This window comes from Phodopus roborovskii, unplaced genomic scaffold (assembly GCF_943737965.1).
Source record: "Phodopus roborovskii unplaced genomic scaffold, PHOROB, whole genome shotgun sequence".
NCBI classification, from domain to species: domain Eukaryota; kingdom Metazoa; phylum Chordata; class Mammalia; order Rodentia; family Cricetidae; genus Phodopus; species Phodopus roborovskii.
Window position 1 is genome coordinate 13,276,246 of NW_026126459.1, and position 131,065 is coordinate 13,407,310.

The 131,065-nt window shown below is 46.8% G+C and overlaps 12 protein-coding genes across 21 annotated transcripts; 4 read left to right on the forward strand and 8 right to left on the reverse strand.

Annotated features, from left to right (window-relative positions):
• Nucleotides 1-6,926: 6,926 nt before the first annotated feature.
• Nucleotides 6,927-9,643, forward strand: Miox (myo-inositol oxygenase). The gene is made up of 10 exons (XM_051189639.1): nucleotides 6,927-6,953; nucleotides 7,364-7,444; nucleotides 7,663-7,743; nucleotides 7,882-8,044; nucleotides 8,233-8,300; nucleotides 8,413-8,522; nucleotides 8,952-9,019; nucleotides 9,116-9,165; nucleotides 9,251-9,363; nucleotides 9,459-9,643. The coding sequence occupies exons 1-10, from the start codon at nucleotides 6,939-6,941 to the stop codon at nucleotides 9,565-9,567; spliced, it is 858 nt and encodes a 285-aa protein (XP_051045596.1). The 5' UTR covers nucleotides 6,927-6,938; the 3' UTR covers nucleotides 9,568-9,643.
• Nucleotides 9,644-14,338: 4,695 nt separating this feature from the next.
• Nucleotides 14,339-18,976, reverse strand: Lmf2 (lipase maturation factor 2). Its single transcript, XM_051189640.1, has 14 exons — nucleotides 18,753-18,976; nucleotides 17,983-18,236; nucleotides 17,852-17,880; nucleotides 17,523-17,728; nucleotides 17,271-17,449; nucleotides 16,901-17,042; nucleotides 16,635-16,769; nucleotides 16,458-16,563; nucleotides 16,278-16,374; nucleotides 16,020-16,202; nucleotides 15,775-15,943; nucleotides 15,584-15,695; nucleotides 15,413-15,509; nucleotides 14,339-15,320 (listed from the first exon to the last, which is right to left on the reverse strand). The coding sequence occupies exons 1-14, from the start codon at nucleotides 18,844-18,846 to the stop codon at nucleotides 15,024-15,026; spliced, it is 2,100 nt and encodes a 699-aa protein (XP_051045597.1). The 5' UTR covers nucleotides 18,847-18,976; the 3' UTR covers nucleotides 14,339-15,023.
• A 160-nt stretch (nucleotides 18,977-19,136) lies between these two features.
• Nucleotides 19,137-34,209, forward strand: Ncaph2 (non-SMC condensin II complex subunit H2). 4 transcript variants are annotated; one of them, XM_051189643.1, is made up of 21 exons: nucleotides 19,137-19,272; nucleotides 23,290-23,391; nucleotides 24,735-24,790; nucleotides 24,910-24,994; nucleotides 25,071-25,139; nucleotides 25,228-25,307; nucleotides 25,394-25,539; nucleotides 25,878-25,961; nucleotides 26,499-26,596; nucleotides 30,817-30,888; nucleotides 31,104-31,170; nucleotides 31,300-31,407; nucleotides 31,491-31,544; nucleotides 31,703-31,773; nucleotides 31,852-31,945; nucleotides 32,030-32,101; nucleotides 32,187-32,242; nucleotides 32,322-32,423; nucleotides 32,512-32,661; nucleotides 32,729-32,896; nucleotides 33,775-34,209. In XM_051189643.1, exons 1-20 carry the CDS (start codon nucleotides 19,258-19,260, stop codon nucleotides 32,867-32,869), a joined length of 1,722 nt encoding a protein of 573 aa, XP_051045600.1. In that variant the 5' UTR covers nucleotides 19,137-19,257; the 3' UTR covers nucleotides 32,870-32,896; nucleotides 33,775-34,209. The 4 variants fall into 4 exon arrangements, with proteins under 4 accessions (XP_051045600.1, XP_051045601.1, XP_051045598.1 ...); XM_051189644.1 differs by having other exon boundaries at nucleotides 32,033-32,101; XM_051189641.1 differs by having other exon boundaries at nucleotides 19,143-19,365.
• On the reverse strand, nucleotides 32,964-33,861 carry LOC127225956 (protein SCO2 homolog, mitochondrial). The gene has a single exon (XM_051189646.1). The coding sequence runs from the start codon at nucleotides 33,859-33,861 to the stop codon at nucleotides 33,088-33,090; it is 774 nt and encodes a 257-aa protein (XP_051045603.1). The 3' UTR covers nucleotides 32,964-33,087.
• A 98-nt stretch (nucleotides 34,210-34,307) lies between the features above and the next one.
• On the reverse strand, nucleotides 34,308-37,953 carry Tymp (thymidine phosphorylase). Its single transcript, XM_051189645.1, is given in 14 exon segments — nucleotides 34,308-34,647; nucleotides 34,650-34,703; nucleotides 34,706-34,735; nucleotides 34,816-34,956; nucleotides 35,077-35,286; nucleotides 35,357-35,528; nucleotides 36,003-36,126; nucleotides 36,219-36,270; nucleotides 36,273-36,342; nucleotides 36,667-36,758; nucleotides 36,880-36,883; nucleotides 37,329-37,482; nucleotides 37,484-37,541; nucleotides 37,654-37,953. Coding segments are annotated over 14 exon segments (1,473 nt in total). The 5' UTR covers nucleotides 37,907-37,953; the 3' UTR covers nucleotides 34,308-34,588.
• Nucleotides 37,954-38,500: 547 nt separating this feature from the next.
• Nucleotides 38,501-40,767, reverse strand: Odf3b (outer dense fiber of sperm tails 3B). Its single transcript, XM_051189647.1, has 7 exons — nucleotides 40,612-40,767; nucleotides 40,101-40,242; nucleotides 39,670-39,873; nucleotides 39,351-39,455; nucleotides 39,116-39,237; nucleotides 38,775-38,915; nucleotides 38,501-38,647 (listed from the first exon to the last, which is right to left on the reverse strand). The coding sequence occupies exons 2-7, from the start codon at nucleotides 40,207-40,209 to the stop codon at nucleotides 38,564-38,566; spliced, it is 765 nt and encodes a 254-aa protein (XP_051045604.1). The 5' UTR covers nucleotides 40,210-40,242; nucleotides 40,612-40,767; the 3' UTR covers nucleotides 38,501-38,563.
• Nucleotides 40,768-43,454: 2,687 nt separating this feature from the next.
• Klhdc7b (kelch domain containing 7B) lies at nucleotides 43,455-47,255 on the forward strand. The gene has a single exon (XM_051189648.1). It carries the CDS (start codon nucleotides 43,482-43,484, stop codon nucleotides 47,253-47,255), a length of 3,774 nt encoding a protein of 1,257 aa, XP_051045605.1. The 5' UTR covers nucleotides 43,455-43,481.
• A 1,588-nt stretch (nucleotides 47,256-48,843) lies between these two features.
• On the reverse strand, nucleotides 48,844-67,227 carry Syce3 (synaptonemal complex central element protein 3). The gene is made up of 3 exons (XM_051189073.1): nucleotides 67,104-67,227; nucleotides 56,919-57,027; nucleotides 48,844-49,113 (listed from the first exon to the last, which is right to left on the reverse strand). Exons 2-3 carry the CDS (start codon nucleotides 57,025-57,027, stop codon nucleotides 48,956-48,958), a joined length of 267 nt encoding a protein of 88 aa, XP_051045030.1. The 5' UTR covers nucleotides 67,104-67,227; the 3' UTR covers nucleotides 48,844-48,955.
• Nucleotides 67,228-72,783: 5,556 nt separating this feature from the next.
• Nucleotides 72,784-81,575, reverse strand: Cpt1b (carnitine palmitoyltransferase 1B). 2 transcript variants are annotated; one of them, XM_051189649.1, is made up of 19 exons: nucleotides 81,119-81,575; nucleotides 80,514-80,673; nucleotides 80,090-80,229; nucleotides 79,629-79,806; nucleotides 79,307-79,408; nucleotides 78,991-79,128; nucleotides 78,827-78,904; nucleotides 77,864-77,971; nucleotides 77,704-77,788; nucleotides 76,975-77,170; nucleotides 76,587-76,772; nucleotides 75,978-76,083; nucleotides 75,783-75,899; nucleotides 75,281-75,445; nucleotides 75,066-75,200; nucleotides 74,820-74,972; nucleotides 74,139-74,252; nucleotides 73,467-73,559; nucleotides 72,784-73,328 (listed from the first exon to the last, which is right to left on the reverse strand). In XM_051189649.1, exons 2-19 carry the CDS (start codon nucleotides 80,652-80,654, stop codon nucleotides 73,245-73,247), a joined length of 2,319 nt encoding a protein of 772 aa, XP_051045606.1. In that variant the 5' UTR covers nucleotides 80,655-80,673; nucleotides 81,119-81,575; the 3' UTR covers nucleotides 72,784-73,244. The 2 variants fall into 2 exon arrangements, with proteins under 2 accessions (XP_051045606.1, XP_051045607.1); XM_051189650.1 differs by lacking the exon at nucleotides 81,119-81,575 and adding an exon at nucleotides 80,874-81,010.
• Nucleotides 81,576-81,672: 97 nt separating this feature from the next.
• Nucleotides 81,673-84,796, reverse strand: Chkb (choline kinase beta). Of its 5 annotated transcripts, none has more exons than XM_051189651.1 (11): nucleotides 84,428-84,796; nucleotides 84,090-84,198; nucleotides 83,765-83,878; nucleotides 83,461-83,594; nucleotides 83,169-83,264; nucleotides 82,986-83,044; nucleotides 82,822-82,903; nucleotides 82,594-82,702; nucleotides 82,361-82,464; nucleotides 82,137-82,218; nucleotides 81,673-81,969 (listed from the first exon to the last, which is right to left on the reverse strand). In XM_051189651.1, the coding sequence occupies exons 1-11, from the start codon at nucleotides 84,649-84,651 to the stop codon at nucleotides 81,895-81,897; spliced, it is 1,188 nt and encodes a 395-aa protein (XP_051045608.1). In that variant the 5' UTR covers nucleotides 84,652-84,796; the 3' UTR covers nucleotides 81,673-81,894. The 5 variants fall into 5 exon arrangements, with proteins under 5 accessions (XP_051045608.1, XP_051045611.1, XP_051045610.1 ...); XM_051189654.1 differs by having other exon boundaries at nucleotides 83,461-83,608; nucleotides 84,633-84,728; XM_051189653.1 differs by having other exon boundaries at nucleotides 83,461-83,608; nucleotides 84,428-84,576.
• Nucleotides 84,797-96,307: 11,511 nt separating this feature from the next.
• Mapk8ip2 (mitogen-activated protein kinase 8 interacting protein 2) lies at nucleotides 96,308-103,856 on the forward strand. Its single transcript, XM_051189656.1, has 12 exons — nucleotides 96,308-96,409; nucleotides 97,303-97,408; nucleotides 98,592-98,867; nucleotides 98,984-99,080; nucleotides 99,377-100,597; nucleotides 100,933-101,008; nucleotides 101,129-101,301; nucleotides 101,401-101,510; nucleotides 102,304-102,411; nucleotides 102,582-102,652; nucleotides 103,252-103,350; nucleotides 103,548-103,856. The coding sequence occupies exons 1-12, from the start codon at nucleotides 96,345-96,347 to the stop codon at nucleotides 103,618-103,620; spliced, it is 2,475 nt and encodes an 824-aa protein (XP_051045613.1). The 5' UTR covers nucleotides 96,308-96,344; the 3' UTR covers nucleotides 103,621-103,856.
• Nucleotides 103,857-113,473: 9,617 nt separating this feature from the next.
• Arsa (arylsulfatase A) lies at nucleotides 113,474-116,725 on the reverse strand. 2 transcript variants are annotated; one of them, XM_051189658.1, is made up of 8 exons: nucleotides 116,001-116,725; nucleotides 115,603-115,843; nucleotides 115,283-115,501; nucleotides 115,039-115,208; nucleotides 114,596-114,720; nucleotides 114,384-114,511; nucleotides 114,045-114,147; nucleotides 113,474-113,793 (listed from the first exon to the last, which is right to left on the reverse strand). In XM_051189658.1, exons 1-8 carry the CDS (start codon nucleotides 116,216-116,218, stop codon nucleotides 113,621-113,623), a joined length of 1,377 nt encoding a protein of 458 aa, XP_051045615.1. In that variant the 5' UTR covers nucleotides 116,219-116,725; the 3' UTR covers nucleotides 113,474-113,620. The 2 variants fall into 2 exon arrangements, with proteins under 2 accessions (XP_051045615.1, XP_051045614.1); XM_051189657.1 differs by having other exon boundaries at nucleotides 113,474-113,940; nucleotides 116,001-116,720.
• Between the last annotated feature and the right edge of the window lie 14,340 nt (nucleotides 116,726-131,065).

Genomic DNA, 131,065 nt, shown 5'->3' on the forward strand with positions numbered 1-131,065 from the left:
TCCAAGCAACCCTCACCCTCATCTGGCCAGTGTTCCCTGAGCATGTAGCACACGGACATACTGGAGACTTCAGCTTTCCCTGGGAAGAGAGAGAGGGGAAAGCATGGAAAAGGTAGTTAAGGTGAGGCATATCATAGGATGGACATGGGCACAGGATAAGGAAGACAGGACCTTGCAGGTGTCAATCAATGCAGGCAGTGATCTGCAAAGAGACAAGAATGAAAACCCAGTTCAGATTGACTTTGTCAGCCTGGATCAGACTTCAGGGAGTCTAATGCCAGGCCATTCATTGTCAGCACATTTTAAACTCAGAACAATTTGGGCAAAGGTTTCCAGGCAACAACCAGTCCAATTGCAGGTACACAATAAAGCTTACAGTGTGACTGCATAGAAGGTCTTTTACAAAGTACACGTGACCACGAGGGTGACTTTGATAGCTAAAAGGCCTAGAATCTAGTGTGGTCTCTGACCAATAGCATAGAGGTCAGCAGGATATAAAGTACATGTGACATGTCCCCTAAGGATGGGAAATGGTCTAGGGATGAAAGAATCTGGAACAGCCATCCTGGGAAGTTAGGGTGAGGTGTGTCTCCACAGATAACAAAAAGTCACCAGGCCATTAACAAAAATCCACTCTCAGCTTTCTGGATGGAACTCTGGTAACAGTTTTGTATCTCTTCCATTGAGGAGACACCCCTGCATGAGGAGCATTCCTGGTTTTCTTAGTGCTTCTCTGTGGGTACAAGGACCTTTGTGCCCCCAACATCTTCTCCCTTCTAATTTTTTTTCTTTATGAGACAGTGTTTCTCTGTGTAACAGGTCTGGCTGTCCTGGAACTCACTCTGTAGACCAGGCTGGCCTGGAACTCACAGAGATCCACCTGCCTCTGTCTACCAAGTGCTGGGATTAAAGGCATGCACTACTGCTGCCCTGGCTTTCCCCTCCCCCTTCTCTGATGAAGAAAGGAAATGAATAAAGAGCTATTTGACAAAGTTGTTTCAGATATGATACAATGGATTTCCACTGGGGTTTCCAGGGCCTATGTCATGTCTGGGGGTTGTGCTCTGTAGCTGAGTAGTTAGGGAAAGGCACCATGCAAGTCTGTAGTGTATTTTAAGTACTGATCTTTATATGTCTGACATCATCAGAATTCTCAAGACACAGACAGCCATATTTTCAGGTGTCAAGCAGATGTCCATTCACTACTAATCATGCATTAGAAATTTGAAATACTGAGTGCTGGCAGCACATGCCTTTAATCCCAGCACTCTGAAGGCAGAGGCAGGTGGATCTTTGAGTTTGAGGCCAGCCTGGTCTACAGAGCTAGCTCCAGGACAGCCAGGGCTGCACAGAGCAACCCTGTCTTGAAAAACAGAAACAAAAAAAGTTTGAAATACTGTATAACATTTGTCTCTAATAGACAGGCTCTCATGAGACATCTTTAACTTTCTTGCCAAAGTTTGATCATTAATCAGGCCAAGGGCAATAAATAAATAAATAAATAAATAATCTAATTAACAGTGGTCATTAACTTTTAAAGATTTAAACTTAAGGCTTTTAATTTAAGATTTGGAATCTTTAAAATTTAGGGCAATCTTAATTACGAGTTTAAGAAGAATATCCTACTAGATAACAGCATACTTAGAAGTACCCATGAAATAATCAGAAAACCCTGAAGAAGAAAATAACTGGGTTTTCCCATGTAAGCGTGAAATCGCCTATTTAGCAATATCAAAGACAACAGTTTCATGGAGGAAGTACTTGCTTTGGCTTTAGTTTTTACTACAGTCTGAAGACAGTATTAACAGATTTTCAGGCTGTACCAAAAATAATTTTAGGTGAAAACTCCAAAATAATCTAATTTTTATTGATTATCTTTTTTGGTTAAACTCCAAGGGGATTTAAGAAACATACAATTGCCAGGCATTGGTGGTGCACACTTTTAATTCCAGCACTCAGGAGGCAGAGGCAGGCAGATCTCTGTGAGTTCAAGGCCAGCCTGGTCTACAAGAGCTAGTTTCAGGACAGCCTCCAAAGCCACAGAGAAATCCTGTCTCAAAAAAAAAAAAAAAAAAAAAAAAAAAAAAAAAAAACCCATAAAATTATGTTTGCTTTGTTTATCTGTTTTTGCTTTATGTTTTTTGTTTTCAAGACAGGGTTTTTCTGCATGACCCCATAGATCATGGATCTAGCTCTATAGATAAGGCTGGCTTTGAACTCAGAGATCTGCCTCCCCAATGTTGGTATTAAGGGCATGTATCACCATGCCTCATCATGCCTGGCTGGCAATGCTTGCTTTTTTTTTCCATATATTATTCAGAAAAATATCCTAAAATACTTTGATTCCAAGTTATTCCTATTTTAAAGTCTATCCCAAGACTGTTTACTTTTTTAAAATTTTTTTATTATGCTGTACAGATGCATAATTTGACCCGGCAACCATCTATTAAGTATACCTGTTTTTTAAAAACAACTTGTTTATTTTTATTTTGTGTGCATTGGTGTTTTGCCTACATGTAAGTCTGTGTGTGGGCAGTGGATCCTGGAGTTGCAGGCAGTTGTGAACTGCCATATGGATGCTGGTAATTGAACCAGTGTCATATGGGAGAACAGCCAGTGCTCTTAAATCATTGAGCCATATCTCCAGCCCCAAGTATACCTTCTTTTAAACAAACTTTGTTTTTAGTTACTTGTTTTAACCTTGAAAACATATGTAGAAGGCTTGTTTTTTTTAATGAATCATATTTGCACTTAGTATGACTACAAACTTAGTTTTGCGCACATTAAAGGTTTTGATCAGCAGGGTGGTATGACACATGCCTTTCATCCCAGTATTTGGGAGGTGGAGGCAGGAGGATCTCTGAGTTCTAGGACAGCTTGGTCTACACAGTGAGTTTCAAGTCATCTAGGACTGTTACACAGAGAAAAACCAAACCTGTCTCGAAGAACCAAACAAAGTTTTTGATCATTTATAAGGTGATTAACTATTTGCATGTCTTAATTCTCTTTTGACAGTTTATAACAACTTAGTAGCTATTTTATATACATAAAATAATAAACAGAGGGCTCAAGAAGACTATGACATTTCATAGGTTGCTGTCTTTTACCAACTACAGCTGAAACTTCCTGGTTTTTCTCCTAGGCATGTTTTTCCTGTTAGTGTTTTCTAGAGAAGGAGGTGCCAGCAGTTGAGTATTATTGCTGTTTCAATAAGATTGGATTTATTGCCTGGTGGTGGTGCCAGCAGCGGTGTACACCATTAATCCCAGCACTTGGGAGGCAGAGGCAGGAGGATCTCTGTGAGTTCAGGCCAGTCTGATCTACAAAGTGAGTTTCAGGACAGCCAGGACTGTTAAACAGAGAAACCCTGTCTGGAAAAAAATTTAAAAAAGAAGAGCTCTCCCCCCCAAAAAAAAGTTGGGTTTATTTATTTTTTAAAATTTACTTATTTATTATGTATAGTGTTCTATCTGCTGTACACCTGCAGACCAGAAGAGGGCACCAGATCTCATTACAGATGTTTGGAGCCACCATTTGGTTGCTGGGAATTGAACTCAGGACCTCTGGAAAACTAGTTAATGTTCTTATCCATTGAGCCATCTCTGCAGCCCCTATTTATTCATTTACTTAAAGCAAGGATCACACTAAGCTTTTTCCCCACTTTGTCTCATTTCCATATCTATCTCTAAACCACACATGTCCTAACCATTCCAACTGTCTTTTAATTCATTCTCAAGTACCTCATTCCAAATGTTTCCTTCCACTATATCCTTTCTACAATCACAATCCTTTTGCAGTATTTTTTTCTCTCTCTCATTAGGTCCCTTTCCATTCTCAGTGCATCTCTATTCTTCATGTGCTTATTTTTACATGAGGTCAGTTAATGTTGAGCCTTAATCTTCCTTAAGGATACTCACTTTGGGTAAGGATATGAAAATTGGGGTTCCAAAGCTACCCATGACTGGAAGACTGATTCTTCCTTAGTCCATCCAATAAACTATCATTTGAATTTAAATATATAGCAGTCAGTTAAAATATGCAATGGCAGGGCTGGAGAGATGGTTCAGAGGTTAAGAGCACTGGCTGCTCTTCCAGAGGTCCTGAGTTCAATTCCCAGCAACCACATGGTGGCTCACAGCCGTCTGTAATGAGATCTGGTGTCCTCTTCTGGCCAGCAGGAATACATGCAGGCAGACTACTGTATACATAATAAATAAACAAATCTTTAAAAAGTACTCCATAGCTAAGGAACATCTAATAAAAGCTGACTGGTTATGGTGAGTATGGTGAGTTTAGATGGCTGAGCTGTAAAATTCAGAGTGAATACAATATCACGCCTGTGTGTGTGTGTGTTTGTGTATAGAGTGTGTGTAGTGTGTGGAAATTGTATATAAAACATAAGCTCCTTGTCTCTTTGAAAAGCCATCTATAATAGCATTAAAAACAATCTGTATAGGATTCTTGATGCAATTTTAGACAATAAACAGGGGGTGTTTTCTTTCTTCTTTCTTAAAGATTTATTTATTATGTATACAGTGTTCTGCATGTATGCCTGCAGGCCAGAAGAGGGCACCAGATTTCATTAAGGAGGGAGGGTTGTGAGCCACCATGTGGTTACTGGGACTTGAACACAGATCTTTTTAAAGGTCAGCCAGTACTCTTACCTCTGAGCCATCAGTCCAGCAGCTCAAACATTCTTTTCTTTTCTTTTTTTCAACACAGGGTCTCTCTGTAGCTTTGTAGCCTGTCCTGGAACACACTCTGTATCACTCTGTAGACCAGGCTCAAACTCATAGAGATCCCCTGTCTCTGCCCCTCTCCTTGAGTGCTGGGATTAAAGATGTGCACTACCACCTGGCTTAGAAAGTCTTAAAAAGGATGTACTACCACCGTTTCTTATAAAGGGAATATTTAAGATAATTATCTATAGAGCCCAAGTAATATACTAATTTGACCTGCTAAGTATTAACTGTATGAAACAAATAATTTACTGGAAAATTAATTATTATGAGCTCTTTCTCAGTACAAGATTATTTGTACGAACTACCAATTTAGCAAAATTATTTAATAAACTAATAGCTTGCTCTGTTTCAGAAGTTACATTTTTATAGAATTTAAAGGAGAGTTTCCAGATAGCAACTTAACAAGCAGAGCCAAATCCTCAGTAGTGATAAACAGATGAGAACATGCCCAATGATATAGTTCAAGATTATGGATTTTGCTCTGCCAGTTTATTCACTATGAAAATTAAGCATTCATTTAAGCATCAATTAGGCAATCAGAAGAGAACATCCTCCATATAATGAGTGACTAACACCTCTGGGAATTAAACAGTATTGTCTTAATGCTTTATACCCTAGTTGGGATTGTTTCTGAACTAGAAGTTGGGCTAGTTTTGATTTTATTTTTCTCCCATGAAGGGGTCATTGATACTGAGTTATTCTTGCTATTAGGGGGGAAACTCCATGATGGTACCTTTAATATTGAGTTATTCCTACTATGATGAAAAAACAGAAAAACAAACCAATCAATCAAACAAACAAAAATCCAACAATTCTCCTTCCTTACTAAATAATTGACAGAGACTTTATTATCACCCTTCTACTATCTCTACTTTAGTTCCTATGCACATAAAGTTGCACAGTTGTAGCTCTGAATATTTTGTTCCTTTGGATCTTAACAAATATTTTAATAACAAAACAAAGTGCTTTGTCTCGGGGTACTGAGAAGAGCCCCTATTTAGTTCTACCCTTTCACTTTAAGGTTGAGATCCCTTTTCCTGTGAGAGGACTGACTTTCCCTAACCCTCATTTTCAAATGAAAGAAAACTTTCCTCACGTCTCCCAAGGGTGGTGTTGCCTCAGGTTTTTGGTGCCAGCTGAAGGGGACCCTGTAGGTGCCAGTGCAGGCAGTGACCTGAGAATGAAAACTGGGTTTAGACTGACTTCACCAGCACATTCATTGTTCCCACATTTAAAACACAGGACAGTTGTGCGGTGGTGGCACACACCTTTAACCCAGCACTTGGGAGGCAGAGGCAGGGGTATCTCTGAGTTAAAGGCCAGCCTGGTCTACAGATTGAGTTCCAGGACAGCTGGGACTGTGGACTGTTGCTCAGAGAAACCCTATCTAGAAAAACCAAAACCAACCAACCAAACAAACAAACAAACAAAAAACTCAGAACAATTTGGGCAAAGGTTTCCAGGCAACAACCAGTCCAATTGCAGGTACACAATAAAGCTTACAGTGTGACTGCATAGAAGGTCTTTTACAAAGTACACGTGACCACGAGGGTGACTTTGATAGTAAAAGGCCTAGAATCTAGTGTGGTCTCTGACTGATAGCATAGAGGTCAGCAGGATATAAAGTACATGTGACATGTCCCCTAAGGATGGGAAATGGTTCAGGATAATTATTCTGGAATTTGGGTGAGGTCTGTCTCTGTAGCAAAAGTGGGTGAGGTGTGTCTCCACATATAACAAAAAGGTCACCAGGTTACTAACAAAATCCACTCTCAGCTTTCCGGATGGAATGTAGGTATCTGTTTTTTTTATCTCTACCATTGAGGAGACACCCCTGCAAGACCAGCATTCCTGGTTCTCTTAGTGCTTCTCTGTGAGTACAAGGACCTCTGTGCCTTCAACAAGGGGGGATCAGAGGTCTGGCTATGGGGTCTACCTGAGTGATTAGTCACTCTAGGACAGAGGAGGCAGAAGAGAAGGCAAAGGGGGCAGGGCTGGGGGGGTTCTGTTTCTGTGCTGATATATTAACTTGCCGAGGCCAGGGGGAAGGTGGATGGTCACTTATTACCAAATGTCAAGGCCAAGGAGATAGGTATTATCCGGTCAGTTACATAACCTTTAAACATTTAAAAGGCTCCTTAGCCTAGGACCTTACCTATCTGCAGGCTCTGCTTCTGATCACTGCTCCCTCTCAGGATGAAGGTGGATATGGTAAGTACCAACCCGTGCCCGTGGTCACTGCCCTCAGTGGAAGAGGTAGCAAGTACTGTTTTCTTCATCTGGTTTATACTAGCCCTGCCCCTCAAGGTCACAGAGCTAACTCCTTCCTGTTGTAGTCCAGCTGGGGTGGGGGTTAGAAGCACCCCCTGACTCCCTGTGGAGTCAGGCCTCCTCCTAAAATTACCTTCTATCTGCAAGGATATCAAGCAGATGGGGGGCTGCTGTCTCTTAATTCGTACCCTCTCACACTGGAAGCAGGCATCGGGTGACACTGGCTGGCTGGTGACGTTCTGACATGCCCACAAGATGAGGATTTTTATCTAGCCCCTTGGGATTATAATGTCTTCCCTTCTTTATGGACCCGGCTGGCAGTGAAATGGGTCAAACTCCTTTCCAACCAGGGCCCAGACCCTTCCCTGGTCTATCGACCTGATGTGGACCCAGAGCTGGCCAAAAGCAAGGACAGCTTCCGAAACTACACCGTGAGTGTACCCGTGTTTCACCCCTCTCTCTTTCTCTACCTGGTCTCTGATCCAACCCTGTGGAAAGCAGCCCTTCTTCATCCCACAGCTCTAAGGGGGATTATGGGGAAGCCCCCATTGCACTTTATACCTGTGAGGCTAGGCAGGCAGGAGGGGAGGCCAAGGCCTCCAGTGTGCTGGGCCAGTTTGGCACATATCCTGTGCTGATTGGCTTGCAGGAGGGCCCGCTGCTGGATCGAGTCTTTACCACCTACAAGCTCATGCACACACATCAGACCGTGGACTTCGTCAACAGGAAGGTAAAAGTTTCCTACTCCTAATGCAGACTCTGGGGGCGGGAACCTCCTTGGCTTGGGCCCAATGTGCCCAGGAAGTGACCTTGCTCTCTAGTCCCCTCTTGGAGAACGGTTGATTTTTCCTTTCTCCCTTCTCATTAGCATATCCAGTTTGGAGGCTTCTCATACAAGAAAATGTCAGTCATGGAGGCTGTGAACATGCTAGATGACCTGGTGGATGAATCTGACCCGGATGTAGATTTCCCCAACTCCTTTCATGCATTCCAGACAGCGGAGGGAATCCGGAAAGCCCACCCAGACAAAGGTGTGCCCTACAGCTGTGGTGGGGAAGGGAGCTATCATTGCCCTTGAAGGTGGCCTGAGAGGCCCGGTCCTTTCCCACAGGCCTCACCATGGGAGAAGCAGACTCCTGGACTCCTTGCATTCTGCTTAGAGCCTACTCTGCCTACCTTTCTTCCTGCAGCTTCTAGCTCATATGTCCCTTTTCCGCAGACTGGTTCCACCTGGTTGGATTTCTGCATGATCTGGGGAAGATCCTGGCTCTGTGGGGGGAACCTCAGGTGAGGGCCAGGTGTCGGGAGTGGGGCAGCTTCATTTAGCACTGTGCTTGGGGCACTAGGAGAGGGAGCAGACCTGTTTACCCCTCACCCAGAGCTACCTGTCCTTCCCTAGTGGGCCGTTGTTGGAGACACTTTTCCTGTGGGCTGCCGTCCCCAGGCCTCTGTAGTATTCTGTGACTCTACTTTCCAGGACAACCCTGACCTCCAGGACCCTCGATACAGGTAGTTTGAAATAGCACCTCATTTTACTGAAGAAAAGTTTTTACACTCTGATAAACCTCTCTGCTGATGCAGCAATCAAAATCAAACTGAATTAGAAAAAGCCCACATTTGATGGATACAACACTCCCAGGTGGCCTTCCAGATGTCTGTTTTGGTGGGGGGCAGTTTAAATACCCTGTGGGAGTAGTCTTGAGCATGTCTGGGAGAGGAGTCATCATTTGTAGGACTTTTTGAGATGCTTCAGGGTTTGGAGGGAGATGGGAGGGGGGGTTGGGTAGAACTTCCACTGGAACATTCCAGACTCTGAGTATATGGATGCCAGGGGCTGGGGTGAAGCTTCCACCATAACACTCTCCTCAGTACAGGGCCACAGGTGGTCTTTTCCCATTACTGCCCAGACCTTCTCATGCTCATCTATTGATCTTGCAGCACAGAATTTGGTATGTACCAGCCCTACTGTGGACTTGAGAATGTTCTTATGTCCTGGGGCCATGACGGTAAGGACTTCTAGACAGGCAAGGAGGCAGTGTGGGGATGGAGGAAAGGGCTGCCAAGCCTCTGGGCACCTGGCTGTAACACCCCCACTCCTGCAGAGTACCTCTACCAGATGATGAAGTTCAACAAGTTCTCCCTACCCGCCGAGGTAAGTTGGGGGAGAGCCTGGTTTGGTGCTTAGCCCAGTCTGGCCAGTCTGGCAGACCTGAGCATGCTGGATGTGGCATCCACAGGCCTTCTACATGATCCGATTCCACTCCTTCTATCCATGGCACACGGGTGGTGACTACTTACAGCTGTGCAGTCAACAAGACCTGGATATGCTGCCCTGGGTGCAAGAGTTCAAGTACATAGTTCCTCAAGGGGTGTGGGCAGTTATGGGGACTTGGGGTTGAAGAAGGACCTTTCATGACACCCATGGCTCCTCTCCCATGTCTGCAGCAAGTTTGACCTCTACACCAAGAGCCCTGAGCTACCAGATGTGGACAGCCTGCGACCCTACTATCAGGGGCTGATTGACAAGTACTGCCCAGGCATCCTGAGCTGGTGAATGGTTTCTAATACCCTCCCACTGTTGAAGCAGCCCACTCCACCCTTGCTCAGGGCCCCAGACACCTGTCCACAGTCCCCACAAGTGAGGTCACTTGTGCCAGGTATCAATAAAGACAGAAAATGCTTACAGAGCTGACTTATCACTGGGGCCCACGTTGTGGTAGCAGGGGAGGTCCCAGCACAGGAATACGACTACTATGAACACACTGCTTATCCTCTTGGCTCCATGATAGTCATTCAACTCACCCCCCCCCCCATTCTAGAAATAGTCACTAGTCATCTTGACTCAGCTTCCTTCAACAGAGGAGGGGGAGGGGAAATCGGGGCAGTGGTGGCCATGTCTTTAATACCAGCACGCAGGAGGCAGGGGCAGGTGGATCTCTGTGAGTTTGAGGACAGCCTGGTCTACAGAGTGAGTTCCAGGACAGTCAGAACTACTACACAGAGGGAAATAAATAACTCAGTAAAATATGGGCAAAGATAGAGCTAGAGAGATAAGATAGCTCAGTGGTTGAGAACATTTGCTCTTGCAGAGGACCAGAGTTTGTTCTAGAACCCACATGGCAGCTTGTAACCACCTGTAACTCCAGTTCTAGGGGATCTGATGCCCCCTCTGTCTTCTAGAGGCTCCTGTAGGCTTGTGGTACACATAAAACATCATTTTTAATTCTTTTCTCACTCATTATATCCTAACCACAGTGTCCCCTCCCTCCACTCCTCCCAGTCCCACCCCTCCACCTCCCTTTCCGGCAGATCCACTCCTCTTCCATTTAGAAAAGAGCAGGCCTCCCAGGGATATCAACTGAACACAGCTTAACAAGTTACAATAAGGCCAGACACAAACCCTCATCTCAAGGCTGGACAAGCCAACCCACTATGAGGAAGAGTCCTAAGAACAGGCAAAGGTCCAGAGACACTCCCACTTTTAGGAGTCCCATAAGAGACAAGGCTACACAACTGTAACGTATATGCAGAGGACCTAGGTCAGACCCATATAGGCTCCCTGGTTGTCTCTGTGAGACCCTCTGAGCCCTGCTTAGTTGATTCTGTGGGCCATGTTCTCATAGTGTCCTTGACCCCTCTGGCTCCTACAACCTTTCCTCTCTGTCTTCTGTGGGGTTCCCTGAGCTATGCCTAATGTTTGGCTGTTGGTCTCTGCATCTGCTTCTATCAGTTGCCAAGTAAAGCCTCTCTGATGACAACTGGGATAGGCACTGATCTATGAGTATAGCAGACAGGGCTTCTCTTTATAGCCCTAGCTGTGCTGGAAATCACTATGAACCAGGCTGGCCTAAAACTCAGAGATCCCACTGCCTGGTTTTCCTTTTTTTTTTTTTTTTTTTTTTTTTTTTAACAGATATTTTTTAATAGGAGTGGTGAGAGGGCTCATTTGGTAAAAGTGTTTGCCAGCAAGCCAGAAGACCTGAGTTTGATTGTTGGAACCACATGGTGGAGAACCAACTCAACAGCAGTTTCCTCTGACGTCCACATGCACCATGTGCATGTACTACATACTATACATAAATAAATGTAATAAAATTTTAAGTGTCTTTAACATACATGCACAAGCTATATAAGTATGTTCATTAACTAACACATGTGTTCAGCATACTTCAAAATATCATCTATCATAAATATATACAACCTTTGCCAATTTAAGAGACAAGAGAAGCAGAATTAATCCTAGATCTTGGGATGTAGAGGCCAGAGGATAGTGATTGATCAAGACCAATCTTAGTTACAAGGTGAATTCAAGGTCAGCCTGGGTCTGTCTCAAATTAAAAAAAAAAGAAAGAAAGACAACCAGCCTGAGGATATAGTTCAGTGGCATAGAGCTTACTGTTATGTTCCCAGTCTTGGATTTTATTCCCAGCACCAGAAAGCAAACAATCAACAGCAATATAACCCCAGAAATTTGTTATCTCAAATTTAGAAGTCCAAAAGTGAAAAATGAACATTTGGGAAGAACTGGTGGTTTTTGGTGTTTGTTCCCTCCACCCTCCCCCATTTCTCCCAGCTCTCTGGTGGCTGTGTCTTTGCACTGACTTCAGGTCTTCTGGGTGTGGACAAAGGCTAAATGCTGCTGTGACACTTTGGGATGGCATTTAGGGACTACTGGAGAAAATCCCAGATGATCTCACCTCAAAATCTGTCACTTAAATCATTGCTGCAAATTTGCTTTTTCTAAATAGCACAACTCACAAGTTATGGAGACTTCATTTGGAATTTGTAGTGCTAGAGATTGAAGGTGGGGCTTGGTGCATTCTGAGGATTCGATGTGAGGACCTTTGGGGGCTGTTTTTCACTTTACCTCAAAGACTATACTTGTGGCAATATATTATTTATAATTTATTAAAGCTCACCTGATGATTCAGAAAGCAAAGTCAGCCTCAAGCTTTAGAGATCAGGCAGGAGTAGTATACACTTTTAATTAAGAGGTAGATGGATCTGTTAGTTCAAGGCCACCATAGCCTACACAAGAGTAAAGAGTAACAGAGCTCATGCCTTTGATTCCCAACACCTGGAATCACACATCTTTAATCACAGCATTAGGGAGCTATTTAAGACAGGAGCAAGGTCTCAGAGCTGACATTCATTCTCCAACCACATTGAGAATAGGAAGACATTGAAGTCTCAGGATTCTCTAGCCACACTGAGGAGAGGCAGCAGTGTGAGGTTTGGTGGAGCCAGGATCACCTTTCACTCAGTCTTAGGTAGAGGTAAGAGGCCAGCTGCTTTGCTTTTCTGATTTTCAGATTGAACCCCAGTATCTGTCTTGGATCTTTTATGTTTCACGCTAGACTTGCATTTCTCCAAGGCCCTTTGGTTTCTCAGGTTGGAAATCATGCTTCAAATCTACATGGGGGGCTGCATGCAATGACTTAGTGTGAATAAATACAGTTGGTTTACTATCCCACTCCCACACCTCTGTCTCTACTTGCTATGAAATCCAGGCTGGTTTGAAATTTGAGATCCTTCTGCCTTGGTCCCTTGAGTTCTGTGGTGATGGGTATGAGCCACTGTATCTGACCTGATCACCTGTTTCTTCAACATCAATTCCCACTCTGGCTCTGGTCATTGAACACGGTATTGCTTTTGTTGTCCTCCTGGCTATTGCTCCCAGAACCTGTGTCTCTTGTAGACTCTTTCCTAAGTCTGTCATCCCTAAAAAGCCCCCCCCCCAAGGTGTCATGGGAGGATGGCAGAGCACCAGATTCTGTGCACTCAAGGGGAATGTCATACCTTTCTGGGGACTCAGGTTGCTCGGACTGCTGTGGTGCCTGAAGAAAGGAATGGGGGTGTGTGTCTTGGCTTTTCCTTGACTCCCTTCCAGCCTTACCACAGCCCTTGAAGTTCCTGTTGGCTGTTCTCTGCTATTCTTCTGGTCTTCCTATGCAGACTTTGGCAACAGAAAAACAGCCCCTGGTTTCTGCTTACTTCCTCTAAGAGGCTGCAAGGCCAAAGCTATTTTGATGGGATACTGAAACACCATCACAACGATGTTTTCCTTCAGTCACTCACAATGACAAAACTACCTGCATACATTGAGACAGTGACATCATCTTTGCTGGCCACGTTTTTTCATTTTCTTTTCTTTTTTCTTTTTCTTTTTTGTGAGACAGACTTTCTCTGTGTAACAGCTGGGGCTGTCCTGTTACTTTCTTTGCAGACCAAGCTGGTCCCCAACTCACAGAAATCAGCCTGGCTCTGCCTCCCAAGTGTTGGGATTAAAGGTGTTATGTCACCATGCCTAGCTGCTGGCCATGTTTTTCAGTACTGTTTTCAGAGCTGAAAAGGGGGCTAGAACGATGGTTCAGCGGTTAAGAGCACTGGCTGCTCTCTCAGAGATCCCGAGTTCAATTTCCAGCAACCACATGGTGGCTTACAACCATCTATAGTGGGATCTGATGCCCTCTTCTGTCATAAAGGCATACATGCAGATAGAGCACAGGTATACATAAAAAAAAAAAAAAAAAAAACATAGTGCATAAGAAGACCCCCCCCCCCCGCCAAAAAGAAGCAGAAGGGTGTCTAGAATTAAAAAAAGAAAGCAGAACACATTACTAGGGACTAAGAAGAGTTTTTGTTTAATGGATACAGGTTTTCTCTTGGGGTATTGTTAAAGTTCTAGAAACAATGGCAAGAGACTATAGTTATAAAATATTATGAATGTAGTTAATGCTACAAAACTTATACCTAAAAATGCTGCAGGCGCATCAATTAAGATCGAGTGGCTGCAAGCTGGGAGTGGTGGCGCACGCCTTTGATTCCAGCACTTGGGAGGCAGAGGCAGGCGGATCAACAATAGAGGTGTGGACCAACAATAGAGCTGGAATAAAGGAAGCTGTACTGCAAGATCCCAGGAAGAAGGGACTGATAGCTTGGCCCTAGAGGAATGGACTCCAGCTCTTCTTTGTCCTCTTTCCAGGACAGAGCTATGGGTGACCGCGTGCATCTTCTTTCTTCCATCCAAGGCCTGGCACCTTTGCTAACATAACTATTTAGAGGCTGGGCGGTGGTGGCACACACCTTTAATCCCAGCACTTGAGAGGCAGAGGCAGGCGGATCTCTGAGAGTTAAGAGGTCAGAGGCCAGCCTGGTTTACTATAGAGTTCCAGGAAAGGCTACACAGAGAAACCATCTCAAACCTCCCCTCAGCCCCCCAAAACCGTAATCATCTAGTAGTCTTTCTCTCTTTTATCTTTTCACACACTGCCCTTTCTGAAGACCATAAAATAAAGCAGGAGGTGAAGAGAGGGATGTGTTCTGGAAAATTCCCTGGTCCTTGGGTGGTTTTAGTTTCGTCTTCCTCCATTGGTCTCACAGCCCTCATTGTATAGGTCTGCCAGGCTGTGCCATATTGCCACATCTAGGCTTCTTGTAACCAGGCCTTTTGTTTATTTTTTGGAGAAGACTGAATGACAAGGAGGGAGCCCATTTAGCTGGGTCAGTAACCAGTCTAGTCTATGCTGACTGTCTTTAGGCCTCTCTAGAAGGAACCACCAGCAAAGGGGTATGTACAAATTGTGCCTTTATTGGTACAGTCTGAGGGGTAGGTGGGCACCATCACACGGGCCCACTTCCCTTCACTCCTAGCCACAGTAAATCCAGCTCATCCCCTCCACAGTAGGGCTGGATAGGGACTCCAGATTCAGGCCTCTAGATCCATGGGTACACTGATTACAATGTTCCAGGAAAGTCCTCAGCGAGGCCACATGCCCACTTCTGGGCTAGTTGCCAGCACAGTGGAAGGTGACTAGAGGAGGATGTGGTTGGTGCTGAGGGACTAGCAGGGCTCAAGGGAACACCAACAGTCCTCAGGAGTAGCACTCCAACCTGTATCTGCCCTGGCAGGACTGCCCAAGGCACAGTGGCTGGGCTGTGAAATGAGATGGATGGAATTCTAGGGAAAGGATTCCATCAGGACATGTGGCTGGCTGACAGCATATGAAGCTATTTTTTCTTCCGGGGGGCCCCAGAGTCACTGCTGTTGCTGTTGGGGGCAGTCTGCTCAGAGGCAGCTCTGGAATCCTTTTTGGAAGTCTGCTTACGTTTTTCCTCTCTAGGCAGTTTTGAGGACTGGAGTGGGCGGGGGGCAAGTAGGGTCTGTACAACTCTGACAGTCACCACAGCCCCCAAGAGTCCCCACAGCAGGATGGGTGGCTCCAGAGGAGTCAGCTGCATCCGCACCCAGTTCAGTGTCTGTGTGAGAGCATTGCTGGGGCTGCGGGCCCGGAGTGGACTCTTCTCCTATGGAGATAAAACCAAGAAAAGCCTAGAAGATTTACTCCTGCAACAGGCAAGCACCCTACTACCTCCCAGTCCACCTGAAGCCTTCATACCTTAAGTCCAAACTGTTGGAGCAGTGTTTCCAGCATTGGGTCTCCCAAGGATACAGAGGGGAAGAATTCCTCTACCCATTGGCGGTGCCACCATTGGCTATAACAGAACCGAACAGTCAGCATGTGGCTATAGCCCAGGCCTTGGTACACTACCCATCATCCTTGCCTTACCTGTGCTCCCCAGGCTTTGAGAACCAGTACTTATAGCGCTGGGCCCGAAGGTAGGTGGGTGGCTGCTCATGAAACGGGTACTTGGCAACATGGTTCTGGACCAGTCGGATCACTGTGGCATGGGAGGAGAGGTTAACATGGCTCTGAACTTGTCCTTCCTGTCCCAGCCCCTCTCCCACACGATCCCTCACCTGGCTCTTTGCCCTGCAGGAGACGTAGCACCAGGCTGGTGAACCAGGGGCTGTGGGTATGTGGGCCAAGGGCTGCAAACCACATCTGCCAATCGAGGCGTGGCTGGTGGGGTATCAGGAAAGAGGGTGGTTGGCTCACATTCCCAGGTTTGTACATGAATTCTATCTCCTGAAAGATGGACATATGGTTAACTGGAATGGCTAGACTTGGTCCCTTTACCCCGACATCCTTTGGGAGGGCTCACTGTCCAATGGTGTCCATCATAGCTGCCCTCCAGCACCACTTCAGGCCGCCCACCCAGACCAGTCATCCGACGGAAGAGGCCATATGAGTTGGCCAGCTGCAGATGTTCCACAGAACTGAACAGGCGATGAGCCCCAGTCCAGAGACGCCCGTGGGCCCCAGGCTCCATATAGGAGTAAGGTACCTGCAAGGAATAAGGAGGCAATAGCTCAGTGCTGCCCCATCTTCCCCCAATCCCATCCTCCACAGGAGTACCTACTAGGCTGATCAAGAACAAGGCCACCGTGGCAACACTCAGGATGGAGAGCTGGATACTGGCAAAGAACTTCCGCAGCCATCCTTGTACCTGGATCCACCTGGGGACAGTGGGCCCAAGTATCATCAGGTCAGGCCTGAGCTGAAAGTAGCCTCTTGCCCTTGTCTTCAGGTACATACATACCTCCAGAGGGCAATAAGCAACTCCCAGGCCAGGGAGGCTGCCCCCAGCCACACAGTAGGCAGAGTCACCATCTTCAGCCACTGGGAGAACTGGTGGAAGGTGAAGGCTGCCGAAGGAGGAGATTGTGATTAGGGCCTGACCCAGCCCTTTTCCTTAGACCCCCAGGTAGATACTTACTGGTTTTAGAGAGGATGATATGCTGCTGCCAGTCAACTTCCAGGCCAAAGTAGTGCACGGTGCCATAGGCCAGCAGCCCATAGACAGTCAGTTCCAGCAGTAGGGATAGCATGGTCAGCAGGGCCTTGGGCCAAGCTATGGGCGAGACAGACACAGGCTGGCTGAGGATCTGCAGCCAAGGGGCTGGGGTAGAGGTGGTACACGGGTTCTCTGGGAATACTAGGCAGTTGACATCAGCTTGGTTGTCATGACAGGACGACACTCACAGGTGGGCACCTTCTTGTGGCCTCTGAGGCCAGGCTCAGCAGATAGATGACGGTCATCCAGGAGGGAAGTGGTAAGCACCAAGGTTAGCAGGTTGAAGAAGTTGTAGTTGCCAGTAATGATAATCAGGACCTGTAATAATACCTGTGGGAAGGTCTGCAATCAGATCTATGGCACGCTGCTCTTCCTGCGCTCTGCTGACCTAAAAACTGATGTTCTCACAAAAGCTACATGTAGCCCTGATCTGAGTGCCATGTCCCTCTGCCTGCAATGCTCCCTCAATAGCACCCTCATCACCTGACCACTCCCAGGGCTGCTCTGTCCTCAACAAGACTCACTGACCATTGGTGAAGGCCACTCTCTTCTACCCACCTGAGCATAGAAGGCCGTCAATCGGAGGCGTCGAACAGGGGCAAAGAACAGAGGGGGCACTGCAATCTCGATGAGGAAGGTGGCCACCACACTAAGTTTGTGCAGCCAGACTGGCAGGTGGTGGGCAAACCAGGCAGCTGGTGTGGGCAGGCATTGTGTCTCGTAGTGGTAGGTGAGAGCTGCAGGTAATGGGTGGGGGTCAGGGTTGATTAGAGCTTCCAGGCCACCCCAGCTTCAGGCCCAGGCCCTCACCAGTGAGTCCCCACCACGCAGGGCAGCGGCTGGTCAACTTGACCACACCAGAGGCAAACATGAGTCGAAACAGCAGCCAGCGCACGAGCCAAAAAGGGAGGTTCTCATGGGGTAAGGTCCTTGCTAATCCACCCTTGTGGTTGGAAGGCGTCTTCAGTGGGGCTACTAGTATAGCTAGGAAGCCCGTCTCCAGCAGCAGGGAATCCCTATAGGGAGATGAAATATAAAGAGTTCTTCTCCATTAAGGCCGCTCCCCTCAGAAGGTCCTCCCAGGAGAGGCGAACATCCCTTGCCCAGCCTCAAGCAGCATTGGCCCAGGAGTCACTCACCACTGGAAATAAAGGAACACTTGGCCCACCTGTAGGGAGAAGAGCTGTTAGAGAGCCATTGTATGTCTGCTCCATCAGGCGAGGCAGTGGGCGGGGTAGAAAGAGGCTGAAGTTCTGAGAGTCTCACTTGCCTGACAGGCTGATAGGTAAGCAGTCCAGAGCAATAGGTAGATGAAGGGGTGTCGCAGAGAGTTCAGGAGCAGGGCACCCAGTGCTAGCATGGTGCCCAATAGGGTCAGTAGATCCAGGCCCTGGGCAGTGTCCAGCCCCAGTCTTGGTGCCTCCCATAGCAGCGTTGGCGTTTCCCACAGCTGCTGCCACCGACCCTTGCCTTGGGGACGCAGTGTTCTTCGAGCAGGAAGGATGCCTTCTGGGCCATAGAGGCCTGTGGGAGGGCATGTCAGTGTCTTCCCAGACGAAATTCAACCGAATTAAGCCCTGAAGATGCCCCCCCCCCCCCCAGCAGCTCCACGAAAGCAGAAGATACCCTTATTGTCAGGGCCTCCACATATTCCCAGCCACGGCTGCTCCCTGCACCCCGGGTAGGTAGGTCTCGCTCTACCAGATGTTCTCTCCCAGGTTAGAAATTGTTGACCCCAACCCTAGGTTCAGAAGACCTAACTCTGGGTCAGCACCTTCGGCTGGAGTCCAGGTAGAAATCTGTCTCCTACACCCTTCGGGGTTCTGCCCTAATCCCAAGTGAGAATCCGAATAGTAACGGGGAACCGACCCTTGCACATCTTTCTCCCTCCACATTCTAGTGGGCCCGCAGAACACAAACTATCGTCCCCTAGTCCCACGTAGAGGCCTGGACCTCACATCGCCTCAGAGAGCTCGTATTCAGGGTGAAAGAAGGGTTGATAGCGCGTGTGAGTGAGTGTTCCACTCTCGGTGCCCTCACCTGGGATCTGGGTGTAGAGGGACACAAAGGCAAACGTGTAGACAGCGGCCACACCCTGTAGGAAGAGCTGCTGTGGGACCCGGGAGCTCGCCATGTCCGCTACGCGGTCCGCCGAAGCAGTGCCCGCTGGTCCCCCCGAGCTCCGCCTCTGGCCCACGCCCCAGCAGGAATCCGTCGGGTTTGGTCACTGCGCTCCACCCAGTGCCAAGGAACTCACCGCTAACTGGCCCGTAAACTTAGTCTCATCCTGTCCTCCAGGCCCCGCCCCGGAGGCGTAACCACGCCTCCGGTGTAGGCCCCGCCCTGTTAGGTCCCGCTCTTTTTCCCCGTGCGCTTTTCACTTTGAAACTGGGGCCCGCGTTGCGTCATAGGTGTGCGCGCCGCGTCTGTGTACGTATTTCCTGGGCGGGAACACCAAAATGGCGCCAGAGCCAGTCGCAGGTTGAGTCTTCTGGCCCTATCCGGAGCTAGTGTGTGGTCCCGGGCCTCTAGTCCCTTTGTGGACATGGAGGATGTGGAGGTTCGCTTCGCTCACCTATTGCAGCCCATCCGGGATCTCACTAAGAACTGGGAGGTGGACGTGGCAGCACAGCTGGGCGAGTATCTGGAGGAGGTGAGGGCGGAGGGGGAATGGCAGGAGCCTGGAGACTCCAGGCGTCATTGCCACCCCCGCCTCCAGGTCTGTAGCCGTCTGGTGTTTTGTCCTCAGTTTCTCGGTTTTTTCCTCCCCCAACTTCATCCTACCTATGGAAACTTTCTTCAGTTAGATTATCTTGGAGCTGTCATTCTTAGGTCTCCACCCGTTAGCGAGCTGTGAAATCGATCTGGTTGGATGATAGCCATTTTCTTCAATAAATGTATATTTTTCTGTTTTCTTTTCGGGGTGCAGTACATTAGGAAGTATCACTTTCGTTCTCTCTCTCTCTTTTGCGGTGCTTGGGATTTAACCTAGAGCTTTGTACAAGCTTGGCAAGCGCTCTATCAGTTTTTGGCTTTTTTTTTTTTTTAATTCCTTTTTTTCTTAAGGCAGGCCTTAAACTCGGAATCTTCCTGTCTCAGTCTCTCGATTATTTGCGAATACTAATTTGCCTGAACTCTGAATTGTATTTGAGAGATCTGGATTCCCGAAGGGAAAGGGATTTATTATATTAGACCTCAAGCTCCGCCCACGCCTTTTCCGTGATGTAGCACGACGCACCCATGCCCGGGGCTCTTTTCTTGAGCCAGCTTTGTCCAGAGGGATCCGCCCCTGGTATGTAGTCCTGCCCCTAGCTGTCATCGAGCCTATCAGCATTTCATTCCTCACATTTTTAGCAGCAGTGTCTAGATCTCTTCAGGCTCTGTCTGCTCCATTTCTGATTTTCACTCCTTGGTCAACTCATTCGGATTCCACAACTGAATAGTCACAGATCTCTTTTCTTGAACATTAGTGGTCTTCATCTTACAAAATCCAAGAGATCTCGAAATGTCCTGTAATTCAGTTGGGGAGCATTTCTTGGTCTGGCAACTTCTTTTTTGAAGCAGTGCTATTAAGATTTCTATTTCACCGTCTCTTTTCGCTCTCCTAAGTGTTGAGTCTCATGGGTGGAGCCTTCTTTCCCTTAAAAATAGCATATCTTACTTTTGTGATTAAAATATGGGTTTCCACCCCATGTGGTGGGATATTGCCTCTACTTGTAAGCTGCCCCAGTGTTGCCTCCAAATCTGTTTGTTCTTATCACTCTCTTGGCATTTTCTGGGATGTTATATGAACTCTTTCATTTTATTTAAAGTGGAGCTTTTGATTTTTGGTTTGAATTCCAGTTCTCTATTTTGGTAAAGATTTTACTGTTTAACTAAAGATGGAAATTAAGAGATGTAACATGGCCTCATACCCCACACCAAGTTTACTTATGAATTCTGTTGGTTATACTGCCAGAGTATCACTTCAGTTTATCTGTCCCCCATTATGTCTGGTCTAGACCTATTATGCCCAGATAGTTAAAACCTCATCCATGTTGCTAGGTTGGATATCATCCAGTAGCTAGTGCAGTGCTTCAAAGTTTAAGAAAAGGAATGGGAGTGCAAGGAACTGGAGAGATGGTTCATCAATTAAGAGCACTGGTTGCTCTTCCAGAGGACCCAGGTTCAATTCTAAGCATCCACATGACAGATCACAACTGTCTCTAACTCCACTTCCAAAGGATTCAATGCTTCACCTGGCCTCCATTAGCACCAAACACAGGAAAACCACAAAATTATTATGATTATTTTGTTTTTGTTTTTTAGAGACAGGGTTTTCCTGTGAAGCATTGGAGCTGTCCTGGAACTTGCTCTGTAGATCAGGCTGGCCTTGACTCACAGAGACCCACCTGCCTCTGCCTCCCGAGTGCTGGGGTTAAAAGGCATGTATCACCACACCGAATGCTACCCATATAGTTTTTTAGAAAAATTAAAATAAGGGCTAGAGAGATGACTCTGGTTAAGAGTACTTGCTGCTCTTACAGAAGACCTGGGTTTGGTTCTCAGAACCCAAATGCAGCACCCAGTGCAGCTTGTAACTCTACTTTCAGGGTTCCAGGAACACTTCCTTGTTCCATGAACACCTGTAGCACATGGTACATATTTAATACAAGCAAACACACATCTTAGGAAGAAAATATAGCCAGGCCATAAGCATGGCTTAGTTCTGTACTGTTCTGTTTATGACTAAGTCTTTTATTATTGCTACTACCTATCCATTTATTTATTTGTTTGTTTATTTATTTATTTTTGAGAAGGGGTTTTTCTGTAATTCTGGCTGTCCTAGAACTCACTCTGTAGACTAGGCTGACCTGCCTCTGCACTTGGGAGGCAAATCTCTGAGTTCAAGGCTAGGCTGTTCTACAGTGCTACAGAGCAAATTTCAGGAGAACCAAAGCTACACAGAGAAACCTGTCTTAAAAAAAGTAAAACAAACCAACTCCCCTCAAAACAAAACAAAACTCAAAAAACCTGGATGGCAAAAGAGCAAACAGTAATTTATGCTTTGAGACAGAATTTCTGTTCTCTAGGGAGAAATTCTAGATACCAAGGTAGGAGCCACATTATTGGCTCTTAGGTGCCTACTTGGTCTAAGCACTGTGTCTTTGTGTTTTAAATAAAGCTTTGTAGTCTTTACAACAAAAACTGATATAGTCACTAGAGAGATTAAATGATATGCTGGAAGTCACAGCTGGTAGTACATCTATTCCTCCCACTGCCAGTATCTGTGTGTTGTCACAAGCTGGTAATAGATTGGAAAGAAAAGGTTGGTGTACTATGAAGACTTTGACTGAGGGACCTGATTTTAATTGAGGTAAAAGGAGTTGTCATGTCTGGTAAGCTAAAACACTTATGTAGAGGGGACATGATGCCTGCCTCAGTGGAAGGCACAAAAGTGCAGCTCATGGGAAGTCTAGTAGCCGGGTGAGACTGGTGAGTTAAGAGATTGCCTTGTTGAGAATTTCATGTCTTTCCCTCTGAGTGGCAGAAAGCCTGCAAAGACGATAGAGGCGAAGAGTGGGGGTCAGGAGCCCTGTTAGAGGTTACATTGGGCCAGAGCAGCAATCATTAGAGAGGAACCTCGAAGTGCTAAGGGCTGATCCTAGATTGAACTGGCAGGTGAGCAAGAGGAGAGGAGCGCAAGTCCTTCAGTTTCTGGCTATGGGTAGAGATGCTTGGAGTTCAGTGTGGACTTGCTCATTTGACTCCAGATTTATAAAAATCTGGATATTTGTCTGGGCAATGGTGGTGTACGCCTTCAGTCCCAGCACTTGGGAGGCAGAAGCAGGTGGATCTCTGAGTTTGAAACCAGCCTGGTCTACAGAGCTAGATCCAGGACAGCCAGGACACAGAGAAACCCTGTCTTGAAAACCAAAACCAAAAAAAAAAAAAAAAAAAAAAAAAAAAAAAAAAAAAAAAGAAAAAAAAATTGGATAATTGAATAAGACAGTTGGACATATGTGTTTTGGCAGCAGTAAGATACTTTGAACATTTCTGTGTGATATCTTGATTTTTTTTTTTTTTAAATTAAGATTATCAGTAGTTACCTGTAAATGAAACCTCAGAGCCTCGGGAAGAAAACTGTTGTGAGGCTAGATTTAGCAATTGTTGACATATGTGTGACTGGTCTCTTGAACAGGGATGGACAGATGCACATGGCAGGTGTTGGGGAGGGGGAGAACCAAAATACTGGTTAAAAGCCAAGGTTCACAGAGACCAATAAGGATTGGAGAGGGAGAACGACTTAAGGCCCCATTTCCTGAATTTCCCAATCAGAGGGCAGAGAGTGCTGCATTTGTCTGTCTCGTTTTCCTTCTCTCAGTGTAAAGGGTCTTACTGCTGAGTCTGGGTTGGTTTTGCCCTGGGTGGATACAGTGTGAAGTGCGAGTGGCCATGGAGGAAGTGAGCATAGACTTCTGCACTGGTACCTTACTTTCTTTGAGACTGTCTCACTTGAATCCTACCTCTATGTCCCAACTGCTGGGACCATAGCCATGCCCACCGAAGTCTAGCTTACTAATGTTCTCTCTTGCAGTTGGACCAGATCTGCATTTCTTTTGATGAAGGCAAGACCACTATGAACTTCATTGAGGCAGCACTGTTGATCCAGGGCTCAGCTTGTGTGTACAGTAAAAAGGTGGGTTCCACAGACTGCTGATTTTTGTGCTTCAGTGTAGAGCGGGTGTAACATGATTAGCTCCTTCTCGGACAGCAGCAGTGTACATCTATCTGCAGCCTGCTGTCACTGTGGGTCACACTTATGATACCTTCACTACTTTCAATGTCAAAGAAAAACTGGAGTCTATTGTTTGCTTTTTTGAGACACATCTCATGCATCCCAGGCTGATCTAGAACACTATGTCTACCCTAAGAAGATGGCCTTGAACTCTGATCCCTTTGCCTCTATCTCCTTGAGTACTAGTTGACAGGTGTCAATCACCATGTCCCAATTTTTGCAGTTCTGTGGTGGTGGGGGTGGGGGTAAAGCTAGGGTTTCATGCATGCTAGGTGAGTGCTTCACCAACTGAACTATATTCCCAATCTTCTTCTTTTTGAGGCAGGATTTTATTAGCTCAGACTGTTTTTGAGTTTGCTCTGTAGCTGAGGCTTGCCTTGAACCCCTGATACTCTTGCCTTTGCATCTCAAGTGTTTGGTAACAAGCATGTTACTGGATGAAGGTTCTATGATGACAGTTAAGGTTGTCATCATTATGATTACAGGGGAAGGGTAGTTAAGGTACCTTCTCCATTATTATATAGATTCTTAGCTGGGGTCATCCTTGTGGTCAAGACCATGATGGGGAAACCCACAGAAACAGCTGACTTGAGCAAGGGGGAGCTCACTGACTCTGGACTGACAACTGGGGAACCTGCATAAGACTGAACTAGGTCCTCTGCATGTGGGTGACAGTTGGGTGTCTTGGGCAGTTTGTGGGGCCATTAGCAGTGGAACCGGTATTTAAACCTAGTGCATGAACTGGCTTTTTGGAGCCCATTCTCTATGGAGAGATGTCTTGCTCAGCCTAGATACAGGAGGGAGGGCCTTGGTCCTGCCTCAAATGATATGACATGTGACAGACTTTGTTGATTCCCCATGGGAGGGATGGGAGAAGCAGGGGCAGGGATGGGAGGAAATTGATATGTAAAATAAGATTGTTTTAAAATTAATAAAAAGGATTTTTTTGATATGGGGTCTTATACTCTAACTCAGAATTTACTGTATGGCTTAGATGTCATCAAACTCAGGATAATCCTCCTGCTTCAATCTCTATGTGCTGAGGTTGCAAGCATATGACACTGCTCTGGGTAGTGAGAATTACTTATAGTAGTAAAACTGGGCTTGTATAGAGGTTTGAAAGTGATGGCCAGATGTTGATATGTACCAGCATCTAATAAGAAAGGCTCCCTCCCCTGGACGGGGGTGTTTCCAAGCACCATTTCAGATAGGCCTCTCCTTTCTGTGTCCTTTCTGCTTGCCAGGTGGAGTACCTCTACTCGCTGGTCTACCAGGCTCTCGATTTTATTTCTGGCAAGAGGTGAGTATCAGAAATGAGCCAGGAGGAAGAGACCTTCATCTTCTGAGCTGAGCCCAGCTCACAGCATGGGAGGCTCTCACAGTCTCTCAGGGTGCTCTTGGTATGTTTTACTTTCTTAGGCGAGCCAAGCAGCTCTCTTTAGTACAGGAAGATGGGAGCAACAGGGCTGTCAACTCAGGAACTGCCTATGAAACAGAGGATGAGGTAAGTTGGGGCATGTGGACTCTGCCCTGGGTGCTTTCCTGGCCATGCTTTTATGAATACTTGCTTTCTCCTGCAGCTTCTGTCACTGGATGACTTCCCTGACTCTCGGGCTAATGTGGATCTGAAAAATGGCCAGGCATCCGGTGTGAGTGTCCCAGCCTTTGAGGTGGGGATAGCAGTCTTCTTAGTGTCCCTCTGTGTAGAATTTAGAGCTCTCCTTCCCGCACCCACAGGAGCTGCTTATCATACCCCTTCTGCCCATGGCCCTGGTGGCCCCTGATGAAGTGGAAAAGAACAACAGCCCCTTGTATAGGTATAACATTGTGCTAGTACGGGAGAAAAGGGCAGGAAGCCTGCCTGGGAAGGGTCTCTGTAGCAAGCTTGTTTTTGCCAATACAGCTGTCAGGGTGAGGTCTTGGCCAGCCGGAAGGATTTTAGGATGAACACATGTGTCCCCAACCCCAGAGGTTCCTTTATGTTGGATCCAGTGGGAATGTGTCCTGTGGAGCCTGTGGATGTGTGCCCCATGCCAAGGAGCCAGAAAGGTAAGGGTTTGGATATGGGGGCTGAGTGGGAAGTAGAAGAAGATCTTTGGGAGATTACTGCTGGGTACCTTATGCCTGCCATCTCTAGTCTTATCTTACACCACATAACCTTTTCCACTGTGGATAGGTTGGCTAGAGCTTCTCTCCTTCATCTTTTTTTGTACCTAGATTTCTAGCCATAGCTCTGTATTGGGGTCTGGTATCTAGTGTCCTCCTTAGTCTCAGGCTTGGGGCCTGCTGGGTTCTGCTTTCTGCTGGCAATCTAAGGAGGCTCCTTTGGCACCAGTGGGAACTTTTTGGGGATAGGGCTGACCATGTCTAATCTCTGTCTCTTCCAGATGCTGAGGGTGCGGAGGAGCAGCCAATGGAAGTTTCTAGGAATGGGAGTCCTGTTCCCGTATTCAGCATCTCCCAAGAGCCAGGTGAGGAGAGAACACCAGGAAGGCAGTACTAGGTGGTACTCTGACCTTGGATGCTCTCAGTTTCCTTAACCTGTCTTCTTTGCTTCCTGTTCATTGGCTTTTGGGGAACAGGCCTAATAGTAGCAGATACAGTCTTATGTTGGCTCTCTGTGCTTGGGTATAGTCATCAGTGAGATTTGCTTTCCTTTGCCTCCTCTGGATAAATGTAAATGGTAACAAAGAATATCTGGGCTGGGACTGTAGCTTCATTGGAGCACTTGTATTGCCATATAAAAAGCCCAGGGTTCAGCCCCCAGCATAAATGCATACGTAAATAAGCAAAGCCTAGAAATAAAGTAAACCAACCAAAGCATGACAGAATGAGGAAGAGAATCCAAAGCCTTGTTCAGGTTTTCTAATGCTGAAGTGTGAAACTGAGAAGAGAGGCTGGTCCAGCTCTTCTAGGAGCTGGACTTGAGCCTCCTACCTGGAAGCTCCACCTGCTGCCTGGCCTCCAGGCTAACTGGTTTCTTGGTTCCTACCCAAACACTTTTCTAGAAGGCCCAGTGCTCAACGATGGAGATGAGGACGCAGAGGATGTAGCAGAACTCCCGGAGGTGGCTCTAGAGCCTGCAGAGCCCAGGACCTCACAGCAGGTGGGACAACAATGAAGCTGCAGAGCTCAAGCTGTCAATAGAGCAAGCCCTGGTTGTGGGGTAGAATTAACATTCCATGACAACAGTGCAGTGGGCTTGGCTCCTGTGTTTCACACTGTTGTTGTCCCGTCCATGTATCCTCTCAGAGGTAGTGAATGGCCAGAAGCCTGGCCATCCTCCAGCCAGACTGTTTAATTGCAGCTTCCATGTCCTTTCCCTCTTGAAGCAGGATGGCAGTTGTTCCTTGAGGATGGACTGGCATTAGGGCTCTGAGCCTTGTGGAGCTCCTAGTACCTGCACCATCAGCTGATCCCCAAGTTCCACTGCTGTCAGGCTGGCATGAGAGAAAGAGTCTGCAGGACTCTGCTGCCTCTTTCAGCCCCATAGGTGTAATCTATCCAGAGATAATTAGGAAATCCTTGCTGTGCAGTGATGGCACACACCTTTAATCCCAGCACTTGGAAGGCAGGGGCAGGTGAATTTCTGTGAGTTCGAGCTCAGCCTGGTCTATAAGAGCGAGTTCCAGGACAGGCTCCAAAGCTACACAGAGAAATCCTGTGTCTCTAACCCCCCCCCCCCAAATAAAAAACAGAAATCCTTATTTACTGAACACAAACAAACTACACACAAAACTAAAGCCCTGAGGCTGGGGATGTTTTTGCATGGAATTCTTGACTAACCTATGGGAAGCCCTGAGTTTAATCCCCAGCATTGTAATATGAATAAATTAAGAAACTAGGGGCTGTAGAGATGGCTCAGATGTTAAGAGAGTATACTGTGTTTTCAGAGGATCCAAGTTCAGTTCCCAGCCTCCATATTAGGCAGCTGATAACTTCACACACTGGGGGATGTGCTTCTGCCTCCATAGACAGGCGTCTACACTCATATGTGCATGGACTGCCTTCCCACACAGAGTTTTTTAACTTCTTAAAAGATTGAGAGATTGAGACAAGGTTTTTCTGTGTAGCATTGCCTGGAACTCACTCTGTAGACCAGGCTGACCTTGAGCTTTACAGAGAGATCTGTCTGCCTCTGCCATTACTGGGATGTCTAAGACTTGAGGCCAAAAGCCCTACAGGAACCATTTGCTCAGGTTGCTTTTGCCATAGCTCCTGGCTATAGCTTTCTGAACTTGATAGTGTTCAGGAAGGGACAGATAGTTTAGTAGTGGGACACACAGCTGTGTAGCTTATCCTACAAAGATCTTAGCCTGCTCAAAAGCTTTGTGAGTCTTTGTGTCCTAATCCCACATAACACTCTCCTTAAGTTATACAGAGGTCCCACAGTTTGTTGGTTCTTATAGCCAAAGCCTCTCCTACTTCATAAAGATCACATGCCGCCATGGTACTCAACAGAACCACTAAATCTCCACAGCAATCTGGAGGTCACTCCTGTGAACATAGTTCTCTGTGGCCTGGAGAACTGGGTGGGGTTCAAGTACAGCTTCTCTTAGTCCCAGTTCCTTTAGTAATGCCTTTTCCTTCTCTATTTTTCATTCCCAGACATTTATGGGGAGCTCAGACAAAGATAACCACATGTTCCTAATGGCTATGATAGGCCAGTGGACTGATTTCCTTTATATCTCAGGTTATGTAGCCTTTGCCTTAAGGAGGGATGGGTAGTTCTATTGCTCATATTCTGCATCCACAGCAGTCAGGCTGATTTCATCCGATTCCATGTCCCACAGCCTCACAAGTCAGGCTGTGACAGGCTCCTTTCCTCCATTGCTTGTCCAAAAGTATTCCCAATTGCACCAGTTTAAGTGCTGACCACCATAGCTTCTTGTACTAGGCTATAGTTAATACCTCTGTCTGCATGCTGGGTCACATATTTTTCCCTTTTTTACTATTAAGGGTCAGACCCAAAGGGTATTTCCTATCACTTTATCCTGTTTTTCTCCTCACTTTTAATTATTTCATGGGTTCCAAGTTCTTGGACCCCAGGAAGGGCTTTTGAACATGGATCTAATTTGTACTTCATCTCCCTTGCAGCCTCCAAACCCTTAGAAATGGAGAGTCAATTCCTCTATCTCGTCTTCTCATTTATCTGATTTACTAGCCAGATCAGAGAGAGGCTAGGATGAAAGATGCTAACTGTATCTCCTATTATTATTGCAATTTATCCTTTGTACAAACAAGTTCTTGCTTGGCTGCCATCTCTGGTTCAGGTGCATTCCTTACTATACACAGCAATAGCCAAGAAACCTCCATGGCTTTCCAATAATTTTTCCCCTGGGGTGTTATTAGATGCAAAATTTCCTCTAAACCCTTTGGCTGTTTTCAGAGCATCTCCATATTCATGTAGTGGACCCCAGTCATCAAGCAGGCATGCCATCCCATACCATATGGATAGACTGTCACCCTGGAATTACTTTGACAGACACTCATCCTAATGGGTTAGCCTTGGTTGCATATCTCCCTACTCAGTGAGAACCATGTAGTTGCTGCCACAGCAAGAATATACTGTCACATAACACATAGGAGGGACAGCAGTATTTGGAAATTTCCTCATTCTTAGGCTGCTTAGCTTCAGTTACATGACTTGTTACCCTGTACATCCAGGACCATGCACTTCTCTCCATTTTATCTTTTATTCTGTCATGTCCCTGTTCAGGTGTCAGAATTTTGTATGACATTCTTTTTGGGGGACTTGTGAACAAATGTCTATTTACCCTAGATAGGGTAGTTAAGACAGATCAATGTGTAAATAGCATCAAAGTCCAATTTGCTGAACTAATGAGAGTTTTATTGGGATTACTTAGAGGGAGGGATATGGGTGAGGTATTACCTATAGGAGCAGAAATGACTCTGAGACACCTGAATCACCAAAGCGCATCCAAGCATATGGGACAGCTCACAAAAGCTGGAAACCTGGAGCTCAGCTTGAAGGCAGCTCAACAGTTCGGAGTGTCTTCATAGTGCGTTGCTTGGTCTCAGCCTCTTCCAGGCAGCTCAGCTTTGTCTGAGGCTCGTATGAGCTTGGCTGGTATCTACTTCTAAGCCTTCTAAGTCATTGGGCTGTTGGAGAATCTTCTCAGCACTCTTTACTGTTTATGTATTCTTGGGGAAATAAGGGCCTAGTGAATCTGGCCAGTTTTAGGAACTTCCTAAAGCTATTTTAAGTTTACTTGATATCTTAATGAGTGTCCCTGTAAGATGGAGTATTTCATCTCATCTTAGAATGGCGGTTTTTATGAGTTTGTTTATTTAATTCAAAGTGATACAGAATTCAGAGTACAACAAAGATGAAACAGCAGGCTCTGGTAGGATTCCAGATTGGGTTACTTTAAATTCACAGCTGAGGTAGGAATTGCTGAACACTAGAGACAATGAGCCATTGTATTATTCATTTTATTAATTTTTTTTACAAGTTTATTATAGTGTACAGCAGGCTCCAAGACAAAACTTCATTCTAGCTGTAGATGGCAAAGATATTATGGCAGGGAATCGAGATATTTAAATAGGAATGGAAGAGGATCAACATCATCTTAGATAGGAGGAACAGCTTACTTTTTGCCAGATTTCTTAATTCCTGTGGCCAGGGGTCCTTCCCTGTGGCCTTGGCTTTTAGCTCCTGGAGTTTCTTCTGCGCCCCTTTTTGTTTCTGCTTGAAAGCCTCATCTTCCTTGTCCCTCTCCTTTGCCTGCTGTTTCAGAGGCTTCTTTTTGTCACCTTCGTGGCCCAACATGGTTCCTACAGACAGGCCCTTCCCCAGAACAACGGTTTTCAACCTGTAGGTTGCGATCCCTTTGGGGGTCCCATATCAATTATCAACATTATGATTCATAACTGTAGCAAAATAACAGATATGAAGTAGTAATGAAATTTTATGGTTGGGGTCACAACAACATAAGGAACTGTTTTAAGAGTCACAACATTAGGCTGAGAACACTGCCTTAGAATATTCTGTTGTTTCATTCCCCTTTTCACATCCTATGTCATAGTTTTAATGTAGGAGGAAACTATTCAACACAAGTGAGTATCACCACAACTGGCTGACTTTATGTGAATGTTGGGGATTGAACTCAGGTCCTCATGCTTGCAGGGCAAGAACTTCTGTCAACTTTTCCCAGCCCCTCCTTAAGGTTTTTTACTTTCTAGTCTCTAAGGAGGGCCCTTGAAAACCATGTTTTTGATGTGAGCCTAAGCAGAATTTCTGGGAACTTGAGAGCTTTGGGTGGACAGGAACCAGAAGAAGACCCGAGGGCTATTTCTTTGCAGAGTACCACCTTGCCAAGGAGATACATGCTACGGGAGCGACAAGTGGCCCCAGAGCCTGCCTCCCAGCTGCAGGTGAGATACCTGGGCCCTGGTAGGGAGGGTATATTCACAGGTATCCTGTCCTGTCTTTGCCCTGGTGCCTTTTAGACCCTCAGCACTTCTTCCAGAAACTTAAGTCCTCTCCCACATAGCTCTGGACCTCTGTGATCCTGGGCTATCACCACTTGTGCCAGGTCTGGTAGGGAGGCCTTGTGCTCTCCTCAGCTTCTGCTTGTGTTTGTGCTCAGGAGACCCCAGACCCCTGGCAGAGCCTGGACCCTTTTGACTCCTTGGACTCTAAGCTCTTCCAGAAAGGTCAGTAGGATTGGTGGCACCTCATTCACATTCCCCTACTAGGGTTACTGAGTTATGGGGTAGTGGATTGGAGGGGCCCTGATTCCCCTCCCCTTGGCCACTCATGAGGTAATCCCTCTCTGCTTCCAGGTAAACCCTATTCTGTGCCACCTGGTGTGGAAGAGCCTCCGGGACAGAAGCGCAAGAGGAAGGGTGCTACCAAGCTGCAGGACTTCCACCAGTGGTACCTGGCTGCCTGTGAGTGAGTGTGGGCTAAGGTGGCATGCCCTTTTGCCCAGGTGCTGGGATTTTGGCCTGGTTCTTGCTAATCCCTCTCACAGATGCTGACCATGCTGACAGCAGGAGGCCTCGGCGGAAGGGCCCAACCTTTGCAGGTGAGGCTGGGGTCCTCTGAACTTGATCAGGGAAGATTCTTTATCTGCCTTTCCTGGTTCCACCCCTATCCTCCCTGCCAGGGTCACTTGAAGTCCTAGGTGGACAAATGTGAGCTTGGGCTGGATGGGGAAGCTCCTCATAAGGTCTTTGTGTGCAGACATGGAAGTGCTGTACTGGAAACACGTAAAAGAACAGTTAGAGAGTCTTCGGAAGCTTCAGAGACGCAAGGCAAGTACCCATAGCGTTGAAGTCTGAGACCCCACAGGGCCTGGAATTTGAGTTTCCTCACAAATATTCTCTGGGCAGATGACTGAGAGATGGCTGCCCAGGGCCAAGGAGGATCTGTGGCCTGTAGAGGAGGAACGCTTGGAAGATTCCCTAGAAGACCTAGGGGTAGCAGGTAGGTGCCATTTGATGTGTGTTTGGGGGGTGCTCTGAGCACCTGCTGCTGTGTGAGCAGCTCCTCTGGTCACTTCTGTTTCAGCAGATGACTTTCTGGAGCCCGAAGAGTATGCAGAGCCTGAGGAGGTGGTGCCTGGGGAAGCTGCTGACTTGGGTAGGTCTGGATGGGGAGCAAGAGCTACAGGAGGGCAGGGTGTGCAGCTCCACTATTGCAGCAGCTCATGATTGGGCCTTTCTAGATGCAGAGGCTGTGCCAGAGTCCCTGAGATATGAGGAGCTGGTCCGAAGAAATGTGGTAGGCCTGGGTCACAGGTGGGAGCAGCGGGCATCCTGGGCCCTGATGTGCAAGGGAGAACCCACTGGTCCTTCTGTAGGAACTCTTCATTGCCAGCTCCCAGAAGTTTGTTCAGGAGACAGAGCTGAGCCAACGCATCAGGGACTGGGAAGGTACTATCCAGCCGCTGCTCCAGGAGCAGGTGAGGCATGCTGTTTGGGAACCATCACCTTGGGGTTTGTTCAGAGATGTCTTCCCATTTGAAGCTAACATGTCCTTTCCCTGTGCAGGAGCAGCATGTACCCTTTGATATACATACCTATGGGGACCAGCTGGTTTCAAGGTTCCCCCAGCTCAATGAGTGGTGCCCTTTTGCAGAGCTTGTAGCTGGGCAGCCTGCTTTTGAGGTGTGCCGCTCCATGCTGGCTTCCTTGCAACTGGTGAGTGGCCTGGGACACACGGGATAGGGAAACACCCGTAGACTCTGCTGATGCCTCGTCTCCACAGGCTAATGACTATACAGTGGAGATCACCCAGCAGCCAGGACTGGAGGCAGCTGTGGACACCATGTCTCTGAGACTGCTTACACATCAGCGAGCCCATACACGCTTCCAGACTTATGCTGCCCCCTCCATGGCCCAGCCTTGAGTGAAGAACACTGAGGCAGGGTGGAAGGTAATGTATACTTGGAAATCTTGTTTCCCTTGGGGCCATTTACTCCAGTGCTGCTTCCTAGCTGGCCTAGAGTGTGGCCTTGCTACCCCCTACCTATTCACCCATCAAACTATTTAAATGGGCTGCAGATAGAGAGCACACGCACACATTTTAAGTACATTCATTTACTGACAGGGCCTAGGCAGTATAATTCAAGGCAGGATGCTACGGAAGGCAGATATGTGCTGACGTACACTATCTACAATCTGTTCTGCTGACCTGCTCCGACTATAGTAGTCTGTGAAGAGTCCGTCTGGGTTAAGCAAATAGATGGCAATGGAGTGGTCCACAATATAGTCCTGGTCCTCATCCTTGGGACCAGCACTGTAGTATACACGGTAGTTGCGACTAGCCTGGGCCACTTGTTCTTTAGAACCAGTCAGACCCAGCAATCTTGGGTGGAAGTCCTGTACATACCGGGCCATGGCTGCCACGTCATCCCGTTCTGGGTCCACAGTGATGAAAACAGGCTGCACCAGGGGCAGGTCAGGCTCTGCCTCCAGCTTCTGTACCACCTGAATCAGCTTTTCCAGCTCATCAGGGCAGATATCAGGGCAGTGAGTGAAGCCAAAGTACATCAGAACCCACTGGCCTCGGAAGTCAGCTTTGCATCGAGGCTGGCCTTTGTGGTCCAGTAGGCTGAAGTCACCCTGGCCCACAGCAGCCTGGCGCAGGGCCTCTGTTCGTTGCTGTTGACGCCACTGTTCCTTCTCAGCTCTTGCTGCCAGCCAGGCCCAGCCCAGCCCAGCTCCAAATAGGGCAGTGATCAGCAGCCTAGTTCTTAGCCCAGGTCCTTGGGGCTGGCTCTGCCCTGACCAGTGTCTGCACTTTACATACAGAGTTTCACCTCCTGGGATCCTGAGGACTGGAGGTTTGAACTGAGAGAGCCTGGGCCAGACTCTGGGCCCTAGAGCCTGTAGCACCATGGATGCGAAGTTCCTGGAAAAGAACAGACAAGATACCTGGGCCTCTACTGCTGGAGAAACTTGTTGCCCCACATCCAAGCAGGTTAGCCAGCTATCTGTACTGGCTTATCTGAACTCAGAACTGCTCTGCCTCAAGCCTTAAGCAGCATCAAATGTCCACCACAGCTGGCTTGCTCTACACCTGTCACTCCTAGTTCTTTAACTAGGAAGCCTCAGCCTCATAAACCCAATGTATGGATAACCTGCACCTCAACTGCCAGGATTCCCATCTGGATGCCTGGAAGCATTCAGAATATGCTTTGCCTGGGCACCAGAGCACATGTGTCTATTTACAATTAAAAAGAATTTTTAAAGGAAGGATGCTGATACTGTGATTTACCACCTTAAGGGGGTAATCCTTTTCTAGCCTCGGGCCACTCACTACAGGACAGGGCCCAGTAGAAAAGCAGTGGCACCAATGTCACAGCTCAGCCCATTCATGCTCAGGGCACCATCGGCCCGTCTGTCCCTGAGCACCACCCTGAGAAGATGGAGCTGGTAAGTATTCACAATGCACCCTTTTTTCTGGGCCCCAGTATCTACACCTCGCACCAAGTGTTCCTAGCTCACCACAATGCACTGGATGAGGCAGTAGCAGCACCCTCAGACAAACTACGGAGGTCGTGTGATCACTGTCCCACCCAATCTCGCCCCCTGGAGGGTTTGCTCAACTGCTGGACTCAGCCACCTAGCTGCGGTGGGCGATGGTAGGTGGCAGAACTAGCTCAGAGGAAAGGGCCTTGAAGCGGCGCGGTTTGACAGCACGAGCGCCTCCTGCAGAGCGCGGCGCTGCTGGCCGCTGAGCCGTCCAGATGTACGCGGAGCCAGGGTGTGCCTGCGCGAGCGAGCAACGAAAGCAGTTACCTAGGTCACAGCGGGCGCGAGGAGTTGTTACGGGTTCCGGACAGCGCTCACCGCGGTACAGCCACTGACCCACGTCGACCAGCAGCTCGGCACCCACTCCCGGCCTGATCGGCTGGTCCGCTCCGCCGCGTTCCGCCCCGAGCTCGTGCAGCACACGGCCCAGCGGCAAGGCCAGGACGTGCTCCACGGTGCCTGGGGGGAAGGCGGTCTCTGAGGAGCTGCGGGAGGACGGACACACGAGGACAGGACCAGGAAGGAAAAGACGCGGAGAGGAAGTGGGTGGGGCCTCGCGCTGGAGGTTTCCGGTCTCACCGTCTGCGGGTGCGAGCAGCTCCTCTTGCTCCCAGGCGTAGGGCAGCAGCTGACGGCATTGCGTGGGGCTCCCGGAGCATAGTGCTCCAGCTAGGCCCGAGTCGACACCCTGCGCCGAAAGCATCAGCTGGAAGCAGCGCAACGCAGGCCATCGTCCAGCGCCGTGGCCTTGAGTTTCCGCCTATCCGCTAAGCCAAAGGGTGGTGCCCCCTGCTGGCGGGAGGGCCGGAGAGCAGAGGCTGAGAGCTCCTAGTATACAGATAGGTGGTCGTGACCACACCCCTCTCATCTAGCCTGATAACCAGGTCCAGTAGGTCCAGTGGCGCCGCGCCATCCAGGCAAAGCAATGCTGCTTCCACTTCCAGTGTATGGCTCACGCTGCGGCCCAGAGGGTTATCCATGGCAGTCAGGGCTGCAGCGACCCGCAGCCCTAGGCCCACTCTCTCGCTAACCTGGGGAGGCACTCAGTGTCCAGCAGGCATGATCAAATTCCATGTCTGCTGTATCTGGGTTAGGATGTCAGGAAAGGCTTGGGGTGGAGATCAGAAACCAAAACTGCCAGGCCTCAGAGGTGGTGGTGTGGGGTGGTCTTGTTCACCCTAAGTGGAAGGGCTATATGGAGGATTTCCCCAGGCCCAAGCTTGGGACAGCCTTGATTAGATAGGGTAGAAAAACTGGAAAGTGGGATTGCCAGTTGGTTCTACCAGGACTGTTGAGTGGGCAGAGGCAGGGATATGACAGAAGGTTCACATTCCTCTATAGAGAGGCCACAGAGGCTGGGTGGTGGTGGCACATGCCTTTAACCCCAGCATTTGGGAGGCCTGGTCTACATAGCGAGTTCTAGGACAGCCAAGACTACATAGAGAAACCCTGTTTTGAAAAGCAAAACAAAAAAGAAAGGCCACAGAGGCCCAGCATGGGATCACCAACATCTTTGCCAGCTCTTGGGCCTGCTCCTGGTCTGGCAAGACTGCAGTCCCCTCAAACTTAACATCCACCACCAGAGTGGACAGTCCCTCCATGACCTTCTTACTGAGGATTGAGGCTGTGGAGAACAGAAACATCGTCCCGGGGTATGGTACCTGGGGACAGGAGATAAAGGTGGCAGTGTCTAGTGGACTGTGTGTCAGTCAGGGTACCCCATCTCAGGTCACCTGTCCACAGTAGCTGTCACATCTCATGCAGCATACAGATTCTATCAGCAGGGACCAACTTCTCACTCTGGCCAACAGTGCAGCAGCCCACTTCCTCCAGCAAGAGCAGTGTCTGGGAAGGACCACTGACCCAGCAAAAGTTCAAAACATGGCCTGAGAGTGTCAGTCATCTGATTCTGATGACTGACCTGTGAAGGATCCTGATTAGAACCTGATTAGTTATGACACATTAATGATTAGCAGCTCATCAGTGTTTTCTACCATTCCCGAGTAATGGTACTGATCAAAGTTCTCTTGATGACTCTGGCCTATCTACAATCAATGACCTTTAGAATAGTCAACACTGACTAGTGACCCAGATAAACGTCCTATCCACTGATCATCCTGTGATTCTCCCTCAACCCAGATCAATGATAGATTAGTGGCCCACCTGCACCTGCTCTGGGCTCTGGGTAACATTGAACCCAGGAGTAGATTTCAGCTTGCCCAGTGTGCCCCCTGTGTGTCTCAGACCATGTCCACTGACCACTGGCACTGGGGTAGGAATACTGACTGCCCCTTGCTGCTCCCCTTGTCCACTTTTTTTTTTTCCCCCGAGACAGGGTTTCTCTGTAGCTTTGGAGTCTGTCCTGGAACTAGCTCTGTAGACCAGGCTGGCCTCTGCCTCCCTAGTGCTGGGACTAAAGGCGTGCACCACCAATGTCTGGCCCTTGTCCACATTTTCTCTCTCCCCTAGTAATAACTTCATCCGAAGTGACTTTTTTCAAGCAGGTAATATTTTCAAATATTTTAAACAGTTCATGTGGGTGCCCAATTGCTGGGAAGGAAAATAAATTGTACTTGGTATGGAGCAATTGTCAGTAGGGAAGGAGCTGGTGCTCATACTGTCTAGGACCCAAATCCAAGGGATGAGAAGAGAAAGACCCAGCTCTTCCTCTGAGGGTTCTGTTAGGTTCAGAGGCAGCTGTATACCACGGTGAACTTGGTCTGTACTGGGGGATAGGACAACCTGGATTCTGACTTTTAAGAGCTTTGAGCCTGGCTTGAGTGTAGGAGGTGCCTGTGAGTGGGTCAGAGATTTGTGGAGGTGGCAGTCACTAACTTGCATCCACATGCAGCCAGGGCAGGTGCCAGAACCAGGTTGACCTTGTCACCCATACCTCCTGTGGAGTGCTTATCCACAAGCTTCTGGTGCCAGGCCTTGGGCCACTCCAGTTGCTGCCCAGAGTCTGTCAGGGTCTGAGTCAACACATGTCTCCTCTATGTCCATGCCTTGCAGCCGAATGGCCATCAGCATGGCCCCTAAATGTGAATGTATGAGTGGTGTTCGCAGAGCATGGATGTGGGCCTGTGATGATGATGGGGTACTATGGATACTTGAGGTGTGTATGGGGCAGTTATAGGGGTCAAAGTTCAATTAGTGTGTCCTGTGCGCTTCCATCCATCACTGCATGCATGAAGCCTCTGATACCTGTTTCGCTCAGATGCCCTCCATCTCGTTTCAGGCGAATCATCTCAGGCAGCTGCTTGGGTTCCCCACTCCCTCTCCCTGAGATGGAACCAGCTGCCTCTGTGGTTGAGGGAGGTGGTAACATTGGAGCTGCCATTGCTCCAGCCTGCAGGGGATATTGAGACACTGCTGGTACCTGGCTCTCTCTCCATGTCCCTGAAGCCATGGTCACTTGTCCCAACCTTGCTCCTGGTGCCCATCACCGACACATCTTTCTCAACACCCAGCACCTTTCCTCCTTCCCGGCAAATCCGGCTTCCATTTCTCGACCTCACAACGACCCCAGTCCAGTACCTATTCTCAACTCAGGGGCCTTTACCAGTTTTCTGGATCTGGTCCAGTTCCGACCTGGCATCCCTCAGCCGGGAGTGAAGTTAGGTGCAGAGCAGACAAGCCACTGACAGAGCTAGTTCAGGTACAGTGGGCAGATGAGCAGCCCCAGTAGGCGGCACTTGTCAAGGTAAGGCCAATCACCACTTCAGCTGCACCCTATCTGCTACCTTATGGCCAATTTGGGGATGTTTCCGGGACCTAAGGGCCAGGACATCATGGTGCTCGGGATCCGAGTCCGCTCTGCCCAGGTACCTGGGCTCTTGATATCTATGGGTCCCCAGCACTGACCTACTGGTCGCTTGGTCCAGACAGTCCCAAAGTTTAGACGCCGCCGCTAAGGCTATAGAAGCTCGCACTCACCTCCTCCTCCCTCAACACCCTCCCCTACCCTTTGCCCAACCACCCAAAGAGAGAAGCAAACACAGCGCCGGCTTGAAAAGCTTTAAACAAACAACCGAGGGCCGGTGCACGCCTGCTGTGCCTGCTGTCGTCAGTCTTCTACGCGGTAAGGTATCATGGGGGCCAGGTAGTCTGAGTGCCTGATCCCGAAGCTCCAGCCACGAGGCTTCCGGTGCTGCGGGCCCAGGAGACACCGTTGACCTTACCAAGCCAGCTGTTCGGCTTCATACAAGGACTCTTGTTTCCCAGGGACCCTGTCTTAGACCTCATCCCCTGCCCCTTGACCCTGAACTCCAGACCACCTCATCCACGCTGTAGGTTGCGGGTCCTGGCTTCTGAGCGCTGTCTTGGGGTACCGAAGTCCGCGCCAGCATCGTGAACTGCGGGGCTCGAGTCTTGTAGACCCCCGGGTTCACAACGTGATAGGCACAGGGGCCTGGGGTCTAGGAGGACAGGAGGAGGGTGTTGGGCCCAGCCTCCATTCCTCAAGCTAGAGTCTCACTCTGTACCCCAGGCTGGCTTTGAACTCAAAATCCTCCTGCCTCAGTTTCCTGAGTGGTGGAATGCCAGGCATTCTTCACCACCCCCGCTTCACTGATTCTCTTGATTACTAGAGATGTTCAGCTGGCAGCCTTTTCCCCACCTTGCTGAGATCCTCAAAGCAGCTGCCCACAGCGCTTCGGCCATAGATGGAGTAAGTTGGGGCTGAGACTTTGCCTATGACACGCGGGCCCAAGAGCGAAGGCACAGTGTAGGACCCAGGGCCTAAGGAGGAGTCAGCAAGAGGTTATATTGGACCAATCTTTTTCCCTTTATGACAGATTGCCGGTTGGGGTGTGGGAAGGCCCCTGATGCTGGATCCAGCCCTCTGGCCTCACCTGGGGTTTGCTGCTTCGAGAGGATGCCCCAGTTTCGGGAAGCGATGGTATGCCGGGGAGCACTGGGGTACGTCGCGTTTCCCGCGCGTTCTGGGAAGTACCTGCCTATGGAATGGACCAAAAGTGTGGGCCAGTACTAGGGCGTGGTGGGGTGAGGTATGGGGAGCCTAGCCTTGGGAGACATTGGAGCTACAGTAAGGTTCAGGTTTCTGGGTTTGGGTAGGAGGCTTCCCGGATTCTGGGTTTGGGTGGGGAGTTTCCCAGTGGGATTCCTGGGAGGCGGTTCCACGTTGGGGAGACCGTGCCCCAGGGTGCTGACCCGGTCCCGGAGTGAGGAAGGGCTCTGTGTGGCTTAGGCGACCGTAGATGGAGAAGGCTGGGGCGCCATCCGTGCCGCGCACCGTCATGCGAGCGGGTACCAGGTAGCTCGGCCCCGGCCCGCAGGATGTGTGCTGCAAGGGCAGGCGCGAGCCGAAGGTGAAGGCGGGTGCGCGCGGCCGAGATGGGTCGTGCAGGATGTAACCTGCGGGAGATTCCCTGCGTCAACTTCCGCAGTGCCTAGCGACTGCCAGCTCCCCCACTCCCCTCCGTTCCCCTTTTCAGGAAGGCAGTCCCAGCACAGAACCTCTTATCTTTTTGCCTTCCTTTTTGCTCCCGGCACAGTCCTCCGGTTCCTGGATTCCAGGTACCAGTGCAGACCGCCCACAGTCCCACCTTCCCTATTTCCTCCCGGGTATCCGCCCTTGCTACCGGTGTTCGGTGGCAGCTTGTATTTGGGCCCCGGGCCTCTGTAAAGCGCCGCGATGGGGCCGCGGGGTCGATGTGGCCGCCAAGTGCCGACCCAGACTTCTGAGCCCATGGCGCAGGCGGGGCCGCTTATGGTTTGCAGCACCTGTGGACGGAATTTGTGGGAGACACTCTGCCCTAGCTCCACTCAGGACTAGCACGATTGAGGGCAAGGCTTAACACGTATCCCAGGGCACCGGGAAAACAAACAGTTTCCTAGGCTGGTAGGCGGGTGCACAGGGGCAGAAACGAGCTTCAAAACTACCTCTGGCCTCCTATCCCAGGGGCTTCAGAGCCAGTTTTTAATTAAGCACAGGCTGAGTTTGGACCCAGACATTGGAAAGAGAATGGCCTGGAGTTTCTGGGTGGGAGAGGCGAGGCGTTTTAGAGGTGTCAGGAAAGGATGTCTTGGGGAAGGGGCTCTCTAGGAGCTCAGGGCGCTTGGAGGGAAGGTCTGGAGATGCACTGCACTGACCTGCTGTGATGGTTACCCTCTTGAGAAAGCAAAGCCGGGCGGCTAGACAGCCCTCTCATCAAACTCTCAGACCCCATTATGTCCCATCTTGCTTCCTGGCAACCAGACCAAGTGCCTAGCCCCACCCTCCCAGGCCTTCAGCCATATCATGGCCTGCCACTGCTGAGACTGTGTGCTGGGTAGACATTAGGCTGGGCCACAGGCCAGCACACTCATTCCATAATTAGACAGAAACAAAAGCCAAGTTTAAGAATAAAGGAATGATACAGAAAGGTCAATTTAATTATGTAATCCCAGGAAATATTTGCAAAAGCTAATGTTATGGGTCAGAAAATAATACCAGTTGAATAGAGAGACAGCATTAGATCACATTCCAATACAGATTCCCAATGAACAATTTCTTAAAAGTAAACAAAATTAAAACTTTGGGATTAAAAAACCTCAAACCTTGAGTTACAAATGATACAAAATACTTAATACTTCAGAGGAAAACCATATAGGATATAACTCAAATTGTATTCAGAGAAAAATTTATAGCCCCTAAGATAACCTCAGTGTTAATAAAAATTTTAATGTTAGAATTAATGTTAGAACTTAGAATTTATTCTACAAGTGTGTGTGGGAACCAAAAACCAAACCAAACAATGCAAAAAAAAAAAAAAAAAAAAAAAAAAAAAAAAAAAAGGAAAGAAACAGTAGTAGAGTAAGCCTGTAGCTCCAACCTCCAACCTTCAGAGTTTGGGCAGGGGGAATGTCAAGTTCAAGGCCAACCTGGGATACATGGCTCAATAAAAGCAAAATGAAATGCAACAAAAAGATAACTAACAAAATAGGTGAAATGATAAATATCTATTTGTAAAAAGATGACACTTCAGGGAGCTTGGTATAAAGGCCAAAGTAATAGCCAACAAAATTAGACACAGGCCAGGTGTGGTGGCCCACACCTGATATCACTGTACTAGGGATGTGAAGGCAGGTAGGATCTCTCCCTAGACCAAGCTGGCCTCAAACTCACAGAGATTCACCTGCCTCTGCCTCCCGAGTGCTGGGATTAAAGGCGTGCACCACCAACGCCAGGCTTCTTCTTCTTCTTTTTTTTTTTTAAACTAAAAACAGGGTCTAATTAAATAGCTCTTGCTGTCCTGGAGCTCACTATGTAGACCAGACTTGCCCAAAACACATGAGATCCCTTTGTCTCCCCTCCCTGAGCCCCCACATGGCCCTCATTCTTTGTGGGTTTGTTTGTGTTGGTTTCTGCATTCACTTTCCCCTTGGTGACCTTCCTCACTCTTTAACTGCCCTGCATCTTGGGAAGCCGTGTGGAGCTGACAAGGTGCTGACTAGCCCATAAAGAGGTACAGGTATTGGGCTGGAGAGATGGCTCAGTGGTTAAGAGCACTGGCTGCTCTTCCAGAGTTCAATTCCTAGCAACCATATGATGGCTCACAACCATCTGACTGGTGCCCTCTTCTGGCCTGCAGGCATACATGCAAGTAGAACTCTGCATAATAAATAAATCTTTAAAAAAAAAAAAGGTACAGGGAAAGTATCAACTATATCTGTGGAAAGTCCAGGGTCTGCAAACTTACCTACAGAGTTACAGAATCAGAAACTGGGACAGAGAACAAAGGCAGGAAAGTCCTCTGCTAGTTGAAGTCCACCTTAAGGTGTAGGGCTCACCCTAGCCTCTTACTGTCACTTAATAGTTCAATGGGAAGCTGGGATGGGACCAGGCCAGATGAGATACTTGAAGCAGAGCACAGGCTAGGTGCCAGGGACGTTCTGGTCACCTCCTTGATGCCTAAGTCAAGGAGTCCTTGGGTCCATTGTGTTTCAGAGGAAGAAAATGTTCATTTCTTGTTGGGACAGGTACCTTTATTCTGGGGACTCCAGTCTCTTTTTCTAGGAGTCTGGTCTTTCCTGGTAAATGTCTGAAGACTCACTTCTGATATGGATTTTAGTGATGAGTAGATAGAGAAGCCCCTCCCAGAAATACCAAGCACTCATGCCTAGTGGAGTACGCCAGCCTGTGAGAACTAACCTGGGTGAGGAGGGGGATGGAGTGTGATTTGTTTCAGTTAGGGAAGGCTTAGGAGTGAGAGGATACCTAGGAACTAGACTGGTAGAGTACCTGGAACAGAGAGGGTTTCTGAAGGATATAGGTACAGGTGAATAAAGTGACTGCAGGAGAGGCAGGCTATGACCTGAGCTTTTCTGAGGCACATTGGGCCAGGTCAAGAAGTCAAAAGCCAGGAGCCTCTACCCACATTTAAATTAGGGTGGAATAAGCCTGGCCACAGAGGGGGAGATGTAACGTTTAGATTTTCTTCATTCTTTCTCACTTTAATTTTTCCCTCTTGACTGGAAAACAACCTTGGCTCTAGTTTTCTTGGAGCAGAGTTTAGTAGCTGCTGGAGGATGGAGGATAAGAAATCCACTTGCCCCACACACAGATGGTAACTCACATGACCCCCATCATCCCAAGGTCTCCGTTTGCAGAAATCACCACCCCCACACCCTTCCCTGATGGCCGAGGTGGAATTGGCCTCTCCGGTTTCTGGTAATTTCATCAGGGCTGCATCATGTTGCTGAGACACAAGATAACATCTCCCAGTGTGGTAACCCTTCCTTGTCAGAGCTCTTGTATAGCCTATAGGGTGTAGGGTGAATTTGGGAGGCGGTACGAGGGTTTTTAAAGCAGAAGATAGTGGGATGAACTGTGTATCCAGGAACACTTTTGTTCCTTGGACCCTGAGCAAAGGAGGGGAAAGGGGCTGGGATTGGGGTACACAACCAGGGTCAGCTGCTGTAGACCATAGGCTCTCTTGATATACATCCAACTAGGTTTACTGACAAGCTTGCAAAACTGAATGCCAGGAGGGCCTGGAGAGTCAGTCCACCTTAACAGGGCTGTCCTACGTGAGCTGCTGGCAGTGTTTTCTGCACAGCCAGCAGCCCAAGCTGGATGTGGGGTATGCATAGCTGCCAGCCAGAACAGGCTCTTCACAGCAGATCTGCAAATCGGCATCATGCTCCAGGGCGCTATAGAGGTTGGTGGGCCCCTCTGGGGCTGGGATGGTGATGGAGATGACGACTGGGATGGGGCTGTACTCACCTTGCTGGCACTAGCTGTGGTAGCCACCATAGCACTGGCTTTGCAGTGGTTTGGCTCCAGGCAGGACCAGGAGGCACAAGGATCAGCATCCATAGTGCCAGGTGTACAACCTGTTCAGGCAGGAGGAGTCAGGTTGGCCCTGCATCCGAAGTCCAAGGACAGTGATGCCAAGGAGAGACAGAGCAAAGGACAAGAAAAATCAGAGGATCCTGGAGATGGCCAGAAAAGACCAGCTACAGTGAGGGCCCAGGATCCAGAGCCATCAAGAGGCAGAAGTATGGCTTCAGATGCCTGTCTTTCGCTCAAGACACCTGGAGAGGTGGCCAGCAGAGGGATTACCCCAGCAACCCTGGGAAAGAGAAGAAGGGAGCCATCCAAGCCAGAAACTTCCTTCCAGGACCACCAAAAAGCGAGGGATATTCCTGTCCCCCTCACGATCCGCTTTACCCCCCGAAGTCCTAATAGCAAGACAGAGATGCAGGTGGAGGCAATTGGCACCTGTGGGGCAGCTCAGCTGGGCTCCGTCCATACAGAGCAACAGGACACCAGCCCCTGGCACCTGGCTGCAGGGCCTCCTGGGCCCCTGGGGAGAAGCCTAGGCAGCTTTCGTCGCCGTCGGAGGCCTGGTGCCAGCTCGGGAGACAGACCCCGCCGTCCTCTAAAGCTGGACCCCCTCCGCCTAGGCACTGTGGTGAGTGTGTGGGATGCTGTGGATATGGCAACTGCGGCCACCCAGGACATTGTCACCAGCAGTCCTCTTCCAGGTCCCTCAGCACTCCACTCAGACAGGGGGCTCAAGGGTCCTGAGCAGATGGGCCTAGCTGATGCTGTGGATAGTCGACCTCGGGTGGAGCCCGAGGACGTGTGTGGGAGGAGCAGCCTTCAGCACACTCCGGCCAGCACTGCAGGCTCAGGGACTAAGGATGGTGAGAGCAGAGAGTCCCTTGGCCCTAGGGAGACTCAGGGGATCCTGGCTGGTGAGGGAGCCTGGTCCAGGAAGAGTGGGACCAGCAACTTCAGCCCCTCCCAAGGTACCTGGTCAGAAGAACTGTGCCCTGGGGCTGGTGTTGCTGACCAGAGTAAGATGGGGAAACTAGGAGAGGACCACCGCATTGGCAAAGGGAGAGGGTCACATCAAGGCGAGGAAAGTGAGCAGATAGCTGCGCTTATCACAGATGTGATGAAGTCCACTGGTGGCTTCAGCTGCAACAACTCCTACAATCTTCCAGGCTCTTCTCTGACTCAAGACACTGAGTTGGTTCCATCCTCTGCCAAGGCAGTACATTCCAGACCTGGGTTTCTACATGCAGTCTCTACCCTTGCTCCTTTAAACAATTTGCCCCTGGGAGTTAGCCAGAGTCCTTCTGGTGGTGAAAATCTCAAAGCAGGGCCAGCTTCCCTTCCAACCCAAACTTTAGCTCCAGCAGATGCCTCAACTTCATCTCCAGGATCAATCCTAGCCTTATCTTCAGTATCACCCCCAACCTCAACCTCAGCCCCATCCTTAACCCCAACTCCAGTTACAGCCTTAACCCCAATCTCAACACCAACCCCATCCCTAGCAACATCCCCAACTCCAGCCTCTGCCCTAGTTGTAGCCCAGGCTCCTGCAGTAGATAGTGGGCTGAGGCCTGTGTCTAGGGAGTCTAGTGTGGGCCTCTCCAAGAGCTCCCTGGAAGGACGAATCTCAACTAGCTGGGGAAACCTTATTACCATGGTTCTCAGAAGCCACCCCTTCCCCAGGCAAGAAAAGGCTGATGGCAGTGCCCCAAGGGCAGATCCTCAGAGTCCTGCTGGGCCCAGCACATCCACACAATCAGAAGATAGACAGCCAGGTCCCCCCTCTGAAGGGGCCATCTCCAGCCTCCAGGACAAACATAGACCATTGTCAGTCTCAGTCACACCAGAGGGTTCAGGGAGCCTAGCTGAGGATAGATGTGAAACACAGCCAACAAGTGTGGAGATGAATGTGTCTTCTGCTCTAGACCCTAGAGGAGATGAAACCAAGGAGAAAAGTCTAGACTCTCTGCCCCCAGCTGCAAAGCCTGAGGCTGTCTCACAGTTCTCTGCACTGGCACAGCCTGGTCCTGTCCCATCTACTATGAAGCAGGATGTTCAGCCCATCCCTCAGCCTCGGCAACGGAGGAAACGTAGCATAGCTCAGAGCTCAGACCAGATACTCACTCATGAAGTATCCCAGCAGTCCCAGCAGCAGGTGCTAAAGGAAGGATCCAGACCTGCAGGTGGCAGGGAAGTCCTCACAGAGAAGCAGAAAGAGGCACAAAAGCTTATGGCTTTTCTGCAGAAGCCTGGTAGTTGGGGAGTGGTGGAGGGGCCTCAGAAGTCCTGCTCACAGGTCTCATCACCTACCACAACAGCGCTGTGGCCCCCAAAGCTAGACCTTGGCAGCTGCTTGGAGGTTTTGGCCTTTGCTCAGCAGCATGGAGAGTTGGGCTTAGCCCAGGATACCTATGTTCTGATGAGCAACAACTTGCTACATGTTCTGGGAGACCCACACCTCTACCGACAGCTGAGTGGAGCTGACAGGGAGCGGATCCTGAACCTGCGGACCTGCCAGGGTCAGACAGTGCTGGGGGTCCTTGTGCTGCCCAGCCTTTATCAGGTGAGCCACTCAGGGCTCACAAGAGGCCCTCTTGGGGAGGAGGCTCCTGCCACCAGGCCTGAGCATTTGCATCTTCACACATATCTCCATGTGTTCAACCCACAAGAGAATGTCTGGCGGCCCCTGACTCAAGTTCCAGAGGAGGTCCCACTCCGGGGATGTGGTCTTTGCACCATGCATAACTATCTGTTTCTGGCAGGTGGTATCAGAGGCTCTGGTGCCAAGGCTGTCTGCTCTAACAAGGTGTTCTGCTATAATCCTCTGACCAACATTTGGAGCCAGGTCCGGCCCATGCAGCAAGCCCGGGCCCAGCTCAAGTTGGTGGCTCTGGACGGGATGCTATATGCCATTGGTGGTGAGTGCCTATACAGCATGGAGCGCTATGACCCACGCACAGATACCTGGACCTTGAGAGCATCCCTCCCCGAGGGCACCTTCCCTGTAGCCCATGAGGCTGTGGTCTGCCGAGGAGATATCTATGTCACAGGGGGGCATCTCTTTTATCGCCTGCTCAGATACAGCCCAGTGAATGACTCATGGGACGAGTGTCCCTATAGTGCCAGCCACCGACGCTCCAGTGATATGGTGGCACTAGGGGGCTTCCTATACCGCTTTGACTTGTTGCGGGGTGTAGGTGCTGCGGTCATGCGCTATAACACAGTGACAGGCTCCTGGAGCCGTGCTGCCTCCCTGCCACTGCCTGACCCTGCCCCACTCCACTGCACAGTATTGGGCAAAACCATTTACTGTCTCAACCATCAGGTCACAGCTACCTTCACAGTTTCCGAGGGGACTGCCCAGTTCCAAGCCAAGGAGCTGCAGCCCTTTCCCCTGGGAAGCAAGGGGGTCCTCTATCCATTCACTCTGACTTTGCCCCCCAAGACCTGGTTACAGACCACACTCTGAGTGTGTGTGGGGGGAAGCAAACCCTAGAACTTGTTAGTGCTCTCCAGAGAAAGCCTTTTCTGGGTGGTTTAGGTGGACCTGAGACATGCGAAGAAGCCTAGGAGCAGAACTTTCTATTCTTGTGCCCTAAGCTCCCCTTTGTCAAGTTAAGGGTTGTTCATTATCTCTGAAATGCAGTCCCCTTTACTCTCCTCCCCCTTGAAGCTCTGGCTCCCTCAATCCCCCTAGGCTCCTTCTATTCCTTGTTGGCTTTGGCACCAGGTCCTACCTGCTTAGGACGTCTTGGCTTCATCACAACTCTGTCTGTGCAATCCTTTGGTACTTGCTGGAAACCTCTTTGAGCTTCCTATGTTCTCCCAAGATGGAAAATGACAAAGAGTTCCTCAGGAAACATCCCCACTCTGGGATTTTTGCTATCCTGAGGCTTCATAGGAACCTGGGTCTGACTGGTGGTTGTACACACCTTAGCCCCAAGTACTCAGGAGGCAGAGGATCTCTGTGAGTTGGAGGCCAGCCTGGACTACAGAGTGAGCTCCAGGACAGCCAAAGCTACACAGAGGAACCCTGTCTCAAAACAAAAATAAAAATAACAACAACAAAACGAGTCTGGGCATGAATGGCACTTGAGTATCTTATCCCTTGATTGAGTAATCACTCTGCTGCCCACAGTCCCAGCAGATTGGGTCAGGACTGTTTGGTACCTCTTGAGCCTCTCTCAAACTCTCTGAACCCCCATGCACTTCTTTCAAGTTCTCTAGATGAGCCCTGGTTTTACTTTATACCTGTTGTTACCTGTGTGAACCAGAAGAGGCATTTAATATTTCTCTGGACACCTGTCATTCAGGAAGTCCATGGAGACAGGATCCCCTGGCCTGGTGCCTGAGCAAACCTCATTGGAAATTACATGCCTCCTTCTCTCACCCACTGAAGCCCACTGTAGGCAGGGGGATAGGTCTGAGTACTCCTGCTTGTCCTGGCCTGCAACCTGGTTTGTCCCAACCGAACCATTTTCTGCATTAAAAAAAAAAAAAAAAAAAAAAAAAGAAAGAAAGAAAGAAAAGGAAAAGAAACTTAGAGGCTGGAGAGATGACTCATGGTTAAGAGCACTGGTTACTCTTCCAGAGGGCCCAGATTTGAGTTCTAGAATCCATAGTGGCTCACAATTGTTGGTAACTTCATTCCCAGAGATCTGACACCCTCTTCTGGTCTTTGTGGGCACTGAATGAATACATATGGTATAATACAAACCTACATGCAAGTCAAAACACCCACACACATAAAAATAAAATATTTTAAACAAAGTCATTTATTATTGTTGTGAGGAAAATGCATGTGCCTTGGTACAGGTGAAGTATTTAGAGAACGACTTTGTGGACTTGCTTTTCTCCTTGTCCCTTTATGTGGCCCTAGGGACTGGACTTGGTCTTGAGTGGCCAGTGCCTGTGTCTGCAATCTCACCCCTCCTTTTTGTTCTACGCTTGGTACAACTGATACCAGTAGGTGTTTGGCACACTGAAAGCATCTTCCTCACACACTTGTCATTCTTTGTTGTGTCAATCACTGTGTAAGTCAGAAAGGAGTCCTTGGGTTTGCTTGAAAATAAGTTTATTGAGAAACAAGTACCATGCACATAGCTACACACCTGGGCCTTTGGACCCATGCCCCTGGCTTCTGCACTTAGGCTGGTGACAGATGGTGGCTTACTGCTTGTGTTTAGTCTCAGTGAGTAGCTCTTGCCAGTTCTTCTCCATCTCCTCTTTGCAGTTGAGGAAGGCGTCCTCCAGCCGGCGCATGGACTCTGCTAGTGTGGGGTTGGTACGCATGACCACCATATCGTAGGCCATCCAGGTTGCCTGCACTAGAACAACCAAACAGGCCCAGTCAGGTGACAGGTGCTGAAGCTATGGTGAGCCACTATGCTCAGCTTTAGGGCCAGACCCTGGGGGACACTGAGTCTCCCAAGAAGAGAAAGCTTATAGGGTGCTATAAACCCCTTATAAAGCTTCTTCCTACAGTAGCAATAATACCAGCTAATATCCTAAAAGTCTTAACTTCTCGGTACTTAAGCCTATGACAATAACAAGCTGGAGGCTGATCTGATGTGGGATGGGAGGAAAATTAGAGCAAACATGGACCCTTACTTGTATAGTAAGTGGTTTGCATGGTGACTCTTAAGAAGTCCTCATTTTCACACAAGCTTACATGCTCAAGGTAATTCAAACATTTCTAAACCCACAAGACCCAAATGATGTGTTTTCTTATTCTCAGTGACCTGAGATATCTATCTAGCTGTCCCTGATACCAGTAAGGCACAGAGCATGCCTTTTTCTGGAGAGGGTAGGTTGCTTCACTGTTAGGCACCCTTGAGCATTCACCATCACACAGACATGCACCTCTGCTCTTCCTCAGAACAACTGGAAGACAGCTGGACCTCCTAAGGGAGCACGTGCTTCTTGTGTGGACTCTGGAAGTGTGTGCAGAACCCATTCTCCAGCACTCACTTCTGGTGCAGCTCTTTCCTGTAGAACTGTATGGAACATGGTGTGCCTCTCTGACAACTGAGCATGGAAGACATGTTCCATTAAAATTCCTCTACTAGCAGGAAAAGTATTGGGCACTTTGGGAAATGATATCTACACAGAAATTGATCAGTGCCAGATGTGCATCTGTACATATATGAAAGCAACATCACTTCATCACAGACTCAAAGTAGTGGAGAGAAGCATATATTTAGCTATGGAAAATTACAATGTCTCAACAGAATTCATATGACTCTATTGCTAGCATACAGAGTCTTTAACTTTTGAATTAGGAGTGTCACTTGTGACACTTCTTACAATGCAGACCATTGGCCCATTCTGCAACACAGTTTTTGTCTAGCAGGTTGGGGATCATTCTAGCACAAACCCCTGGCAGCAGATGACATATGAACTGGAAGCCAGAGCAGAGTCTGCTTCCCATCTCTTTACCTGCCAGCTATGTGACCTTAAACAAGGAAGCAAATTTGCTAACTCAGTCTCTTCATTCACAAAATAGAGACGATCTAATAGCTTCTGCTGAGAATCTAACAGATACTACAGGAACCACTTAGCATATGTTATAGACTGAATTATGCATACCTCTACATTTATGCTCTGAAATATGGTCCTGAGTTAATGGCGTTAGGTGATGGGCATCCAGGAGATGTGCAGTAATAAAGGTAGAGCCCTCACGGCTCCTGGGTTGGTGTCTTTATAAAAGAGACACAGCACTTGCGGTTGGCCATGTGAGGACATGATGAGAGGGTTGATGGCTGTTCATACATGGAAGGGACTTTTCACCAGAAAACTCGCTGGCACCTTGATCTTGGATTTCCCAGACTCAGACCAACCATGAGAAATAAATTTATTTTTAAAGCTACCTTGTTTGTGGCCATTTATTATAGTAACTCTGGATGATTAGTCAAAAACTGGTACCAACCAGGAGAGTGTTGCTGTAACAACACTTGAAAGATTGGGAGCAGCTTTGGTGGTGGGTAGAGTTCTGAAACATATAACAGAAGTACATGATACAGTATTGCCATGGATGGAGTTTTAAAAGTAATTCTGGTGGTGCATGCCTTTAATCCCAGCATGTGGGAGACAGAGACAGGTGGCTCTCTGTGAGTTGGAGGCCAGCCTGGTCTACAGAGCAAGTTCCAGTACAGGCTCCAAAGCTACAGAGAAACCATGTCTCAAAAACAAACAAACAAACAAACAAACAAACAAGCAATTCTGACTCAGGAAGAAAAGAGGAATTTGGAGAGAAATCCTCTGACTTCATAGAGAATATATGTAATCCTGGACAGAATGTTTAAACCATTCTGATAACACCTCAGATGGAAATGGATAAGTTATTGGGAATTAGAAGAAAATTGACCTTTATCATAACCATCAAAGAACTAGGCTGGATTGTGTTCATACTCAATATTTGGTGTGATATAGAATTGTGAGTAATGAAACTGGATACCCAGATTAGGAGCATTGCTTAGAATTAGAAACTTTTACTATAAAATAAACAATTTAGGTACTCAGGGACAAAAGTAGCCCAAAGAAATAAACCTCATGAAGTACCCCATAGCACCTAGAATTCTAACTCCTCTGAGCTTCCTAGGCCAAAGCAGAGAAAGAAAGAAAAACTTCTTTTTTAAGGCCAGTGCCCATAAGAGAGAGACAAACATGCTCTTGAACACACCTCAATGCTGGAGCTGAGGAGTACAGCCCTCTGTCAGTCTTAGTCACCTCCATTGCTATGAGGAGACACCATGACCAAGGCAAAACAACCACACACATAAATATATTTACAATAAAAGTTAAGAAAAAGCATTCTGCTGTTGTAAAATATTAGTTAAAGATATGTTACACTTGTTTATGCTGTGGAACATTTGCTTAATGATATATGTTGAATTCTTTTATGTCTGTGAAGCTGTGTTACAGTGCCTATCTAAAACACCTGATGGTCTATGAAGAGCTGGATGGCCAATCGTGTGGCAGGAAAAAGGATAGGCAGGGCTGGCAGGCAGAGAGAATAGAAGAAATCTGGGAAGAGAGGATGGAGGAGCAAGAAAAGGAGGAGGACATCAGGGGCCAGTCACCCAGCCAGACATGGAATAAGAAGTATAGAAAGGTATACAGAGATAAAGATAAAAGCAGAGGCAAAAAATAGACAGGATAATTTAAGTTAAATAAAGCTGGCTAGAAATAAGCCAAGCTAAGGCTGGCATTTATAAGAAAGAACAAGCCTCTATGTGTGCTTTATTTAGGACCTGGGTGGTGGGTTCCCGAAGAGTAAGAGCCAGAGAGAGAGAGAGAGAGAGAGAGAGAGAGAGAGAGAGAGAGAGAGAGAGGAGAGAGAGAATAAACAACAACATTCTGCAGTTGCAGATAACTTTGATGACATCTATATTTTAAATACAGGGAGGCCCCTTCATGTAGTTAAAATCACTGACAAAGATTAGCTGGCAGTATGTGTCAAAGCACTGTTAGGAAGGACAAAACAATCAGACAGCAAGGCACTCTGTTGTTTGCATAGCCCTCTTGTCTTCTGATCCAAGGGAAATTAATATATAGAATAGGAAGAGCTAATTAGAAGATTCTCCAGAAAAACTCTGTGCTGCCATTTGCGGAGCAGTGGACAGGGTACATCTGTGTTCCCAGAGAGTCCATGGTAAGTGGCAGGGGGAGAAGACAGATAATCAGCATACAAGGCATTAGAGATTATGAAACATGCTGAGAAGGAAGTAAACAGCACATGCTGTAACAAAGAAATAGCAGACAAAGTTAAGACCAGCTCTATGGAGAGACCACATAGAGAAGCCTCCACCAAGACTATAGCTCAGGGGAAGCCTACTTGACTAGTGTTCCCAGGGTTCTAATACCACCACCATCAAAAGAAAGGAAGAAAAAGAAGGGGAAACAAAATCTCTTGTCAGCAACTATGTGAGTCTGGAAGTGGATTTCCCAGTGCCCAGTCAAGAGTTCAGAGACTGAAGCCGTGGTTGATATTGTGACTGGGATCTTAGGAGAACTGGCCAGTTATGCTGAGTTCCGATTTATTACCCATAACATTGGTGTCCAGCCTCTTGGATTGGTTATGCAGCAATAGATAGCAGATACTGATTTGGGTGTTGAGAATATGAGGCTTCCACAGCAAAACCCTAAACCACTGGGGTAATTTTGGAAAAGGACAGTAAGTAGGGAAGTTGTGATGATTTTGAAGACAGAATGGGCAAATGTTCTTGAAGTGCAGTGGTTCCAGGATTGACAATAAAAACTTAGAGAGGTGAGGACAGTCTTACTGAAAACTGATAGAGCAGGGAGCTTTGTTAGGTAGAGGCAGATGATTAAGTAACATCAGTACAAGAAATAATTTAGAAGGCAAAAATATACCTAGTGATCTGTTTATTAGGATTTATCTCCATTCTTTTCTTTTTTCTTTTTCAGGAGGTGAAAAGAAGTAGTTAGTGTTGGAGAATAAACCCAGGGCACTGACAATGCACATGGTAATCACATTCCACCACTAAGTTGCGGTATCCATAAATGGGGATAATAATGGTATATACTCACCCTAAACTTGTTAAAAGAAGTAGATGAGATATTGTATTTAAAGCATATGGAAAAGATATCAATGTGGTATATAATAAACATAAGCTGTTATCACTACCAATAACATATAAGGGTACTAAATAGCCAGACCTTGCTACCTTTCTGTGGTCTATTATTAGTTAGCAAATAAAGGGGGGGTATTCATGTCTTCTTCCTTTTTATTTATTTATTTGTTTACATTTTAGTTTTAATTTTTTGCCTGTATATATGTCTATGAGGGTGTCAGACCTCTGGAAATGGAGTTTCAGGCAGTTGTGAGCTGCCATGTGGTTGCTGGAAATTGAACCCAGGTCTTCTGGAAGAGCAGCCAGTGCTCTTAACCACCAAACCATCTCCTTAGTTCCAAAATATCTATTTCTCATAGGATATTTCCAATAAAACCCCAAAAGTGCATTCATAGAAGCCAGGTGTGGTGGTTCATGCCTTTGATCCCAGAACTTGGGAGGCAGAGTCAGGCAGATCTCTGTGAGTTCAGAGGCCAGCCTGGTCTATACAGTGAATCCCAAAACAACAAAAGCTATGTATGTAGAGAGATCTTGTCTCAAATTAATGAATAAACAAACAAAAAAGGAAAAAGGAAAAAGACAGAAATCTAGAAAATATTGCAAAGCTGAGTCCTTAATGAGACCTGAACAACCTGAAGTGTCACCTCTCTAGAATGAGAATACTTCCTGTTAAAATAATATCACTTTTCTAGCCAGGTGTGGTGGCTCATGCATGTAATCCCAGTACTTGGGAGGCTAAGGCAGGAGGATTACTAGGAATTAAGAGCCCAGCTTGGGCTACACAGAAAACTCCGGGCCTACCTGAGCTAAAGAATGAGACTTGTTATGCAAAGCCAAACAAAACATCATTGTCTCTCAGTAATGTGTGGTTTGAAGGAGTTTAGGACATTGTATTTACTTCACATATGAAGCTGGGCTCAACCCCCGCCCTGGAAAACAAAGATCTAACAAATGCCATGACATTCAGTTTCAACACAAGCCCAAACAGAGTATTAAGTAAACGGATCTGTTACTCCCTTGGAAGAGCAAACACACGAGGAAAGCCCAGAGCATAAAATACAAAAGAGATCTGAGGAGGGGACTTCCTGAATGGTAATGATGGTGATGACAACAACAGCAACAACAGCTGTGTGACACTGTACTCTTTAAAACCTGACATATACCTGGTCTACAGAATGAGTTCTAGGACAGGTTCCAAAGCTACACAGAGAAATCCTGTCTTGAAAAACCAAACAACAACAACAATAACACAAAAAAAAAAAAAAAAAAAAAAACCCCACCAAACAACAAACAAACCAACCAACCAAATAAACAAAAACCCCAAACCCAAAACCCTGACATATATAACAGAGTCTTATAAGCTACAAAAAAAAACTTCATGTGGCCTGGTGTGGTGACACGTGCCTTTAATACCAGCACTCGGGAAGCAGAGGTGTAAGCATCTTCATGAACTGGAAGCCAGCCTAATATACAGTGTGAGTTGGAAGACAGCCTAACCTACAAAGTGAGTTCTAGGCTAGCCTGGGCTACATAGTGAGGCCCTCTCCTCTCTTCAAAGGGGTCTGAGGCCTGGGGAGATAGTGCTGGGAAAGTGCTTCCCTGAGTAAATAAATACAAGGAACCAATTTTGATCCTCAATAGTCATGTAAGAAGCTGGGCATGGAAGTGCATGCCTATAATCCTAGCTCTGGGGTGTGGAGGCAGGAGGATTCCTAGGGCTTGGCAGTCAGCTAGTCAAGCTGAATCAACACACTTCAGGTTTAAAGAGAGTCTGTATCAAAAAATAAGGTGGAGAGTGACCCAGGAGGACACATGTCATTGCTCTCTGACCTCTATATGTGTGCACATATATCTACACAACTATCTACACACACACACACACACACACCTTCAAGAGTAACACAAAATTTTAAAATAACGGGTGTGGTGGTTTGACTGAGACTGGCTCCCATAGGCTCACCTATTTGAATAATTAATTCCCTGTTGGCAGACCTGTTTGGGAGGAATCAGGGAGTGTGGCTGCTGGAGGATATGGTGCTGGGGGTGGGCTTTGAGGTCTCAGAAGTCCTTGCCATTTCCAGCTAGCTCTTTCCTCCTGGTGGTTGTGTTTTAAGTTACAAGTTCTTAGCTACTGCTGCAGTGCCATGTCCACTGCTGCCATGGTCCACCTGAGTGCTGCTGTTACAGGTGTGTGACAGGTTTGAAGGAGTGATATTTGTAGTAGAAAATGAATTATGGACCTCCTAGAAAAGGATAACTAAAATGTATTTAAAACTTGCATATACATGTATGTATGTATGCAAATATACAGGAAAAAAATACCCTGCATTTCTGAGCAGAAATTTTTACAACCTGTTATGAATAATTTACTTAAAATTGTTTTTTAAAATTGTGTGTGTGTGTGTGTGTGTGTGTGTGTGTGTGTGTGTTGGTGTGCACATGTTCATAGTGCATGTGTGGAGGTCAGAGGTAGAAGCTTGTAGGAGTCAATTCTGTCCTTGCTGTGAGGGCTTCAGGGGTTGCACTCAGGTTGTCAGGCTCAGCCACAGTGCCTTTACATGCACTCAGCATCTTGCTTGCTTCAAAACTGTTTTTATTTGAGTAAAGTATGTATGTCCTGTAAAGCACCCCCCCATCATTTTCCACAGAAAATTTGGGCTCACAGATTACAAATATTTTGTGGTTTGTTTTTTGTTTTTATTTTTTTGAGACAGGGTTTTTTTTTTTTGTATAGCCCTGGCTGTCATGTAACTTGCTCTGTAGATCAGGCTGGTCTTGAGATCACAGAGATCCACCTGCCTCTGCCTCCTGAGTGCTGGGATTAAAGGTGTGCACCACCACCACCTGGCTATATGTATTTTTTAAAGTTTTTTATTTTGTTTTGAGACTGAATTTCTCCATGTAGTCCAGGCTGTCTTCGAACTCACTTTGTAGACTAGACTAGGTTGACCTAGAACTCAGAAATCTGTCTGCCTCTAGAATATATATTTTGAATTAAGAACATATGAAATTATAATGTGGCTTCTACTGCTTCATGGAAACATGTTGAGTAAAATAACAATATAATATTCCTTCCCAAGAATGAATAAATATATCCATCCTGCTGCCTCTTTATTCCATGGTGCTGTGCCTCCCATTTTCAGTAGTCCACTAGTCTTATCATGATCATTCCAAACCTTTCTTCTTAATAGTTCACAGAAAGTCTGTTCAACTTCTGATCATTAGTGTAATGATGACCCTTGCTTGCCTTTGGTGCACATGTGAGTTAGTACCTGGTACTATGACAATTACATTCCTAGAATTCTACCCTCAAGATAACAGTCTGATGGTAAAAGGTAATCACATGGAAGAGAACCAAATAACTCAAGAGTCAATTGCTGTAACTTAAATTTTGTGTTGCAGTAGTTACAAGATACAAAGTTGGAAGGATGTTAGGGAAGCCCATGTTAGGGAAAGCATTTGATAAAGGTTTGTATGCTTAGGGAACAAGGAAACCACTGGAAAGAAGAAGGCATCCTGTTTGGAAAACATCCTACCTGAGATTTTTTCCATCTCTTCCAATAGCTTTTCCAGGTCCTTATTCAGGTCGGACAGCATTTTCAGCATGTTATCATAGTTTCTTTCCCCAGGATCAGAGTCAGCCATCTAGGCAGTGAACAAAAAGAAGCTGCGTGGGACATGCTGGCATTTTAGTTCCCACCCTACAACTCACAGATGAGCAATCCTTGAACAACTGTTTCCCTATCTGTCAAGAATTGGATACCACCATGTATGCCTCAGATGAAAATGTGTGGGAAGAGTCCACACAGACTATAACATATGCTGATTGTTCTTTTCTTTCTTTGATCCTTGTTTGTGTCATAGTTAGCTTTAGTTATCAACTTGACACACCTGGGAAGATGAAATCTCAACTGAGGAATTGCCTCCATTGGATTGTTTTGTGGGCATACCTGTGGGAAAATTTCTTTCTTTTTTAAGACTGATTGATTTTAATTTAATATTATTTTTAAAGTTTCATCTATTTTTATTTTTTATGTGCATGAGTGTTTTGTCTGCCTATACATCTGAGCACCTTGTGTATGCAGCACCTGAGAAAGGCCAGAAGAGGGCATCAGATCCCCTAGAACTGGAGTTGTGGTCCTGGGGATTGAATCCAAGTGCTCTTAACCACTGAGCCATCTTGATAGTCCTTAAGATTTATTTTTATTATTTTTAAATTGTGTGTGTGTGGTCTGTCTGTCTGTCTGGTAGGGGCATGTACATATGAATGCAGATGCACATGGTGTCCAGAAGAAGGCACTGGATCCCCTATAACTGGCATTATAAACAGTCACCATGTGACTGCTGAGAACTGAACCCAGTCCTGTGCAAGAACATCAAGTGCTCTTAACTGCCGAGCCATCTCTCCAACCCCCATTGTGGGCATTTTGCAATTGCTAATTTATATAGGACGACCTAGTCCACTATGGGTGGTGACATTCCTGTTGTGAAATAATCCTTTTGTCCAAAAATATGTCAAAAGAAAGAGACTTCAATTCATGAAAAGAAACTAATTGGATCCTTCCTCATATTGTACTAGGAACACCAATTTCTGGTGCCTCTACATTCTATGCTGATGCAAATAAATCTGGAAAGGTTATAAGTCAGGAGAAATAAAGTGGCTCAAAGCTCTTATGATTCTGTTCAAAACTCAGAATTGTATGATATTTTCATGGCATTATTAGATTTTCAAGTCCCTCTTAATAAAGTTACTGACTCTCAATATGCAGAAATTTCAGAAATCTTCCCAAATGATTGTTTCTGCTGTCCTTTACAGACATATAAGGCAAATAGTCTTTATGCAGTTCCAATTCAATAAAAAATTAAAGCTGGCTTTGGAGTTGGAGTATGGCTCTCTCCTTCTCTAAACCAAAGCATGGTTGTTAAAAGAAAAACGCCAAATCTCATATCAGAAGAGCAAATTATACAGGGCAGAAGTAAAAACAAAATTAAGGGACTATTTTATTTCCACTAATCTCATAATTGTTTGGTTTTATTTGAACTCTTTACAACTTTTCTTAAGGTAATTAGTGTTATCTCAAAATTTATAAGATTATTATATATATTTAAATTTTCTGTCATGATATTATTGGTCATATAGAGAAATAGATTTCATCTAGCTTCCTGTATGTAGTTTTGGGTGTGAGTCTGAAGCAGGTAAATAGGAACTAAGTTTGTGTATTCCAGATGTACTTAACAAATTGTGGTCCTTTAACCTCTCTAAGATCTCCTGCATATGACATTAAAATGTTTAAATTTTCTGCAGTAAACTGTGACTATTCCTAGCAGTGACCTTTGAGGTCTTCAAGAAGATTGTGGGGCCCTACAATGCCTATTCTGCCTGGATTGTGGTAACTCCACTAAGCTGACAAACACCACCCAAAGATCAGCTTTTGGACAACAAACTGCTCAAGACTAGTTCAAGTGGTTAGCTAAGATGATTCAGCCTCAGAGATTACTCCAGTTAGGACTTCAGATAAGCTGTGCACTTTCCCATTACACCAAGATTAGAGAACAGCTAGCTCTTCCAGGATGTGTCATTATCTCATTTTTCTGGTTCCCTAAAGATGCCATTGCCCCCAGACAACAGAAAGCAATTTTGAAACACGCTGCCCATTAGTAGTTGCTACTAATCTCAAATATTTTACATTAGTATGTATTTTTATATAATGATACAAATTTATGGTTAAATTTGTTATACTGTATACATGTTTCTACTCTTGTTTAATTATTGTATCTATGCAGAATGAATATCCCTATGGATGGTCATTATCCTAGTTTCTAATAGAGTTCTTGTTTCCATCTGAAACCTTTGAGCTGGGTCTCTACTATCTTCATTTTTCTCAATATTCTTTTTTCCGAGCACAAAAGTGGCCCATTAAACTCTGCGTACATCATTTGGTAGCTTTTTTAGCCTAAAGAAACACATGGCTCCACATTCTTTGCACAAAAAAAGCAATTCCAGGACAGGTGCAATGGCTTTGCCAGTAAAGCACTTTTCCTGCCAAGCCTGACAACCTGAGTTCAGTTCCTGGAAATCCACACTGTGAAAAGAGAGAAGCGACTCTCAAAATTGTTTTCTGTTCTCCACATGCACACTGTCACACACACACACACACACACACACAGAATGAGAGAGAGAGAATGTGTTAAAAGAAAAAATAACCCTAAAAGGCTTAAAAGCTACATGCCAAGTTTATCACAGCAACAACACCCTCTCTATACTAATTTCTGTTCTAGTTTTGTTTCCCATTACTATGATAAAATACCCTGACAGAAGCCACTTGAAGGGAAATGGGTTTATTCAGCTTGCACTTCCAGGTTACAATCTATCACTGTGAGAAAGTCAAGGCAGGAACTCGAAGCACTGAGTCACATTCACAGTTAAGAGTGGAGAAAAAGAATGAATGAATGAATGTACACTGACTAATGCTCAGTTGACTTTCTCTATTCTTATAGAGGAGAGGACTCAAACCCAAGGAATGGTGCCATCCACAATGCTTCCCACTTCAATGAATATAGTCCAGACAATCTTCTACAGATTGTCCACATGCCAACCTGATCTAGATACTCCTGTGTAGAGGAAAAGTTAGTAGAATAATCAAATCTAGGGTAAAAACATTAGAATGAAATAATTTTTTTTCCACTATAGGGTAAACTTCAGAACAGTTGTTTTCTAGAAGTAATTAGACCTTGAAGAAATCATTGTAGAAAACAGTGGATTTTTTTTTTTTTTTGAGATTTATAGAGTTGTTTTTCTGAAGGAGCTTTAGAGCCTTACTTTGGTCTCAAGATAGTTCTGGCACACCTGGAGTGTTTTGCATTATGGGGTACTTCCCACAGTACACAGAAAAGGCTAAAGTTGCAGGAGTGTGATGTTTTTCTTTATAAAACATACAGATTAGATCAGGGGCTTTGGTATGAGGAACTTGCTTTACCTAAAAAAAAAAAAAATCTTTTGTGTGACCATCAATAAATACACCTTTGTATGGCTGTTCCTCAAAACTGTTCCTCCCTGCTGCCACAGAGCCTGAATTGTATCTTGGAGTGATCCATTTTTTTTTTTTTTTTTTTTGATTGTCCTGTGTCACACAGACACTCCTTCCTTGAGACCCTTTTCCCAGGTGATTCTAGAGTGTGTTACAATTAAAACTAACCATCACAACCACAAGTTTAGGGGCTGGAGAGATGGGCTCAGAGGTTAAGAGAGCACTGACTACTCTTCCAGAAGTCCTGAGTTCAATTCCCAGCAACCATATGGTTGCTAACTGCCATCTGTAATGAGATCTGGTGCCCTCTTCTGGTGTGCAATCATACATGCAGAACATTGTATATATAATAAATACATACATCTTTTTTAAAAAAACACAAGTTTATTACACTTACTATGCATGTAAATGGGGATTCTGAGTGGGAAGTTGGATAAATGAATTATACAAGGTAGGCTAGAGATAGAAATGTGAATGCTATCCACATATAGATGTTACTTAAAGACAAATATTAGATTACCAAGGGAGAGGGTACACATGAGAAGAGGCCTAGCACCAAAGACTGGGGAAATAATGTGAAGGAATTATCCAGAGACTAAGGATAAATAATCAGATAAGTAGAAGGATAGGGCAGAGTCATGTTCTGAAAGTCCAGTACATTTTAACCATTATTCTCCCATCATGAAGAATTTTACTGAACTGAAAAGGAAGCTCTAAAAAGTACAAGAGGGGAATCATCAAAATTATATGGTATAATGTTTCATTAGTATGTGTCTTAGTTAGGTTTCTATTGCTGTGAAGAGACACTATGACCATGGCAACTCTCAATAAAGGAAAACATTTAATTGAGGCAGCTTGTTTACAGTTCAGAAATTTAGTTCATATTGTTATGGCAAGAAGCAGGGCAGCATGCAGGTAAACATGGTGCTAGAGAAGGAGCTGAAAGTTCTTACATCTTGACTCATAGGCAACAGGAAGTGGTCTGAGACACTAGGTGTGGCTTGAGCATATATGAGATCTGAAATCCCACCTCCACAAGTGACATACTTCCTCCAACAAGGCTATACCTACTCCAATAAAGCCACACATCCTAATAGTGCCAATCCTTTTGGAGGGCATTTTTTTTTCTAACACCACAGTATGTGAGAAAGTTACAACCCCGAGAAAGTAGGATATTAAGATGGAAATGTTGATGGGCAGTGGTGGTGCATACCTTTAATCCTAGTACATAGGAGGCAGAGACAGGAGGATCTCTGTGAGTTCAAGGCTAGCCTGGTCTACAGAGTGAGTTCCAGGATAGGCTCCAAAGCTACAGAGAAACCCTATCTTGAAAAACAAACAAACAAACAAACCAAAAACAAAACAAAACAATAAGATGGAAATATTTACAAGGATAAAAGCAATAATTATGAATATTCATCATTTTGTGTATTTGGATATAGAAGAGAGCATTATATATCACAGTAACAGATCAATTTTACTATTCTACTTTAAGATATATAATTGATTACAGAGTGTTATTTTTCAGCCAAAGTTTCTGTACAGTTTGAGGGCACTTAAGAGAATGCAAGCTTCACTGTAAGTCTGATGTGCTATTTATAAAAATTACTTAAGAGAATGGTGCTTGGTGGTATATACCTATAATCCCATCACTTGAGAGGCAGAGGCAAGAGAGTCGTCATGAGTTTTAAGCCAGCCTAAGCTACATATTGAAATTCTGTCAGAGAACCACACACAGGCACCAAACCAAACCAAAACAAACAAACAAACAAAAGAATCAACTATTTAAGAAATCATGAAGGTTTTGTTAAGACAATTCAGGCACTTAGAGAGAATATATTAAGATTATAATTAAATGAGTTTAAGTTTGTAAATGGAACAACAACAACAAAATGTCTTAAAAGTTATTACTAAAATTTGCTACTAGATTGTGACTTATAAACTAACAACTCAAAGGGAGGTGGTATCTTCTGGGCACTGGGGTTCCTGTTGCATGTAGCTCCTAGGGGGAGTATTATTCAACTGTGTAGGGTAATACTTTTAAGTAAGCTTATAAAACAATAGGTTTCCTAGTGGCTTTTCCAAACATTCTTAGTGTTATTTATCCCTCCTTCCTCTCCTTATTATGTTCCCTCCTGCTTCTCACTGAATCTCCCCCTTTCTTCCTTCCTTCCTTCCTTCCTTCCTTCCTTCCTTCCTTCCGTCCGTCCGTCTTTCTTTCTTTCTTTCTAGCAACTGTCTCTTGCCACACTTCTCTCTACCCCTTCTTATCCACCCCACCCCCTGAAATAGTTCCTTTCTGCTTTTCTAGCTGCTTTTCTACACTCAAACCTAAAGATTCAAATGTAGGAGACCCCCCCCAAATATAGGTTACTGCCACTCTATTTGATTGCCATAACATGAGGGTAATACCCTATTGCTGAAGATGCTATAAATATCTGTCACAGCACTTGAAGAAATGAAATTGTTATCTGGAAGCATCTTCCTCAAGAGTTAGCTCTCATAGTGTCAAAAGGTGATATGTAAGCTGCCAATGGAGAACAGTTATCAACAATTCTACCCCACTGTAAAATCTGAGAACCATAACTACTGGAATGACAAGATATCCCCAATGGTGCAAAAGAAGCACTTGTATCTTTTGGGTAACCAAAAGCCTGCTTAATTCAGGTGAACTCATGTCTGGTACTGTAAACCTATCCAAGAACCCATGGCTGAAGAGGTCATAAACCCTAGAGGATAATCTGCTACTAGCACACTGCTAAATAATATACCTTACTACTACCTTCTAAATAAACTTAGTCTTACATTCATAGGTAAGTGTGCCTCTCACTCCTCTTTGGAGAAGCTTCTTTTTGTAGCAGATGGAAGCTATTACAGAGACCCACAAATGGTTAAGTAAGTGACCCTGGGATGCTCAGCCCCAAGTAGGACATCTAAAATATAAGCCCTACACCTAAGGTTCAAGGAATATTGCAGAAGAGGAGGTGAAAGAGTAAAAGCCTGACGACCAGGATGATGGCTGCAAGACAGGTCTTCTGGATGTCATAACCACAAACACTTAACAATAGGATTGTCAGCGGCAAATACCGTACTGATTGACATGCCAATGTGGATGGAGGAAAATATCATATGGCTGCCCCCCTAGATGAAGACTTATAGGCAGTCAATTGCTGATGAGAGAGGAAGAACCAGTTTTCTTCAGGGACAAATACCCAACCCTAAGTAGTTGGTTTTAGACATGCACATATGGGCAGCACTAATTAGACTCAGCAGGTTGATACACACACACACACACACACACACACACACACACACACACTCATATACACACTATATGTGTGTGTGTGTGTGTGTGTGTGTGTGTGTGTAGTATAATAGTTATAGTTATAAAATTGAGAGGTGGTGGTAGTATACAGGAAGAACTGGAGAGATAAAAATCAGGCAAGTACAGTGTATACAGTTCTCAAAATTTTAGGAATTTGTACACTAAATAAGATAAAGTCTGATGTCAAAGTACTTTTCAGCTTTGTTGACTGCAACACACTTCTCTCTCTTGGGCTGGTTTTACATCTGGTCTGCCGCTCTCCTTGGCAGGTATCTCACAATTCTGGCATCTTCAACATTTTGGGGTTTCCAAGATAATCCAGGCTTCACCTTCACAGTTTTACACAATGGCCTCTCCAAGCCTCCATGCAGCAGCTCTCCTGACACAGGCCTGGCCTCATTGGCTTTTCTTAGCTGCAGAGGGAGTGTATTCTTGTATTCTTGTATTCTTGACTCTAAAGCCAGAACAACTGTGGCTGCCAAGTCCTGCTGCTTGCTGAGGCTGAACACGGTCCCTTATTCAATTACAATTGCCTTAGCTTTCTGACGTTGATATTTCCTTCATCGCTTACGCTTTTCTTTAATTCCTTTTCACATCTTGGAAGCTTAGCTGAGTGGGTCTTGCCCTGAAGTCACCACCCTCTTTATTCCATCTAGCATCAAGTTTTCCTTTAAATTTCTTTGACTCCAACAAAACATTTCCTGGTATTCCTTTTCTCCTCAAACTATACATTTTGTATTTTTCCTTTTCCTGCTTGCTCCTTATCATTGTATATCTACATAAGAATGATCACTAATAACAGCCTGTCTTGAACACTCCTTTGTCAATGCCATTAATACAAAAACTCTTCAATTTAGCCTCAGGCAGATTTTTCAGACAAGAGCAAATAGCAGCCACATTCTTTACCAAACTCTCACAAGAATTGTCTCTAGGCCACTTACTAATATTCTTCCCCTCTAAAACTTCATGAGCAGGGTCATGATAATTTACATTGTTCTCAGTATCACTGTCTTCCATGATCCCATTAGTATGGCCCATTAAGCCCCATGATGGGGGATATCCATCTGTATATATGTTTCTCATATTGGTTAATGAATAAAACACTGTTAGCCAATAGAGGCAGAAGATAGGTGGAACTAGGAGATGAGGAGAATTCTAGGAAAGGTAGGCAGACAGAGGTGCCAGAAAAGACACCATGTAGACCACAAAGGAGTAACAGGTCTGGGCATTCTCTCATAAGCCAAGATTAATAGAAATAGATTAATGATTAAGACAGAGCTAGCCAATAGGAAGTCCTAGCTATCAGCTGACAATTTTATAATTAATATAGTGTCTGTGTGCTTATTTGGGGCCAGGTGGCTGCGGAAACCTCCAGCAATAGCCCCATTTAAAGCCTTCAACTGCTTTCCTAATACAAAGACCCAAAGTTCACATTCCATCAACAAGCAGCATGGTCAGGCCTGCCAAAGTGATACCTACTCTCTGGCACCAACTTCTCTCTTAACCACTGTTCTAGTACATGAAGAGATAGCATGACCAAGCCAACCTGAATAAATGAGCATTTTATTGGGGGCTTGCCTACACTTCCAGAGGTTTAGTTCATTATCATCATGGTATGGGGCATGGTGGCATGCAGGCAGTTCTGGAGCAGTAGTTGAGAACTACATCCTGGCAGAGAGAGAGAGAGCGAGCCTAGGCCTTAAGGGATTCTGAAACCCCTAAGCCCACCTCTAGTGACACAATTCCTTCAACAAGGCCACACCTACTCCAACAAGGCTATGTACCACTTCCTAATCCTCCTAACTCATTCAAAGAGTTCCACTCCCTGGTGAGCAAGCATTCAAATACATGAGTCTGGGGTGGGTGTGTGGGGCGCTCTTCAAACCACTACAGGTGTGAAGAGGAGATAGATGCTGAAGGGAAGTGTTTGTGGTAGGTACAGTGAGGAGTGGGGGCAGTGGCTACAGATGAGAAGCTTAAGGGCAAGGGGCTTTGGATATAGAGTAAGGAGACTGAAGAATTTGGATACTGGACTATATATAGTCTTAGAGGAACAAGGAGACTGAAGGAAGCAGGTAAGGATATGGGTTGAACAAGCAGATAGAGGGGAGATAAAGTGTGGAATGAGGATACAAAGGGAGGCATCTAGGTTGAGGAAACTTAGAGGAAATAAGGGTATAGGGTGAGGAGATGAGGGGAGAAAGGTAAGAATGTGGGGTATGGGTTGAAGATCCTGAGGGGAGGATAATAGGAGTGTGGTGTTATGGAATATTTAACTACATATTTGCTTATACTGCAGAATATTACTTTAACTGTATAAAGGTGTGTTACATTTGTTTGTGCTGCATTTGTTTAATTATGTAAAGATGAGTTGCATTTGGTTCACCTTGCCTGCCTAAGATATCAGTTTGGTCTAATAAAGACCTGAACCTCCAATAGCTAGACAGGCGGGGCTGGCAGTCAGAGGGAATAAATAGGGAGAGAGAAAAGAGAAGAAACAGAGAAGAGAGGAGAGAACAAGGGAGACACCTTGAGGCCAGAAGCCAGGCAGCTGCCATCCAGCCAGCCAGAGACAGCAGGAATGTAAGATATACAGAAGGAAAAGTAAAAAGCTTCGATGCAAAAGGATAGATAAAGAGAAACAAGTTAATTTAAGTTAAAAGAACTAGCCAGCAATAAGCCTAAACTAGGCTGGGCATAAATAACTAACAAGTCCCTGTGTCATGATTTGGGAGCTGGTTGGTGGCCCCAAAGAAAAAGCCTGGTATAGTGTGTGTGAAGGAGCTGAGGAGAGGTAAGGGTGTGGCTTGAGATGAGCAGAGGTATGGGGGGGGGGTGGGCTGAGGAAGCTGAGGAGGGAGGGAGGTAAGGATGTGCGGTGAGGTGAGGTGAGGTCAGGGATGGTCTCTGGGGTGTGAAGAAGCCGAAGAGAGATAAGGGAAAGAGTTGAAGAGATGAGGAGACATCTCTTGGGTTGGGGTTGAGGAAGCTGAGGGGACAGAAATAAAGATATGTGAGATTTGGGGAGGCATCTTTCCTGTAGGCTGAGGGAGAGGGATAGAAATGTGGGGTGAGGAGATCAGGACAGCCAGTTTTGCTGTGGAGTGTGGGAGGAGACGGAGGGGTGGGATAGTAAGCTTTGGGTGAGGCTATGAAGGGCAGTGTCTGGGTTTGGGGATGTAGGAACTAAGGTGAAAGGTGGGGTGTCAGAAGTGGCAGCTGAGGCGTGAGGGATGTAAGCAAGCGGCAAGTTACAGCGTTGAAGGTTTTCACGTGAGGCTGTGAATACCGCGGGGACCCAGCCCCAGAGTCCAAGAATCCCTAAGGTGCCAGGCAGTCGGGCCCCTGGGCGCGCCGGCCTCGCTCACCTCTGGCTGGGCCCGCGCTCTGCTCTGCTCCACAGCCCACGCGGCGGGAGAGGAAGGAGGGACTCCTGGCAACGACGCCCCGCCCCTTTCCGTTACTAATCCCGCCCCCAGACAGGATTCTCGCTCTCATTGGTTCGCTTTCTTCAGAGGGCGGAGTTCTCAGTGGGCACGGACTTCTCAGTGGGCGGGGCCTGTTCTGTGGTCTTCAACCTGGTCTTTTCCTGAATTTAGGTGGAGTAGAGATGAAGGAGCCTTGTTCTGTCTCCTGCCTGTGTTCCCCAACCCCACAGCCCCCAGTGCTTGACAGCTGAGTTCCTTTCTTAGGTGCTCCTGTGTATAGACAGCCACATGGACAGGGCCGTGTCTGATTATCGTGTCCCTAGTGTCCAGGACAGCACCTGGCTCAGAGGTGCCATAAACATTTGTTAAATGTCCAGTATTATGTGTGACAGACATTGGTGCACCGGCCTTACAGGGGAATTCAGTGCTTGTAGGGGACGAAAGGGATTAGATGAGGCATGGGTATTACCACACAGGCACATGCAATTCTGGCCCAAGTCTGCCCTGTAGTATGTTTCTGTCTCCACGGATTAGATCCCTATCACCAAGCAAGGACGGGCAATAGATCTCAGTACTTATAGGCCAAGAGTATAAAACTCTACTTGGGGGCAGGGGTGGGGTGGGGCTGGAGAGATGGTTTGGTAAGAGCACTTACTGCTCTTACAGAGGACCAGATTTGGTTCCCAGCACAACCATTTTTGAGTCCTGTTCTAGAAGATCCGAAGCCACCTTCTGATCTCCAAGACCACCTTGGAGGCATGCACATGGTGAACATGTGCACATACAGGCAAGCACTCCTAAATATAATAAATAAATCATTATAAACCAAAAATCTCTAGTTGGGAGGAGGCTAATAGAAGGCTAGTCCAAACCAATCCCTACCCTCAACTCCCACCCTGGGGATTGAACTCATGACCTCCTGCTTGAAAGGCAAGCACTTTATTAATCTTTCTCCCGTGTGTGTGTGTGTGTGTGTGTGTGTGTGTGTGTGTGTGTTGTGCTGTATGTATGGTATGGGGGCTCTGTGTGTGTGTGGTATGTGTGGTGTGTGCACTTTGTGGGTGTTCTGTGTGTGGGGGTGTGGTCAAAGGAGGACATTGGTTGTCCTACTCTGTCATTCTCTGCCTTATGCCTTAGAGAAAGGTGTATCAATGAAATTGAAGTCTACTGTTTTTGCTAGACTGGCTTGCCAGTGAACTCCCTGGGTCTGCTTCTCTCCACCCCCCAATACTCAGGTTATGGACCTGTGTGGTAATTGCCTGGCTTTCACATGAGTGCCAGAGATTTAAATCCAGGTCCTTTTGCTTGTGAGACAAGTGCTGTTACTGCCTGAGCTGTCTCTTCAACTCCCAAATCAATCTGTATTCAGAGGCTGTGGACATATTGTTCAGGGCCTGCCATCAGAGGACTGAGAGGGTTACGATGAACTGGCTGTTGGAGGCAGGATGGAGACTTGGGTAATGATGGAAGTGTGGATGAAGGGAGGCATGGACACAGAGGTGGGGAGTGCAGAGTGAAAAGCCAAGATGATCTGACAGGGTCTGGCGATGGGAGATGAGGGAGAAATAGGCATTGGTCGGAAGGTGTCAATGGCACACTGCGGTGAGGACAGTGGAGGACAGCACAGCTTGACACTGAGTGTTTAAGCGCACAAACCACCCAGGACCCTCAGAATGATCCTTAGCAGACTGGCAGAGAGGAAAACATCAAGAGTTGAGACAAACTGTTCTGGACATCCATTTGTTGCTTATTGAGAAGGATGTTGTTTAGTCAAATCCCTTCATATACTGCCAGGCCTCCTACCTCTTCTGAATCTGGTTTTCTTCCTGTCCTTTTACAACCAGAACTACCCTTTAAACTTCCAATCACTGTCCAACTGCATAAACAGCTCACTGACTTCTGTTATAGAACTCCAGAAAAAAAACACAAATCAAGATTAACCCTGCTGGGCATTGGTGGTGCACACCTTTAGTGGGAGGCAGAGGTAGGCAGGTCTCTGTGAAGTCTGTGAATTCAAGGCCAGCCTGGTCTACAGAGGGAGTGCCAGGACAGGCTCAAATAGACAAAAGAACCTTGTCTTGAAAAAAAAATCTCCTGTAATTTAAGTACTGGGCAGTGAGATTAGGATTTGACTGTTAAAGCTGCAGGATTATTATTGTTGTTTTTAAGATTTATTATTTTATTTGAATGTTTTGCCTATGTATGTATGCATGTATGTATATGCACTGTGTCCATGCATGATGCCTGCAGAGTCAGAAGAGGAGTGTCAGATTCCCTGGGATTGGAGTTACAGTTTTGGGTGATGGCAACTAAACCTGGGTATTCTACAAAAGCAACAGGTGATCTCAAACACTGAGCCAACTCCAGTTCCAAAGCTTTAGTTAGTTTGTTTGTTTGCTTGTTTGTTTTTTAATGAGACAGGGTTTCTCTGTATAGCCCTGGAACTCACTCTGTAGACTGGGCTGGCCTTGAACTTGGAGATCTGCCTGCCTCTGTCTTGGGAGTGTTGTAACTAAAGGTGTGCACCACCTCTGATTGGCTTTAATGATTGAATTTTAACAGAAATTACAAACTAGCTTGTTGGAAGTTCTCTGTTCATTTTTCCCAGATTGGGTGAACTATTGTTGCCCCAAACCTGTGGAAATCCAGACACTTCTTCAGGGGAGGTTACAGAGACCTCATGAGACAGAAGTCTGCAAAAATATTTTGGAAGCTCAGGGATGTTTTAACATGGAATATAACCTTGTGTGAGCATATTTGATATTCAAAGGACATTAGGAATTCCTGCTCTGGGAATCTTCCCATGTGCTATTTAGGTTTTAATGACTATTAAAATAAGTATTATAAGAAGCCTAGATCTTTCTCAGCTTTTAATGTATATCCTAAGAACATATGATACATTTTCTTGTTTCTTTCCATGTTGTAGAATATTATCTTAAGGTGTGCTGCTTTTGTTTGTGCTACATTTGTTTGAAGTTGTGATTCTTTGCCTGTCTAAAACACCTGGTGGTCCTAATAAATAGCTGAATGGCCAATAGTGAAGCAGAAGCAAGGAAGGATAGGTGGGGCTAGAAAGCAGAGTATAAATAGAAGAGGAGCAGCAAGAGAGCAAGGAGAGGAGGACCTCAGGGGCCAGCCACCCAGCCACCCAGCCACCCAGCCACCCAGCCACCCAGCCACCCAGCCACCCAGCCAGCCACAGAGTAAGAAGGAAAGTAAGATGTACAGAAGTAAGAAAGATAAAAACCCAGAGGGAAAAGGTAGATGGGATAATTAAAGATAAGAAAAGCTGGCTAGAAACAGGCTGGACATGTATAACTACGAATAAGCCTCCATGTGTGATTTATTTGGGATCTGGGTGGTGGGCCCCCCAAAAGCCAAAAGAGTAAAATACACACAACAGTCACATATCTCAGATTGGCCTCAAACCATGCAGCTACACACACCTACCTGTTTTATATGGTCTTGGGAATCAAACCTAGAGATTCTTATATACTAGGCAAGCCCTCTACCTGCTGAGCCACATCCCCAGCCTTTCAAAGGTATTTCTTACAAACGTTAAATTTAATATTATAATTTTTTATTTTATCACTATATCACTCAAAATTTTTAAAATGTCAGTTACAGGGCCAGGAATATGGCCCAGTAGGTTAATGCTTCTGCTGCTAAGCCTGACAACCTGAGTTCAATCCTTAGACCCACATGGTGGAAAGAGAAAATCATCTCCCACAAGTTGTCCTTTGACCTCCACATATATGTAATAATATGCTACCCACACACATACATACAAAGTAAAAATGTAATAATTTGAGGCTGGAGAGATGGCGCAATGGTTAAGAGTACTTGTTTTTTTGTGGAGGACTTGAGTTTGGTTCTTAGCACCCACTTGGTGGTTCATAGTCTTCGATAATTCTAGTTCTAAGAACTCTTGACACCCTCTTCTGACTTCCATGGGCACCAGACAACATACACATACATATGTTCAGTAAAATACTCATGTATATAATCTAAAATTATATATATATATATATATATATATATATATATATTATATATATGTTTGGTTTTTCAAAACAGGGATTCTGTGTGCAGCCCTGACTGTCCTGTAACTTGATCTGTAGACCATGCTGTAAAGCTGTCTATCTCTGCCTCCCCTCCCAAGTGCTGGGATTAAAGGTGTTTGTCACCACGGCCTGGCCTCATGTAATACTTTTTAAAAGTGAGCTGTCTCTGAGATAGCATCAAGCTTGCTATTCTACCTTTGACAGTCTCAGCTTCCCAATTTTCTATTCCTATGTATGGCACTGCCTTAGTGTGAGTTCTGTCATTATTTCCACCTGTACCGTCATAACCACTGCCTCTAGACGGGCCTCGTGATTCTCCCACTTCTACATCCTATTTTGTTGTATCATTCTGATTGGCCAGAAAAAATCTTCTTATAATTAGGAGAGATTATGACTTCCTCTGCTCAAACTCCATCAGTCTCCCATTATTTGAAGAAGACAGAAGATGAAGATGTATTCAAGATAGGCTTGCTTGGCCTCCTGGTCTCTGACTTAACACCAGCTATAGACTGTCATGTATTAATCTTTTACAGCAGGTATTTCTCTCCATATACCTTTGAATCTTGCTGTTCTCTTTGTCCAGGAATCTGGACATCAAGTTTGGGATATGAAAGACAGGGAAGAACATGGCTTATTCCTTTTTCCTTCAGGTCTGTTAGTTGGCAGTGCCATTTAAAAAGACCTGCTTTTACCACTATCTCAAAGTGCACCTTCTCATTGATCTGTTTGCTCACTTCCCTTCACCTGACCACTAATATTTGGTTTATTAAGTCATGTACACCTTCAGTTGTTATCTGTGTTCCTTACTGAAGTCTTTGGGTGTCAAAGGAAGGGCTGTTTGCTAATTTTGTTCATTGCAAGTTCACTTGCCTTGTACACTACAGGCATCTAACAAACACTTGCTAAATGGGTCATTCCAAAAATAGCTCTGTGTCCATCAGCTGCACTGTCCCCTACTCATACTAACCTCTTCTAGTAGAGAATTCTGTATAGGCAGGGAGAGTATCCTGTACACTACTGAGTTTCCAGAACAGGGTCATATCTATGTTCAACAAACATTTCTAAATCTGATTTGTGTGTGGGTTCTCAGCATCTGGAATCTTAATTCATTCAAGTATACAGCTGTAGCTACTGAGTGCTACTTATGCTTTCATAAAAGATTATTATTGGTTTATTCTCTTTGTTTTTTTCTTTTTTTTTTTTTTGAGACAGTTTTATTCTGCAGCTCAAGCTATCCTTGAACTCTTGGTCATCCTCCTGCCTCACCCTCCTAACTGCAAGGCAATACTATTGAAGGCAAGTCCATATAGTATTGAGCCATGATTTCCAAACGTTATTTCAACAAGAAAGTATATGAGACTGAAGTAGCATGTTTCTGCAGGGTATCTTGTGTGTCCTCACAGATATGATCACCTGGTACTCTGACCTCAGGCCTGGGAGGATGTCACAGGCCTCTGTAGGGGCCCAGATTGGTACAGAAGGCATGCTAGTGAGTGGAGTAGACAAGTGGGCCCCAATCCCTGGCCACAAACAGAAGTAGCCCCATGGAACAGGCAAAGGTTCTAAAGGAAGAATTTATTCCAAGCGCACATGAGAGGGTGGACAGCACTGTCAAAGCCTGCATTATTCTGGGAAGGTACATATTTCAAAGCAGGTAAAAGCCCCATGAACATTCTCCTAGCTCTTCCACTGCCACCATTCTAGCCTGAGCTGGGACAGGAAGAGGGCCTTATAGTTCTTTAACAAAACATAGGGGCTGAGGGAGAATTATATAGCCTTATTATTTTTTTTATTAGCATCTACCAAGACAAAAAAAAAAAATCAAAATTCCCTCGCTGTTCCAGTCCCACCTCCAAATGGGCCCTAGAAGAGCAGTATCTGCCTGGGGAGCCCCTGCCACCAGAGCTGTTTTCAGAACTGGGCACGTGTACACGCCACCCCTTATGCCTGTGAACTGGCCACAGGCTTCTTCCTCCACCAGGTGGGGACAAAAGGGCAGCTGGCCTTTCTCCTGTCCTCAGCTTTCAGTCTTGGGAACTTTGAAAAGATCAGCGATGTCCAACAGTGCTTGGCGGATGTGGTTCCCAAAGCGCTGAGCATTCTGTGGGAACTGGGAGCTCAGACACTTTCTTAGGACAGCCCCCATCCATCTGTGTCCACAAGAAGACTCTTCCCCCCCCCCCCACAGATGGAGGGAGGGTGCTTCTGGGATACCCAAGTAGTAGCATAGGAGACTCACCGTCTCAGAACTTGAGAACTTGCTGGAAACATGGAAGAACATAGTATTTTCACCTGCGATCATGTAAGAAACCCCATAACCATCATCTGCCACCTGAGGACAAGAAGCAAGTGAGACCCAAGAGCCAAGCTGATGGATTTTTCCCTTCCCACAAGATTTACAGGAGGTGAGCCCATGTTGGACACTACATTCTTGAGGTCAGCCCCACTCTCCTAATCCCAGAAATAGTATGCAAACTGAAGGACTCTGCCTCTGGTTCCAAGACTGGAACTTGTTTCTTCTACAGGATGCTGCCTCTGTGTTTGGTGGTCTAGGACTCACATTTCCTCAGGGACTCACAGTATAGACCATACTCTCTCTGTAGCAATTTCTAGCCTTCTGACAGATTAGCTCATGTGAATGTCCCATGGGGAAAGAGCTGTTCTTAAGTGAATACACCTCTGGAGGTCCAGTGTGTTGCCTTGTCCCCTGAAGACTAGCCTTGCGCATGGTGATGCTGCGCTGGAGAGGTACGTGGAATGGGTCCTACTACCTGCCTGCCTAAGTTAGCAGCTATCATTTTACATCCACACAGGTCTTCTCTAAATGAAGTGCTCATGCCCATGTCTGCACCCCTAAACTGAAACTCCAGGGTTCTGGTGCTACCAACCACCACCCTTCTGGGGCACTCACAGGGCCAAAGCCACCTCCAGCACCCAGATGATTAGGGTACTGATTTGGATCAAACATGCGGATCTGGTACTGAGGAATCTGGCTGGTGGAGAGGCTCCAGGGTTCTGAAAGTACCTGTAACAGGGAGGCAGCAGCTTGTCACACATTAGGCACTCAGTTCTACTGATAGTGCCAGACAACTACTTCAATATAGACACTATCAGCTAGGCATGGTGATGCATGCCTGCAATTCCAATCCTGAGGAGACAGAGGTAGGGGGACCATCCTCTGTACTGCCCTACATAGTAAATACCAGGCCAGGCCAAGCAATCTAACAAGTCTTGGTCTTAAACAAACAAGCAAGACGAAACAACACAAAAGGAATTATTTGAGAGTAGCAGAAATGGGCATGTGTGGTGCAGGAGTTTCCTGAACTACTGATGTTCCTCTGTCCCCTACTGCCCCTTGAAAGCCTCAGTATCTGCATAAACTCTCCCCAGCTGCAGCTGACTTAGTCCCATCTGACTCTCCCTGACCTCAGTCTGTTTCACTCTCTCACAAGGACTGTCACCATCTGACAGAGCTCACATGTGTTTGCTTTTCCTCATACAAGCACTAACTCCACAGAGCCCTATTGCAAGAGGGCCTTGCTCTGGGCCTAAAGGCAAGGGGATAGAGGTCACACCCAGTAACTTCACTGACCTCAGCCAGGAAAGGAGAGCTGACTCCTAAGTACTTGGAGACTATATAAAGGCAAAAGAGGTGTCTGTCGATCCCAGCCCCTGTCATGGCCAGGCGGTACATGTTTTGGTGTTTTTCCGAAGCCTTCCGGAAGAGATCCTGGAGGTCTTCTTTCTGGGGACCAAAAGCAGAGGGGTCAAATGGCCCTTGATGTAAACAAGGGTGGAGCAGAAAGAGACAAGGTGTGAGTGTGTGTGTGTGGCTCACCGTATGGGAACCCTTCACCATGGCCTGCACAAAGGCTGTGGACTCACTGGTACAGGAACGCACAGTCTCAGTCCGCCCCTCTCGGAACATTCGTGTCATTGAGGCCTCATATGTCAGGCAGAACTTGCCTTTGTCCTGGGGTACACAGCAGGGGGAATCAAGCAGGTGGACCCTGAGGATGCCCGGCACACTCAGCAGCCCTCAGAAGCTCCTACCCGGAAATGAGCCAGCTGCAGGGCAATCTGCACAAAAGCATCAGGGCTGGTCCGGCACTTCTTGATGAGGCCTTTGCCAAAGGGTAAGAACTGGAAGCAATATAACTCCACATCGTCAGCCAGTGCCTTGGCCACCTGGTATGAATTCTCAATGGCTTCCCGGCACTGCCAAGACATGGAAAAGGGTCAGTTGAGGGTAAAGTCCTCCAGGGAAGCCTCCGGATCTAAGAAGGTGTGAAGTCTAGGTGAGGAGGAAAGGCAGAGTTAAGCTCAGGAGCTTCAGAAAACACAAATGACCATGCTGAGAGGGCCACTCTGAGCATGCTGGACAAGAGGGAGGCGCTATCAAGAGCTCTATGGACATGAGCCATGAATCTCAGTATTTCTCTAACCAGACAACCCAGGGGTCTCTGCATTCCATGTGGCCCACTTGGCAAGCTGAGAAGCTTTGTCCCTTCATCCTGAGGGTGAGACCTAAGCCACCCATTCCTAGCCTGCATACCTGCTCAGGAATGTCCCACTGCAGACGCTGAGGAGGTACCAATTTCATGTTTGGCTCACCCACGCAGTGTCCATTCTCCGAGTAACCCAGGTGAAATGTATCAGTGCCCAGGACAAACTGCAGGGATCAAACAAAACTGAGAAACAAGCGTTGTAGCAAGTGCCTTCCCTGAAGGCCCACTCTCTAGGCCCTTACCTCCCAGAGGTGCCCAATGATGGGGGCATCTGCCCATGAATGTTCTGTGTTGAGGCCCAATATGCCATTCTTGAAGGAAATAAGAGTGAAAGATTTGTCGAACCACCTGCAGGAGTAGATCAGGGTAGAACCAAAGCTGGGAAATGATACACATCTCCAACCTCCAACCCTAACCCCAACTGCTAACACTAATGATGCAATTCTAATTACTAACCCAGAACTTAACCTTAACTTCTATTTTTTTAAAAAAAAAATTAAATTACATTTGTTGGTGTGATTATATGTGTGTATGCGTGGAGGTCAAAAGGATAACTTTCAGGAGCTGGTTCTCCTTCCACCATGTGTGTCCTGGGGTTCGAACTCAGGTCATCAGGCTTGGCAGCAGGCACCATTATCTACTGAGGTATCTCACTGACCACCCCCCCCCATCCCTACTCCTAACCTTCCACTTCAACCTTAACTATTACTACCTTACTCCTAAATAATACTACCTGCCCATTAATTCTGATGCCAGCTTCTACCTTAATTTTCTAATCAAACCACTAGCCTTATAATTCTAATCACTAAATTTTAACTCTAACCTCTGACCCATGAGTCTGGGGCACATACCTGTTGTAGCAGTTACCATGCAGCAAGGCCTTGCCATAGAGGCTTAGACTGGCTTCATCATCAGGGTTGTAGCAGTGGGACTCTTCATCCAGGGCCACAAAGAAAGCAGCACGCTCAATGGTATCCAGAGCAGTTCTGTTCTTGCCAGAGCTAAAGAAGGTCTGACGTGCCTGTGCCCACTCTACCCTGGGGGTACAAGGGCAGGTAAGCAGTAGAGCCAACACATACTTTTTATCAGGGTGTCTTAGGATCTGGCTGAATCTGGAGACAAGATGGAGTGGGGCCACCTGGGTACCCTGAAAGATGTCTGTTTTTAGGGCCAGTGCCTTTCTTTTCATGAAGCCTGGAACCTGGCCCTGGACATGCCCTCCCCACAGGCCCTGGGTACCTTCCTCCAGCAGTGAGGGCTGCCAGCTTCTCCTCCCCAGGCTGAGGCGGGGAAGGGTCATCCAGGATTCTCTGGAACTGCAGCTCTAGGTCTCGAGGCTTGAGCAGGCGAGAGCCCTCATAGAGCCACACCTTGAAGAAGCGACCTTTGTGGTAGACAGCCACGTGCCTGCTCTCTGAGAGGTGCTGTAGCACATCTGTGACAGAAGCCAGTGAGCAGCTGAGGCAGGACCTTATGGAATGCCCAGAAAGGACCCACCTCCCCCACACTGGTGGTGGTCCCTACAGACTCTGCTTTGCCTCATATCTGACTTGGGCCTTCATCTAGGTGTAGATTCCCATGTTAAACTACTCCCTGTGTCCTGTGTGAGTTCTTCCTGCCTCCTCTTCAGGCTCCACAAGGGACAGGCTGTCTTCTTCTGACTTCCACCACCCTAGCCATGCTCTTGCTCTTTACTCATGGCTACCTTCCTAAGTACTCAGAAGTTCTGGAAAGACAGCCACTGTTCTGGACCCATGCGGTCTCAGCATCAGCATCATGTCTGTACGTAACAACCATCCAGAATCTGTCACAAGCTGACTACTTTTCAGATTCATGATCCTGAGACACTGGAATACTTAGAGAAAAATAGTAGTTGGGCACCCAGCTGTCATGGCTAGGACTTCCTCTTGATGGCTGTCTGGGAAGGTAGGACTTCCTCTTGATGGATGCTTGGCTGTAATCCCATACCTGTTTCCTTGCCTGGGATGCGTGTAGTGTTGAACATCCTCTCCATCTGGTAGGAGCACATGGGCACCATACCCAGTGCCATCACCTGGGAGGAAGGTCCAGCATGGCTTAGATTTTGGCCTCTTTTCCTTACCCTACCCTTAACCCTGATGTAACTCACAGGTTTGATCTCTTCACGGTCCAGTTTGCGGCGATACATGATCATGGCGTGAACAGCATTTCCCACACGTGCTGCTTGCACATTTGTGTTCCTGATAAGCACAAAATCCTACAGACAGAGCAGAGTCTGTAGGCTGGGCACCCCTGTCTGGGTGTCACCTGAGTCTCACTAGCCTGAGGAAACGTTTACAGGGACCTGAGGTATTGCATCCCTTGCCTATGTTCCACCTTATATCATGTCAGGGTAAACTTCCAGAAATGTATAACTGGCAGGCTCCAGCTTCAACCAGAACTGTTCTCTGCCCATTCATACATTGCTTATTTTGCTTCAAAGAGGTTCTACCACAAAACAACAAGAACAAATCTTTGATTTGGACAGGCTGTAAATTGTTAAAAAGACAGTTCGTGGATGAGGGGAATTCCAGGCAGCTAATATGTTTTGGATGTCAAAAGAAATTGGGCCCTAGGCAACAGGAAGGTCAGCTCCCTGTCCACAGGTATATAGTGTGGACACTGGTCAAGGGAACGGAGCAGACAGTGGCTTCCTCCTGAGTACTGCAAGGAGCTGCTATTCATCGTGTGATCCTGAAGCCACAAAGGGACTCTGAAAAGGTGTCAAGATAGCAGAAAACCTGTGCCTGAGAGGCCAGGAAGCCAATCGGGACAGGGAATTAGGAAGCAATAGAGTGCAGCGGGACAGGGAGTTAGGAAGCAATAGAGTACAGCATAACTGGCCTGAGGAATTCATGGGCAGTCTCAGAATTCCCCCTCTTGTCAGGGTGCCCACCACCCATAGGCTGGTTCTGGACTGCTCCTCCAGGATCTTTCCTCCCGTTTTCTTTCCCTCAGACCCCACTCACCCATGAAAACTGATGCAAAGGCTCTGGGATGTCCTCTAGATCCTTGTTCCTGAGCTGGGGACAGAGCTGGGCACACAGGAGCCCTAGGAGGCTCTGGTTCTTACCATGGCATAATAGTTGCTGTTCACCATGAGGGGGGTCCTGCCTCGGAGGTAGACGTACTCTTCCCACCAGTCACTCACCTGTGGGTAGTTAGGTTTCAGGTTAGAGCTGGGGCAGGTGTATCAAGAACATGTGGATAAGAACAAGCCTGGCAGGGCAAACTTACATAGTTAGTTGCCCACCATGACTTGAGTACCAGGTATTTCTGCAGTCTGGGGGCAGTGTTGTCCTGGAATTCTTTGGCCAGTGTCTCCATGCGGTAATATTCTTCATCATCCAATAAGGGCCGCACAGAATCCAGGTACTGTCCGGCCAAATTGTTATCATGAAGATGGCTACACCTCCATCTTAACCTTCTCACAACCTCTCCTCAACCAGACCCCATTCTTCTCAAGCCAGCTATTTATAGAAAACAGTCCTTATAAGTTTGGACTGGTCCTCTGAGTCCAGGACTTTGTGCTCACTGGTACTCAGGCTCTTACCCGCTGAATCGTGGCTGGCACACTGGGTACAGGAAGCTTTGGCAGAGATGTTTGGAAGCTATAGAGCATGGGCCGCCGGCTGGACAGAAGGCGAACGCAGATCTAAAGGTATAGAGAATAGTGTTGGGGTAGGAGCTAGCAGGGAGAATGGACCCAAACTAGAAAATGACCAAGTCCTGTAGAACCATCCCAGCCCCTTCAGGACAAACACACACACCAGGCACTAGTGTCCACTTTGCCTCTCCCTTCTTGCTTAGATCCCCAAAAGAGATTCCCTATGATCTCAAACCAGATGCCTGCACCCTCCAGTGCTTCTGCTCACAGCCCAGATCTTGGTGGCATGGCTGGTCTTGCTGTGCATCTCGAACATCCAGCCATGGTAGGAGAGCAGCAGTTTCAGGGCTTGTCGGAATAAGAAGATGCCTGTTGCCCAGATCCCGGTGGAGAAGATGACCATGCTGAGAAGTTCCTGGGTCTGTGGAGTCCCATAGGGGCCACACCTATTGGAGAAGGGGGAAGGCTTCAGGCTACCCCTTTGAGACCATCCTTTGGGGAAATTCTAACATAGTTAATGACTGTTGACTCTCTTGGGGAAGACTTGAATGAAAAAAGACCTTGCTGGGTGCACCCAGATGTGAGTGCATCAAACAGACAAACTGCCTTGGAACTGAGAGATGGTAGCCCTGTGAGAGGGCCCCTTGGGGTGCATTTCTGTATTTGTCCAGTACAGGAATCCTGGCCTTGGCCCTTCTTCCTGAAACCTGTGTCTTCCAGGTGCCTTACCTGTTAGGGAGGTATCTCTGGATGCAGTGAACCAACCCCATGGAGATGTCCACCTTGCAGTAGTTGGAACCAACTGTTGCCATGACAACAACCAGCCAGCTGGTGGGGCTGCCAGGGTATACACCCCTAAGGATGCCATTCTGTGGGGGGGGGGATAAGAAACAGGCATGATTGTGGAGTGGGAAGTCCTGAGATAAGGCTCTTGGTCTTTGCCTCGTCCATTCACTGTTTTTCCTCCAAATACATCTCCATTATATGTCTCATCATCCTTCTGTTTTTGCACTATTGGTCCCTGTCTATAACCAGCTGTACTGCTGGCCGAAGACGGAGACAGACTCGGAAATGGAGACTAACTGCTGACAGCTTGCCTCTGCCTAGGCACCTGATGGGGAAAAGAGTCCGGGAGAACCACCTGTTCCCACACCTTAATTCGAATAAGGCGTTTCTTCCAGGAGTTGATTCCAGACAGATAGATGTGTCTCACAGCCTCCCTACTAAGCTGGAAGTCGACCCCATCCGGGGTCACAGTGAACTGGAAAGCTACTGCCTGGTGTGCTTCCGCCATCCTGGGGTTTAGACAGCACCTAAGGGCAGGGGCAGAAGGTGCTTAGTGTACCCAGCCCCGCCCCCTGCCAGTCCACCTCTAGCTGAAGCTCCGCCCCCCACCGCCCCATCTGGTCCTCGCTTCCTCCACCCCCTGCCCAGTCCCCTACGCGACCACCCTCCAAACCAGCCCGTGCCCCAACGCTATGCCCCCCGCTGGGCCCTCCCAAGCCTGGCTAACCGCCGCTGCTGCCGCAGAACCCTCGTGGGGTTCCGGACAGGCCTATATGCAATGGTGCAGGAGTCGGGCTCCAGGTGCCCCAAGGGCAGCGAAGGGCAGCTTGGGGTCCAGGAAAGACGCCTAGGTTAGGGTGCCCCCAGCAGTCCTTGCTCGAAAAGCTCGGATGACAGTAAGGGTGAATGAAGAGTTGTGGAATGGAATAGCCCTGGGTCCGGCTGGCCTTCGTGTGCTGGTCCCCAACTCACAGCTCAGGTTTGCTTCTGTCCGTGTATGGGTCTGGCCACTCTGGCCCACGTCCCCACGTCCTTCAGGCCTGGCCGCCCCTGTCTGGCCCCGCCCTGCCCTCACTGGGAACTTGACACTCACTCCCAAATTGGGGTGGAGAAAACAGATATGGGTGGAAACCAGAACCCCCTCCTTTTGGTGGGGCACCAAGGAGGGGTGGGCAGGGTTCCCACGAGCCTGCTGAAGGTTGCTGGAAGGTCTGGGACTGGAGAGTGGAGGGTCTCACGTGAGCATGGTTGCATCAGTGCTAAAAATAGCTGAATGTAGGGAAAAGGTCACCAGGAGTCAGCTGTGCAGCCTGCTCCCTAATTCCAGGGCTCAAGGTTGACAATCACATCTAGGGCCCGCTGTTGCCCCACCCCTCTCCAGTCCTCTTCTCCAAGTTAGTATTTGTTACTTCTAAACTGCAGCCAGGGATCATCATGGAATAGGTGATATCAATGAGTGGAACAGATGGACCCCTCACCACTTTTAAACACAGTGCACAGAAATCACTTAAATCTGTATCCCTCAGTTTGTATTTCTTAAGAAACTCATTTATTTAGGTATGCAGCTCCAGGGGTTCCCAGATGCCCACCTTGGGCAACTACTCAAAACAGGGGGACAGAGGTCAGCTTTGCAACAACAGTCTCACTTAAGAGGCACAGCCCAGTCTCTGGGGTTTCTTGCTCTTTGGCCCTCCCTCCAAGGTCCTGCCCTGGAGGCTCCAGGAGAAATGTGAGGTGAGGTTGGATTGTCAAGATGATGGGTAGAAACTGGTCAGCTGCCCCTTCTGCTGGAAGTAGAACTGGAACCGAGACTGGGCATACTCCTAAGGAAGGAAACCCATGATACAAAGTGGTGAGAAGCTTGGAAGCAGTAGCCATACCTGCTGTGTTCTGCCTACAGCCACCAAGGACTGCCAGGACTTCCTGGAGGGCATGGCCAGTGCTACTCTCTAAGCCCCTACCCAACGTGCCCACTCGACAGGCTACGTACCAAGTAGCCAAACTCTATGGTGGACATGGATGCCTGGAGGATGGACCACAGACCCCAGAAAAAATGAGATGCCAGAGCATACCTAGGGAACAGGGGGCAGAAAAGGCGGTGCCATCAAGAGTACATTCAGTATTGCACCTTTCATGTCTATGCTGGCACTTTACCTGCAATCCTCCTTTTTCTTCTATGTCCTCCCTCACTCCCACCCGTCCCTCCTTTCTCACCGACTGATCTCTACCAGCAACTCTTCTTCCAGTTTCGTCTGCTCCTCTTCACAGAGGACCCGACCTTTCTGAACCTCTGCCAGATAATGGCGGATAAAATGGAGCTGAGATCAATGGATAAGAGTCAGGAACCAGGGACACTTTGGAATATTACCCCTTCTAGCCATTCTTTCCTTTTACAAAATAAATAAATAAATTAGAGCTTTTCCTTTCCCAGCCTCCAGCCTACACACCTGCTGTCTTCTAGAGGGATAGTCTGTGGGTCTTGCTTTGTAGAAAGGCCATTCCTCATGGGTGTAATCATAAACCCACTCACAGAAATGATTCCCAATGTCAAAGCCCCTGGGGGAACAATGCAAACATTCAGTCCAGGGCAGCTGGCATGTAGCGATGAAGGCCTGGCAGTCTGTTTCACTGAGCCCTGTAGGGGCAGGTCCCACAGGTTTTCCTCCCACCCTTACCTGTAGTTGTAACTACTGTACTCAAAGTCAACCAACATGAGGCTGTCGTCACTTTTTGGCTCTGAGAGCAATAAGATGTTCCCTGGGGGAATGGGGATTCGGGTCACTTCAGGGCACTCTACCTTCTTCTGCTTGGGCTCGAAGACTCATGTACTTTCTCATACCTTCCTGAATGTCATTGTGGCAGAAGACTACTGGTGATGGAGTAGCATCTAGCAACTTCCTATAGAGGAAGAGGGGCACAGGTTATAAGGCCATGTGATACAGCCACCTTCAAAGGCTGACCCTGACTCTAGTCCTCAGCACATCCTGGGGAGGACACTGCTAAATGCCAAGTCTGCCTTCACCTGAGATTGCCCATCTCATCCTTCAGGCTGTACATCTCCAGCAGGTTCATCTGAGGGAGGCCAGTGGAAGGCAAGTCCTGGATCTGCTGTAGGTACCTGTAAGCCCCCAACAAATAGGATACATTCACTTTCTTGCCTTTCCTCATCTGCTTCTCCTATGTACTGTTAGGTCAAATTTTCCTGTCACTGTGACTTGGCTGGTAAACATGAGTCTATGATAGATACTGGGAAACCTATCCACTCAACTAGATGTTGGTTCAGTTTAGGTGTAGCGTTCCCAAATTTGACTCACCGCTCCATGGTCCCAAACAACCAGTGGGGCTCCTTAGTGAAAGGCATCTCCATACCGTGGAAACGGGCCATCTTTGTTGCAATGGCTCCTGACAACACTGGGTCCTGCAGCTCTTGAGTTTTCAATGGCCGGCTCTGTACCCAGTAACCTATCAGGGTGGTGAAGGGGCTGGGCCAGGAGCGGGGAAGGGATACGGGATGGAAGGAGATCAAGGTCTTAGGGAAATTTCCCTACCTGGGAATGTGAAGGCACACAATGGGAAAGGGCAAGGGCTTAGCAAAAACAACAAAAACTGGGCTCTTACTGGGAGGTACTGTTCCAGGCGGCCCTCTGGAAACACTCCATAGAGTTGGGGCCCTAGTGACCTTTCTGCAAGAATGGCGAACATCACACTCTCTAGTACCAAGGAATCTACGCCCTGAAGGAAGATGGCAAAGGGGCCAAGTCAGAGGTGAGTGGGCACGGGTGCAAAGTAATGTTTTCTTCACCCATCGTAGCTGGGACCCCTGGTCTTACTGCCTGGGGATTCTGGAGCAAAAGCTCTGGAGCAGCACACTCGGGTGCACAAGTACCACAACAGTTTCTGCATCACTTGCTCACTTCAAGCTATGGCCCTCGCTCCCCCTCACCTGCAGGATGGCCCCATACAGTCGTAGCAGCACCTCGCGGGGCTCCTCGCCCACACTGGGCAGGTGGTTCGGTAGCGAGCATCGGAAGAGCAGGTTGCTAAGGCCTCCACTGCAGATCCACATCGGTCAGGTTCAGCAAAAAGTCTCCCGGATTGGTGAGACCCACCCTAGCCCCTACTCCCAAGAGGATCTCACCAAGCCCCCAGGGAGAGCCCGACCCCCTCCCAGCACAGGAGTCTGCAGACTTGGCCCAGGTCCCTCCCTCTTTCCCTCTCCTGCGTAGCACTGACTTCATCGAAATAGGGACTGTCTTGAGGACCCTGAGGTTGACCCCTGACCTCACGGGGCAAATGCTCAGGTCCTCCGGCCGGGCTCGGCGCCAGGCCCCGCCCAGATACTCCCGGCACCACTGATAGGCTCGGCGCTCCGCGTCACGAGACAGCGAGGAAGCGCGCCGCCGGTTGGAGACTGCTGCCGGGCACTTAGCATCCTGCAAACTGTCCTTGGTCAGGAAGCCGCCGACAGCCCTTCCTCCGGCTACACCTGTACCGTCCGCCGCCATGACGTGGACTCCGTTGGGCTCAACGCCTGCCGGTGCTCAGCAACCTTCAGGTGGGCTCAGCTCCTTCCGGCTCGGCTCGGTTCCGCTTCCGGTCGGTCCGGAGCGTCTTGGGGCGTACTCGGCTCTTGGCGAGTGTCTTCGGTTTTCTTCGTGGTCCCAGTCGTGGGACTGTTTCCAAGTGGAGAGTCTCAAGGGTGCGGTGTTCAGGGCAAAAGATCGACTGCTGCTTTCCCCGGGGGGGGGGGAGAGGCGGGGTGCGCTCTGGTCACGCCCTACAAGGGTCTCTGTAAAGACAGGCTCCTGTGTGGACTGTCCCCAACCGAGGAAGTGACGTCGGCCAATCCGGAGCTCCGTGGACGGTTGGACATTAGCTCAGCAACGTTTACCAGGCTCTGGCCAATGAATGGGCAATGGTGCTAGAGCGCGGCTTCCTTATGGCACCTGCATTATGGGACACCTGACTAGGGCGTAGAGTGATCGAGCACCCAGTGGCACTTGGTGAGTGAATAGAAGAATGGAATTTTAGGTTCCAGCAATTCCCTTTTCCACTAGGCAGCGTGTATATGTAATGCTTGGAATCAGTCCGGCGTATCCAGCGCTGCAGGGACTCCAGTACTATGAATGTGACTTAATACAATAAACTTAAATTTTATAAAGTGGATTTTTTTTTCATGATTTGTGTGTGTATGTGACTTATGTTAAATATCGGGAAGCGGGGGGGGGAGGGCGCATTAGTTGTCAGTCCAAAAAGGAAGCCAGATAATTCACAATTCTTTTGAAGGATGAGGTTTATTAAAAATGAAAGGGCCTCAAAACCATGACTGGTCTTTGGGCTGGGGGAGAGAGAAATAATAAAATATACGGAGCTCTAAGAGGGAGACCTTAAAGTTAAGGAAAAAATTCCCTTTAAAGTCTAAGGAGGAGCTTCATTAAGAATATGGGTTAAGAGGGCCAGGCGTACTGGTGCAAGCCTTTACTCCCAGCATTCAGGAGGCAGAAACTCGGCGGTTTCTGCCTGTGAGTTCAAGGGCAGCCTAATCTACATACAAAGTTCCAGGCCAGCCTAGGCTACAAAGTGAGAAAAGCAATGCTAGTAGAGGAGCTGATCAGAGAGCAGCCTTCAGTGCAATCTGCAATTTCTGGAAACCGCCAAGGGGTTACTAGACCAATCTCCCAAATAAAAGAGGAACTTGGCCGGATTTTTTTTTTTTAATAACTTTTAGGATTGTCAGGAAGTTTCATATCACCTTATCTAGTTCAACATAGGTAATATACAGGACAAAGAATATGGAGCCTGGTACTGGTTAGAACCGTAAATCATGGGTTGTCAGTTCTGAGTTGCAGAGAGGAATTCCCTGGTTGAGGCTGTGGAAGCTGGCCTGAAGATGCAGGCTGATGTGTGGGTGGGCCGTCTAACATTACTTGGACCATGAACTTTGTAGAGAATGAACTTTGTAGACAATAACATTGTGTCATGTTGCAATGTTAAGAAAAGTTGGACGTGCCTGGAGATCTTAAGTGGGGATTTTATTTTGGCTACTTTTAAAGCATGGGAAAGAGTTATAAGCTCTGCCTTCTGGGCAGAGGTTCTAGGTGAAAGTAGCCTTGATTCTGGTGTCTGTTTGGAGTGTATCAGACAGACCATATCATTCCAATCTATATTCCTTCCTCCCTCCCTTTTCCCTCCTTTCCTTCTTTCTTTCATTCTTTTTTAGACAGGATTTCTCTGTGTAATAGCCCTGGATGTCCTGGAACTCTTTGTAGACCGGGCTGGCCTTGAACTCACAGAAATCCCCTTACCTCTGTCTCCCAAGTGCTGGGATTCTGCTTTTTACATAACTGTAAATCAAATAAGATCTGGATTGGCATAGTTTGTCCTTTAATTGTGGTTTATTAGAGGTCAGTTTCTTACCCTGTGAGTCATGACCCTATGACAATTGACAGAATGTGGGGCTTGGCAAAAGATTCAGGAATAGTAAAGGTTTCTGAACAAGTAATCAGAAATTAATTTTTAAAATCCAGACATAGTGAATTCAAGATGTTTCTGACCACTAGACAACTTCATTGTAGTCTTGGCTTTGAACACACGGAATGTATACTTCTAACTGTACATGCTGTCATGCTACTAAGTGGGAACAAACACCTGAAACAGCTTGGCTAAGATATGAGACTATTGGATATTACTGAAAAAGTTGGTAGGTGAAGTCAGTTTCCTGTCTCTGGCCAAGTTCTTGTCCATTCCTCCTCTAAGAATGGAGTGGGGAGACAGCAAAGAAAAAAATGGAATAACTTTATTTCCATAATAAAGAATTTCAAGGGTCTTGGTGCCAAAAGCTATTTCTAAAATGTTGCAAAGCATATTTCTTCCATTCTCTACTACATATTTAAAGCCACACTCTCAGTACTGATAATTATAAGATCAAAATACCAATCAGATTTGGAAAAAATGTTGAAGATGTTCTGCACCCTAGAGTATCAAATATTCAGCCAAAATTTAATATTTTTGTGTTGGTTTGTGTTTTTTTTCCCCCTCTTTTTTGAAATAGGGTTTCTCTGTGTTGACAAAGCTGTCTTGGAACTCACTCTACAGAGTGACCAGGCTGGCCTTGAACTTGGATATCTGCCTACCTCTGCCACTCCTGTTATGCTGGAATTAAAGGTGGGAGCCACCACTATCCAGCTAAAATTTAATGTTTTATGTAGACATAAGCATGTCTGCCTCATTAGGAAGCCGTTTTTCCCATCTTAATAAATGGGAATAATAAAAGTTAACTTAATAAAAGTTATATATATATATATATATATATTCCTAAGAATTAAGTATTTTATGAATTATTATCATGAAATGTTTAATTTGTATACTCACTTCATATTACCTATACACCTGGGGTTGAGTATAAATTTCTCAGGTAAACAAAATCACTAGTGGAAAAAGTTGGTGAATCTCTGTTAGGAGTAGGCACTCCTACTGTTGGCTTCTCTCTTGCAAAATCTTAAAAGATTTGACTAAAGGAGAGAAGAATGAGAATCTTCAGGAAATATGCAAAACAAAGACTCTTGTTCAGATCTTCAAAAGAAGGCAAATAGTCTCGTTGCCTGCTAGTTTTTCTTGTTTCAGTTTCTCCAACTAAATAGTTATAAATGAGAAGTTTGAAGTACACCCCATACAAAGTTTATTGCAGCAAAAATAGCACACACAGAAAGCACAGTATGCAAAGTCATAGCTCAGTGAATAACACAGTGTGTGTGTGTATGTGTGTGTGGAGCAGCATTTGCCCCTGGGAGCATCCAGATGGTCCACAGTTCCTTTCTCAGATCAAACTCTGACCTATATGCAACTGTAGACAACCGTGGATACAAGCTAAGGCCTAGAAGGAATGTCTTGTAAAGCTAAATAAGACCTCAAGGAGAGGGTCATGGAGAGGCATTCTGATAAAGGGGTCAAAGAGACTGCTTGCTCAAGTTCTTGCAATGCTATCTTTAGGAGCTAGCTAAATGATGCATAAACAGCAGTGGAAAACATAAGTTTTCATTCCTGAAGCTAATGCACAGTCCTGTGCCCCTATCTACCACTACCCTCCTTTCTCAGCTCCTATGTTGCCCACAGCTATACTAGCTGGGATAGATTTTTATGTTTTTAGTAGGATGTGGGACAGGGCTGGGTCCTTCTTGAATTATAACTGGCAGGATGCATTTTGTGAGTTGGGTCATTTGGAATGAATGAAGGAGCCTGACTGGGTGAGATAAGGTGGGGGGAACCTTTGAAGTTTGTGCTTGTATTGGCCAGTATCCTGAGTTTAGTTAGAGTGAGGGGTAGTTAGCCCATCCATCTTACTAGAGAAAAGACTAGAGAGAGACTAGAAAAAAGTCTCTCCAGCATGGCCAAGAACATGGAAATAAGCCATCTCAGTTCAAAAGGTAATTGGAGATTGGTGTAGTAGCACAAACAATAAAAACCCAGTAACAGATATTGGGGTTCAAGCTGAAGATCAGAAAAGCAAAGCAGCCACTTACTTCTATCAATGCTCAGACCAAAGGGACGATCCACCAAACCTTAGGTTGCATTTCCAGACTGCACTAATCTCAGAATCCTAGACTGCCCTCTGAGACTACATAGAGATCCTTATATACTCTAGTGCTGGGCTTAAAGGCATAAGCTCTGTTTCTATTTTAGACTGATTCACTCTAATGTCACCCTGGGTAGCCTTGAACTCACAGAGATCCATCTGCTTCTGTCTCCTGAGTCCTGGATTTAAAGGTGTCTGCCACCACTGCCCAGCTTTTATAGCTAACTAGTGTGGCTGGCTTTGATTCTTCAGGCAATCTTTATTGATTACATAATGAAACCCTGTCTCCAAAAGAGGGGGTACGGTTGGAGTTGCAGCAGTGTGGTATTTTGAATAAGAATGGCCTCATAGATTTGAATGCTTGGTCAACAAGGAATAGCACTATTAGGAGGTATGGCCTTGTTGGAATAGGTATGGTCTTGATGGAGGAAGTGTGCTACTGGGAGTAGACTTTGAGGTTTCAAATGTTCGAGCCAGGGCCAGAATCTCTCTTTTCCAGCTGCCTATGGATCTATCTGGATGTAGAACTCTCAAACTTTTTTTCCAGCACCATGTTTCTCTACATGCTGCCATGCTTTCCGGTCATGACGACAATGGACTAAACCTCTGAACTATAAACAAGCCCCAATTAAATGCTTTCCTTTATAAGAATTGCCTCATGGTCATGGTGTCTCTTCACAGCAATAGAAACCCTAACTAAGAGGGTAATTGGGGTTTAGACTGACCTGATCCAGGGTGCCTCCCTCTAGCTGTCTGCCTATTTACAGATGAACTATCTCCTGTCTTCCCTCAGTCTTTTGGAACCATTTGAAAGGAGACTTGAAGAGCATGTGCCTACAGTGCTAATCCTGCATAAGATAAACCTAATTGAGGAGCAGCTTGGGCTGGTAAAATATGTGGTCCAGCATGGCTCTAACTGATGGTCAGAAGCACAAGTGATTAACCACTGTGTATCCCCAGTGGGAGGAATATGAGCCTGTAGGGTCTCCTTCCCTCAGGGGTAGAGGTGGGGAGGACAGGTCTCTATTCTTTCCTCTCCCCCAGAACCCCATTTTGGTATTTCAGGTTGTAGGAGCTCTCATTTCACCAAACTGAATCCCTTTGCTGAGAGTGAAGCATTCCTTCTGTTTCTGTCACAGCTCTGAGGACTTCTGCTTGGTGCCTGCTCTGTTTGGGCCCCATTTGAGGTGTCTGCCCTGCTTAGGAATGGGAGGCAAAGGGAGGACAAGGACCTTGAGTCTGCACAAAGGATGAGGGCAGGAAGGAGGGGATGAGGTGGTTGGAGGGAAGACGAAGAGCAGGTAGTCAGCATTTGCTATGAAGGCAGCTACATGGAGGTAATATTTCTTTCATATAGAAATATTTTCAAGCTCTGGATGGTGGTGGTGCATACCTTTAATCCCAGCACTGAGGAGGCAGAGGCAGTCTGATCTCTGTGAGTTCAAGGTCAGCCTGACCTACAGAATGAATTCCAGGACAGGCTCCAAAGCTACACATATACATATATATACATATGTATATACATATACATATATATTTTCAAGTAAGAAGTGAAAGTAGCAATAAACAAGGCTTAAGGCCTGAGTATATGTGCCCTTAGGTATGACTCACTCCTCTCCTGCATTGTTCCTGGACCTCAGAAGTAAAACTATTAACTTTTGTTTTTAGTAAAGGTATCCTAAACCCCTGGATCTTTGCGATCTAGAGTTTTACTTTACGAACTGTAATTTTGTCAAGGATACAGTGATCTGATTTAAATTCCTTAGCAACCCCTTGAAGTTAATAATTTCATGACTCATAAAAACATATGACTATTGTCAAAATAAATGACATGTTACTCTCATTTGAGAAGCCCACTGCCCACTTTGAGAAATCCTGGTTGATTTTTTTACTTTTTTTTTTTTTTTTTTTTTTTGGTTTTTCAAGACAGGATTTCTTTGTGCAACAGTCCTAGCTGTTATGGAACTCACTGTAGATCAGGCTGGCCTCGAACTCACAGAGATCTGGCTGTGTAGACAGGCAGAGGCCTCCTGAGTGCTGGGATTAAAGGCCAGTGCCACTGCTGCCTGGCTTATTTGTTTGTTGTTTTATTCTGCCATTAGGTTGGCCCATAAGCAAACCTGTGGGTAATTTTCTTTCTTGATTTATGATTGATGTGGGAGAGCCCGGACCACTGTGGCAGGTGGGCCTGGAGTGTATAAGCAAACTCAGGAAGAGCAAGCTGGTAAGCAGCACTCTTCCATGGCTTCTGCTTCAGCTCCTGCCTCCAAGGGTCCACGCTGACTTGCTTTGATGATGTACTGTGATGTGCAATGCAAGCCAAATAAGCCTTTTCTCCCCCCAAGTTGCTTTTGGTCATGATTTTTAAAAAAAGATTATTTATTTATTTATTGTGCAGTGTTCTGCCTGCATGCATTGATGCAGGCCAGAAGAAAGCACCAGACTTCATTACAGGTAGTTGCGAGCCACTGTCTTGTTGTTGAGAATTGAACTCAGGGCCTCTGGAAGAACAGTCAGCACTCTTAACCCCTGAACCATCTCTCCAGTCCTGGTCATGATGTTTTATCATAGCAACAGAAGCATTAAGACACCCATACTCAGTTTTTGGATGTGCCTCACTCTTCTTGAGTACCTTCCTATTAACCCCTATGCTTAAATGTGTATTTCAAATGTCTTTTAATAAACTCTAACTCTGTTTCATAATGGCTTGTCCCGAAAATTCTTCAGTGATGCCAGGAATCCAGTTTTACCTGCATAGACATGTCTGAAAAGAATTCCTCAGGTTGCTGGGGAAGGTACCAGAAGAGTGTGGAGATGTCTCTAACCCAATTGCTGCTTTCTGTAAGAGCAGCTTTGGTGGTCAGCATAGATTGGGTAATGCCTGAGGGAAATGTCTTGGTGTAGCATAGCAAAAGTACCTTCATAAGTTTTCTCTGCCATGTGCAACCAGGGCAGCAAAATATGTGCACACATCCCCACACATGTAGAATGATAGGGCACAGGGAGGCTTACATGAACAGCAGACAATAAACACTTGGAGTGCAGGAGCTAAATAAAGCATTAGCGTGTAACCCCATCGCTTGTATCAGTTTACTAAGGAGAGCAAGGTTGGCAGCTTCTGAACAGGGATACTACTTTCTTTCACACTTTGAAATACACAGCCCTTTCTACTATATTTCATGTCATGCTCCTGTTATGTTTCATCTACAACATACTTTTGACCTTCAGATTTAGCCTTTATCTACTTCCATTTTGGAACAATTATCTTAGGACAAGGTCTTTATTTTGCCATACAAAGTCCATCCTTAGTTAAAAAAAATCTGCTAATAACTTTTCATGCCCTGGTCCTTTTACCTCATATTTTTTTTTTACCCTGCTTCCTTTGTTAATGAAACAAAAATAAGGATCTAGTCATGAGACAGTGACATATAAAAATCAATTTGCCAACTTACCAATAGATATTTGAATCCAAATGATGTTTATGAGAGAATGAAACAAACTACATCATTTATCCATATTCAGCTAAACTGCAAATTCTTATTTTTCTGCAAATTTTTATATGGAACTTAATGATGCTTGATTTTTTTTTGTTTTGATTTGTTTTTGTTTTTCAAGAAAGGGTTTATCTGTGTAGTTTTGGAGCCTGTTCTGGAATTTGCTCTGTAGACCAGAGACCAGGCTGTCCTTGAACTGGAAGAGATCCGCCTGCCTCTGCTTCCCAAGTGCTGGGATTAAAGGTGTGTGCCACCACTGCTTGGCTGATGCTTGAATTTTTAAAGAGATCTTTTACATTTTTTTCCCTCTGATCTCACATGAGTCTAAGAATAACAGAAAGGACTACATTGCATCTATGTCTGGCCAAGATAACAAAATTTTAACCATTTTGAGTAGCAAAACTACCTTAGAATAAGGGAAAAAAGGGGGGTAGGGGAAAAACCCATAATCACAAACCAGCTGTTGTTACAGAAGAGAAAGCTTATAAAGTTGTGGGATGGAGTAACCTCTTTTTTGGGGGGGGGTTGTTTCAAGGCAGGGTTTCTATGCATCTTTGGAAGCTGCCCTGGAACTCTGCTCAGTAGATCAAGCTGGCCTCAAACTCACAGATATCCAGCTGCCTCTGCCTCCTGAGTGCTGGGATTAAAGGTGTGCACAACTACTGACTGTCCTCTTCTTCAGTAGGGTTTTTCTCAACCATCCCTTTATGGTCCTTAAGAGACAATTTCAGAGTAAGGGTCTTAGGAGATGCAATGAGAACATGTTTATTTAAGGAAAGTATAAGTGTAACACCAAGACACCTTTTTCTGATGAGAAAGACGTGTGTTTCCAGTGTGTATTTGGAAAAATCTGGTTAATTCTGAAGATTTTTCTTAGTCACAAATTTTCAGCAACTTTATTACTATGTTTTGTGGGACTTGTTGCAGGTTTTGGATCTATGGATGCAATAATGTGGTTTGAATATAAAAAGTCCCAACAGGATCATGTGTTAAACCCTCAGCTCCAAGCTGGCCATGCTGTTTTGGCAGGTTCTGTTAACTATTGTGAGTTGTTGCCTAGCTGGAGGATGTAAGTCACTGGGGGTGTGCATTGAAGGGTATGCCTAGTGCCTGGTTCTTACTCTCCCTGTCTATGAAAGAATGAATAACCCCTTCCTCTATGTGTTCTCACCACCATGAAGTTCTGTGCAAAGGCACAGGACCAAGCAACCTCTGAAACCCTGAACCAAAGTGAATTTTTCCCTTTTAAAGCTATGTGCCATTTAGGAAGCTAAGAGTGGCCTCGACTTCCAACTCCTCCAGCCCCGCCTCCAGAGTGCTAGGATTTCAGGCCTCTACCACTAAGCTTAGCTTGTATGGAGTATGTGTGTTTCAGGAAAGCCAGGGGCTACACACTGAGACCTTGTTCCAAAAGCAATAAAAATAAACTATTTCAAATACACAAAAGCTTCCATTTATTTATAAAAACAGAGTCTTGCTATGGTGGTGTCATAACCCTACTGCCTCAGCCTCCCAAGCTGGGATTAAAGGCATGCACCACCACCACATCTGGCTTTGTAATTGCAATTTTAGTCAAATCTTAAATTTAATGAAGCTTGAGACATATACAGCTTTATCCACAGATTGTAAACAGTTGAAAAGGAAATAATGAGAATAAAGTATTGAGGATATTGTCTGAAAAGATATAGACATGAAAAACATAAACGAGAGGTGAAGAGTCCTGGAGGCGAGAGACAGGAAATTCAACATGAGTTTAATGGGACTGCTGGAAGGAAAGGCAGAATGGAGCATAGACCCTATTTTTCTGCTTGCTTTTTTGAGATGAGAGTTTCACTACGTAGCCCAGGTTAGCCTTAAACTTGAGCCATCCCTGCATGTGCCACCATGGTTGGCTCTGAGACAGTATTTAAAGAGATAATGGGAAAATATGTTTTTAAGAGGTAATGTCAGATTTTTCACTGATGAAAAAGAGATTCATATAATTAAGATCAGTGAGCCTCAGGCAGAGAAGACATGTTAAATAAATCTACACCAAGATTGAAATTCAAACGCCAGAGATGGAGATATTTTATACCCAGTTGAAGAAGAAAGAGAACTGTCAATGTGTTGTAGTGAAATGGATGTTGAGGTAAAAAAGGAAGATTAAGATTAAAACAGTAAAGTTGGGAAGCACTGAGGGTAATAAATAAGAGGGCTCTAAGCCAATGTCAGCAGGCTCTCCCAAAGTCCCCTCCCTTGAGGAAAGTGTGCAAAGTCACTGTTGCCTTTTCATATAAATATATATATATATGTGTGTGTGTGTGTGTATGTATATATATATATATTATATGTATGTGTGTACATATAACACACACACACACACACACACACACACACACACACACACGGGGTGAGGATCTCACTATGTAACCCAGGCTGGCCTTGTGCTCATTATGTAGACGAAGCTGACCTTAGAGATCTATTTGCTTCTGTTTCTTGCATGCCACTATTAAAGTCATGTGCCACCATGCCTGACTGTGCATTTTGAAGAATGGACATGGAGTGATAATTCATACATCACTGTGCAGAGGAAGAAACTGAGTTCTGATGCAATGAACAATTAGCTCATGTTCAGAAAGTTAGTTGGTTGTTAAATGAAGACAGGTACCACAATCCCTCAGATTCTAAGTCTAGAGACTCTGTGTTCTTGGAGCCAAATAGAAATCCCACAAGTAATCTGGGATGTGAGAGCTCCCCCCCCCACAATGCTGTTTATGCTTTTGGAATCTGTGTGTGGTCATGGAAGAGGGAGGGTTGTGGAGGGCATGTAAATTATAGTCTGAGGTAAGTTCAAAGTTGTACAATTCCAGATGAATCCTGAGAAACCCTACAGACTTCACAGAGAAGCCACACACTGTTGGTCATTCAGAAATTAAGAAACTGGTTGACCAGGGTATCTGAGTTCCTTCTGCCCCTATGGATTATCTGAATTCCTTTTGCCCTCTGATTTCCAGCCTTAACATGAGAGTGCCTCATTCTTCCTTCAAAACCAATCCCGACTGGAGTCTCCCTATCCCTTCTTCTCTAGATTGTTCATCACCATTTTTATCTTCTCTCTCAGTTTCACAGTTGAATCCCTTTCTGCCCTTTCTCTCTACACAGAACTCCTTAGTAAGCCCATGTTGCAAGTTGGAGGTTGTTCATACTCAGAGCAGAGCCAAGAGCATTGGTGGCCTCAAAAAAACAGTGGTTCAGTTGAATGAACACAGCCTCATCTTATAATGCCCACCAATATCTCTGTTCAGGTTCTGCAGGAACTACACACAGAAAGTTCAGTGTTGGCCTCTGGATAGTGGGTTCTGAATACAGACTTCCTCCATGTCCTTTGAGCCCTGTTAGCACTGTCAGGGAAATCACTGCTCCAGCCTGGGTCAGCAAATTTTAGGGAGAAGTTTCCTTTGCTCAATCAGCACCCAGCGGAGGACAGCTCCGACGGGTTCTGCTCAGCACCCAGGAGTGGACAGCTCCCTCCACTACACAGTCTAGTGGATTGGGAGGTCTGGCGGGCTGGCTAACTCAACTCTGCTTTTCGGATTTCTTGGGGACATGAATGCTGTTCTTAGGGCGTCACCCACCCCCACGAGCCGCCCACCTCCCAGGAGCTCTGCACACCGCAGATAATTGAAAGTGCGCAGACCAGGGCCGCCACGGTCCTGGCTCCAGGGGCTGTCGCACCCATTTCCCGCAGGGCATCTTCCTTGGCTCCTGCAGAAACCATCGGTCTACGAGCGGGTTCCTGCTCCCACTTATCCCTTCTCGCCTGTTCCTCGCTCTGACCACGCAAGCCACACGCCAGTTCTCGCGGCCAGAACCTCACCACCATCACCACCACCACTACCCCACACCCCCGCATCCCCCCTCGAATCGACCCCCATCCCCCCGCCCCCCTCAGGCCCCGCCCTGCGCCACTCCCTCCCCTCACCCCTGCGGCGCGGCTTGCTGCCGCGGTGTCCTGGCAGGGCGCTGAGGTGTGTCGCCGGCGGGTGTCGCAGGGCGTGTCACGAGGTGAGTGGGGAGACAGAGGCCGCGAGTCTGAGCACCAAGGGCGCTCCTCACCCCTCCCCCTAGCTGCCGGCCGGCGGTTCCTGGGAAGATGGCGGATCGCGCGGAGATGTTTTCTCTCTCCACCTTCCACTCGCTGTCACCTCCGGGCTGCAGGTACGCACTCGTCCGGTCTCATCTTCATGTAGGTCTCCTCGGCTTGCTACCCCACCCCATCGACTTCAACTACTCAGGCCAGGGGCCTCTTTGGTTTGCAGGCCTCTGACTGATGCTGCCCATCCCCCATCCTGGGCTCCGGGTCCCTCCGTGTTTGCTCCCTGTCGCGCAGACCCAATAGTACCCCCTCACACACAGACACACAAATACACACACACACAGACACACAAACACACACACACACCTTTTCTGTTGGGATGCCGAACCGCACCCAGTCAGGACAGATGACCTGGCAAGGGTGGGGTCTCTAGACTGACCCTTTGAAGGATTTTAGGCAGGGTGCCCAGCAACCTCGTCTGTTCTTGGCGGTGTCCTTTTGGCCTTGTTGTGACTGCTTCCATAGAGGCTAGGATCTGGCTCCTAGCCCCAGACCTGGGGGGGGGAATGAAGTCAGGCTTGAAGCTCAGGGAATGGGATGGGGGATGTTGGGGTGGGAGGGGGCTAGACCTTTGGGTTCAGGCCTGCTTGGTAGGAGGGGGATGGGGACACAAGCAGAGCAGCCAGACCCCTCCCTCTCCTATTGTGGCGGCTTTCAACTCCCCCTCTTTCAGTTGTCTCAAGGTGTCTCCCCAGAGGCTGAAGCTGTGACCCACAGGGGCCAAAAGCTGAGCTGAGGAGGAGTGGGAGGGGTTTGGCGAGCAATGGCTCCTCTGGTTCATATGCTGTGATGAAGGAAGGGATCCAGGGAAAGCTGCCTGGAGTCAAAATGACATGGCTTTAACCTAAGAGTTGGGAGCCCTGGGAGCTGGATATTTCCCACCAATGTCCTCAGGATCAGCTCTCAGGCCAGGAGCCTAAGACTGGTGTCTCTCTGACTCTGGCACCCTCTTCAGGCCTCCCCAGGACATAAGCCTGGAAGAATTTGATGATGAAGACCTGTCTGAGATCACTGACGACTGCGGACTGGGCCTTAGCTACGATTCGGACCACTGTGAGAAGGTGGGGAAAGGGTTGGGTGTGTAGGATCTGACTAAAGATGAGCTTCACATAGGCTCAGTTTCCCTAGCATTCTTGTGGGTTTAAGAGTGTTTGAGTTCAGCTTCCATGCAAGAAAGCCTCTGCCCTTGCTAATAGCCCTTTGGTATTTGTCTTTCTTAACATACTATAGGCCCTTTAGAGGGCCTTCTCTGTCAGTTCTCCCAAACATAGTGCCACAAGAGGTAGGAGAAGTGTGCCTTTGCTTGGGTGCCTCTACTTGGATCTCTTCCCACAACCGTTTAAACCCTCCAGTTTCTAATCACAGCTCAACCTCTGTGGCATCTTTCTTTCTGTCTCATCTCCCTCTAAAATCTTTCCCCTTCTGCCTCCTGGTTCCATTTTCATTTGTTGTGAGGAAATGCCATGTGTCAAGTTTAGGGGGCTTCCATGTGTTTTGAGCAGAGCCATAACTCCCCCATCCCCCGCACCCCACCCCCAGCTTTCAGTTTAGCAGGGGAGAAATACAAATGAGAGATAGTGATCATCTAAAATGCCAGTGGTAGGATTCCAACCTGACACCAAGTATGATGAGGGGGAAGGGGATCCAATCCAGACTGAGGGAATCAGCAAGCCTTCCTAGAGGAAATGTCACTCATAACCCTGAGGTTAGTAGGAAGCAGGCAGATGGGGGTAAGCTAGGAGGGCGTGGAAGAGAGAAATCGCTGGCAGAAGGACTAGCTGTGCTAAAGACCCTGGTACAAATTTGGTGAATCATCAGAGTGCAGGCTCTCCTTATGTATACATTCTTTTGTTACTTATTGGTAATGCTCCTTCCCATGGGTGAGTATGCCAGTGTATAATGTGGACATGACCCTATTCTGGTAGTTTAACAGTCTGTGACAGATCAGAAAGCCATGAGTTGTGAATTGTTAAAATGCTATGAAAACAACAGAGTGGCAGTGTCTAGGGGTGAATAAAGCTGGATGGTTACTTGGGGTTACTCTGAGAATGTCTCAAAATTTGGGCCCTTTCTGGAAGTGCAGTGATCAATATGTGTCTTAAGTAGATTTTTTTTGGGGGGGGAACAAACATTGCTCTGTTGATGGATGAACTGGGAAGAACTGCTTTCCCCTCATCTCATCCCTGGGACTCCAGGGTACTGCTGTGCTCTGGCCCAGCCCTGTCTTGTCTCTCCTTCCTGCAGGACAGCCTCTCCCTGGGTCGCTCAGAGCAGCCACACCCTATCTGTTCCTTCCAAGATGATTTCCAGGAGTTTGAGATGATCGATGATAATGAGGAGGAGGAGGAGGAAGAGGAGGAGGAGGAAGAGGAGGAGGAAGAAGGAAATGGGGAGGGCAAAGCAGGGGGAGGATCTGGTTCAGAGGCATTTGTTGGAGAGTCTCTCATTCCCTCTCCTTCCCAAGAGGAGTCTCATAAGCACCGACCCACCACTCTCCGCCTGACTACACTTGGGGCCCAGGTAAGCCTCCTGTTATACACAATACTAGAGTCCAGTTTGGAGTCCAGGTAGCAGGCCCCTTCTTCTCTTGATTGCTGGAGTGGTCTTCAGCCACACTGATATGTTCTCCTTCCTAGGACTCCCTGAACAACAACAACGGTGTCTTTACCTCTGCACCCCCATCCTCCTGGCAGGAGACAGTGCTATGTTCACCAGCCCAGGAGCCCCTCAAAGGTGAGGGATGGATGCCAATAGAAGAGGGAGGGGCCAGGCGGTGGTGAGGCAGGCCTGTAATTCCAGCACTCGAGAGGCAGAGGCAGGCAGATCTCTGTGAGTTCAAAGCCAGCCTGGTCTACAGAGCTATTTCCAGGGCACACAGAGAAATCTTGTCTTGAAGGAAAAAAAAGAAAAAAAAAAAAAAAAAAAAAGAAAGAAAGAAAGAAAGAAAGAGGAAGGGGATGGGAGGAATGTCTGGGCTCTGGAAGGAGGCCTGTTTTCCAGTGGCAGTGATCCAAACCCCTCTCCTTCAGAGATCCCAGCCCCTCTCATGCCCGCTGAAGAGGAGCCCCGTGAGTTACAGTATCCTGGTTGTGACTGCGAAGGGAACCAACCCCCAGAGCCACCAGTGTCAGGCGGGGCCTCCCCTTCCTCTGATCCTGGGATTGAGGCTGACTTGAGAAGCCACTCCAGTGGAGATCACGAAGGTCGGCGAAACAGCCAGGAGCTCTCCTCACCAGGCTCAGACTCTGAGGATGCAGGTGGTGCACGCCTGGGGCGCATGATCTCATCCATTTCTGAGACGGAGCTGGAGCTGAGCAGTGATGGTGGCAGCAGCAGTGGCCGCTCATCTCATCTCACCAACTCGATCGAGGAGGCTTCATCACCAGCCTCAGAACCTGAGCCTGAGCCACTGCATGATCCTCCCCGCCGCCCTGCCTTCCTGCCTGTGGGTCCTGATGACACCAACAGCGAGTATGAGTCTGGCTCTGAGTCTGAGCCTGACCTCAGTGAGGATGCCGACTCGCCTTGGCTGCTCAGCAACCTGGTGAGCCGCATGATCTCTGAGGGCTCCTCGCCCATTCGTTGCCCTGGCCAGTGCTTATCTCCCGCACCACGCCTGCCAGAAGAAACTGCATCACAGGCCAACCGGGTACCCCAGGACTGCCAAGATCCTGAGGCAGTAGCAGGACCCCACGTGGAGTTGGTGGACATGGACACCCTCTGCGGGCCACCTCCGCCGGCCCCTGCTGCGCCTCGGCTTGGCCCTGCGCAGCCTGGGCCTTGCCTTTTCCTCAGTAACCCAACACGGGATACCATCACCCCGCTTTGGGCCACACCAGGCCGCACTGCTCGCCCTGGCCGCTCCTGCTCTGCTGCCTGCTCGGAGGAGGAGGATGAGGACGAAGAGGATGAGGAGGATGAGGACGATGCAGAGGACAGCGTGGTTCCTCCTGGTTCCAGAAGTACAGGCTCTACTGTGCCATTGGATGCCTCGCTGGTCTATGATGCAGTTAAGTACACACTAGTAGTGGATGAGCACACACAGCTAGAGTTGGTGAGCCTACGGCGCTGTGCAGGCCTGGGCAACGACAGTGAAGAGGACAGCAGCTGCGAGGCCAGTGAGGAAGAGGCGGGAGCTACATTACTAGGTGGTGACCAGGTGCCAGGGGATGCCTCTCCTGACAGTCCTGACCTCACCTTCTCCAAGAAGTTCCTCAATGTCTTTGTCAACAGCACATCTCGATCCTCCAGTGAGTGGGAAGTGGGAGAAGGTGGGAGGGGGGCAGAGGAAGAAGTATCATCCTGACTTCTGGTCCCCCAAAATGTCCAGGAGGCTTTAAATTCTAGAGGTGGTCAAGGCTGGACACTTCCTTTTTTTTCTGGGACAGTGAGCAGTGATCCTCCCCAAGGGGCAGGGAGTCAGACCATAGTGGGCTGCTCTTCCTCCTCTTCTTGACTTAGGATACCCAACAGTCTGTTGCGGGGAGGGAATTTGGCTCCAGCCCAAGGCCAGGCCTTCGAGTACTTTCTTTCTCCTTGGAGTTCCTAACTCTGCCCATCCCTGTCTCTCTTGTCTGTCTCTCAGGCACGGAGTCCTTTGGTCTTTTTTCCTGTCTGGTCAATGGGGAGGAGAGAGAGCAGACGCACCGGGCTGTCTTCAGGTATATCATCTTGTTCAGGGTGACTCCCGGCCCCAGACTACAGATTCATTAGGGCATTGCTGGCTGTGACATACCTAGGCTTGCCTAGCCTACCTCACTTGACCTCTCACCTGGCCTCAGGTTCATCCCTCGGCATCCAGATGAACTGGAGCTAGATGTGGATGACCCCGTGTTGGTGGAAGCTGAAGAAGATGACTTTTGGTTTCGTGGGTTCAACATGCGTACCGGCGAGCGTGGCGTGTTCCCTGCCTTCTATGCCCATGCGGTGCCTGGTCCTGCCAAGGACCTGCTGGGTAAGACCTCTATGTACAAGAGGACGCTTGCCACCACAGACTTTCTCCTGTACCACTCCCTGACTTGGGTCCATGTGACATCCCCCCTCTCGTCCCCAGGGAGCAAGCGCAGCCCTTGCTGGGTGGACCGCTTTGATGTGCAGTTCTTAGGCTCTGTGGAAGTACCGTGTCACCAGGGCAATGGCATCCTGTGTGCAGCCATGCAAAAGGTCAGTGTGGAGATGGTGGCAGGCACAGGCTGGAGGCCTGCCTGGGTTGTCACCCCATTCTCACAGGGCAGCACAGCTCCTGTGGCTCCAAGGCCTCCAGCCTGGAAGGGGGGTGTTACAGGGCTGGCTCTCAGTCTTGATTCAGAAGCCTAAGCAGAAAGACCTAGGGCAGAGTGAAGCAGCTGTGCCCCTCACCTCTGGGCCTATTGGTCGTCTCAGTAAAGCTCTCACCTCTTGTCTGGTTCCTCCTCCCTTAAGCCATCAACTTCCTGCCAGGGAATTAAAACCGACTCTCATCTCCTCTTGCCTGAGAGTCCCTTGTTCACTCAGTTATCCACCCAGTGGACAGTTTTCAGTACTTGCTGACCTGCCCACCCACCAACCCCAACCCCTCCCCAGAAAGCTGAGGCTGGTAGGCCCTGAGGAGCTGAACAGATCAACTCTATATCAAAGAGCTCCTGCCGGGTTATGAAGATCAGGCAGTAAGCTGGATGAAGTGTGAGCAGAACAAGTTCTTGGCACCTGAACCAAGAGAAGCATTCTGGTTGTAACAGAAGAGAGGCAAGCTAGGTGTAGGATGGTGACTGGCTTGTTCTGAGAGCAAAGACGGCCAAGGTCATTCTTTTGTCTTCCAGAATTGTCTCTGGGGCCCTGAGGTGCCAAGAGTATTCAGATAATCTAAAATGAACAGAGGCATGAAGAGAGAGAGAGAGAGAGAGAGAGAGAGAGAGAGAGAGAGAGAGCTCATGATGGGTTCCTCAAGACCCCCCTTCTCCTCTAACTTCTCCCTCAGATTGCCACAGCCAGGAAGCTAACAGTTCACCTGCGCCCTCCTGCATCTTGTGACCTTGAGATCTCTCTGCGGGGGGTCAAGCTGAGTCTGAGTGGAGGAGGACCTGAGGTGGGAGTGTGATAGGCCGGGGACCAGAGGGAGGCTTGGAGGTGGCTGGCGGTGGGGCTGTCAAGCCCAGAAAACTGGGGGCAGGGATGTCCATCAAAGAGGTATATAGTGGGCGTGGCCACAGGCTTGCAATAGCCAACGAGGAATGACCCTGCTCACGTCTGCTCTAGTTCCAGCGTTGCAGTCACTTCTTCCAGATGAAGAACATCTCATTCTGCGGCTGTCACCCCAGAAACAGCTGGTAAGGACTTACCTGTTCCTCCTATATTCCTTCAAAAGCTCGGGGTCACTTGTTCTCCAAGCCCCACCCACCCTCAGGACTCCACTCCTCTACTGATATGGTTGCCCAATCCATGCCAGTCAGCGTAGACACTGGTCCAGCTGCAATTCTGTAAGGAAAACTGTGATGGGTGGATGGTTAATCTGCATAACTCTGAATGGGTGGTGGCTGGGGAGTAAGGTTCTGGGTGTGCCATGTTTGTATAAGGTTAGGGACACATGCTGTTAGGTATTAAGATCACAGACTGCCTCTCTTCCCTCAGTGCTGCCACAGACTGACTAGGTGTCCTTTGTCAAGATACTAATGCTCTCTCTCTATGCTTAGTCTATACTGGTACACCTACCTCACAGAGCTGTTATGAAACATGTGTGAATTAATATTAATACTTAAGTTATGCCTGTTAGATATGGGGCAATGGATCTGACTGGCCACGGTTCAGAGGGTGGGGTCGGATCTGGAGTCTCAAGAAGTTCATCTGGATAGCAGTTGCTGTTTAGTACTAATGGGGTGCCTGGGGCTAGGTCAGTGCTCTGACACCCCCTTTGTCAATGTCTCCCCAGCTATTTTGGCTTCATCACCAAACACCCGCTGCTAAGCCGCTTTGCCTGCCACGTCTTTGTGTCCCAGGAGTCTATGAGACCAGTGGCACAGAGCGTAGGGTGAGTGGGAAGATGGAGCAGGAGCCCAGGGAGGATATGGGGCATGGAAAGGCTCAGGTGCATGGGCGGGGCACGCCTGCAGGTTGCTAGAAAAGGGTGCCATGGGGGTATGGTTGCTAGTCAAGACGTTAGTGCATGGCTGGGGAAGAAATAGGAGGAGGACTGGGCTGAGCACCGTTCTCTCTCCCTCACTGCAGCCGGGCCTTCCTGGAATACTACCAGGAGCACCTGGCATTTGCTTGCCCCACAGAGGATATCTACCTGGAGTAGCACCCACCTCCCTCAGCTCCTGTCTACACAGCTCTGGGTATCTTAAGGCCACCATGGCTTGAGCAAGGACTGGATTGGGGACATTTGGAACCTTACCTTGTGGGAGTTTCTGGGCTGGGAGCTCTTGTCCTTTGGCCCTAGGTCATAGCTTTTGGGAGCTGTTGGGGAGAGGAGCCTCAGCAGCCATACTTTTCTCCCAATGCATCTTTTCTCTCCTGTCCTTCTCTGTCCTGTTCCTCCCTTTCCTCTGTCTCCCACCTCTTTTTGTGCCTGTAGACCTCGCTCTTTGCTCTCTTTTGGAGGTAGAACTCAAGGGAGGGGAGTAGGCTCAAGGTAACTGATGAAGTCAGGTCCCCCGTGCTTCCCTCCTGCCCCTCTCCTGTGATTTATAAATGAATTTTAATTTTTATAGTGACTCTTAAGAGATCATCCTGTCTTTGATCGCAGGAAGGGACCCTAGCCCCAACCCACAAGGAGCTCAGGGGAAAGAGGGAGGGGTTTACTAAGAGAACCTTCGGGCAACTAGGTGGTTGTTGATGCTCACCCAAAGCCCCCAATGCTGCTAGGAGGAGGGCACCCTAAAGGGTGCTCCCAACAGGTCATCTGCTTTGCCGCTAACACCCCTGCAGTCCAGCGAGTGAGTATCTGTTCTGCATACGACACCTGCTGTGTACATGGGCCCCACCCATGGCCTCAATAAACTCTGCTTGGTGTGACCCTGGCTGTTTTTAAGGTGGTGCCCAGATGGGGGTCCAAGCCTCAGGTCCTGCCTGTGGCACTGGAAATGGAGGACCCAGGCTGGGGGTGGGGTGGGTTATGGGAATTGGGAGACATCTTCAGTACTTCCTGCAGCCCTGCTGAGGGTGGGTCACTGCAAGTTGTGCTGGAGCATTGCTGGAGGAGGCCCTTAGAGATGTTTCCTCCAAACACACTTGATTTCCTGCAGAGATAGCCAAGGCCTGAAAGAAGGCACTGGCTACAGACCCTGTGGGGTACAGGGAGAGACATGGTCCAGTTTTTTTTTTTTTTTTTTTTTTTTTTGTGTGTGTGTGTGTGTGTGTGTGTGTTTGTGGTGAACAACTTGAGAAACAATGCCTGTGGATCTTAAAAATTGGTATTCTTTTAAGTCTTACTCAGAATACCAGAAGAAAATGGTGACTTTAAAAAAAAAAAAAAAAAAAAACAAAAACCTTGGCTATAGCCTGTAGGTGGTTATAGATCCTCACCAAGATTTTCTCCTGAGACCCCTAAGTGACTCCAACCTCAGAGGAGTATCAGTAAGTGGCCCCTGAGTGTAGGTCTGTGCCCTCTGACCTTAAGCAGCACTATAGCAAGACCACTGGTGAAGGTTGTGAACAGAAGAGTGAACAAAGGGAAGTCTTGACAGTTTGCCACATAAAAGTAAACCAAACCAAAACAAAAAACCCTCTTAGCTGGGCATGGTAGCACACACATACTTACAATCCCAGGACACTGGAGGCTGGGGCAGGATGAATGTCCATTAAGGCCAACCTAGGCTACATGATGTGATCCTATCTCAAAAATAGAGTAGCAACCATAAAAATCATGTCAGTGTGTCGACAAACAAAAAATAGTCACAATATATGTGAATGAAGATCAGGGATAAAGACCAATTGCTGTAGAATTGTCACCTTTTAGCTAGTATGTTGGGACATCCAAGAAGATTTGTAGATACCTTTCTGTCACTTAGCACAGCTATAAAGAGGCAGACAGTCGCTTGGGGGATGGTATAAAACCTGGTCTCCTGTGCTGAGTGATGGAGGCAAGCCCTCCAGACTCACAGAGCTTTGTAGCAGAGACTATTTCACTCCTGGCTCTGTGCCCTTGGTGCCCTGTATTCCCCCCCTCAGGGTCCAGCCTCCTCCCCCTGACCCTCCAACATGTCTCTATGGTTCTTCATATGGTTAACATTTTTCCTTTTTCCCTGCCAGTTAGGACAGCTGTGGGACATGCTTGGTGGCCTTTCCTTGCTGCTTTCCTCCTACCTCTCTAGCTGCCCCATAAGCCCAGCCCTGTTCTGGGTTCTTCCTTGCTGGCTTTAAGGCAAGCAAGCATAGGGAATAGCTTAGCTACCTGAGACTCTACTTGGTTTGGGTCACATCCCTCTTCTAATAATGCCCTTGGTAGCCTGAAATCCTTACCTGCATGCACTATGCACATACATCCTTCTTCAAACAATGTATCTGGCAACTTGTTAGCAACCTAGGACCCCCCACCTGCATTGAAATGCACATAGATACCACTCTGACTACTAAACTATATCTTATTCAGTCAAAATCCACCATTGTCCAATATGAGACCAAGACCAGGGAGGCTGATTAGGTGTTAACTGGTTTGGGGTGCATGCACATTAAGGTTAACTGTTCTGTAGGTGAACTTTTAGGGAGAATGCCATATTTACCATTTTGTACCTATGCATAGTTGGGCATGTGTATGATTAAAACCAGATACATTATAGGAAGAGACATGTGCACTGGACACAGGGTTTATGTATGATCCAAGCCTGCCCTTCAAAATAGAGAACCACCCAAACTATGCCAATAGTGTCTCCTTCCTTTAATCTCCGTAAAAGAAGCCTGTAGGCAACAACCTACACATATGGCCCACAGTCACACTTGGCAGAACATCTGACTTGTACTATTGCTTTGCTTTAAATAAAATACCTGGCTTATAAGGTGTATATTTATTTCAGTTTCTCTTAAATACGATGCCAAGAGCCTGAATATACGCGTGCCAGACCTAGGCGACTGGTAATAGCTTTGTATCACCTATGGAACTGACCACAGGTGTTCATCCATGCACTGTGCTGTGTTGTGCATGAACTCACAGCTCCAGCTGACCTCAAGATCACTCCCATAGAGTCACTCCGATAGTTGGTCACTGGGCCAGTGTTGAGAAGGGGTTACTTGTAAAGGACCCCATATGGTGTCAGGGGACACCATAGACACTTTGAACTAAAGTTTGAGTTTACAAGAGACTTTCCCCCACTTGTGTTCTGTGTTTTATATCTTTTTTTCTCAAGTCACCTAAACCTCTGGGCTGAGGATAAATCAGATTCCTCTCATCACTGTCACCTGCATCTTGCCACCCTTCAGTCTGTCTATTGCCCCCACCTTCTGGACTTGGGTCAAACTGCCTTGAATTTCCTCCTGGACCTCTGTACAAAAAAACAGCTTCCACCAGGCAGTGGTGGGTGGCTCATGTCTTTGATCCCAGCACTCTGGAGGCAGAGGCAGGTGGATCTCTATGAATTCAATGCCAGCTTGATCTACAGAGTGAGTGAGTTCCAGGATGGCTGGGGCTATATAGAGAAACTCTGTCTCAAAAAACAAAAAACCCCAAAACTCTGTTGCCCTGGCACCTGCAGCCACCTGGGCAGATCACTGTCCTTAAATGCTACAGCAATTCCTTTTAGATCTCAGTCTGACCGCCTCATATCCTTCTTCAGCTCCCTTCCACCTCCCCTGCTTCTATTAGTGTTCTATTAGTGCTGCCTTTCCCTGTTGCCCAGTAACCACCCACCTGAGCATTAGGAGCCCTGTGCCTTGGTCACCTACTTTTTTCCTTATTGCTGCAATACCCTAGGTCCTCAGACAGTGCAGTGCCTAGTTTGATGCAGAAACTTCAGAGCTGTGCAGAGTATGTCTAACTCTGGCACTCTAACTGGTGGAAACCTAGGTCAAGGGAAGGACCCTAAATACAAAGTTCTCTACAGAGCACAAGATATATCAACTTACATTCTCATTTAAGTTGCTGAAAGTAGGCTAGCGGGGCTCACTGGTGGGGTGTGTGCCTTTCTGAGTGAAGCTCTGGATTCACTTCCTAGAAACATACAAATGGAAACAGCAACAACAAACAAACCAAGGGGCTGCAGAGATTGTTCAGCAGTTAAGAGCACTGCTGCTTTTCCAGAGGACCCAGGTTTAATTCCCAGCACCCACATGGCAGCTCACAACTGTCTGAACTCCTGTTCCAGTGGATCGGACTCCCTCACACAGACATGCAGGTCAAATACAAATGCATATAAAACAAGACAAAAAAGCACACTAATAATCTAACTACCAAGCAACAGAATTCACTAAATCGAGGTATAGTCACATATTGGAATACTAAGAAGATGTGAACAAATACACTTGTATTTTTATAATAAAAACACATGTTATACTATTAAGACATTGGATGAACACACATAGCATGTTAGAGACTACAAGTTGAAAACTGCTGAGAGGAAACTTTAAAAGTACAAGTTGAAGCCAAGTGAAAGGCTGAACGAAAAATGTATTGATTTCACTTAGCAAAAATTTTAGAGGTTGCTCAGCTGAGCATTATGTTCCTACATATTTTGTAATGGTCTCTTGAGTTGTCTTTTTAGGAACTAAAAATAGCTCAAACACATTGAAAACATTGTCCCTCCACTTAGGCTATGCAGTCATCCCATGGGTGGTCTTCTGACATCAGAGGGCCCAAAAAACAAAACAACAACAACAACAAAAAAAAAACCTCACTCATCAAGGCTACATTTACAAACAATGTTCCTATGGAATGCTCTGAAGTATAGATACAAATGAACAGACTGCCAACACTTCACTGCTTTTATCCACCAGGTCTCACACCACCCTGTTTATCCCATAAGTAGCACTAGATCTAACCCTCTGGGGGCTTACTTGAGATATGGGGTTCCATTCTTCTCACATTTGTACTGTCTTGTGTCTTAGTTAGGGTTACTATTACTTTGGTAAAATACTGTGACCAAAAACACTTCCATATCACAGTCCATCATGAAAGAAACTCAGGGTAAATGCCAGGCGGTGGTGGCATATGCCTTTAATCCCAGCACTTGGGAGGCAGAGACAGGTGGATCTCCGTGAGTGTGAGGTCAGCCTGGTTCCAAGACAGCCTCCAAAAGCTACAGAGAAACCCTGTCTTGACAAACAAACAAACAAACAACAACAAAAACAAACTTAGGGCAAGAACTGAAGCAGAACCATAGAAGAATGCTATTTAACTGGCTTTTCCCACATGGCTTGTTCAGCTGCTTTCTTATACAACCCAGGGCCATCTACCCAGGGGTGGCACTGCACACCCTTTGTGGGCCAGGCACACCCACATCAATCATTAACCAAGAAAATGCACACAGACTTGCCTACAGGCCAATCTGGCAGAAGCAATTTCAATTAAGATCCCCTCCTCCCAAATGACTCCAGCTGATGTCGAGCTGATCAAAAAACTTACCAGGATGCCATGTAAATAAACAATAGTGACCCTCCTCTTCCACAGTGGAATATTAGAAGGACCTATTCATGACAGTCTCATCCCATGCAGGTAATTGTAACTGCTCTGATTTTGAGAGGGGAATGGCCATGTCTTGACTGGAAGCCAGCCTTACCCCAGCTCACACTGAGATGGTCTCAGTTAAAAGCCTTCTTCAATTAGGGGTAGTTCAAAAGGAGGTCATACTGTCCAGACATGGATCACTCCTCAGAAAGGCCCCTCTTCTAAGATAATGTAGTGGAGTAGGCACAGGTTGGTCCCCAAGGCCTCTGATCCTCTACCTTGAACATGGCACTTTACTCCAAACCCTGTGTCACTATTGTACCTTTACACTTGGCTCCTCCTGCATCTTTTACCCATCACACATTTACTGGGATTAGGAGGCCAGGGTGTGAGTATTTCATTTCCTTCTGTGCCAATTACTATTCTGTGACCACAACAAACCAGTAGGAATTTCTAAAAAGGAATTTATTTTTTATTGGGCAGATACCAAGGTCAAAAGAAGGAAGAGCAAAGGGCACTAGCAAAGGGTTTGACATAAATACACGTTTTCTTCCTTCACTGCTGATAGAGCTTATTGGCTCCTAAAGGGAGTGTGTTCGTGGAGAAACAAGGGTAAGGTTAGGTCTGAAACCTCTAGGTTAAGTGTGTGTGTGTGTGTGTGTTGTGTTTTCGAGACAGGGATTCTCTGTGTAACAGTTTTGGCTGTCCAGGAACTCACAGAGAACCACCCGCCTCTGTTTCCCAAGAGCTGGGATTAAAGGCATGCACCACTGCCTGGTTTAGGTTAAATATTTTAACTTGGCAGAGAACGATGTTTAAGGATGGCAGTACTGCCTTCCCTGGGTAAGGTTACTGAGTGTGTCTGGTTTGCTCTGATAATGATACATTGTTACTGGCAAAAGTATCTAATTCTAGAAGTACCAACTGACTAGACCACATCATATCCCAAAACACCAATAAAAAAAGGTAACTAGTGAGTTGGGCAGAGAAAGATTTAATCATGGTGGCCATGATATGAAGAGCAAAGAGGTTCTATAACCTTGATCCTGGCCAACAGGAACTTGAGATTTTATGGAAAAGGGCAATAAGTGAGGGGGGGTGTGTGAGAGTTTGCATAACTGAGAGCATCTACATGATCTTCGTGGTCAGGTTATGATTTTAACTTTTGTTCTGCAAGTGATTCTGGGGAGGTTACCACTGTCATTACTTGAGAGCAATCTGATTTCCAAAAGAAATCATTCTCCAGGGTGCAACCTTGCCGTCCTAGGTAGTTGCCCTCACTTGACGGTGACCTGTCTTGCAAAGCATGAAGACATTTATCAAAGGGCTGGAGAAATGGCTTAGCGGTTAAGAGCACTGGCTTCTCTTCCAGTTCAATTCCCAGCAACCACAGGTGGCTCACAACCATCTATAATAGGATCGGGTGCCCTTTTCAGGTGTGCATAGAGTCAGGCCACTCACATAAATTGAAAAAAAAAAAAGTTTATCAAGCAATTCTAAGCAGTACTGTTTTCCCCAGTACGAAACAGGAGACATTGACTTAGGAGGGAAGAAAGCAAAAGAGGTAAAAATAGAGCCAGAGAAAGACAAAATGGAATCAGCCCAGTGACTTGTGCCCTCCTTGAAAACTATGTTTGTAGTTAAGAACATTGAGAAAAGAGGTGAATTGAATGAAACATTATTCCATGAAACAGTCCCTTTTACTCCCCCTTCTGGTCACTTAGGAAAATGCATGGGAAAGGATGGCTAGGTCAGGGAAAAATACTTAGGCTCCTGGGGAAAGGTGCTGGCTTTTCTTTCTTTTTTTTTTTTTATATCAACAGCATAGAAATGAGAAAGTGTCAGATGTCCTTTGAGGCTGCCTTGCTCCAGCACTGCACAGAAAACATGAAATCTGAATCGTATGGACAGCATCTGGTGGGGGCGCATAATAACTGTTTATGAGCACATGTGTGAATGTATGTATATATTCAAGTGCATGTGTATATCATCCATATGTGAATGTACCTGTTACTGTATGAACATATCTGCACAAATACCCATGCTATGTCAGCGTGAATGTATGTAATGCATGCATGTACCTAAGCACATGTGTATATGTATTGGTGTGCCTGCATGTTTGTATGGGCACATTTAAATACACACAAATATGCCCCTGTTGAGAATATGTTGCATTAGGCTAAAAATGATGAAAAACAAGCATTTATGCATGCATACAAATCATAGCAAAGACATGATTATACTCTCATATGACCAGTATTATTGCTTTGGAAGACTGCTACAGATTTTACTGAAGTAAACTACAGAATGATATAAGAAAATATGAAAGTCCTGAGTGTGTGGCCATTGATTGCTTTATTGACATACCTGTCTCATGTCACCTCCTGTTTAGACTGTAGAATGCCTGTAGGTTTCCTGTTGTCTGTCTAGGCAGTGCCCACACACTGCACTCTGCAAGATTCAATGATTTCTACGGCACTGCAATCTCACAAGTACCAGATGCTCCTGTGTTAAGATCATCTTTATATTTGAGGACACCTTGCTCTCAGTGTAGTAAATGTGGTGGAATCAGCATTAAAACACACCCCATGCTAATGAAATAACAAAGCAGAAGCTCTTGCCAAAGGTTGTGCTCAGGTGCTGGTGGGGGACTGGCTGAAGATTTGTGTGTCATTGTTTTTAATGTGATATACAGATGATCCATGTTTCAGTTCTTCTGTCTTCACCTTGAGCTGCTGTTTCAGTCATCTGGGGCCAGCCCTCCACTTAGATTAAGTGATGCAGGAGCTCTTTAAGCCAGGATCAGTTCCTGCTGGATAGCTCCAAAGAAATCTCTACCTTGTGTGCACAACAAACCTTGGAATGTGATCCATGTAGCTTCTTAACCAGGTAAGAGGTTATGTAAGAATTATATGGAAAATGGAGTTGTAGAGGACCCCAGGTAAACATCTTGTATCATGAGGTGTCCCCTCCTCTACCCCAAACAGGATCCATACACTCCATTCAGGCCTCATTCCTACTAGGCCACAACAGCTGCAAGTGACAAATATTTCACCAGCAGAAGTACCAACAGGCAAGGTTTACTTTGTACATTTGATGGTCTCCAGGCAGGCAGCTGGAGATACTGGTTTAATAATTGCCTGGTTCCATGCAGGGCCATCAACATTGCTGGTTAGGTTCTCATCCAGATCACCCCAACCTTTTACTACCAAGACTCCTAGTCACATGCCACTCCTGGACCAATCCCTGGAATATAACCAGCTCAGATTGGTCACCACCTTGAAGGAAAAAAGGCTGTAAGCTTGACACCTGGAAGTCTGTCCCCATTGAAGAGAGGCAACAATAGTTTGCTAGAGATACTGGCACACCCTGAGGGTACCGTTATAATGCGACCAGTACTGAGAACACCTTATGGTACATTATACCATGCAAACACAGGTAGGCAGTCCAAAGGTCTTTCTACAAAGGCTAACATAGGAGGCAGAATATTACCAGTGAAAAGAACAGCCAGGCCAGCATGCAGCAGGCCTGAGGGAATGGTGGGTCACTGAAGGAGTTTGGAATTTGAACATGGTGGACTCCAACCCAATGGTTTTATTTTATTTTTTTACATTTATTATTATCATTGCTCATGTGAGTGTGATGTATGTTAAGTCCAGACATGTGTGGGCCACACAGCATGTGCAAAGGTCAGGGCACAACCTTGGGGATCTGGTTTTCTTCCTATTTTGCTGAGGCAGATCTCTCTTGTTTCTACAATGCTGCATATTCTAGGCTAGCTTGCATACAAGATTCTGGGCAATTCTCCTTTCTTCTTATCGTTCTTAAGAATGCTGGGATTACAGCTATGGGGCCACATTTATCTGGCTTTTCCATGTGAGTTTCTGGGGATTGAGCTCAGGTTGTCAGGCTTGCATAGCAAGCATTTTTACCCATCGAGTCATCTCATAGGCCCCTGATAGATGATTTTTAAAAGTTACTTTGTAGAAAATTACTCAGGACAAAGAGACTTGAAATATACACAACAGAGAAATGCAGAGCTGGGAAGCTGGGCAAGCCCCATGGGACTGTCTCAGGAGCTGTTCATGTTTCTTCTTGGGATCTAGCAGGGCCCCCAATTCCTTAACTCTATCTGGAATGAACAGTTTATCACTTAATTCCAGATGATAGATTTCTTGCTCCAGGGCCTATAAGAATGCTTGTTGAGGAAAACCTATGTTCCAGAGGCTTTGCACCTTTAGGGTTTCCTGAATACCATGCCCTCACCATCCCTCCCTCACAGTTCCTGGCACCTGAATGCACCACCAACTTCTGTGAACAGACATGTTCATGCTTCAGCGATGTTTCCATGGACACATGCAGATCACCAGGGCAGGGCAAATTTCAGACCCTGGATACCTGTGTCCATTCAAATCCTAGCTCAAGCTCTTTCTGGTAAGGTGACATTGGACTTGAAGAGGTCCCTGAGATTTCCCCATGCCTCAGTTTCCTCATTTGTAGCACAGGAGAATAGCACTGAGCTCAGAGTTACAACAAGGACTAGATGAATTAGCACACCTGCAAGTCTCAGCTGATGTTATTACATTACCAGATACAAACTACACACTTGCCCCTGCCCTTCTGGTGAGCCATCACACACTCAGGATAGAGTTAGGGGTCCTGGGCTACCCTTGTGGGGGGGACCCCTGTGATTTCTCCAGGACCCTCAGGACTGGGAATCTGGGCAGCGGCAGCAGACTGGGTGGGGAGTGCAGCTCGGCTGACAGCAGATCTGCAAGGCAGGGTCCTCACCCTTGGCTATCTGGCTGGGGCTGAAGGTCACAGTTGCATCATACTGGGCCTTGAGTAGCTCAAGTTGCTTCAGAGCTTGTAGAGCTTCTGAGGAGACCTCGTCCCCACTTTCCAAAAGATTGTAGTTCTCACCAGGGTCCTCAGACAAGTCATAAAGTAATGGGGGCTCATGAGCGGTAAGAGGGTTGGTAGCATGACAGGCAGGATCTGAAGTGGTGTCACTGTGGGCAGAGCCTGGGGAAAGGGGTCAACTTTTTGTACAGGAAGGGACAGAGGATAGAGCAGTCGGGGATCAGCAGGGTTGGGAAAGGAAGCCAGGGAGAGAGAGAGAGAGTTACCCTGGGTGAAGAAATGAGCCTTGTATTTCCCATTCCGCACAGCAAAGACCCCATGGATCTCGTCTGGGTATGGTGGGTAGAAGAAGACAGATGTCCGTGGGCTCTGAGAACAAAATCACAGGGTCACAGGGCAGGAGAAATCTCTAAGAGTTCTTGTGTTGTCCCTGGTTGTGGACCCTCTTTTGGCCCACCCAGGAACTTAAGGGGTGGCACTCAGAAGTCACTCATCAAAGGAGACATGAGGCATGAACTGTCAGCCACTACTCACAGTCATACCTGAAGGACAGAAGGACCAGCAGGGGGCAGTGGAGTTAGGGGTCAAGGGATTACTGGCCCTACCTTGCCTGTGCCTAGCAGCAAGGGGCTGAGGTCAACACCATCCAAGGTGATATTGGGCAATGGAGCCCCAGTCAGGGCTGCCAGGGTGGGCAGGAAGTCCAGAGAGCTGGCCAGCTCGTGGGTTACACCTGTGGACAGACGGTCACTCAGTTCATCACCAAGGCTGGGGAGATGGGGCCAAGGGTCTACAAAAAGAGGGCCAGAGGACTGACCAGGAGTAATGTGGCCTGGCCAGAAGACCAAGGCAGGTTCTCGGACACCACCTTCAAAAGTTGTTCCTTTTCCACATTTCAAGAGGCCAGAACAGCCACCACTGGACATACGCATCAACTCAGGACTAGGACACACAAGGAAGTCATCAGTAATGAGGGGCCAAGGGCCCTGACCCACCACTGGTGACCACCAGCCCCATATTTTAAAGTTATAAATCTTGCCAAGAAAACTGCTATATGCCTGTTTCTTCCCTTGCCTACTGAGACCAGCAACTCTGTATACTGTGGTCCCCAGTCTATGACCCCATGGATTACTATAACAAGGCTAGCATCTCTCTTAGGAGCCCTTTATATCACAGTCTTCCAACAAATAGCTAGGGTGGATGGACCCTAGAGCCCTTGCCTATTATCAAGCAACGAGTATCCTCTGTTCTGGCTCATACCCATTATCTGCAGTGAAGATGACCAGTGTCTCTCCGAGCAGACCTAGGTCCCCCACAGCTGTCATCAAGGCCCCTACAGCTGCATCCAGCTCCATCAAGGAGTCCCCAAATGGCCCACGATCTGATCGACCTGTGAAGCTTTGTCCACTGAACTGAGGGTAGTGGGTGTGCTGGGGGCAGAGAGTGGAGTCAGCATTGGGCACAGGACTTGGGCAGCCAGGAGGGTGGGGCCACGGTCACTCACGTGGGAAGCGTAGTACAGGAAGAATGGTCGGCCCTGGCGCTGGGCATCAGCCATGAGGTCTCGGGAGAAAGACACATAACGAGCCTCTAGTCCAGGTAGCCAAGGGGGCTGGGCCTCCACAGACAGGTTGGCCAGCAATGGGATGGGAACCAGGCCTTGGTCACAGCCACCAATGCAGGGGATGTCTGGTGGAAAGCAGGTTAGATTCTGACAGGGACCCTGGGGAGACAGTTCCAGTGAGAGAGGTCTGGCTGTGCATTAGGGGACATTAATAAGAAGGCTTGGGTGGGTGGTCAGTGGAGGGTCCAGGTGGTTTGTACCTGGTCATGGGAATATGGGATGCCTAGGAATCGATGGAAGCCCTGATGCGGTGGCAGGAAGGCCCCCTCTGGTCCCACTCCAAGATGCCACTTGCCAGCCATCCCTGTAAGATAACCTCGAGCAGCCAGGACCTCAGCCAGAGTCACCTCCTCCAGGGGCAGGCCCCCTTGGGAACTGGGCCCCAGAACTCCAGGGTACATGCCTGATCGAACTGGGAGCCGGCCAGTCAAGAGGGCAGCCCTGTAGTACAAGCCACATAATCCATAATCTGTGAGTCCCACAGAGATGAACACAGGGAGGAACACAGAGAGAGGGCAGGGAGAATTGTGGCCTTACCCACAGAGAGACAGAAACAGGATGGGCAGGGGTAGGGGAGGGGGAAAAGACCCTCACTCACCGAGATGGTGTGCACAGAGATACAGGCACATAGAAATCTGTGAACCGCAGTCCCCCTTCAGCCAACTGATCCAGGTTGGGGGTGGTGGAACTGGGGTGCCCATAGGAGCCTAGGTCTCCATAGCCCAGGTCATCAGCAAAGATCAGCAGGATGTTAGGTGGACTGGCAGTGCTCAGGCCTGCAGCCAATGCCAAAAAGAGGGCCTCCAAGGCTCCCATGGCAGAGATACAGATGGGTCTATGTCTTCAGACCCTTGGTAGGGAAGGCAGAGCGATTCCAGCAGGCTCGTTTCTCAAGTTCCCAGGCCAGACTCCTGCCTGAGGCCCCAGGCCCAGCCCTCCTCCCCTGAGCCCTCAGACCCAAACACTCCTTCTACCAGAAGGCCCACTTTCTGAAGCTCCCGCGAATCTGTCGGAACTCGGGAGGTGGTGACCTGCGGTGTAACTCCACAGAGCCCCCCCCAAAGGACCAGGGCTTCTTTATATTCACGCGCGAGGATCTGACCCTGTACACCCAGAGGTCCCAGCACAGGCTTGGGATCAGGAGCAGACGTCACTTAACATTGACCCGGGAGAGCTCCGACGCCATGGGACGAGAGCGGTTCAGAACTGAGGAGGAACTGGTCATAGACAGCGTCGCTCTCAGGCCGTCTGGGATACGCCCATGGTCACGAGACACTTCGCTGCTCGAGAAGGGCGGGCGCTGGGACCGGGCGGTACGGAGTCGGGGCGGGGTAGAGCTGCGACGGGGCGGGGCGAGGCGGAGCTAGGCAATTGAGCGAGAAGGGTTTGTGTGCCGATGGGCCCTTCCGGGGTGGGGCTTGTGCGGACCTGGGACCGGGGAGGGAAGGGGTGAGGGTGGGGATTGCTCGCGCGCTCCGGACCTTTCTCTGCGCCGGTTGGCGTGTCCCGTGCTAGGCTTGGTAACCTTGCGCTCTTTGATCCTGCGCGGTGGGCTCAGCTGTGGGACTGCCTGGCGGTGCACTACATCAATTATCTGGTTCTCCTGCTATCTAGCGTTTAGCGCGTTTGGAGTTCCTATGGCGCAGGGTGGTTTGTTTGTTCCATTTCCCCTGATGAGACATTTGAAGGACCCTTGTTGAAAAGACCTCAGCATCCCCTTCTGAATGAGCAAAGCGAATTGAAACGAATCAGGAAGACAAATTGGATAGGCTGCTGGCTTTAGCTCACAATCACACAAACACAGCTGTCAAATTCTTTAATAATCTTTTTTCTTCTACATGTGTACCTGGTGTTTAAGGTTGAGGGTGTGTGTATGTGTACCTGTGGTGTTAGAGGTACGGTGTGTATCTGTGGGGTTTGAGTTAGCATTGTGTGTTCATGGTGTTTGAGTGTGTGTGTGTGTGTGTGTGTGTGTGTGTGTGTGTTTGTTTCTGTCTGGTGTTTTGAGTGGAAGGGTCTATGTGTGGTATGATTGAGGGTCCATTAGTATTGAGGAATTCATGTGTAGACAAGATGACTTGTTTCCAACTCTTTGTTTATGCAGTCTTAACCATTTTTGGTCACCAGTTCTAACTGTAAAGGAAGAATAATAGATATGCCCCTCAAAGAGTGGAAGGGTGGGTCCTTTACTTACAGTACCTTAACATCTAAAGGTCCCTGTGGTAACTGGACTTCCCAGATCACCCCACCCCCAAAAGTCCCTGACCTGAGTCACTTTTCCAGGACAAATTTCTTTCAGAGTATTTCCCCACAGGCGGCTGTTCCTAGGGCAGTAATGTCCAGATTCTTAGCCTAACCCCACTACAGTAGGGATCAGAACTCAGATTCACGTGGGGAGATATGACCCTGTGCACCCAGAGGTTCAACACTGACTTGGGGTTGGGTCAGGAGCAGATATCACTTGATACTGGGTTGAGGGAGCCCTCTGGCAGGCAGAAGGAGAGTGATTCAGGACTGAAGAGTAGACTGGTCACAGACTCCCACTGAAGCCTGGATGCCTGGGCATCTGGAATTTTCCTGATGAAATCTGCTAGATGACAGGCACCATAGGAGCAAAGTTTGAATGGCTGAGACCCCAGAGATGGCACAGAAAAGGAATCTGGCCTAAGGCTACTGTAAACCTCATGTGAAGTGGGGGTGGGGGGCAATTTCAGTTAGCAGTTTTCTCAGTGTCAATTCCAGCACAGTTTCTGGGCCTGTGCTGGTCCTTCTATTTAGAGTCAGGACAGAAAGCTCTTCTGTGGCCCAGAAATCTTAGAAACTGTAAATTGGAGCTCTCACAGCTGGTGGGCACTGTGAATTGTAAGTTGAAAGGAATCAACCCAAAGCACTTTCTTCTCTTTCAGTTGCTAGCTGTGAACTACCCCAGGACTTATTCATTATTTTCTGGAGAGCCTGTATGGGGTTATGTTATGCAGATTGTGGTACTTTTTCCCAGGGTTCTTTAGGACCCTCAGGTGTGTATACACGGGAAGGCTGCTTGGGTTCAGCTCTGACCTGAAGCCTTGGGAAACTTGGAAAGAGGTATAGGTGTGCTGCCAGCTCTGTCAGCTCTGTTCAAAGCCAAGCTCTGAAGGCCAACCTGACTTTAGAGATGTGAATTTTTTTTTTTTTTCAACAACAGAGCCCCAATTGGAAGTAGCCTGCTAGGGTTCAGGAAGTGGCTTCAGATGATGCCTGGGGCACAGCTAATTTTGGACAAACACCCACAGTTGAGAAAGGAGCCTCGCAATGAGTGGCAGGTCACTCAGTTCTGTACCTTGCAAAGGGATGGGAGAAGCTTCTGCAATGGGGCTAAGATGGGGTAGCTGAGTCGCAGCACTGGCCTGAGGAGAGTTCTGTAGTTATTCTTACACCAGCTGATGTGGGCACCAAGGACACATCAGGGCGACACCTTTCCTCCTCCATTGCTGCTCCATAATGTCATCGTTATAATGTGGGTGTTGGAATGCATGATGCTGAGCAGGACCAGAAAGGGTAGTTCTCCCAGAATACCTGAGACCTAATGGAGATGGCTAAAGGCGAGTTTTCATTTGAATTACGATCAGGGGCTACGTTTTGTTATAAACACAAATGTGAGGAGAAACCCTGAGAGACCCCCCCCTTCAAATATACTGAGGGGAGGAACAAGAATTGCTGTCAGGTGACACAAATGACTTCTGGTAACCTATGGTTCACGTGACCTGTGAACAATAGCCTGCTGGGCAAGTAACTAGTTTCCCAAAACAAATCTTGGGGGCTGGAGAGATGGCTCAGCACTTCAGAGTATGCTCTTCCAGAGGACTGGGGGTTCAATTCCCAACACCCACATGGCAGCTCACAACTGTCTGTAACTCCAATTCTAGCAGGTAAAGCACCAATGCACATGAAATAAAATAAACAAATTATTTTAAAAAATCATTTAAAAAGTCCTACAGTCATTGTGGTTTATATTATAGAAAAATGAAAACAAAAAGTTGTAAGCATTTTATTAGGAATGCTGGCTCTGCCACAGTAAATTTTTTTCCCAGTGCTTTCAAAGAACTAAACAAAGCAGCTCACAAGAAGGATATCCTCAAGCAAAGCTAGGCCCCAGAATGACTGCAGACAATAGACACTAGACCTGGTAGTAACAGCAGCCAAGAGCCTCCATGCAGTCAGTGTAGCTGTGATGAGGGCGAGTTCAGATGCAGCTACCAGTGTATACTATACAAGTCCAAGGGCCTGGGAAATGCAAGGGCTGTGAGATGAAACAGGAGTAGATCAACAACCAGGCTTTTCTGAATAGGGCAGGAGCCATTTAAAGTGAGGATTGGGAAAGAAGAACCAAACACCAAAATAATTGTACCATTTTTACAAATCTTCTTCAACAAGGTCTGGAAGAATGGATATGGGAAGAATTTGGTCCCAAATCAGATGGACCAATTCAGTGATCATAGATTTTGGAACACAAGTGTGGTTGGAATGGCTAGAAGGACTATTTCTCCTTGGGTAATTAAGAGCAGGGCTAAAGAATCCTACGAGAATGATAGTGAAATATTAGAAGCTCCTTGGTTTAGAGGAGAAAAAGACACCACACATCGAAGGAATGTGTGTTGTGAATCTTCAGCTCAGCTGTCGCCTTGGGGTGGGGGGTTGGGGCATTAAGAGGATACTATGGATGTATGTTGAGGGGAAAATAACTCATTGGGAAATGTGCTTGCTGAGCAAGCATGAGGACCTGAGCTCAGGTCCCGAGCACCCACATAAAATCTGGGAGGCCAGCTGCTACAGCCCCAGTGCTAGGGGAGGAATAGGGACAGATGGGTCCTGCAGGCTTTCTGCCAGCCAGTCTAGGTAAAACAGTAAATTTCAGGTTCAGTGAAAGACTCTGTCTCAAAAAATAAGGAGGAAAAGCCAGGCAGTGGTGGCACATGCCTTTAATCCTAGCTCTCAGGAGGCAGAAGCAGGTAGATCCATAAGTTTGAGGCCAATCTGGTCTACAGAGCAAATCCCAGAACAGCCAGGGCTACACAGAGAAACCCCGTCTCAAAAGGAAAAAAAAAAAAAAAAAAAAAAAAAAAAAAAAAGGAAAACAATAGAGGAAGACAACTGGCATTAACCTTTGTCCTCTATGTGTTCATACACACATCACACACACACATATTATACATACACCACACACCGCACACATGCACATGTATGCACAGCAACATCCTTGAAAAGCTCTGATTGTCAGCCTTGAAAAGGCTGATTGTCAGCAAGGAATGAAGTAGAAATGCAGCCAAGAAGCAAGGAGTGGAGAGATACTGGGTGGCCAGGGGCCACATGATTAGCCAGGCTGGTGAGGTCACCTTGATCAGCAAGCAACTCTGTATAGCCCCAGATACCTTTGACTCACTGGCCATAAAGTCACCCTAGTCTAGGACAAACAAGACAGCACGGGAAGGTGGAAAAGATCTGGTTTTAGGTATATGTCCTGGACTTAGTTGTAACACAATGGAGCAATTCCTGGATATGAGTCATTCCTGGATCCGGAGCCCTACATAGAGTGCCAATCCTGATGGAAACGTTCAAGGCCACCCCCCCAAGGGAAGTACAGGCTTTAGGCAGAAAAGGCAAGTCTTAGAGGAAGAGAGTCCATGGACTCAGGCTTTGGCTAGGAGTTTGGTGGCCCTTAACAAACAGTGATGCCCTGAGTTCACTGATCAGATGGAGATTTTGGAGGTCAGGTAATGCATTGTATTTTGTTTCTTGAGATTCTCTTGCTATGTCAATACCTATGGTGGCTTCAGATTCATGGACTCAAGCAACCCTCCCACTTTACTCTCTCTAGTAATACTGATGAGACAATCGGCTTGTGTCACCGCAACAGGATGAGACAGTCCCTTTGGATCACAGTCCATCACCATGGACATGGTGGATATATGAACATCCCGTGTTAAAGTCCTGGTTCTCAGTCTTCTGACTCACACTAAGAGTGTCCAAGCTCTCTTTTTGTGTGTGTTATTTTATAATGCTGGAGAGTGATACTCAGCTTTTACACCAAGTTTTTACACCATTCATAGCCTCTCACATCCCCATAGCTTCTCAATGGCTTTGTCTTACTGGCTATAAAAGTTCTTTGTGTTTTCCTCCTGTATCAAGTGAGCAAACACCGAATTTGACAGACAAAAATTTCCAAACCTCAGTAGCTTATAATCGGTATTTACTTATTGCTCATACTAAGTCTACATCATAATATAGGTAAGGGCTGTACATACTTTTTGTTGAGTTTCAAGCCTGGTTTACAAAAAGACTTCTAGGCTAGCTGGGACTACTTAGTGAGACCTTGCAAGATCTCCACCTCTGACTTTTTTTTTTTTTTTTTTTTTTTTTTGAGACTGGGTTTCTCTGTGTAACATCCCTAGCAGTGCTGGAACTCACTCTGTAGACCAGGCTGTCCTCGAACTCACAGAGAGATCCACTTGCCTCTGCCTCCTGAGTGCTGGGATTAAAAGCATGTGCCACCACCACCTGGCCCCCACCCCCAATTTAAAAATGCAATTAAAACTGAGCATGGTGGTGCCTGCCTATAATCCCAGTATTGGGAGGCTGAGGCTGGAGAAACACCACAAATTAAGAGGCTGGCCTGGGATACATAGGGAATTCCAGGACAACTTTAGCTACAGGATTGAGGCCATCTCAACAAAGAAACAAATAGACAAAAATCAAATAACAAAACTAACCAAACAAAACAATGTATCTAAGGCTAGATTTAAATTTCTGACCCTCTTGTATGAGCCTTTCAAGTACTGAGGTTACAGGCAGGCAGGCTCTACTGCAGGTGGCAACTGTCTGTTCTTTTGCTTAGTTTTGGTTTTTAGAGACAGGGTTTCTCTGTATTGTTTTGGAGTCTGTCCTGATACTCGCTCTGCAGACCAGGCTTGGCCTCCAACTCACAGAGATCCGCCTGCCTCTGCCTCTCCAGTGCCGGGATTAAAGGCGTGTGCCGCCACCACCACCCGGCTAACTGTTGTCATTCTTAAGTAAACAGAAACTATACTTCTGAGTTTGTGTTTATTTTCAATCCCTCCCAATTTTCTTGCATTTATTTATTTATTTATTTATTTATTTATTTATTTATTTATTGTGTGTATGTGTGCAAGTAGAGCTCAACGGATAATTTATAAGAGTCAGTTCTTAAGATCTTTCGGTCTCCAAGACTGAACTCAAGCCCTTCAGGTCGTCAGGCTTGGCACCAAGTGCCTTTACCCACTGAACTTTCTCACTGCCCCGGCCCTCCCCTCAGGAGGCTCTTGTACAGCCCAGGATACTCTTGAACTTATTAAGTAGCTGGGGAAGACCTTGACCTTCTGTCCTTCCTGCCTGCCTCTCCCCAGTGCTAGGTTTATAGTCCTGTGCTACCACATTTGGTTCCTGAACCTTCTCTGAACCATCATTGTTGCCTCTGGGAATACTTTTCTTGAGTGTTTCTAAAACTGACAAATGAAAATTTTGTATTTGTTGTTTAACATGCTATTTGGAAATTCATATAATACTACCAAATCAAATATCAAATCAGTCTCCCCCTTTCTCCTTCTCATGTATGTTTAATGTCTAACATATTTTTTTTTCCAGTAAGAAAATCGAGCTCAGCTTTCGTTAAGTCACGAATCCTGAGGATTGGATCCGGGGTCTTACAACTGCCTTATAAATAATCTCAACAATGCTCTTTTCTTTCTTTAAAAAAAATTAGGAAGACATTTTGTTTCTAATCTCATCAAAGACTATTACAAACACAGAGGAAATATTATCCCAAAGTATCCCAAATTAAATCAGAAACATCATCATCCATGTAAAAAGCATTCATGAGGCCAGGCATGTTGCACACCCCTTAAATCCCAGCACTAGGGAGGAAGAGGCAGGTGGATCTTTGTGAGTTTGAAGTCAGCCTGGTCTACATAGTGAGTTCTGGGACAGCTAGGCCTACAAAGAGAGGCACTATCTTAAAACTAAACACACAAAATCTGTGGCATTAAGAGTTCTCTTCCTTCATAATATTTTAACTTTTTTTTTTTTTTTTTTTTTTTTTTTGAGACAGGGTTTCTTTGTGTAACAGCCCTAGCTGTCCTGGAACTAGCTCTGTAGACCAGGCTGTCGTGGAACTCACGGAGATCTGTCTGCCTCTGCCTCTGCCTATTGAGTGCTAGGATTAAAGGCGGGCACTACTGTCTGGCTTTTTTTTTTTTTTTTTTTTTTTTTTTTTTTTAAACCACTTTCAGTGTTTGGTGTATAGGTCAAATATTAGACTTTTAAAATTTTAGGTTTATTTTAAAAATTATTTTTTAAAATTTATTCTCTTCTCATACAATACATTCTGACCTCTACTCCCCTCCTCTCAGATACCTAACCTCCACCCCCCATCCACTGTTCCTCCGTTTCCCTTCAGAAAAGAGCAGACCTCCCAGGGATTTCAACTGCGCACAGCATAACAGGATTCAATAAGGCTAGGGATAAACCCTCATCTCAAGGCTGGATGAGGCAACCCAGTAGAAGGAAGAAGGCCCCACCATCAGGGAAAAGAGTCACCCTCACTCCCATTGTTAGGTGTCCAACAAAAAAAACCCCAAAAGAACGTCCTAAAAATACTTATTATTTAGCAAACATAATTTAAAGATTAACAAAGTGGCTGGATTTATACTATCTTGTTTCAAAAGTTACTATAAGAGTTTAGAAATTAAACAGGGTGGTGTTGAAGAAAGTATATAAATATAGATCAATGGAGGAATAGAGTCCATAAATAGAGCGTACATATGTGGCCAGCTGATTTTCAACAAAAGTGCAAAGGCAATTCAAGGTAAAGGGACAGGATTTCAAAAGACTGGTGCTGAGATGTACCTAGAATAGGGAAAACATAGTCAGAAAGTAGAACAGTAGTTACAGTAGTTACAAGGGCCTTCAGTGTAAAGGGAACAGGAAATGGTTGGTTAATGGTAGCATAAAAATTTCCATTTTAACCATGTATCAGTATGCATTTGTGTAGTATTAAGTATGTGTATATGTATGTAACTATCACCACTATCCACTTCTAGACTTTTTTTCATCATGCTGTATGAAAACTTTTATGCTATGCAAATTGTATTATTATTTTTTTTTTAGTTAAGTTCTTGTTACGTATCCCAGGGTGATCTTAAAGTAATCCTGCCTCAGTCTCCCAAGTGCCAGAGTACAGGTGTGCCACTACATTTGGTATGAAAGTATTTTTAAAGGGACCAGTGAGATGGTTCAATGGGTATCCTGGTTAGCTTTTATTGTAAACTAGACAAAATGCAGAGTCACAGGGAAAGAGGGATCATCAACTGACAAACTGTCCAGATCAGACTTGCCTGTTTGTGCCCACAGCTGGGAGAGAATGACTTCACTGAGGACTGATGTGGACTGATGTGGGAGGGTGCAGTCCACTGTGGGCAACACCATCCCTAGGCAGGTGACCCTGGACTTAGAAGAAAGCTGGTTGAGTCTGAGCCAGTGAGGCCCCAAGAAGTGGTGTTCAGTCCTTGCGCTAAGTTCCCTCAGAGATTGATCGAGTCCTGAAGTGTAAGCTAAATAAACCTTTCCCTCCCCAAGTTGCCTTTGGTCATGGTGTTTATCACCCCAGTAGAAAGAAAACTAGAACAATGGGCAAAAATGCTTGCTGCCAAGCTTGAAACCCTAAGTTGGATCTCGGGATCCATATAGTGAAAGAGGACTGACTCCTGCAAGTTCTTTTCTGACCTCAACACTTAGTCGTGGCACATGTACGTCTCCACCCCTTAAATACATGTGATAGATAATAGTTTTAAAATGAGGGCTTGCTTAATGTGTATGAGGGATGGATTCCCAGCACACACACACACACACACACACACACACACACACAGAGGTAACTTTTTTTTGTGAACCCAGGTCTCATTCATACTAGGCAAACATTCTACTACTAAAATATAGCTTCAAACTCTAAAAACTGTTTCTGAGCAACCTGACATCCCTGAGGCAAAAAACATAAGCATCCCATGTTTTTTGACACCCAAACTGGAAATGAAATTATTCAGGGACCTAAAAATTTACAACTGTTGGGCTGGACTCAGTAGCTCATGCCTTTGATTCCAGTACTTGGGAGGAAGAGGCAGGCAGATCTCTGTTCTCTGGGAATTCAATGACAGCCTAGTTTACATAGTGAGTTCCAGGACAACTAGGATTATGCAGCTTGTTTCAATAACTAACCCTCTGAAACCTGTAAGCAATCCTCCAATTATAAGTTGCCTTGGTCACGTTGTCTCTTCACAGCAATAGCACAATAACTAAGAACTCAAACAGTCACATCTACAGATAATAAAATGTGCTTTTACTCACTCTCCTCACCTCCTCTTTCTCTTTCTTTTTCCTTCCTCCTGCCTCTCCCAGTATGTTCTTTCCACATTCTAGGCTGGCCCAGAATGCATATTTGTGATTGTCCTGCTCCACCCCACAGAGTGCTGGATTCCAGGCTTGTACCACCATGAAGAGCTCCCACTGGCTTCTCTACTTCTCTACTGTCTGTCTTTGAGGTGACTTAATTTTGTTTGTGAAATAAAGACAACAGTGGTTTGCACAGTGGTTTTGTAACCACTGAATGAGTTAAAATATATGCAATATACTCAGAATAGCATGTTAAGTGTCCAACATATTTGCTTTTACTCATCTCTTTTTAACTCAAACAGTTTTTCCTAAAGCTTTGTCAAGATCTGGAGAAAAAGTCTCTCTCTATGTGTGAAATAGTAACCATTGCATCCCTCTACTAGCTTTATGAGTGGGAACTAGATTATCCCTTGTGTTCCTGAAGACCATACACAAGATGTCTTGGGGCTAGTGGATCCTCCTCTGAAGGGACACATCTAGGTTCCTCAGGGTTTTCACATAAATCCAAGTATGAATTTATATCCCCGAACCATCAAACCTTCCCTGAATCTACCTGTCACAGTAAGATACTGCAGAAATCCCAAAGGCAGAGTAGGGCACCTTTCCACCAAAATGTCACATAATCAAACAAAAATTTAAGATAGATATGTTTGAAAAGTCTAAGAATGAAAGAAACTTCAAAACTGAATTAAGTGAAAACTAATTAAAAAAAAAAAAAAAGAACATGAAGATTAAGGAATGTACCATGTGGTGCTTTTAACAATAAAAATTACTAGACTACAAACAGGATTGATAGCAAATTAAACTCAGTTAAAGAGAGAACTACTGTTACAGGATTTAGAACTGCAAAACCTATCCAGAATGTAATATTCCAGAAAGGAAAAAAAAATGCTTCAAAGTGGGCTGGGGAATGTAGCTTAGCGGTAGAGCACTTGCTTAGCAGGCATAAGGCCCTGGGTTCAATCCACAGTACCACAAAACAAGAGAAAAAAAGACTTCAAAACATTTTGAGGAAAATAACTATCGGCTTAGGATTGTATATTGGCTCAGTTGTTATTCAAAAAATAAAGGTGTACTGGCTGGCTGGTTTTATGTATCAACTTGACACAAGTTAAGAGTTATCAGAGAAAGAGACTCAGTTGAGGAAATGCCTCCATGAGACCCAGCTATAAGGCATTTTCTTATGCAGTGATCAATGGGGGAGGGCCCAGGCCTTGGTGGGTGGTGCCATGCTTGGGTTGTGTTCCTGAGTTCTATAAGAAAGTGAGTTGAGCAAGTCAGGGAAAGAAAGCCAGTAAGCAGCTCCCCTCCATGGCCTCTACATCAGCTCCTGTCTCCAGGATCCTGCCATATTTGAGTTCCTGTCCTGACTTCCTTCAGTGATGAACAGCAATGCTGAAGTGTAAGCCAAATAAACTCTTTCCTCCCCAACTGCTGGTTGGTCATGGCGTTTGGTCATAGCAATAGAAACTCTGACTAAGACAAAAGGTAAAGGTGGTATACATCTGTAAGCATGGTGGTATAGATCTGTAGTCCCATCACTGAGGCTTGCTAGTTTGAGGCCAGCCTGGGCTGTAAGATTGTGTCTTAGTGTTTTGTTGCTGTGAAGAAACACCATGACCATGGCAACACGTATAAAAGGAAGCATTTAATGGCTTTCATTTAATGGTTTCAGAGGTTTAGTTCATTGTCATGATGGCAGGAAGCATAGTGACACACAGGCAGACATGGCACTGGAGAAGTAGCTGACAATTCTACATCTGGATCCACAAGGCAGCAGGAAGAGAAACTGGCCTTGGAATGGGCTTTTTGAAACATCAAAGTACCCCCCTGCTACCCAGTGATGCACTTACTTCAACAAGGCCACACCTCCTGATTCTTTCTAATAGTGCCACTCAGTGGTGACCAAACATTCAAATCTAGAGCCTATGGGAGCCATTCTTATTCCAATCATCATACCCTGTCTCAATGGGGCTTGAGAGATGGCTCAGTGATTGTGTTCTGCTCTAGCAAGGGACTTGAGTTTGGGGAGGATCACAGCCTTCTCCTGGGGGCACCTATACTTACATGCACAAACCTACACACAGACACACAATACACATAATTAATAAAATAATTTTTTCAAGACTTGATTTCTCTGTGGTTTTGGAGGCTGTCCTGGAACTAGCTCTTGTAGATCAGGTTGGTCTCGAACTCACAGAGATCTGCCTGTCTTTACCTCCTGAGTGCTGGGAGTACCACCACAGCCCGGCTAAAATAAATGTTAAAATTTCAAACAAAAGCAAAACAAGACAAGAGCAAGGGCAAAGCAAGACATGTTAAAGAAAGACAAAGCATTTGCCATTATTAGACAGTTCTGGGAAATTTCTAAGGGATATATTTTCAAGAAGATAATTTAGGCCCTGGAGAGATTAAAGAGTGAGCAGCAAGAAAGAACAATGAGTTAAGAAAATTGTCAACATATGATGGAGACTAAAGAAGTACTCACTGAGCCTGGTGGTGGTTTTGCACACCTTTAGTCCCAGCACTAGGGAGGCAGAAGCAGGAGGTTCTCTGTTAATTCAAGATCAGCAGGGTCTTCAAAGCTACAAAGAGAAACCCTGTCTCAAAAAGACAAAACAAAACTTAAAGAAAAGATTTTTAAACAATTTTATGTGTAGAAGTGTTTTGCTTGCACTTTATGTATGTCCACTGAATACATGCAGTGATTACAGAGGCCAGAAGAGGGCATCCGAACCACTGGAACAGGAGTTCCAGATCATTGGTGTTGGGAACTGAACTGAGTCCTTTCCAAAGGTTTTAAGCGCTCTTAATTGATCAGTGATCTCTCTAGCCTCCCCCAACACCCACCTCAGAGACAGGGTTTGTCTGTGTAGCTTTGGCAGTCCTGGAACTCACTGTGTAGATAAGACTGGTTTTAGAACTCAGTGAACCATCTGTGCATCACCATGCCTGGCTTGCTTTGGTTTTTGAGATGTAATCTCATTATGTGGTCCAATTTGACCCAGAACTGGTCATTTTTCCTCCTTCAGCTTCAGGATACAAGGAAAATCTTCACAAACTACACAAATATCGGTATTGTCCAGACCATGTTTTCTGACCATAATGCAGGAAGAAGTCATTAGTAAAGAGTTAGTCTATGCTGGACAGTGGTGGTTCACACCTTTAATCCCAGCACTTGGGAGGGAGAGGCAGGCAGATCTCAGTGAGTTCAAGGCCAGCGTGGTCTACAGAGCAAGTTCCAAGACAGCCAGAGCTACACAGAGGGATCCTGTTTCGAAAACAAAACCCCAAAAAACACCAAACAAACCAAAAACCAAAACAACAAAAAAAGTAGTCCACAAAAATATAGTAAACATTTGAAAACATAAATACACATTCTTGTAATTCCTGAGCCAAAATATATGACATCTGAAAATCAGAACACAACAAAATAAAAGCATTACATATCAACACTCTAATTCAAATGATAATGGGAAATTAGAAGTGCTGAATGCTTATGAGGAACTTAGAGAAAAGGGGAAAACTGGAGATGAATCAGAAAAATATCTAGCTCAGTGAATTTAGCAAGAATTAAAAGAAGTGTAGCGGGAAACGTTTAAGTGTAAAATTAAAGAAAAGAGATGTACAAACCCCCAAAACTCAGAGGCTGATGTGCTAATGGTAAGTGTGAGGCAGCCTGGGATATACAGCAAGACTATCTATCCCAAACAACATAAAGCAAAGACCAAAAAAGCTGAATCTAAAGAGATTCTGATTCCTGGAAAAAGAAAAATCAGACTCAAGATGAGGTAGAATATGAATATACCTTTAGATATTATCTAACCAGGAGCAATAAAAGCCACACACACACACACACACACACACACACACACACACACACACACACACACACACACTGGATCAAGACATCATTGTAAGTCTAGCTAGCACTCAAAATTTCATCTGCTCCATAGCAAGGAGGTCTGAGCTGAAGATGAGTTTAATTTTGTAGACCATAGTTTAATCTCTGGCTTACTTACATAGTAAACAAACTGAGCTGCACTGTGTACCAGGGCTTAGACACAGCAGAACCAGAGTGGCTAAGAAGACTTGTCTCTATAGGAAGCCCACCTTCTGGCAGGAAAGAGAGATGCTAAGCAAGGAATAAAGAAATTACACTATGTCAAAAGACAATGGCAGCTTTACAAAAGAGAAGCCAGATTAGCACAGAACAGAATATTGGATCAAGAAGCGTGGGGTGAGGTGGGTCCACAAAGGGAGAGATGCTGACCATCTGGGAGAGGAAGTCATCTTGGAGATGTGCTCCTTTGGGTGAGTGTAGAATCTCCTGATACTATGGGAACCCAAGGAGAGCTTCAGTAGGAGACAGGTTAGACTGGGCAGAAGTGTGCCAATGAGACTTTCAGCAAGAAGTCTTGTACTTGGCAACCTAGGGAAGGGTCAGCGAGCTGAGGGACAAGAGGGAGACGTGTGCAGGAGTGGTGGATGGAAGGAAGGGATACCCCCCTGAGGTGTAAGTGAAGCAAAGTAGTATACAGAGGAACTAACAGGCCAAGTGAGGTCACCCAGAGGGCCAGAAGGTGGGGTGGGAGAATGAACTGCAAGTCAGAATATACTTAGGATGTGGAAGGCTCATAGCATGGAGACTGCCACTTGCATGTCTCCAGGGAATGTTTAAGCAGTGGATACCTCAGTCAGTGGGCTGAGGACTATAGTTACACGTTTGCTTCCAATCCACGTGTCATGCACTATTCTGGATACACTAGTCACAAACCTTCCTCCACCCCCAAATCTCTTGGAGCTGTGTGGCTGAAAGTGCACTGGGAGGCAGGGAAGAAATAGGGATGGTCAAAATAAGATCTTTTCAGAATTTTGGCACCAGTATTTTAAGGTATTGCCAGGCAAAGTGTCACCTTGCTTGGGAAATGGGGGGTCTGCTGGGCATGAGGGAAGGTAGCAGCTGGGGATGTTCAAGGGACTATCAGTCTGCCGCTAGCTGGTTACCAAAATGTGACACTTTCTGCTCGAAAGCTTTGTAGCAAAAGTCATAGACCTACAAGGATAGCTAGAGTCAACCAGCAAAGGAGTTGTCAGTAGGGGCTCAGGGGCTCCCATGAGGTCCATTTTGGAACAGCAAACCTGAAGGGGTGACACCCCAGGCTCTGGGTCCATTCAGGTCAAGACAGGTTTTATGGAGTGTCCAAAGCTGGCCCTTTGCCTGAT

Excerpts from the sequence above, each read along its gene's own strand:
- LOC127225956 (XM_051189646.1), bottom strand. The coding sequence starts at position 33,861 with ATGGTGCTACAGGCTCTAGGGCCCAGAGTCTGGCCCAGGCTCTCTCAG.
- Miox (XM_051189639.1), top strand. Across the intron at positions 7,744-7,881 it reads TGGACTTCGTCAACAGGAAG|CATATCCAGTTTGGAGGCTT; the intron begins GTAAAAGTTTCC and ends CCTTCTCATTAG. Across the intron at positions 9,166-9,250 it reads AGTTCTCCCTACCCGCCGAG|GCCTTCTACATGATCCGATT; the intron begins GTAAGTTGGGGG and ends TGGCATCCACAG.
- Mapk8ip2 (XM_051189656.1), top strand. The coding sequence starts at position 96,345 with ATGGCGGATCGCGCGGAGATGTTTTCTCTCTCCACCTTCCACTCGCTG. Across the intron at positions 101,302-101,400 it reads TCCTGCCAAGGACCTGCTGG|GGAGCAAGCGCAGCCCTTGC; the intron begins GTAAGACCTCTA and ends TCTCGTCCCCAG. Across the intron at positions 103,351-103,547 it reads CCAGTGGCACAGAGCGTAGG|CCGGGCCTTCCTGGAATACT; the intron begins GTGAGTGGGAAG and ends CCCTCACTGCAG.
- Arsa (XM_051189657.1), bottom strand. The coding sequence starts at position 116,218 with ATGGGAGCCTTGGAGGCCCTCTTTTTGGCATTGGCTGCAGGCCTGAGC. Across the intron at positions 115,209-115,282 it reads TCCTGTACTACGCTTCCCAC|CACACCCACTACCCTCAGTT; the intron begins GTGAGTGACCGT and ends CTCTGCCCCCAG. Across the intron at positions 114,721-115,038 it reads ATCTTCACTGCAGATAATGG|TCCTGAGTTGATGCGTATGT; the intron begins GTATGAGCCAGA and ends TGTGTGTCCTAG.
- Syce3 (XM_051189073.1), bottom strand. The coding sequence starts at position 57,027 with ATGGCTGACTCTGATCCTGGGGAAAGAAACTATGATAACATGCTGAAA. Across the intron at positions 49,114-56,918 it reads AGAGATGGAAAAAATCTCAG|TGCAGGCAACCTGGATGGCC; the intron begins GTAGGATGTTTT and ends TGGTTGTTCTAG.
- Cpt1b (XM_051189649.1), bottom strand. The coding sequence starts at position 80,654 with ATGGCGGAAGCACACCAGGCAGTAGCTTTCCAGTTCACTGTGACCCCG. Across the intron at positions 77,171-77,703 it reads CATCCCAGGCAAGGAAACAG|ATGTGCTACAGCACCTCTCA; the intron begins GTATGGGATTAC and ends CTTCTGTCACAG. Across the intron at positions 74,253-74,819 it reads GCTCTCCTTTCCTGGCTGAG|GTACTTTCAGAACCCTGGAG; the intron begins GTCAGTGAAGTT and ends TCCCTGTTACAG.
- Ncaph2 (XM_051189641.1), top strand. The coding sequence starts at position 19,258 with ATGGAGGATGTGGAGGTTCGCTTCGCTCACCTATTGCAGCCCATCCGG. Across the intron at positions 31,408-31,490 it reads CCAGTGGTACCTGGCTGCCT|ATGCTGACCATGCTGACAGC; the intron begins GTGAGTGAGTGT and ends TCCCTCTCACAG. Across the intron at positions 32,662-32,728 it reads TGCTGGCTTCCTTGCAACTG|GCTAATGACTATACAGTGGA; the intron begins GTGAGTGGCCTG and ends TCGTCTCCACAG.
- Odf3b (XM_051189647.1), bottom strand. The coding sequence starts at position 40,209 with ATGGGCTCAGAAGTCTGGGTCGGCACTTGGCGGCCACATCGACCCCGC. Across the intron at positions 39,874-40,100 it reads CAAGCTGCCACCGAACACCG|GTTACATCCTGCACGACCCA; the intron begins GTAGCAAGGGCG and ends AATCTCCCGCAG. Across the intron at positions 39,456-39,669 it reads CTTCCTCACTCCGGGACCGG|GCAGGTACTTCCCAGAACGC; the intron begins GTCAGCACCCTG and ends TCCATTCCATAG.
- Lmf2 (XM_051189640.1), bottom strand. The coding sequence starts at position 18,846 with ATGGCGAGCTCCCGGGTCCCACAGCAGCTCTTCCTACAGGGTGTGGCC. Across the intron at positions 18,237-18,752 it reads CCTCTACACCCAGATCCCAG|GCCTCTATGGCCCAGAAGGC; the intron begins GTGAGGGCACCG and ends GCCCTCCCACAG. Across the intron at positions 15,696-15,774 it reads CCTGCAGGGCAAAGAGCCAG|TGATCCGACTGGTCCAGAAC; the intron begins GTGAGGGATCGT and ends CCCATGCCACAG.
- Klhdc7b (XM_051189648.1), top strand. The coding sequence starts at position 43,482 with ATGCCAGGAGGGCCTGGAGAGTCAGTCCACCTTAACAGGGCTGTCCTA.
- Chkb (XM_051189651.1), bottom strand. The coding sequence starts at position 84,651 with ATGGCGGCGGACGGTACAGGTGTAGCCGGAGGAAGGGCTGTCGGCGGC. Across the intron at positions 83,595-83,764 it reads GCCTGGAACAGTACCTCCCA|AGCCGGCCATTGAAAACTCA; the intron begins GTAAGAGCCCAG and ends TACTGGGTACAG. Across the intron at positions 81,970-82,136 it reads CCATAGAGTTTGGCTACTTG|GAGTATGCCCAGTCTCGGTT; the intron begins GTACGTAGCCTG and ends TTCCTTCCTTAG.